The following is a 137,067-nucleotide window of genomic DNA, read 5'->3' as shown; positions in this document are numbered from 1 at the left end:
TGTAAATTTAAAATTTAAAAATTATTAAAATACTAGCATAACATTTGGAAATAGTGACATTACCCAGTGTTGGCAAATATTTGGAGAGTAGGATCCTGGCATCCACTGTTGTGGAGTGTGGATAAACTTAGCCTTTTTGGAAAGGAATCTGGTAATATCTGCCAAAAGTGATTCCACTTCTAGGAATCTATACTACATAAATAAGTTCACTGAGACACTTTAATATGTAAAAACTAGATGGCTTAAATATCCATCAATGGAAGATAGCTGAATCTGTTCTATGGTCTGTGCAGTGGGTTTTAAAAATCAAGTCAATGTATGTGCACTGGTAGGGAAAGAGCTCCAAGTTCTATAATTCAATGAAAAAAGCAAGCTGCGCATAGTTCATGTACTTACATATGTAAGTAAAGGAATGCGAAAAAGATTCAGAAGGGCATACGATGACAGTTAAGAGTATTTACCTCTCTGGAGGTAGGTGGTGTGGGAGGGAGGAAGTTTTCCATATTTGATTTCACTCACACACACACACTATGGTGGTTTTGTTTACAATGACAATCTACTCTTATAATCTAAAAAACTCAATGAAATATTATTTTTAAACTATTGAACATAGCTTTCTTAAATAATTAAACTATTTTTTTTTTCAACCGGCACCATTAGGTTTGTTTGGAGAGGCAAGTGGTAAGAATTGAAGATCCCTATTATGAATTCCTCTCAGAAAACATCATGTATTGCATTTAGGAAATGGGGCTGAAAAGACAATGACCAAACAGAAAATGAATCTTTAAAAAACAAGTTGAAAGTCTCCATGTTTTACACACATACAAGATTGTATTTGGAAGTAAACCCCTCAGAATCAGAATCCTTAGCAAATAATCATTCATCCAACTCCAAATTGAGCAAACCTATTGAAATTGCTTTAAAAAGTAGTTGTGAGGCAAATACAGATTTCATCTGCATGTTAAGAAACCAAACGTTCAGAAACCCATTTTACAAAGGAATCTTTGAGCAAGAAATGTATATGCATAACATTACATCTGTGACCACAGAAGTGGATAAATTCTTATTTTATCGGAGTTTGGGATGCAGAGAATGTTGAGCTGTCACATCTGGAAGAAATAGCGTGACTATATACATGCTTCTGACCTGGTGGAACAATGCAACTCCCAAGTGCATGATAAGCATCTGGAGGCATAATTTCACAAAATACAGAAAATTGCTGTAAAACCAGGGCATGATTGCAATTTAAGGGAAATGGTGCAGATAAATCTATTTTAATGGATAAGCTTAGTAGATGCAAAATAAATATGTCAGCACTTCATTATTTATTCCTTTCAACTAGTCTAAATTAGAGTGGAAAATGCACATAATATCCACTTTAGAATTGTACACATAGAAATGAAAAAAATATTTTTCCTAAGCCATTTTAGTACTTTGGAAAAACTTAATCCTAGTCGAGCCTTAATTTCAAAGCCTCTCTCTGAGTCTCTTTTTCAATTCCACTGCATTTATTGACCACCTTTTTGTGTCAGACATTGCCTAAGCAGTCAAGTTGCTCGCCACTGAATGGAGTTCACAAATTCCTTTTTGCTCAAGTGAGTCTCATTTGACATGGTAGAGTTGGTTATTTCATTCAACATAAAATAAGTTCGGGAGACTGAACAGAGAGATCCCCACCTGGGATCACTGCCGGACAACAGAGCAGTGATGTCAGTGATGATGAGCCCAGTCTGAGTACCCTGCCAAGGCTGTGATACCTTCTAACCTGGCAAGTTTTGGTTTATTGGCAGTGGTACTGAGGCAGGTTTGTCTTTCTTGCAGCCTGTGCAATAAACTTTATTACTTAGGATCTCTTAAAATTATACCCAAATTTAGGAATCAAGTCATAGATATCTAGTTTCAGAAATGAGGAATCCAATGTAGTATTTCCTTTATTTAATTAAATTGCTAATTTATGTAAACATAGTAGGTACTATATAATGTTCTAGAGAAAATATGACATTTTTTTTTTAAAAGCAAGGACAAATCTTCCCTGGTAACATGATAAATGATGTTATCAGCTTAAGATTAGTTACTAACTTTAAACGGGAGAAAATAAATGAACAAAGATAACTTTGCATAAGAAACAAAAACACATTTTCTGAGGTAACCATAAAATTTTGTACAGGCCCAGGGTCAAAAAATAAAACACCCCAAACTGGCTCTAAGAAGTACTAGACCTTAATCTCTGTGTTCCTTGTCTCTTCTTCGTGTTCCCTGTGTTTTAATTAATTAATTAATTAATTTTTATTTTTTTGAGACAAAGTCTTGCTCTGTCGCTCAGGCTGGAGTGCAATGGCGTGATCTTGGCTCACTGCAACCTTCACCTCCCAGGTTCAAGCGATTCTCCTGCCTCAGCCTCCCAAGTAGCTGGGACTACAGATGCCCACCACCATGCCCAGCTAATTTTTGTATTTTTAGTAGAGACAGGGTTTTGCCAAGTTGGCCAGACTTGTCTCGAACTCCTGACCTCAGGTGATTCACCTGCCTTGACCTCCCAAAGTGCTGGGATTACAGCCTGTGTTATATTTTTCATAAAGATAATGTTCTCTACTTTTTACTATAAAGTCAATAAAATACTTCATTGAATAAATAATAAAGCAAATAATAAATAACAAGTAAATAATAACAATATTAATTAAATAAATAATAAAGTACTTTATTGGCTTTTTAAAATAAACAACTACACATGGAGACTACAGTGAAAAGTTTCCTTATGGATCTCTGCAGTATGCTTCCACCACAGATTCTTCTAAAGATTATAGCAATCTTAATTTAAAACAGATTTAATGCATATAATAAAAGTTTAAGTATTGTAATATATACTCATTGAAGAAAATCTGAAAAGTACACAATACAAAATGGAGAAGAAACCAGACACAATTCCACAACTCAGAATGTTCTGGTGTCTTTCTTTCCAGATCATCCTTTCTGTGTACACACACAAACACACAGAAAAATGTATTTTAATAAAGCTAGAATTACACTGTAGATACAATCATCATTAAAACATCTCTGTGTACTATATGCAGAACTCTACATTCCTAACAACTATTCAGGGGTGCATAGTTTTCCATTGAGTGGGTGTACCATGCTTACTCAACTGGTCCCTGGATCTTCCACTGTTTCAGAGGACAAGATCTTTAGGTGTTGAGAAAATTCTTTTAAGAACAGCAGAGAACCACATAGGCTTAGGAGAAATAAGGAGTTGATAGCCTTAACAAGACCTCCAGAAGTTTATTTTTGTCAGCACCTCAGTTCCTGGGTGTTTTCTAGGGATCAGCAGCACCCTCATCACTGGAGACCCAGCCCAGGCCCACTGCCTCAAGGATCTGCATGTTAACAAGATCCCCCTGGTAATTCCAGTGCATGTTACAGTGTGAGAAGCTCTGGCTTCATACAACAGAGGAAAGGGTGTAACTGGAAAACTCTCAGCAGTATTTCAAAATAGTACAAACAGCAGCCTATGGGTATGATTCTTGAAATCATTTCAAGTCATAATATTGTTCACAAATATATCAGGCTAAATTTAAGAAATGGGATTTGGGGTTTGGAACAACTCAGAGGAAAGTTAGGTTGAAATAGAAGGGCTAACCATCTTGGAAGTAGATTTTCTATCAGTCAAACCTTCAAATCTGTGTTTTGTGATTTCTTTCTTTCCATTTAGAAAGCCTTCTCCTAGCCATGGGTGAGATATCCTGTATATCTCTTGTATTTATGTTCCCACCTTTTTGTCTAGGTGTTTTTTTGTGTTTAATATCATGAGGCACTAATTGATTTTTTTCTAGTAGCTTACTGATTTTAAAGAATCGTGAATTGCATAGTTATGCTTTTTCCTGTTTGTTTTTTTATCTACTTGTTCTTTCGAATCAGCTCTCAAAGTGTGGTTCACAGATCTCTGTATTCCTTAAGCCCCTTTCAAGGGGTATACAAAGTTAAAACCCAGATATTACTTGCTTTCCCCTGTGTTCATATGTGCAGTGATGGTGAAAAAGCAGTGGTGGGTAACACTGCTGGTGCCTGAATTACCACCGTGACTCCACACTATGCTGGTAGCCATTGTATTTCTCATTGCAACACATTCCCAGTTTTTAAAAAATCCCCTTTTTACTTAAGAATATCCTTGATGAAGCAGTAGAAGTTATTAGTGTTTTTTTTGTTTGTTTGTTTGTTTGTTTTTTTTTTATAATCTCAATCCATGAGTAAACATCTGGTATTTTGTGAGACAAAATGGGAAGTAGACATATAGCAAATCTATATAGCATATCACAGTCCCATTTTCCTGAGGAAAAGCACTTGAACAATTATTTGAATTACAAGCTAAACTAGCCACTTTCTTGATGGAACACCATTTTTACTGAAAAGAATGACAGACACAGTATGTTTATTTACACTTGAGTTTTTGGCAAAGATTTTCTTGGAAGTGAATGGAGTGAGCCTGTCACTTCAAGCAGAACAACTAAATATTTCTCCACAATATAAAATTTAAGTTTCCAAAGAAGAACTGGAATTTTAGGAAGCTTTTCATTGTGAGCAGCTCCCCAATACTTCAGGACGTTTCTGATGAGATCAGTGGTGAACAGATTTTGATGTGGCCTCCACAATCCCTGTTTCCTGGGGCTCACACCTTTTGACAGTGCCTCTCTTGAATGGGGTTTATACTTGTGACTTTCTTCTAGACTACAGCATGCAGCAAAGGTCATAGGCTGTCACTTCTGTGATTGTGTTGTCTAAGACTTGATCTTGCTAGAACATTCACTCTCACTCGCCTGCTGGCCTTGAAGAAGCAAGCTGCTGTGTTGTGAATTGCTTGCTGTGAGAGCCACAAGGTGGGACAGCCTCTAGGAGCTGAGGGCCACATCCGGGCAGCAGGGAGCAAAACCCCAAAATTTTCAGTCATATAATCACAAACAAATGAATTCTGCCAGCCACCTGAGTAAGTTTGGAAATGGAGCCTTTCCCAACTGATCTTCCAGAAGATAATGCAGCCCGAATGGCACCTTGAATGCATCTTGGTAAGACTCTGAAACAGAATCCAGCGAGGCTATGTCTAGACTCCAAACCCATAGACACTGTGTGATTTTAAGCTGCTAAGTTGGTGGTAATTTGTTATGTAACACTAGATAACTAACACAGATTTTGGTATCTAGAAGTAGTTGGGGGCTGTCACAAATCCCTACAAATGGGACAGTGGCTTTGGAAGCAGGCCATGGTGGGGGGCTGGAAGAATTTTGAGGAGTGTAATAGACAATGCCTGAAGAATCTTGGACAGACTGTTATTAGCTATGCAGACCCTGGCACTGTCATTGAGATCTCTAAAGAAAAGGAGAAGCATGTTATTAGACACTGGAAGAGGCGGAATCTTATTATATAGTGGCAAAAAGCTCAATGAAACTGTCTCCTGAAATTCTATGAAAAGTGAACTTGTAAATGATTAACTTAGCTATATAGTGAAAGGGATTTGCAAGCAAAGTGTTGAAAGTGCTGCCTGGTTTCTTTTTGCTGCTTATAGTAAAATGCAAGGACATAGGTATATTGACAGAATAACTGTGCATAAAACAGAACCATGACTTGAGGACTTTGAAAATTCTTTAGCCTCACCAAATGGCAAAGATGTCAACATGAAGAGATTTATTGTCAGGAAAATGCACTCTGGGAGAAAAGCAGAGGGTGTAACTGTACAACCATTTGCCAAAATCTTAGAAGGAATACAAGCTCAGAATATTCACTCACACAAAATACCTTTCCGTGCTTCACAGACCCTCTCAATAAACTAGCGGGCCTCTGGGAAGCTTAACGGCACTATCTGTCTTTCATGCCTGGGCGGCCAAGGTGGAGGAGGTATTATTACAAAAAGGTCTGTGGATGTGACTTTTGTCCAATGGAGTGAACCCATTAAAATCCACAGAAAGCCCATAGAATATTCGAGAAAATTGTTTCAGAGGAAACATCGCCAGCTTAGACTAATGGGGACAGACAGAGTAAAAACAAAAGGCCATGTCAGACTCCCAAATTCTACTGGCAGGAAAAAGGCCGATAAAACTGTTCACCTGCAAATGCCTTTTATGGAAATGGAAGGATGACCCAGAGGGCAGCATTAAAACTCAGAAGGCAAAGCCAAGAGCCACAGGTCATTCTAAGGGCTTAAAGCTTAATCAAGAAACCCAACATTCTCCTGCCTGGATTTCAGAACTGTAATGGATTGGTGACTCTTTCGTACCTCCCATGATTGAGAATGTGTATAGTTGTTATCCTCTACCTCTTCCCCTGTGTATACAGGGTGAGATGGGGGCAGATCATTCATCTCTTTTGTTTCCCAGGTCCACAGATCAACGGAAGGTGGGCCCCAGGAACTGTGTTTATCTGGACCTGGACTTGATGATAAGATTGTGGACTTTGTGCCGATGCCTGAATGGACAGGGATATTTGGGAACATCGGAAGGCATGAATGTCTTTTGCATGTGTCACGGATGTGAATCACTGGGGGCCAGAGGGTGGCCTCTGGCAGACAGACTCTAAGGTGGTCCTGCAAACCTTGCCTTCTGTTCATGTTTCTGTGTAATGTCTTCACCTTGAGGGTGTTTGGAACTTGGGACCTTCTGCTAGTGAACAGAATTTAGAAGTGATAGGGTCTCACTTCCGTGACTAATTTACCAAAAGACTGGCTTCTGGCTTGTTCATCCTCTCTTGCTCTTTCATTCACTCTGATTTGCACCTGCTGCCATAATGGGAACTGCCCTGTGGAGAGGCCCACGTGGCAAGGAACAGAGGGAGGCCTCGGGCCCAACAATTATAAAATGAGCTTAGAAGTGAATCCTCAGCTAGTTGAGTCTTCAGATAAGACCTCAGCCCAAGCTGAGGCCTTGTGAAACACCTTGAGCCAGAAAACAAAGCTAAATGTATCTAGATTCCTGACCCACAGAAACAGTTAGATAATAAATATCTCATGTTTTAAACTGCTAAGTTTTTGAATAAATTTTATGTAGCAGTAAATAGTAAGGTCAGTAAAATGATATTTATAGCACACTTGAGTTCATGGTCCAAAATTCAAACATAATGCACTATTTGTGAGTTCACTGCTAACCATATGTATTTACCTCTAAAAACCTCATAGTGAAAGAAAGACTTACGGTTTACCTCCATAGATTCCTGAGTGTCCTTCCAATAGCTATTGTTTGTGTAAAAATGTAGAGATCCTACTGCTTATTAGAAACTTGCTAGTTCATGCACTTTTTTTTGGTCTGATTAAAATATCTCCTACCTTCTTCATTTTAAAATACTTTTTTATTTTGAAAATTTCAGACACAGAAGTTACAAACATGACACAGACTTCTTTAGTACCCTTCACCCACTTGCCCCCAGTGATAACATTGTACGCAAGCATAATACATTATTAATATCATCTGATTCCTTTTTTGAATAGAAAAACAATTCTATTTGGTAGATCTATTAGTAGGCTTTCACCCTACATGGAAAGGCTTTCTTATATTGGAACTTTTCAAGAAATGTGGCTGCAGATCTATCTAGTACTATCTAGAGGGCAGAGCCCTCAGATCCTGACCGGCAAAACGAGCCTCAGTGGATATCTATACTTGCCAACCAACATGAACATAGCAATAAAATGATCCATTCGTCAGGGCCTTGATGAGGCCTGCACCCCAGAGGGCACTCAGCTCCCAAGCTGCTGAGAGCTTTGGGGGTAGCAGGTGTGGGGAGCATGTGGCTCTACCGAAATAACAGCAGCAGCAGCAACAGTGACAATGATAACAGACAAAGTAGAGTCCCAGGAAGAAGGGAGGCACTGTTATTTGAATTCACATTACTAAGGTGATAATAAATGTCACTTCAATAATGTGTCCAGTGATAATAAATGCCACTTCAATAATGTGTCCATGGACATTCTAAGTGTTAGACTTCACGTGAGCATGACTGAAGTTCTTTCAGTTAAATTACGGATTCTCTTTGCTTCACATCTCTCACGATAGGAAAGCAAGCTTAACCACAGTTTCTAAATTTAAAATCCTATAGAGATGTTTCGCTTAAGATTAAGCATGTATTCAATCTCACCAGCACAAACTCTGGCAAAAACACAATGAACAGTAACTGTGGTAAAGCAAAATAATTAGATACCATTAAGGAAATAATCTACTTAGAAGAGATGACAATTTTTTCAGATCCAGCTATGGCTGTGCTGCCAAACACAGCGGCCACTATCTGCATGTGGCTATTTAACTTAAATCTATTAAAATTAAATAAAATTAAAAATCTGTCCCTCAGTTGCACTAGCCACATTCAGGAGCACATGTAGCTAGTGACTTCCACACTGGACAGTACAGACATAGAACATTTCTTTTACCACAGAAAATTTTCCTGGACAGCAACAACTTGCAGGGTGCAAGAATCTGAAAGGGGCTAAGAGAAAAGAAAAAATAACAAGGCACATGAAGTGAGATATGAACTGCAGCAGAGCTCTCTCAATATCATTAAATGTCAGAATGATATTTAGATGTATATTATCAGATAACTCACCAATTATCTCAGCAAAAATTTTTTGAATAATCTTCCTTTCCCCACTGATATTTCTGATGCCTCCTTTATTAGTCTTAGGGGACTCTGGGCAATTCCATCCTTTGGCAACTGGAATCATGGCCGCTAGCTATGTGAACATTTTTCTTCTTTGAAGGAAAGATGGACTCGGAATGCTGCCACTGGGAAAACATGGCACGATGAGCCCTGGGTGATTATCGTCACAAGAAGCACTTTTGTATAGCAAAAATAATATGATCTGATACGATATATGCTATGACATGTCACAGGGAAGACTGTTTGAATGACACGTTCATCACAGGGACTCCATACTGCCATCATTTGCCCACAAAAAGGACAGACTCTTCCCTTTGAGCTTCATGGACAAGGCAAGAGGGCGGCACTGCTTCCAATTCTCCCTCAAGTGTGTGGGCTCAGGACCCTCTCATGAGATGCCAAAGCACAGTCAACACCAAGCTGTGGAGTTTAACAGACTTTGTGGAAATTTTGTGGTTCGTAGAGATAAGTTTTATGCATTCAGTGGAAACCATAAAATGATATAGGACATATTACTGTTCCTCAAGTTAACTGACCACAGACTGGAGGGGAGTCTCCCAGGGGCTGCTAGGGACATCTCAGCCAGATGACTTCCAGCCTTGGCGTTACAGAAGGCTGCTCACCTTACAACACGGGACCTTCAGCCTCGCCCTCCTGCCCAGAGCCCAGACCCAGTTGCTTCAAGTCCCCACAGAATCTTTCCTTCCACAGTAAAAGTTCTTCCCTTCCTGCTCGGGGTGACTGCAGCCAGAACAGTCTCTCCTTTTAGGAGAATCTTCTACTCCAGGAGCCAGGCAAAACCATGGGGAAGGCTGCAGAATGACTGGCCTTGAAGCTATGCACTATTTATTTTGGGGGTAAGTTGAGGACGATGGATACAGATACCCCAGCTGCACCTGCTGTCCCCACTGCTCCCAGAGCAAAAGAAGAAGCTGACTTGAGAAATTTCAGCATCCACACAAAATACAGAAACCGCTGGCACTCTCCCACATCATCAGTCTCCACTGCTGGAAACTCTACTAGTCACCTGTTGCATTAATCATAATAGCTAATACTTATCGGGTGTTTACTGTGTTGCAGACACTTGTTAAGCCCTTGATATACATGATAATATTTGATCAGCACAACACTCCTATGAGGCAGAAACTATTACGGCAAAGTCTAATTTTCAGAGATGAAACTTGACCCTGACAAACACTGGACTAGTCTCCTAGGGCCGTGGTGACAAATGACCAGCACAATAGAAATCTCTGCCCCCACAGCTCTGGAGGCCAGAAGTCCAACCTCAAGCTGTCCACAGGCCACGCTCCTGTTGGTGGTTCCCAGGGCTCCTCTGCCTGCTGTGGCGCCATTCCAGTCTCAGCCTCTGTTTCCACATGGCCTTCTTCCCCTGAGACTCCGTGTCTGTCTGCAGCACCCCCTTTTCCTATAAGGACACCAGTCTTTGGATTGAGGGCCCACCCTAAATCCAGAATGATTTCCCCTTGATATCCTTAATAACCTCTGTGAAGACCCTACTTCCAAATAAGGTCACATTCTGAGGATCCCGGTGGATGTGAATTTTCGGGGACACTGTGCAAACCATGACACATAAAAATAGTGAGGACTCATCAGGAATTGTTTAATGAGTTCATGAGGGGATAAGCAAGATGTCAAGTTGAGGAAAAGAGCACTTGAGAGGCTGAGTGTGCACATGCAGCCAGGAGGGGAATGCTGGAGCAGGTTTGCTAAGTTAGCAACAAAGCTTGTCAATGTCTTCAGGTCAATAAAGTATCGCTTTTGAGGTTATCTTCACTATTGGGCAGAAATCATTTGTATCTTTACAGGACAAATGTACATGCATATAAGCAACTTCACAGAATCTAGGGCCAAGACAACGGCAATGCAGGTTAAACACAAATAGATTCTCCTAGAGAATTAGGGTCCTTGGGTGGATCTGTTAGCCTGTGTCTCAGTATGACATTAAAAGGACACACCCAATCATTCTCTTTTCTGTTTTGGATCATTTTTCTCAGCAATTTTTATCCCCATCTTACAGATGAGAGATTTGGTTGCCTAATAATTATATCAGTGATTCAGCCAATGGATTCAAGCTCTAAACCCAAGTCTGAATTTAGAGCTAATATCTTTGCCAAATATATTTCCTCAGCTCTTTGGTTTTGAGACTTCTTGCATCAGGTGTTCATTATTTATTTTTGTCTATAATGTTCACAGAGTGAAGCAGAAGCAAAGTTCTTTGTATCATGAAATAAGAACTATTATCTCGTTTTGACTTGAGAATTAGCATGAAATACATACAATATGACTCAATTTCTGGCTTTAAAGTGAATTCATACAGGAAATCTTGCACTTTTGGTTAAACATTTGAGTTTGGCCATTTGTGAGGACCCAAATTTCAGGACAGGTAGTGCTGTTAGCCATGCTGAGGCCTGGATCTTATGGGCATGTTGTGTGTGCTGGCCAGTCTTTCAGCCTAAAAGGAGAGCCTAGTATAAAAGATGCCATCAGCTTCTCTAATCTCTGCTCCTCATTACTCAGGATCTCAGCAGGGTACTCTACATGGTGGTATTTGTGAAGCTGGGGATCTCTAAATCTCCCTCGGCCCTAATTGCTTGTGAATGCCGAGTGCCTATTCTATTCTGCAACATGCTTGTCCATGAATTACCAAAGATCATCAGCTTGCTTTGATGTTCACATGTTTCCAAACAGAAAACTCATATTAGAATAGAAGAGAGCTGGAATCTTCAAATCCCAGGATACTTACCAATTCCAGTGATTCTGAGGAGACTTGAATATCTCCAATGACAGAGGATTCGGTACCTTCCCAGGCATCTTTTAGCCATCTCTCACCGTGGAAAGTTTTTCTCTAGTTTTCATATATTGTTCCAGTTCTTCCTTCTGGGTTCACATGAAGTCAGTCTCATCTCTTGGTCACAATCATTGATTAAGTAAATATTTTTTTCACAACTACCAGCTTCAGTGCTGGTACAAAGATGAGTGAGACTCGTAGCCTGTCCTGAAGGAAGTCACACTCCAGGGAGGCCAGCAGACCGCTTGTGGAAGTGATGTGGCTCCCAGAGCCTGCTCTCCCTTCACCGAGCACCACAGTCTCTGCAGTGCCTGGTCGTGTGGGAGGATGACTATTCCATAGGCTGGCTTCCTGTTTATCTCTGGATCCAGGCAGACCACCTGAAAGCCAAATGTCTGGACCAGGACTGACCTCTGTGTTACTTTTTGACATCAGGTCTTCAGGCTACCTTGGGTTGTTTAACAAGGAAAAGCCTCGAGAACCCCGTTAGGCACTGCCTTCGGAGGGGGACGGCTGAGGACATCGACCACCTACCTATGTCAGTGGTTCCCAGCCCTGGCTGCACCTGGGCAGCTTTGAAGCTATGGACCCTTAAGCTCCCCCAGACACCTGTTGTCATTGGTTTGGGTCCTGAGCTTTTGTATTGCAAATGCTTACCACTCGATCCTATCATGCAGGCAGGGTTGGGAATTAAAGCATTACAAATATATAGGGTCTCTTATTTGAAGTCCCATGAAGGAAGATATTTCTCTCAGAGTAAAGTGCAGTGTACATTGTATTCTCCTAAAAGGAAAGCCATGGAACTAGTAACATAGCTTAGAACCCTAAATCAGGAGATGAGTTATACATATAGATACATGCACACATATAATGTGTGTATGTGTGTGCGTTTGCCTCGTTTTAACCATTTGTTCTACTTTATATTAGCTCTGGTAATGATTTTTTAAAATTATATTTCCTTGCCTGTGGGAAAATATAGTTTTTGAGATGTTCACTTATTTTTCCTGCTTTCTTTTCTTCTTTCCCTTCCCATAACAGATAGCTAAGTCTGTAGGTTCTTGCCTAGGAGGATATTTAAGACAGGCTTCCTAAATCTAATAAAGACAATAGGATGTAAGAAAAAGGGGTACCCCGCCTGAAGAAAATGTGGAGAGGACACGGGATTCCCTTCAGACAAAAGCAATGCTTCCTTGGACTGGAGAAAGGAGAGGGAGAGAAAGAAAGGGGGTGAGGGAAAGATGGAGAGGAGAGAGACGGAGGAAGACAGAAAGGAAGAGAGAAGGGTAAGGGGCAGGGGAGAGGGGGACTGATCCACTGTTGTAGCTTTTTGGCAGTGCCCTAAGGCAATGAGTGATGGAGCTTCAGAGGTGGGGCCTCTGAATTGAGAGGTGGGGCCTCTCAATACAACAGGAAGAACCGACTTTACCTCACCAAGGGTTCCTCAGCTCAGCACGGCCCCCAAGCAAAAAATCCAGCAAGGCCAGAAGGGCCAAGGAGAGGTCATCTTCACTGGACAGATGGCAGCTGGTGCAGGGAACTCTTGGATCCCAGCCCTGTGTGAGGCCCTGAGAGCTTGGCAGCCTTAGCGGGGGGCCTGGGGTTGCTGAGGTTGATTTTCCGCTATCTTAATATGACAAGGCCTGGAGGTAAATTTTAAATGATTCATTAAAATAAAAAAGGAAGAAAGCAAAAATGTAACTTCTTACACACCTGCTATGTATTCAAAATCATCTCAGAGAATTTCTGAACTGAAGTGAGCCATAATTCAAACATGAACTAAACACAATTGAAAGTAAAAGGCTACCCGAGATGTGGTCTGACTGGCACAACAACACCTGTGAGTCCAGATTGGCTGCCTACGCCAGCTTCATGGCTGCATATCCCAGCTTCTGAGGGTTCCCCTGAGATGCGCTGGCCATGTAGAATCAACTCTGAAGGCCTCCTGGGGATCCGGCAACATTCTCCGAAAAGCTCTCAAGTCAGGTGCAGTTTCAAAATGATTTCATCTGAGTCAGATACCTCAATGTTTAAAGCAGCTTTGTTGAGGTATAACTGAGACACTATAAACTCTACCTGTTTAAATTTGGTAAATTTTAACAAATATATACACAGATAAAACCATCACCACAATGAAAATAAGATCCACATGCATAACTCCCAGAATTCCTTTGGAAATTCCCTTCTCCCACCTATGGCTCTCCCCCCAATCCCAGGCAACTACTGAACTGCTTTCTTGACCTAGACAGTAGTTTTCATCTATTAGCATTTTATATAAAGAGTTTTTTTTGTTGTTGTCTGACTTCTTTAATGGAACATAATTATTTTGAAGTTCATTCATGTCGTTTTATGCATCAGTATTCATACCTTTTCACTGATGAGTAGTGTCCCATTGCATCGATGTGCCATGGTTTTTATCCATCCATGTTGATCAATATTTGGGTTGTCTCTGGTTTTTGGCTATCACAAATAAAACTGGTCACAACAGTGCTGAATGATTGGCTTGAATTTAGTTGCCTATTCAAAGATACAAGTGATTCATCACAAGAGAAGTAAAGGCTTCTGGTGGAAGACGCCTTGTTTCACGGAGAGAGAACAGGAAAAGAAAAGCATGTGGAAGAGGGGTGCGGTCTAGAGGAATGCCTGTCCTCCCCTCAGTTGTGGCCTTGCCACAGTGGTGCTCCTGGACCTCCCTGTCTGAAAGCTGAGCCCAACTCACTTCTAAGTGAGTCAATTTTGGTAAACAGATGACAAGATCTAAGTCATGCTGAGGGTGTGGGAGTGATTGGGAGGCTGAGGGGCCCAGGGAAGGGAGCTGCCTTTTTCTAAGACTTCCATGTGCTGGGCCCTATGTCATTCCTATGCCATCTCATTGCCTATTTACAGTATCCTTTTAAGGCCGAGATTATTATCATCCAACATCACAGGCAAACATGAGGGCTCGCAGACAGTAAATAACATGCCCCAAGCCCATGCGACTCACAATTTGCAGGTCTGGAATTTGAGCCCAGGTCTCTTGGCTTCCAGGGGCTGTTTTCTTTCATCCACCCTCTCCAGGACAGCCTCTCAAGCTGTGGCACGTGCAGGTGTCAGACAGCAGCGGCAGCCATGGTTAAGGGGCCAGTAGGGGGGAAAAAGTGCTTTCTGAACTGGGTTCTTAGTGCATTCAGGGTCCTTACACCGCTTGTTCAGTCCTGGGAGAAGCTCTACTGAGACAGGGAGGGTCCACAGGCCAGAGTAGGACAGGAGCATCCATCCAGGCCAGAAGGGTTCTGGGCCACAGAGCGACGGTCTCTGCACAGTCCCTCTGGTGTGGGAGATATCTCTGCCCTGCGTGTTAGCAGGGTTTATGCAAGAATTGATGTGAGTAGGCACAATAGCTGATTTTAAGGGTAATTTTGAAGTCAAGCCCTAAGCAAAGAATCAACCTGGGTGGCAGCCCCTGTGTCTACCCTTAACTTGGTAAGTGACCTGGGTAAGTTCCGTGCTGGCCCTGGGCTCAGTTTCTCCGTGTCCCCAAGAGGAGCTGGGCTCTGCCTGCAGGGCCCAGTGGTGCAGCGCCTCCTTCCTGGAAATGGCATTGGTTAACTACATTCGTTCTGCCTTGCGTTCCTTCACCACTAGGTGGAGGGCGTCTCTCAGGTTTCCCCACTGCTCCCTGAAGGCCTTGGAGGCGATCTTATCCATCCCTCCATGAAAACTACTTTAAATTTTGACAGCTTTTTAAGGAATTCCAACTCAGATGTTAGAAAATATTCAGTCAATTCATTTGCCCAAAAGCTCAAATTTTGAGTTTCTTCACTTTCTATTTTCCTATTTCAATATATTGTACTTAGTTTTTTTGTTTTGTTTTGTTTTGTTTTAACTTTTATACTAAATTAATTGGACTTTTAAAATGTTCTGGCCTATATTTATTACTTGGGAGATTTCCAGCAGAATTGCTTTACTGATGCTCGCCTCTATGTGAAAAGTACTTTTGATATCTTTTAAGTGAACTGTTCTCTCCTGCCTCAACCAGACACAACGAAATAGTGGAGATGTGGGAGAGAGGTAAGGACTCCTTTCAGCTGACATGCTTTTGAGATTTCTATTACCCCCCAGGGTATTCATAAGGCCTCGGCACAGAGCAAACTATTCTCACAATCATGCCTGATAATGAACTGATCACCGTGGGCATTTTCCAAGTGCTCTCTTCACATCTCTTATCTCATCGAATCCTTCCTACTCCTCCTACAATGAGCATTTTTTAGTCTCTGCTTTAAAGAAGAAGCAGGCGAGGCTATTATTAGCCACATAGATTCCCCGCCTGCACCCCAGCATACACAAATTATCCAAGCATAGGTTGGAATTAGGAAAGGGACTTGACCTTATTTAAGTGCCCGTGAGTATAGCAGTGGTCAGACTTTCTCAAATCCTGCACTTAGCAGTAGGGACCCAGAGAAGCTTGCCTCATTCAGGTGGCTGTGTTGGCTGGCATGGTCATGGGGGCCATCCAGGGACATCCCCAGGCTTCAGATGGAACCTTCCAGAGCTGTGTCTTGCCTGTCCCTAGAGTCCAGTGGAGGCCAGCACCCCCTCCACTGAAAGAAAAATCTGAAGACTTCAGCCAGGCCGACTTGCCCTGGGGTTGCTTTTCAAGTGGAGGTGCAAGGACAGCGTCAGCTACAGAGAGAGGGAACCTGGAAAAGCAAATGCCTCCAGAAGCCCCGGAATCTGCACAGTGTGTGAATGTGTGGAAATAGCAGCTTTCACAAGGAACATTTCTCTAACTGCAAAGGAAATTAGGCAAGCAGTTTATTTAGGAGAAGCAGAAGCAAGAGGAAAGTGATTTGCCTTTTTTTCCTCTTTTTCTCCTGAGAGGAGGATGATCCTGCAACAATCTACCAGCAGGGCGTAGCGAGTCCTTCCCTATTTGCTGGAAATCCCACCCTCCTCCTATTGCACGTCTCGGTTTCTGTTTTGCAGGTTGCTACTGGCAGGAGGGGACTGGAAGTCACAGAAACCCACCAGGGCTCCAACTCATGAGAGACAGGGTGTGTGGCTAGGAGATCCCAGGCGTGTCTGGGCATTCAGGGAGGAGAGCCAGCATGTCAGCCCACACCTCGAAAGGGACCAGTGTGCCTGCTTGAGAAAAAACACATGTCCTCAGGCAAGTGATATTTCCCTCTCAGGCAGAGTGAAGGGCCAGGTCGAAAAAGGAGAAGCGAAAGTTGCTGCATACTTCGAATACTGAAGGTGGCCTTCAGGATTTAGTACCCCGAGGCAGACTTCTTTGGGGAACAAGCTGGGAATGAATAGTTTACTTGGAGAGGGAATTGAATCTTTTCTGGGCACCCCCTCACCTTGTGCCAGGCACTGTGCTAGACCTTGGGGAGCACAAGGGAGCAAGGCAGGTACTGGCATGTCATCAGCACTTCCCGACAGAGCCTTCTACAACAATGGAAACGTCTGCTTCCACATTTGTGCTGTCCAATATGGTGGGCACAGTCACATCTGCTGATAGAACACCTGGAATATGGCTAGTACAACTGAGGGGCTGAAGTTTCAATTCTATTTCATTTTAATGTAAATTGAAATAGCCATGTGAAGCTAGTAGCTACTCTGTGGAAAAACACGGTTCCCCATAGACCCTCAATGTGGGGAACGAAAGAAACACACTGTGTTGCAGCTTCTGGCATCACGATGTTCCAGGTGTGAAATGGTTGCTCCGTTTCTCTGAGAAGACAATCAGGAAGTAGGATCGCTGGGTGCATCTGGGAGGTGTGCCTTTCTATTGACTAATTTACTCTCTCTTACACTTAGTGTAGCCTACAGGAGTTGTGTGTACCCAGTGTGTATCAGTGACCAAGCACTCCTTAGGATGAGAGTGTCTTCTTTTTTGGTTGCTCGGCATCATCCTACTCTTCATGAGTTACAGTTCACATTATATATATACAACAGCCCCAGGGCACTAGGGGCTGGTGAGAGGAGTGGTACCCAGCAGCTGGGGGACCTCAGTGAGGGGCTGGACCAGCCCCATTCTTCTCTCTAAGGTGTGGGGAAAATGACTCCTCTATTCCTTTTCTCTATGTGTCTGGCCCATAGAAATCCTCATTCCGTGACTGTGCTGGTGTCCACTGGACGGAATGCTCTGTTCATCTGCGCAGTGGGAAAGCTAGTTAGTTCCTGGGTCCAGAGCCCTTCAAAAGGAAGGCCTGGCAGTGAGAAAGGCTTTCCTTTTTGGTTGACACTGGAAATGCTGGAGATGGCTGGCCACTTCAGTGCGGTAGCTTTCTGCCCTCTCTGATCCTAGGGCAGAAACGAAGTTGCACATTCATCATAGCCTGGTCTGCAGCCGTTCTTCATATCAAAGAATATTTAGATGAACAGAAAAGCTGCCATCAGGGATGTGAAGTGAGGGATTATGACTAATTCACAAACATTTACTCCACACCTACTATGTGCTGTTGGGTTAAGCATTATGCCTTCTGAGGTCTGCTAATGCTGGAAGGCTTTGTCGTTACTTGCGGCTTTATAAATGTGCTTTTAAAGAATGGAGATCGTCAAGAACGGGAAAGATTTAATTTTACCCCAAGGTTGGGCAGTATAGAACAGGGTCTGTGGAGGAGATTCTTTTGAGATCACTGAGACTTGCTTTACCCAGGAAGGTGACATCTTGTGCTGTGTATCTGTTTGATATCTGGCTAAGACTTTGAAAATAATCACTACATATTAACAAGTAGGGTGCAACAGAATCTTTTTATGTGCTATTTTTCTACCCAAAATACTCAAAATACTACTTCTCCTACTTCTTCTTTTTTTTTTTTTTTTTAGACCTAGTCTCACTCTGTCACTCAGGCTAAAGGCCAGTGGCATGATCTTGGCTCCCTGAAACCTCCACCTCCTGGGTTCAAGCGATTCTCGTGCCTCAGCCTCCCGAGTAGCTGGCGTTATAGGCACCCGCAACCACACCTAGCTAATTTTTGTATTTTTAGTAGAGACAGGGTTTCACCATGTTGGCCAGGCTGGTCTCAAACTCCTGACCTTGTGATCTGCCTGCCTCGGCCTCCCAAAGTTCTGGGATTACAGGCGTGAGCTATTGCACCCGGCCTACTTCTCCTACTGATTTTCCTTCAGAACTGTCAGTCCTGTTCAGCACTTTTCCTTGTTCCATTGTTGAAAGTCAGGCGCATGCCTTTGAAGTGCATTGTCAAATCTCTATATCATGTTTCTCTTTCCCAAAACTATTCTGTCCTCCCCACTGCCACCTCCCACATGCAGTATTGTAAGGGAGTTTACTACCCAAGAGAAACCATTTTGAGGATTCTTCTTCATGATTTCAAATGATTGACTGTACACCGGAAAGGTCTGTACACTGTCAAACATACAAATGCATATGACCTAAAGGCATCCAGTTGTAAGGAAATATTTGGAAAACAAAAATAATTTATTAACTTAACTGATACCTTTTCTTCTTCTCTATTTTAAAAACACAGATATGTTATTAAGATCTCATATTACTTCAATATTGGCGTATTGCACTGATTTTGTTATCGTTAGTTGCGTTATCCTGGCTTCGAGGATCTGTGAATACTGTATGGTTTGTTACTTGTCCTGTCTGAGTCTTAGGATCCCATATTCGTAAGTGGGCACAATAACACCTTGTGAGAATGACAAAAGCACTTGTATGATACCATCTCAGCAAATGCTAATGTTCCTCCTTCCTTTTTATTCAAGTCTCTAAGCATTTTACAGTGAATCTAATGCTGCTTTTCATCCAGGCCTGAACGAGAAAGCACATAGAAATGGTAAGCTGGTACTTTTCACATGGTTCACACAGATGCTTAGGACCCAAATCTGTTCTGAATTATCCAGGCCCCATGTCAGGTCCTGAATTTCAATGTAGAGATGCAAGCTGAGGAGGCAGATAGTCCTGCCGCTCTGCTTCCTGCTCTAGGGAGAAAGGGCCTTAGGCACCCCCTCCATCCCTTACGGCCTCAGCGCTGAAATCCCCCAGCAGCAGATAGAGGCTCCCACCAAGCCAGTTCCACTCTTAGGGCAAGGCTAATTTCCAGAAGTCAGGGGACAGCTCACGTGATGACCTTGGAGCAGGCTCCGGGCCACTGTGCTTCACCCTGGGACGGTGTAACCATGACCAAGTCAGTGTGAGCCAAGCCTGTGCCTTCATCCATGATCCAGGGCCTGGTACCGCAGGGAATGAAGGGAACGGCAGTGCTGGGGGCATTAGCAACCTGAGGGCAGCAGGCCAGGAACATGGCCAGGCCAGGGAAGAGCCAGGGACAGGCGGGCTGTGGTCCCACCCTGGCTCTCAGTGTTCCCTCTAGGACCCCATTTTCTAAAGTGTTTCCCTTCCTACAGTGACATGCATATTAATGGTAATGCTGAAGAGGGGAGGGAGGTGGGGAAGTTTTAGGTTAACTGTTATTTGTGGAAAGCTGGATTAAATAAACCATCTTCTATTCTGCCCAGGGCATTTCAAATGCTAAGGTACCTTGTGGATCTCCAAAAGAGGGAAGAGTGTGTGGCTTTTCCCAAATCGTTTGCCCCATTCTCCTTTTTTGTATTATGTATAATGGGCTTTAGGAAATGTGGCTTGAGGGTGACTCCCTATGACCTTGAAAACGGCTCTCTGCTTCCTTGGCCTTAGTTTCACTACCTGAAATTGGTGCTCACACCCCTCTCCGCCCTTCCTCAGGGGGCCTATGCATTCATGACAGCCCTGCAGCTCCAAGGTCAGGACAGGGGCTCAGCTCTTGCTCCCTTCCCCAACCCTCAGAGGGCACTTCTTTGGTGGAGTGGTGGACCCCTTCTCTCCAGGCTTCTAGCACTCCCCAGCCCCCAGGACACTCCTCCAGCCCAGCTGCATGGCTTGGCTTTCCTTCAACACTATTCCATGTCCAGGCCTCTGTACCACATTCACGCTGCCCCTGCTGCCTGAAACCGTCTGCTGCCTTTCTTTGCCCAAGTAACTCCTGTCTTTCAGTTCAACTGCGTCCTTACTGATTTTCTGCCTGCTGGATCTGTCCGTTTCGGATGGAGAATGTTGGAGTCTCCAGCTCTAGGAGTGGGTTCATTGATTTCTGTGCGGTTCTCTCTGCTTTTGCCTCATGTATGCTGGTGCTCTGTTGTTAGGAGTGTACATGTTAAGGATTGTTACATCTTGTTAGAAAATTGACCCCTGTGTCATTATGGAATGCCCCCATTTACCCTGATGCCTTTGTTTGCTGTGACTCTGCTATGTCTGAAATCAATCAGTATAGCTACTCCTGCTTTCTTTTGATAGTGTAACTATGGTATTTTTTCCTTAATTTCTTTACTTTTAATCCATATGTGTCTTTATACTTAAACTGGATTTCCTTTTTTTTTTTCTTTTTGAGATGGAGTCTCGCTCTGTCGTCCAGGCTGGAGTGCAGTGGTATGATCTCAGCTCACTGCAAACTCCACCTTCCGGGTTCAAGCGATACTCCTGCCTCAGCCTCCTGAGTAGCTGGGATTACAGGCGCATGCCACCATGTCTGGCTAATTTTTGTATTTTTAGTAGAGACGGGGTTTCACCATGTTGGTCAGGCTGGTCTTGAACTCCTGACCTCGTGATCCACCTGCCTCAGCCTCCCAAAGTGCTGGCATTATAGGCATGAAATAGGATTTCTTATAGACAACATGTAGTTGGGTCACATCTTTGGATCCACTGAAACTTTATCTTTCAATTGCTGTCCTTAGACTATTGATGTTTAAAGAGATTATGGGTACATTTGGATTCATATTGATTACATTTGTAACTGTTCTCTATTCTATTTGTGGGCCTTTTTGTTTTGTTTTGTGTTTGTCTTCCACTCTTCTTGCCTTCCTTGGCTTTGAGTATTTTGTATAATTCAGTTTGTCCCCTCTCCGCCTTCTCTTTTTCAAGATTCAGCTGAGGTGCACTTGGTCCCACGGGTCCTGAGTACCTTTGGGTTCTGGGTGTCTGTGTCGGCAGCACAGAGCTTGTCTGTGGACACTGTTGCCTGACGGTTGCCCATTTCACCCGCGGCTCCTCCAGGGCGGTGGCCTTACATTCTCGTATTTCTGACCCTGGCTGCTGGTCCTGGGATGACAAGGGCAGGCCTGGTCAACGCTGGTGGGACAGGACAGAACTATGTATATAGGGCGGCACTTGAATGAGTGTTAACACAAACACACGTTCATAGGGCTAAAAGCATGTTTACATTGGAAAATAAAAAGCCCCAGAAGCCTTCTTGAGGGAAATCCCCTCTCCCCCACGCAGACTGCTGCACGGCTGAACTCCTCTGTGCCCAAAGGGGGCTCTTCCGGCCTTCCCTGCCCCGCAGCCCTTCTCTAGATTCAGCCCATTCATCCCAGGGCTAGAGGCTCTGCCTGTCCCCTGGAGGAGTTCCTTGTCCAAAAGAAGGGCCTGAATGCTAAGATGAGGAGAGGACCCTCCTGGAGCACCCAGGGAGTCCAGGGGTCAGCATCCTATTGCGTCTGGCCCTTTCTCTGGGAGTTGGGGGGGGGGCAGTTGATGTTGGCTGTGGAGCAAGTAGAAAGATGGCCAGGGCTTCAAAGGGAAAGTCATGGGCCTCAGGCCCACATCATTGCCTGGGGCAAGATAAGACCTCAGGGAGTCCAGGACTCTGGGATGGAATCTCCAGCAGAAGCTTCTCTCTGTTGTTATTGGAGGCTCGGGATGTGTGAGACCAGCCTCTGCCCTCCACAGGCTCACAGTCCAGTGGAGGAGGTGGACATCCCATACATTGCGGGGTGACAGCCCTAAGACAGCTGACATGAGGGCTTGAGGAACTCAGAGATCAGGTCTTCAGAAAACTCAAAACATTAGGTGCAGGAAGTTCTGCCTTGTCCCAGAAGAACTCAGCAGGCAGCCAAGCATGGCAAGACTTCCCAGGACCAGCAGGGCCCTGTGATGCAAGGAAACCTGGGAACTGGGTGTGATTTGGAGGTTGGAGGTTGGGAGGAGGCTGGAGGGATCATTTGGGGTCACATCTCACTGAGACCGGATGCCTTCCTGGAGATGAGATCTTACCCGGAGACCAGCTGACCAGCTTCCCGCAGCTCTCAGGGTCCCTGCCTCCATGCATGTCGGCTTTAATTTCCCATCAGTGCATGTAAGCACACAACTGTTCTCCCATGGGGTGGTATGAGACCAACTTAAAAAAGGAATCATGGTGCTCACAGAGGTGGGAAGTGGGTGTGGGCAGAGGGGATTTACAGAAGGTTTTGCAAGGGGCAGTGCCCACTGAGGGTGGGGATCAGGGCAGTGCCCAGAGGGAGGAGGTCCCTGAAAGGGGAATCGAATTGAGGGACCCTGAAACTGCGCACCCTTCTTACTGTGGGGCCCGGCCCACCCTCTACCCACAGGAAGCTGGAGGGAGGATGACAATGAGGAAGCTCGTGCAGGTGCCTGGGGAGGAACAGCACCGTGAGACGGTGGTGGAGAGGAGGCCGCAGCCACCGAGGCCTTCTGGGAACCTGGGATCACACGTGGTCGCAACCACAGAGAGAGGTCTTAGCGTGGCCTTGTTCGGGAGAGGCCCACACGCGTGTGCATGGCACCTCCTTGGGCCCAGGGGGTAGCAAAGCGGAGAGAGAGGCCCGGGCTGACTCATGGGCAGAGAAACAGAAACATTGGGACAATTCACACACTCAACGTCACAACTAGTTGGTTTGACAAAACATGGGAAAGAAGAAGTGAAATTTGTTAACTGTATCGAGATCCATGCAGTTCACTTCAGGGGACAGTTTTGGTACCAAATTATCCTTATTATGCAAATTCCCTCCCCCAACAGGTTCCAGTTGTGCCCGGGGACCCATGGCGGGTGCATCTGCTTCCCATGGTTCCGATTCACCGAGTCACCAGGGCCCATCTGCTCAGCCCAGGCCCAGGGCCTGCTGCCAGGGAGGAGGGGACGTGGACAGGGGCCAGGCTGCTGCTCCAGGACCTGCCTGGCCACTCCTGGAGCTGGAAGGTGATGCAGCCTGCCTTGAGCAGCCCAGATCCCAGACATGGACAGGAGACAGAGTTCAAGGGATGTCCACCTTCTTTCTGTCTTGGCCACGTCAAAAAGCAGAAAAAGCAAGGGAGCATCCCCATGAAGCGCTTACCTTTCTCCTTAGAAAAGTGCGGCCAAGAACTTGGCCTTTCCAAAGCATCGGCCTCCGTGAGGCCTGGGCTGCATTGCAGGCTCCTGTCTTCTCTGCCAGTGCCAGCTGCTCTCCAGAGCCCACCTCTGCCCACCCTTGCAGTCCACTGCCACCCACCACTTGAAGGTCATTGCCAGCATCCTAAATACCTGGCCCAGTGGTCTCATCTCTGCCCCCTTCCTTATTCCATTTGCTTTATTGAACCTAGTTATGGGCCTCCTTTTTTGAATTAAAAAAACAAATCTGAGATGCTGTCCCCAGCAGGCTTTCCTATCTGGAATAGACCCTCTTATTTCCTTTGCCTAATTCCTCCTGCTTCTCCTCTCCCCATGCTCCCCAGAGTCGTCCCCTACCCTCCACCTCTTTCCTAAGGTGACATGTACCTGTCACAGCCCCCATTACAGTAGCCTACGCCTCATGACTCCCAAATGCATTGACCATCCATGGGGACCCAGCTGTCCCACCTGTGCTTACACAAAGCCAAGTTCCCCTCCTTAAATCCTCTGCCCATTTTCCTTTTTCTCAGTAATGGCTCATATAGGCTCTGAGACTGGGTTTCACCTCCTCACCTCTCTTCAAAGCACAATAGATTTAATTATCTTAAATCAATCGTATGCAACAAATATTTATTGAGCATCTAATATGTTCCAGGTACTCTTTTTGACATGGAGGATATGGCATTAAATAAATGAAAAAAAAAAAAAAAAAAAAATCCCTGCTCATGGAGCCTGCGTCCTAGTGGCAGAGTTCAGTCCTCTCTTCTCTGCTTCTCTCCTCTCCTCTCCTGACTTCTGCTGGCTAGTGTCAGCACCCCTGCTGTGGGCAAAGCCTCTCTTCTGCCTGGATGGCATGGCCCCCTTCCCCGTCTCCAGAGTTCCCATTGCATCACCCCCTCCTCCTCACCTGCTAAGGCTCCTGGATGCCTCCCTATTCACCTGTTCAAACTCCTCCTGTCCATCCTCAATCTACATTTCTCAATTTATCTCCCATTTTTTTTCTCCTTGAGTACTCTTTTCCAGACAAACGGGGCTACTGCTATTGGACCTCTGGTTCTGACATACAACAGACTTCATTCATGTTTGTTCTGTTTTGAATGCCCTTCTTCTTATACCCCCAACCTGCTGCTTCCAATGTCACAATCCCAATCATTCTGAAAAGCTGGGATCAGACAAGATCTCTTCCAGGAAGCCTTCTGTAATCCTCAAGTGAGAAGTGATGTTTCCTTCCACTCGGCTTTTACAGAACTTTGTCACTTTAGAGCGCTTTTCATTGCACCTTGTTTTTTAATCACCTTTGTGCTGGGTCATTTCTCCCTGTGCTTTCTGGAGTGCAGGTACAGGAGCCAGGTGCCCAGGGGCAAGTGCTGGTCCTAGTACTTTCCAGCTGTGTGACCCCAGGCAGGTTACTCAGCTTTTCCAAGCTTCAAAGTCCTCATCTGCAGAACTGGAGGTGACAATGGCATTCGTAGAGACAGACAGGGAGTACACATGGCACAAGCAGGTGGTTACAGTCCCCAACCCCTGTGATGCTGTGAGCCTTGATCCCAGCACATAGCCAGGCATCGAAGGCTCAGGAGCGATGTGATGTGAGTGGGTCAAGTCATTATGTGATGTCAGGAATATCTCTTTTATCAATGAGAAATTGATTTACTTTATTTCCAGCTTCCCAGTCTCCCCTTTGCAGCTCAAGTTATTCAACAAATCAATGAAGGATCTTAAGATTGAGAAGAGCTAGGGATAAGATGCAGTGCGGAGAGAGCAGAATGAAGTCAAAAGTCAAATGTGTCATTGTGTGTTGGGGGCAGGGGCACTGTGTAATTGGGGAAATGCCCCTGCTCTTATCCTTGGTCTTGAGTTTGTTGGTTGCAATTGCACTCATCTTTGACTAGATACCTCTAGGCTCCCTGATATTTTGCAGAGCTCTCCCAGTCCCCTGCTGCTTAGCTTAGCTTGTGTTTCCAGCGCTCTGAAATATCCCTTCATTGCTCAGACTCTGTTTGGCCCTCATTTCTTTTCCTGCTCCTCCTGCCCTTCTGTTTCTAGTTCAGATTCATGCATTCTCCATCCTTTCAGGGACCAGCTCTCCAGCAGTGTCAGCCGCCTTGCATGCTCTGTGGGGCTGGAGGGGACCAGAGCTGTCCACAACCCCCAACCCCACCTCCTCGCTCTGTGCCTGCCCTGGCATATGCCCCTCGAGACGCCTCTGAATTCTCTGAAGTGAAAGAGCCTGCTCCCCAAGGTGGAGGCTGGGAAACTTGATGTGCAATTTGTGGGTGAGTTTGGTTGAGGAGGCAGCCAAGGGAAAATCCTCTGAAAGCAGGTTTTCACCTGCGTCTTTCTCCTCCCCGCCCTGGAATTCAGAAGCGATGGGATTGCCAAACCCTGTCATTCCTGTGTATCCAATCCCACATCCTCCCTGGAGGAAGCACTGCCGAGATGGAATGGGAGCCAGGAGAAGAATGGGCCCAAGGGGCCTGGGACCATTCTGCCTCTGCTGCACTGGACTCTGGGTGCTCTGTGGAGCCCTGAGACGCAGTTCTTTCACTTTACAGCGGGGCACATATCGTCTTCCCCAGGCTCATGCAGAACATGCCCAGCATGGTGATGGCTGAGAAGGAGGTTTGTTGCTTCCCAGACACAATTGTCTGATCTCTAAGGGGGATGTGGTTGTGTTCCTGTCTCACTTGGCTGTCATGCAGCTGGAATGAGATAAGGGGGCTAGAAGGTGCTATACAAATGCCGGGTGAGGCAGGAAAGGCTGAACAGCCACTCCTGCAGCATTGACCCCAGTGCTCCACAGACACTGAGGATTTAATCCTCACTATAACCCTCCAGGCTTTCAGTGAGGAGAAAACTGGGGCTCAGAGAGGTTAGGCCATGTGTCCAATATCACACAGCCTTAATGTACAGAGCAGATATTCACACCCAGGCTTGGTGGCTCCAGAGTCCCGTTCCTAACCACCATGCCTTATGTACATCTCAACATGCCCAGAGGGATACCTCTAAGGCAGGGCCACCTTGTGCTCCTGGCTGAGGAAATGGCACTTGGCTTTGGAGTAGCAGGAAACCAGGGGAGATCTGTGTGCAGGGTAGGGTCAGTGATTGATCAGGTTCCTGCTTTAACACAATCACTATTGAGAAGTCAAAAGTCTGGGTAGGAGTAAGGAGACTCAGGAGGTAAGGAGGCCTTTAGGAGGCTCCCATTGAAGGACGGACAGGGAGAGAGACTGTGTGACACTGAGGGTCATTGTGGACACCAGTGGCAGCTGGGGCATGGCCTTCCATCTTAGTGGGCCACGGAGGGCCAGGTGAACAGGCTTGGCTTCTCCATTAGGGGAAACAGGCTGAGATCCAGGGAGTGATGCAGGGATGGCTGTGGACTCAATTTTCTCACCCCTGTTTCCATGTGGATGGACTCTGGTAAAGCCCTTTGCTGGACCCCAGGAGGAAAGGAGTGGCCTGGACTTGAGTCTGGATGTAGGAACCGAGTGCGCTTCCTCTTGCTCCATGGGGGTCTGCTGCCTACAGGGTGTAGGTTCTGGTACCCTCTCCCCGTCCTGCAGGGCAGGTGCTCAGCCTTTGCTGGGGCCTCCTGAGCTTAATTGCTACCTGTGGCCGGGTAGGCAAGTCTGTCTAATGCAGGATGAGTGTAATGCCCGCTGGGGTCACACTGTGAAGCTGTGTCCTCTCAACTCGGTTTATGAGTAAGAAAGCTAGTTTTTTGGTTTCCCACTTCTTGATTCTTTTATCTATAATATCTGGGTTGTTTCAAACTCAAGAGGAAAAAAAAAAAAAGAGACTATTATTGGTTCCGTCTCTCCATTCCAAAAATGGGTTTGGGCCCAGGAAGAGAGGCAAGGCTGTAACTGTCTCAAGGAGGAATGGATTGGGAGTCTGCTTAGCACGACTTGGGGACTGGTCCCACACCTCGAGGGTGGGCTGTGTCCAGACCTCCAGCTCCAGAATGTTCAGGAGGAGGCTCTGAAAGCTGCATTTTTAACAGCCACTTGGGTGATTACAAGCTGCATTTGGGAAATAAAGTCCTGGGAGATCTTTGGAGGCACTGGAGCCTGGGCAAGGCTGGAGTCAGTGAGGGAGTCTCATGGCAGCTCAAAACCGGGGGTTGGTTTTGTTAAAGCCTGTTTAATGGCAGGAAAAGCTGGTGGGAGCCTAGGATGCTGAGGGCAGGGTTGCTATTCTAAGAGCCACGGGGAATCCCTTTCTGCCTTCTTAGAGGAAGTTAGGGGCGGATGATTTGCAAGAAGTCAGAGAAGACAGATCTGTGCAGGCAACAGCAACATTTTGACTTCAGCTCCGCACAGCAACCCTGTGCCAGCCTGTTCTGGGTTCTGGTGCAAAGAAAAGGCCAGAAGTTTTCAGAAAGATGTCCTGGGCTTTGGAGGAATGTGGAGTTTCTGCTTTGGTTGTCTGAGAACTTCCTCCGGGTCTTTTACCAATTGCTCAATCAATCCCTTGAGTGTCTCTTTTGTGCCCGGCCCTGTGTTGGAGTTGTGAGGCCATAAAAGAAAAGACATGAGTTTTGGAAACAGCCAAAGGGATTCTGTTCCTTGAGAACCCACGTGCTTCCAATGAGAATGTGAGAAGGTTTCACCAAGGAGTCATAACCTCCAAGACATTTTATTTTGACAGAAAATTTGTGACAAATCCATCAGAAATGGGATCAGGAATTTTTGGTCTCCCAGTCCCCAGTCCTGATTTTTAATTCCCAATTCCAAAGTTCTATACTAACATCCAAACTATAGCTTGACTTTTAAATTTACCCCACTCCTCGGGAAGAGAAGTGCAGGCAGGCAGCTGTTTCCAGGAGATCAGAAGAAGGTAAATGAATACTCAAGATTTACAGCGTCAAAGGCTATGTTGAGGATAATTCTTATGACTTTGTAAAAGACAAGGTACTGAAAACCAAGAAATGAAGGCTGTCATCCTCCCCATGGCTCCTAAAAGAGTTTTGGAACCTCTCTTTTATGTCACTACATTGCTGGTCTAGCTTCCTAAGGCATTGAGCTGCTAGGCTGTACCATACAGTTTTACAAAAATATACATCAACATATTTCTCACCCTCTTGTCCTACCTCTCACCCTTCTGAATTACTTTTTCCTCTTAGTTTGAGTCCAGGTTATTTTTAACTAACTGTAGGTATTCTTTATTATTATTATTTTTTGCACCATGATCACTGGAAATGTGCAGGGTGTAGCTATGAAAATGACTGGACAAATTTGCAAACAGATGTATCATTATATGTATATGTACATGTATACAACATGATCCCTCAATGAGGTAACCTAAGGAGGCTGAAAAGTTCTCCTAAAGATGCTGCCTTGGCAAAGATATTTTAAAAAGTCCTTCTTGGGTAGTGGTGCCAGGCCCGGATGTGAAACCCAATCCACTGTTTATGTCACTAGAATTTCATCTTGTTTGGGTCTGATGTTGTGCCACATTAAAGGTAGTCACCTCACTTGATTTGCTAGATCTGAACCCAAATGATGTCTGGCTAGTCATCCGAAAGGGACAAGGATTTTCACCACAGAGAGTCTGTTGTAGTACAATTCCGTGGCAGAGCTCAGGCAAACCTCCCATCACTGGCTCAGTCCTGGCATAGCATGTGGCTCTGCAAACTGCCTATGCTGAAGGTGTACTCGCTGTGGTCACTCTGTCCTCTGTGCTCCCACCACCCTGGGTCCGGTCACTCACAGAATGACTGAAGCATGCTGCAGTGGAGAACTGGAAATGTATCTCTTGTTGCCCTCTATCTCCACCCACCCTCCAGACTGGGGCCCAGAATGCCCACGTCCAGCACTGTTGTAGACGGGAGGTCTGTCGCACTGAAGTGCTGCGCCGGCCACATTAAGATACCACATGTGTTCCCAAGTGGTATTGCAGCTGTCCCGAGGTCCATCTCTTCTCCCTCTCATACTGGGATCTCACTGGGAGGAAGTCTCGGCAGATTCCTGCTCTGATGGGCCTTCTCTCATGCTAGTGTGGACTTCACGGGATAGGGCAGACAGAGTATTTGTTGCATTTATTTGTTCTATCACTACAGAAGAAGCATTTCAAAATGTGTACAAAAGGATACTCTATTCCTCCAGTGGTACATCCCTTGTTCACAGCTAAACAGCAATAATTTAACATCATCATAGAGGCAGATTGGAAATATGACTGCATTTCTCATTTACAATCCTGTGCATGTACTCGCCAGAAGGGCAGCTGAAGACCTAAAGCTGTACTGGATACAACAGATTCGACCTGAACAATCACCACACACGACATTATAAAAAAGTGTATTAGAAAGTATTGGAAACAATATTGCATATTAATATGTGGTTACACATGTTCACAGTGAGTGCCATTGCACCAAAAGCATTATGTGCTTCTTTTTTCTGATGCCTGTACATCTTAAATAAGTCTAATAATTTTGGTTCATCTTAAAGTAAAAATACATTGAAATGAATGAGAGAGATCTAGATTTTAAAAGAGTTGACCATTCATTATTGCTGGAACTGAAGAAAGGAAGGATACACTGGTGTCATGATTTGTCTACGTAAGTCCAGTTCATCTCGCGTTTGTTTTGGCAAGAAGAGGACGCTACAAAACTCACAGTGCAGTCAAAACAAAACAAAACAAAACAAGAAAAAAGCACAAAAATTGGGGGGGTGGGAACCATATAACAACAAACCTACATCTCAGGCAGCTCTTTCTCAAGGAAGATTCTAAGATTTTATTATGTGGCTAATTCTAAATTGGAAATGGAACATGCTGGTATGTGAAGCAACTGGTGCTGGGACTTTACCCTTTGCTGATATGCAATGATAATGTGATGATTTTTAGTGACTCTTGAATTAGGATAATCACACTCGTTAGGTACAAATTACAGAAGGAATATGGGGCAAGGAGCTGAGATCCAGGCTTTCCACATCTTGGGAAGCTGGGGTGTCAGAGAGGGGGAGGAACAAGAAACAGCAATTACTAGCTGTAATCAACAGGCCAACCTGTTATGAGTTACCGTCCCGTCTCCAATATTTACTTCAAACACAATGAGAGTGCATGGAATCTAGGCACACAGTAGTACACAGTAGTACCCAAGACACACACACACGCCATCATACAACAGAACAAACTACGCAACAAAAAGTGTGAAGTCATGCAAACTCCTACTTTACCAGCTAGAAGAGAAACTTCAGCAACTTTTGGTACATGATATGGTCACCTTTTAAACATAAGTTAATTACTTGCTGACATAATATGAAACCTTACTTTAAATACAATAGTTTCAAAGAAAAATGGTGTTACAATATAAAACCACAACAAAAGGTGTGCAAAGAGACATTTATATTGGCTATAAAAGGCAGTGAGAGGAAAGGGCAAAGCAGTTTAGAGAAGAATTCCTGCAACCACTATTTACAGTTCTGGTTTGAGCTTTGTTTGAATTCCACTTGAAAAAATAACTCCCTTCAACCAACTGACTCAGGGGGATAGATGGAAAAGAACAGAGTAGGTGAAATTTGCAACAAACTGACTCTAAGAAGGCTCTCACCTTACAGATATTAACTTGGATAAGGCGCATCTTTCTCTGTAATTGCATATTGAAGGAGGACTGTCTAAAGCCCTTGGCTCCTCTCTCTCTCTTCCTTCACTCAGTGCATTGTTGCGGCCATTTTGTTTATTCCAGTTTCCAAATGCCACACCCTTCTGTGAGCAGAGAAATCCATGACTCAAGAATGGTATCTTTGTAAACTCCATCCTTTCAACAAAACTCAAATGTTTATGAGGAAATATATTTTTGAAGACTGAAGGGGAATAATTCATTTATAGAATTTATAATGATTCCACAGGAACACAAGTCAGGCTTGATACTGCTGACTGGGAATATTGAGAATATTCTTCAAGTGCTTTTCTACTTTTTTTTTTTTTGGGAGACAGGGAGGGCTTCCCAGACTTTTGATTGGTTTAGAATTCAGTTGGGTCAGTGGTTCTCCACCAAGAGTGATTTCTCCTCACAGGGGACAGTTGGTGATGTCTGGAGAGTTTGGGTTGTCAATTTGGGGTGCTACTGGCGTCTATTGGGTAGTGACCAGGGATGCTGCTAATTATCCTACAATGCACAGGAGAGCTCCTGCCTAACAAATAAGTATTCAGCCCAAAATGTCATAGTGCTGAGACTAAGAACCCCTGTTTGGATTAAATGCTGAGGTGCTTATGTACAATTTCCTCTCTGTTGCTTCATTTCATCTTGGGACAGTGTTGGTGAAGACAAGTACTGTAAATATTTGAAATGGTATATTCTTCATTGCCCAGGTGGTTGAGAGTAATGACCTTAATGATAGCATTAATCTTGAAGGAGACCCTTGCTGGTTGGGATTAGAATCTCCACACACCTTCCTTGGGCTTCAGTGCCTCCATGTCATAATATGGACGGGTAGGGTTCTCACCTGCAGTGCCACCTGCCTCCTCTTTTCTGGGGGATCTGGTGGCATTACTCTCCGAAGGTCTGGCTCAGTCCCTCGATTGCCCTGTGCATTCCAATATCTTACAGGCGCGGGGCCAGCCATCCTATGTATGTGTAGACACACATGGTGGCTTGCCTTTACAGTAAAGAGCTTCAACATGTTTGACAGCTTAGTTTCAAACAGATGAGTTCAGTGTGTTAGCAACAGAGATGCTGGGCTTCACGTATTTCATTGAGCTGAAAATTAATGATCATTCTAAATCACTCCTTTATGGGTTTTAAAACGAGAATAATATACAGTGACGGTAGGTAAAGAAACTTACCAACACTGAGAAATTCAGGCTTGTGGCTACAAACAGATGTACATAATTAAAATGAGGGCCAGGATTGGATTTCCTCAGGAAAAGAGGTTTCTGGTATTAGATGGAACCAGCCAGGGAAGGAAGAGATTTGAAATAAAGCTTTGGTTTCTGAGGAATGTTGCCATTTGAGAGGTTCAAAAAGAATTAAGATCCAAACTTCGGGACTGGTGTTTAAATTGTAGTGACAGACTTTGGGGGCCATTAAACACATGGGAGTGAAAAAGCGGGGAACAGGGCTCCCCAGATATGCCCACGGGAAGACAGGCTCCTCCTACGGGGCAGCAAGCCTCCGGAGGCTCAGGCCATCTGAGCAGCCTCCGCAAAGCCAGCGAATCCAGGAGGATCCCAAAGGCTCTAGCCCAGCGTCTCTCTCCACCCAGGGCAGTCTGACAGACACAACTTTCCCCAAACAACTCATTTTCCTACGCAGAATATGACTTAAAATAGTATTTTCTCTCAACAGTGTAGCCTCTCCGCCTTAGATGCATGTGGCCTGAAACTGGCCTGGGCACAGGTTGTTGGCCCTGCTGTCTTGGCACTTGGGTGGCGGCACACCTGTCCTGTCTGCTCACCTGCAGAGCCACACGGCAGGGGCTGTGCTCTCTGCTTCTGGGGACTGGAAAAAGACACCTGGTGCGCAAACCCAGTGCTTAGAACAGGGACGAGCACGTTCCTTCCCAGGCTGTGCCGTGTTTTATCTATTTCTCTTCGAAAATTTAGACTAATCGCTTGGAGAAGGGGATTCTAGGAAGCAACAGGTGAGGGACTCTCAGCCAGCAGTCTGGGGAAACATCTAGGAAGGTAGCAGTTATGGATGCTCCCAATGCAGCCCTGCCTCTAAAAATAAAAATCTTTTTAAAAGCAAATCAAACCCCAATCAATCAACTCAAACAAAAAACAAAAACAGCTACAAATCCAAACACAACATTATCTGGTCCAGTCCAGTCTATGCTGCTGGCGGGAGCGAGAAGGCGGCAGTCCTTGTGCTTTTCCTGGGATGGCTGGGTAGGGCGGGGGTCGGGAGGACTTTAGCTCATGTGGAAGCGGTGCTCCCCTCGCGTTATGTGCGACGAGAACTCGTACCGGTCCTGGCTGTGGTAGCCGCACATGTTGCACTCAAAAGGATCACGGAAGCCGTGGCAGCCCATGTGGATGGTGTACATGACGTGATCCAGGAAGAGCACCCGGCAGTGTTCGCACTTGTACACCTTCATCTGCTCCCCGCTGGTGCTGACCACGCGGAGAGCGTCCTGCGAGTTCTCGGAGGCGGCGCGCAGCAGGTCGTAGGCGCGGTGCTCCTCCTTGAGCGAGAGCCCGTTGCGCGCGTGCGGGGCGATGTGGTTGGTCAGGTAGATGAGGCCGCTACGCTGCTCCTCGTTGTTGCTCTCGGTGTCCGTGGAGTCTTGGCAGCTGTTGCTCGGGGACGCCTCGCGCTCCGAGGGCACCAACTTGGCCTTGGAGAGCAGCAGCAGGTTCTCCACGGCGCTGTCCTGGGCCGAGTGGTTGGAGCGCGGGGTGCCCTCCGCGAGCGGCTTGTGCAGCTGGTACATGGGGCTGATGACCGGGACCACCTCGGAGCCGCCCGGGGGCGTCTGCACCAGCGGGCGCAGGGACTCGGCCCCCAGGTAGTTGATGGCGTTGTTGATGGCTTGGTCCATCACGTGGGACTTCATCATTTCGTTCTCCTTCTCGTAGCTGGCGCTGCTGTCGTAGGGCGTGTCGGACAGGCCCTTGTCCCCTGTGGAAAGCAGGCGACAGTGAGTGGGGCGCGGCCACCTCCGGAACTGGTCAGGTCCCGCAGCAACAGCTGAAATCTACACCCGGGGAGGGAAGGGGGAACACCGCCTGGGGGCCCAGCACGCCTGCGGACCCCACACCTGCACACATACACACACACCTGCGGACACGTCACACCTGCACCACACTGACGGGCTGGGGGAAGGCCCATGCATCTGTCTAGGGGGCACCAAGCCAGGACCCACCCATCATAGGCACTTAAAGCGATTTTGTTGGATAAATGAATAAATAGGGGAACACAAGATTAATTTAATTATGTTATTGTATTTCATTTAATATTTTAAATAGTGTATTTTAAATGATGCTTTTTCAGTAGAGTGTTCTCAGTAATTTACAACTGGCTAATTTATACATTTATTGAATTAAAATACATAATAATTTATTCATTATATACAATATATTTAAAATATGTGATATAATGTTAAATTAATAATTTTAATAATTGTATTTAATACTTTTAATAATCTAGTGTAAAATTTAATCAAAATACATGATGATTGTTTATTTTTGTAATAAAATGACACATTTTTGACAAATAACCCAAAGGTAGATGAGCTCTGTCTTGTGATGAGAGTGGAAAGGATACTCAAAAGTAATTATCTGTAGTTGGCAGGCCTGAAGCAGGGCTCCCCAGAAACATGTGGTGGAGGGTAGGAGGCATAGCAAGGGAGCTACAGGGAAAATAGTTGTTATTCATCTGTTATTTTTAAAAAGTACTGAGAATTCTTGATGTACAAGGAACTACTGCTGAGGCCTCAGCAGTGATTGGGCCCTGGCCTCGAGACACTTCTGATCTAACATCATCAGTTCATAGGAGTCCGTGAACTCACTTCCCTGGCAATGGTGAAATCAGAGCCTAGATTGGGCTTCTTCAATTAGCTTTGTAGTAAATATCGTAATACAAAAAATAAATTTCCTTGAAGGCACACCTTCTCAATATGTTGGTCATAAGTTCGGTATGAAATCATGGCTTAATTAGCAAATTCATTAATTACAGTAACTGTCTGCACTCTTACTGGCAACACTGCGGCTGTGTTCTACTTTCAGTGGTGGTACATAAATGAGTCAAAGCACATAAGCCCATCCTTGGAATGTCTGAATGGTTTATATTTTACCACTACTCTGTATATTTCCATCCTTCAACACATCTGGACTGGGCAGAGGGACAGAATGGTGAGCAAGTGAGAATGGTCCCCATCCTTCGCAGCAGACAGCTACTAAGGGAGGGTAGGTAGAAGTTCATGCATGATTGCACAGATAATTCCTTCCCATCTGAGAAATCCACGAAGACAAGGGGAGCTTGCTATGAGAGCATTACACAGGTTTCTGATCTTGTAAGAGTCAGCCAGACAAGGAGGGTTTTGTGTCTCAGTGTTGGGGACAAGAAGAAGGAAGTTTCTGAAGGGAGAACGGGCTGGGAGGTGTGGCAGGACTGAGTGAAGGTTGGGGAACCAGAGCCCTAGGTGGGGGCAGTGCTGGAGAGGTAGGCAGGAGGGGCAGGCAGAGGCCAGCTAGGCAGAGACTTTGTCTAAAAGAAAATGGAAACCAATGAACGGTTTGAAGGAAGAAGTGGCCTTCTCATTCACTGTGGAAAGAACAGCTTGAAGAGGGGCAAAAGTGAGGGATAATTCAAAACTTCCCCAATGTGCAGGTTATGGCTGATGATGGCTGGTGAGGGTGGTGGCAAGGGAAGGTCCCAACACCTCCCACGCTGCACCTGACACTGAGGTCATCAGCTGGTTCTTACTAACAGAAGGATAAACTACTCTGTAATTCATACATTTACTAATAGTCCTTTTATAAAATCTGTGACCATTAAGAATTGTCCAGGAATATATGCCCAATTATACCATAAAGTACCTTTGAGTTTCATGTCTTATTTTGCAATGGGTATGTATCATATAATAGCCTAGTTTCTGTTTGTTTTCATCTACTGGTGGTCAGAAGTGACATATACTCTGATTACAGAAAGAAAACTTGTGCATGGCCAGTTACGCCCTTCCAGAAACAGAACGGGATGAAACCCCTATGAAGCTGATGGTAGGGACCAAAGAAGTGGTGTTTCTCTCCATTAAAGGTCAGAAAAAGTAATTGTATAGCATTACTGAAACCACACAAATTTTTGTTTCTGTTTTTGTGTTGAGCAGCTAAATGTCTTGTTACACTAACTCCAGAACAGAATGAATCCATTCTAGTTTGTATCCAAGTCTATCCCTCTACCGAATCACAGCAAGAAACGTAAGAAACTGAGGGGAATGGACTTTGTAGCCAATTTTGCTAAATATAGAAGTCTTTACAGCCCCACCAAAAGGGTGCTTTCCCACCTAATCATCCTGTCTCTCCCCAAGGCATGGTTGTGTGGTTTCCCAAGCAACCCTGAAATCTGTTGTTTTCAAACTTGGTATCACAACAAATGGGTGTAGGAAAAAAATCAACATATATGTCAGATTACTGTGGCACATGAAAATTACCATAGAATTTCTCTTCCTTAATACCCAATGAAACAAGAAAAATAAAAACCTCTAAATTTCACCAACAGCAATCAGCTAAAGGAACAGGTCATGTATAGTCATAGAATATTATATATAAACATAATTATATATAATATGTATTTCATTATGGTGTGTGTGAGTACACACAGACACACACTCAAAGACTAGAAATTCTGGAAAGAGATGTAGGGCAAAGCTTCGCTGCTCATCTCATTTCCAAATCTTTAGTGTGAGTCAAGAATAACCTCAGCATTTTCCCTCATATCCTCGTATCTATAAAGACATGATTCAAATAGGTATATTTTCCCTGTTCTGATCAGAAAAGCAGTTGAAACCTTGGCTGACAAGAATCAGATGACCATGGAGAAGTGAGCCCCTGCAGGCTCCCTGGGACAGAAGCAAAGTCCTCTGTGGTCTACACTGAAGAGGAAGATGGCTCGAAGCCCCAGAGAATCTCCTGTGGGGATGAAAGCATTCCCCAAGTAGGTACAGTGCTGATGGCTTAGGGTATGTAACTAAATTTCAGATGAGGGAGAGAGAGCAAAGGAAAAGTATTTTAACAAAGGCTGCACTTTGCCTCACCAGACTCCTCCAACCCCATCTTTGTCATTCTTTCAGGATTTAGAAAACTCAATAGCTCTCACAGGAAAGAAAAATGTAGTGGGAAGAAGGCTGAAATGTCAATCAAGCTATATCAGACCAAGAAGAATAAGCAAGCTGAAAAGAAATGTCAGGGTTACTAATAAAATATTTTCTAGAAATACAGGGAAAGAAAGGAAGTAAAACACAGACCATCGAGTCCCTCCTAGGAGAAAAAATCCTTAATTCCAAGAAGAGAGGAAATGTCTCATAACTGCTTCATAACATGGAATCAATTTTAAAAATATTCAAAATAAAATACAAAAGCAACAGAATAAGAGGAAGAAAGAGATTTCGGATCTCAGGAGACAAGACAAGGAGCAAAATAATATTATTACAGAATTAATGCATGGATTAAAAATACATCCTCAAACACAATACAATGATAGAAACAGAACATTTATAGAAACTTTTTAAAAAAAGTTGCTTGAATGTAACGTCCAATCAATTAAGAGATTAATCAAAATAGAAATAAGAATAAAAGGGCAGGGTCTGATCCTTAAATCTATTTAAATAGAGTTAGTAATAGAACAGGAACTACTAAAAATTAAATTACTGACAGAGGAAAACCACAAGAGAACAGTGAGTAAATGTAAAAATAGACAGAGAAATAAACAAAAAACTTAAAGAACTGTTAACAGATATGGAAGACAAATTATCTAACATATGGACAACTGGTATCCCTCAACAGAGATCACAATAGATGGAACAAAACATATTTATATAAAAGAGAATTTCCCAGAAATAAAGAGAGAAAAAAAAAGGGACTTTCTAGATTAAATGGCAGGTATTTTTTATTCAGAATGAATAGACCAAGATACATCCTAATTAGGGTATTTAACTTCAAGGTTAAAGAAAGAACCCTCAAGCATTCAGGAATAAAATGCAAATCACCTTGAAGAAGAAACAGTTATACTAGACTTGATGTTTCCACAGCAACATTCAACAAGAAGGGCCATCAGCAAAATCTAAAAAGTTCTCAAGGGAGAAAAAGAAAGAGTGGCCCAAGATCATAGACTCTGTCAAAATGCTCGTCAATTACGAAGGCAACAGGCCAACATCCTCAAACACAATACAGTGATAGAAATAGAACATCTATAGAAACCTTTTTTAAAAAAGTTGCTTGAATGTAAAGTCCAATCAATTAAGAGATTAATCAAAATAAACAGAAATAAGAATAAAAGGGTAGGGTCTGATCTTTGAATCTATTTAAATAGCATTAGTAATAAATAAACTACTATGAATTATGATTACAGAATAGAGTATGAATATTACAAAGCTGGACAATGTAAAAATAATAAGATAATGTGAACACTGGAACACTGAATGTGAACTGGAATACTGTCCTTATTTTTCAAAGCAGTGAGCCAGTCAATACTGCTTAACTTGAAACAACTGGATTAAAAAAATTCAAATTTCTTAATGTTTTTCATAATACATATTTTTAATCTTAGAGGATCCTTTAAAAATAATATTCCTTTATGTGAGAGGATATTTAAGATAAGCCACTTCTCCACTTTTGTTCGGGTCTCTCTTCACCTCTTGAATTTAAGGCATGTATGATATGTTGGAATCTTTATGAAAGTATTTCATATTTACCAATCCATCGATCCACCTAGTTCATCAGCCTATCCACTCACATACATATGCATCAGAAGATATTTAGAATGTTACTTATCTACTTTTAATATTGGTAATTTCTGGATGTTGGGCTTTGTGGTGATTTGAAAACATTAATCTTTGCATTAAAATTCTTTATATTAACTTCGTGTTATTTTAACAATATAGCAGGGTTTCTTTTTCTTATAAAAGAAGAAAATATACCTACATAATTATAATGGGTAGCACAAATATTGGTAATTGTTGTTTTCCTCTTTGTGTTTTTCTCTATTTCAAAAATGTTCCCAAGTCAAGCACCAGACAGACTAAAAACAACAATTATCATTGCTATTTAATATAAGCTCTTTTCTAATTAGATTAATCAGTCCTGTTGACCTGTATTTGATGATCTCAGAGGGGGAAATCTTTAATGGCCCCAGTGGTGAGGAATGTTGCTGGCAAAACAAATACTCATTCACACTCATGTCAAAGTTTAAGGAGAAAATTTTAATCATAGGTTATGGATCAATAAAGCAAAACTATATGCCACTCTGAGCAATAGTCATCATGAAAATCATATCATCTTACATTCTTAAGATGCTTTCTAGTGTTGGGAGCACCATCACATCCATCACCCCTTCTGAGCCTCAGGACAGCTCTGGGAGGAGGCAGGGCAACAGACCCACACCCATCCCACAGATGGCAACACTAAGCCCAGCACCACGCTCAAGGCCACCAGTCACTCCTAGCTGGAGCTGACTCTGAAGCATGGGGCTCTTCCAAGTGAACCACTATTGGGCCAGCTTGTGTGAGAACAGCTGTATTCCTACTCTCTTTCCACGTTCACATGAAGGCTAAACTCAGCATCCAAGAAGCGAAGAGGGGCCTTAGAGACTCACTCACCTCTTAATTTTAGGGCTGCAGAAGCCGTGACACATTGGGAGTGACTGATGGAAATCTCATCAAGTTGAAGCGGGGGTAAGGTAGGCATTTTAGGGCAGGAAGAGGCATCGTTTTTACAAATGAACTGCCAATCACCAACAGATTATGCAGCTGCTTGTGAGTCTTTTGCTCCAAACTCCTCTTCTGCTACCCTCGTCCACTGTTCCTACTACGTCCCCTGGGTACTCCTTTTTCATCTTCGCCTTGCCTCATCAGAGCACTGTGTTGTTTATTTCTTCTACTAACACAGAAGCATCTCAAGCCAACGCCCACATTGTGGTCTCACAAGGGTGGGGGTTGGGGAGTGGCTCCAGGAGAGTTTCACAGATGAATTTCTCATTTGGTTTCAAGTCTCCAAAAGCTAAAAGGGGCTGCAAATGTTCATTCACCAAAGCATTCTCCAGGCTCCTCACCTGACAGAGGATGCCGTCCCTGCTTCTTAAGGTCAGTAACCCTTCACTCCCCTTGCACACACTCGCTGCCTTATCTCTGCCCAAATCCCAGTCACCACCCATCTCTCTGTCACTGTGTCCACCCCGGGGGCCTCCAAGCAGATGCTGGGCCCTGTGCCCAGTGCTGCTAGAATCCCACAGCTTATGCTCAGCACAGGACCTCACTCCTACTCCATTCAGGATGGCAAGGCCTCCCTCGTTCTCATGGTCTAAAGGCTCAAGTGTATGTGGACAACTCCCCACTGGCTAAGCCAGTGACTTTCATACTTTATGTACACTGAATCCTTCTCTCCCTTGCTCCTCTCAACCCCCACCCTATGACAAATCTCTAATTAATCAAAAGGTCAAAATGGAGCCCTGTTTGAAGCTGCAAGAGGGAGGCTGGTGCCCAGGACTTGGTCTTGCCTCTGTCCTTCCCCCTTCCTGTCATCCTGCAGGTCAACAGGTGCCCTCTGGGACCCTTGGCCTCACTAGCCCCTGTTCTGGCCCCACCTCTCTCCCACCACAATTTCCCCATGTGTCACAGACACCAGAAGTCCTTGAAAATCAACACGTCAAAAACAGAACCCCGTCTTTTCCCAGAACCTGGTGTTACCCTTTTCATCAAGGGCACACTAGTCTACTGGAGTCAGTGTGACTCATGGTTTCCCTCACCCGATCCCTGCCTTCAGCCCTATGTTCCTCTGACGGCAGCCCTTCTCCTTCACAAGCCCCTCTTTCCATGCCTGCTGCCACCGCCTCTGCACTCTCCCTTTTCCAGTCATATTTTGGTACTTGATATCTTTACTATCCTAGCCATCGCTCTCATGAAAAATAAGGCAATGCTTCTTTCCTGCTGACTGAATGAAGGGTTCTTCTCTCACCTGGTATCTGAAGCCATTCATCCTGTGGCACAGCTGCCTAGGACACCTTTGCTTTTCCTGCTTCCCCAAGGGCACCTGAGTTATGCTGGGAAGATGCCCTGCTCCTCTGTCATGTCCTTAGGCCCCCACTCCAGCCCTCGTGGTCAGCATGGTTTCTCATTGATCTTAAACATCTGCCTAGATTCCCCCATTCCTCCAACACCTAGAATGTGCTGAAACCCTATTCATCTTCCAAGGTGCCTCTCAGCCTCATGAAGCTTTTACTGGTCCTCTTTCCTGGACAGAGTTAACCTTCGCCCTGAGGGTTTCTAAATGTTTTCACAATCTCGGAGTCATGGGATGTTCACAAACACCCTGTGAGGATACTAAAGCATGGAACCAAGGCTCTAGGGGGAGAGCCATTTTACTAAGGTGACAGAGTTGGCGAGTGGCAGTGGCTGTGTATTGACTCTGAGCTGGTTCCCAAGCCTACCGCCTTTCCACTTGGACCCTGGCTTGCTGTCCCTGCAGCGTCTGGCTGGATGGTGGTGTTGATGCGTCTATCACCTACTCTGGGCATTACTCCTAGAGAGAAGGATGGTCTTCTTCTTCTTCTTCTTCTTCTTCTTCTTTTTTTTTTTAATCACGCAAAGCATTAGGCAAAACAGCAATCCTAGCTAAGCCCTGTCTTCACTGGACACTTCTCAGGGGCCAGTCACTGTATGAGTCTTCCCATTAACCCTTCAGAGTCCCCCATAAGGGGAGAGTTAAGAGCTTCATGTGAAAAATGAGGATCTGAAGCTCTGAGAAGCCGGCCAGGCCTGGAGTGTCCTGCAGTGTGGTGTCCCCCAGCCAAGCCAGTCCCAAACTCTCCACCCTGTGCACGCTGGTGCAGCCGCCCCTAGGAGCGATGTCCACAGGCAGATCACAGTGCACCCCCAGATGCTGCAAAATCACATCTAGGAAAAACTGATGGGAGGTTTGTCATTTCTAAGACACTTATTGGAAAAAATTCTAAGATATTTAAGGAATGTTAAGCTTACCAATTTTTGCTTTTGAAAAATTAAGATTTTTTTTCCCCTTTCTTCTACCCTCAACTAATTTCTACTTGCATCTAAAACACCCACATAGTTTTTTTTTAAGAGACAGCAAACATTTAACTCTTACCAAGAAATTTCTGAGGCATAGAACTCTTACGTTTGGCGACGTTACTTGCTAGTCTGTCCAGCACGAGAGATCTCTCTGATCCTATCTTGCACAGGTCTTCTGCCATTTCACTGTGATTAGTTTCTTCTTTAATGACTAAAGTCAAAGACAGTTAGAGAGGCCAGTTTAGAAAGGCTTACGTTTAAAGGGTTCAGTCGTGTCCAATGTTAAATCTGACATTTGTTAAGTGCCTACAAGAGCTAGGCCCTTCCTAGAGATTAATTCTAATCTTCCCAGCAACACTGCCAGACAGGCAGAGGCAGCCACAGCAATGCCAATGACCAGCTACGTGCAAATGCTTCTTCCTCCAACAGCTGCTCACCACACATCATCCTCTTTAAGTCCAAATGCACAGACACTACCACCATCGCCAGAGACTGGACTGGGATTAAGTATTGATGTCCCTTTGACAAGTCCTTTGAACTTTTCATAATACTCCTAAATCCACTACGTCCGTCAGTCCCTAACAGCAGCCCTCTGAGATGCAAACAACTGTCTGACCTAATGTCTGACTTCATGGACCAGCACAGTGAACTGAGATACAAAAATGTGGCCCCCAAGAACCTACAGCAGATCTGGGCAATGTGGAGAAAAACCCAGAGTCCCTTATCCCTGAGCACACAGCAAACTCCTGAAAATCAAAGCACCCCGACTATTGTAGAAAATTTAGAAATTATGGAGGCAAATGTTGATGTGTGGGCCATTTCTAGTCACTCTTGATTGCTCTATGTCATCTCTTTCCAAAATTGAAAATACAACTTTGTATCCTGCATAGCTGGATCTATATTTACATCTAGTTATTGTGGTTGGAGGTATAAAAATATAACTCTTTCATTTCCCGGCAATTTATCCTAGTCTATAAGGAGTTGATAATGTAAACTGATTATCTTAAATGCCTGATCGATTCTTCCAATACCATTCCTGTCTTATGCTTCCTCCTGCCTTGGCTATTTCATGCTGATTTATCACGGGGTCTTCGGTAGGTTATCTATCTCTATTATTGATTTATCTGTCTGTTCTTCAAAGAGTTCCATCCATTTCAGTTACATTTTCATACATCACTTGACATTACTCTTCTTTTAAAAAGTTGCCAATTATCTCATGTATATATCTAGATACTTTATGATACATGGTTACCAGATTCCAGTAAAATTTACAAGCCAGTTTTATGTTGAAATGATATGGTAATTTGGGCAGAGGCACATGGACAGCATCCAGACCTCTCTACCTCTCCAATCTCCCATGTTTTCTTTCTTGCCTCAGTATGGTTTGCTGGTTTTCTTCATCTTTAAGTATTTTATGTCTTCATTGATATTATGAATGTTACTTTGAAAACATGTATTTCAAATTGGCTATTGTTGCGGTATATTTTATATTTTAACATTTGAAATATGTTTTTTTTTTTATTAAATGGGCAAACATATATAGCCCACACCCTGATTTATATGCAAGATAAAGATAAATCCATAAAACCCAATTCCACTGGTCATACACTTCATCTATTAAGCTAACATGCTTCCTGACATGTCCATCTTTCTCTGCAAAGCCGTGCCCACGGCCTGCCCAGGGCTCCCAGGAGTCAGGGGTCTTCCTCTGCACCATGGTGCAGGGCCTCCCAAAAGCCTCCACCCCCAGAGGCAATCACAGCAAGGAACAAGTGAGCCTGATGCTCACGAGTCACGGGCTGCTCTGTCATTAGATACATGTACCTCCAAGGGCTGGTGATTCTGTTTGTGCACCAAAGGCTCAAGAGAAACTTATTTTTTCCATAAAGACATTAAGAAATTATAACAGGTGACCAAAAGCCTTTTACTAAAGAAAATTATATTCAGAAAATTTCTCTTTTCCTATATCGCCTAATTGAGGCTTTGATTTTATTGAATTCACCCAATCTAAGGGGGTTTTGGGGGTTGGAGAAGAGACTATTTACCCATCCATCTGAGCACAGACAAGGGGTTCTCAGAGGGGGACAGAGGAGGAAAGATGCATCAGAAGGCACAGGTTCCACCCACCCAGGCACAGCACAGCTGAAATGACCAAGCTTGCCCTGCCTGCCTTCCTGGTCCCAAGCACAGTTCAGGAAGACTTCTGTCAAAGCCCTCAATACTCCAAGTTCCTTAAACCAGCAGCACCTACAAGTGCTAGGTGTTGGCAAGGGCAAAAACCAAAGGTGACTGTCGAAAGGTATTTATGATCATTCTGCACCTTTTGAGGCCATACCAGACAGAAAGAATTCAACAGAATTAAGTGCAAGCCTGGCTTTGTCTGCTGCCACACTGAGACTAGACCACTGCTCCTTCCTTAGAGAAGCTTTCATACCTCCTGAGTGAGGGGACACAGAGGCATCACGATGGTAGTCCAAGTAACTTAACCACCAAAGGGAATAAATTAACATTTTAGGGTGAAATTGATACTCACCACAAGGTAATATTTAATACACATTACTGGCATGTAGCCTTACTGATATAGAGACTAACAGAGAAGAATTAGCTTGATGGTATCAGTATGTCAGTGACCTAAACATCCATGTTTAGGTAAGTACCTGACACATGTCTAGGCTCTTGCTCACACCTGGATCCACCCCCTTATGTTTCTCTCAGAGCGCTGCTATGAGGGTGGCCTGGCACGAATCATCACTCACATTTAAGCGATGAGCTCTGGGTCACATTCAAAAACAGAGAACTCAAACCCAGGTCTCAGTGAAATGAATGCTGCTTCTCCCGCTCCCCTGGATTCAGCTGTCGTGTACTGCAGCTTGTTTCTTTGGTAATGAAAACAGTGGAGGAAACAGAAATGATATACTGTCTGTTTCTTTTGTTCATTTTGTCTTTTCAATTCTATGTGCATATCAGATTCCTGTATTCAATAGGGTTTGGCATTATTGATTATAAGTCCTCAGTAAATATTTGTTGAGTAAATAAAATGGCTTATTAAGCATTAATATGTAAACTACATCATTAGGAGCACTTCTTTCCAAGACCCGTTCATTTATTTTTTACAGAAAAATACAATATTTGAGTGTTGACATTTTATTTCAAAGGAACATAATTATCTTCTCATCCATTAGTCTTCTGCCCTGGGGTCTGGTTATGTGAATTAATAACTGTTACATTATTATTATTTTAACATCCAGTTTCTTCTCTTCCACTCACCTTCAATGCCTTTCCATTCTAGACCTGAGATTTTGAAAGAAGCCAAATGATAATTTAATGATATCTTCCCATTTCACAGGGAGAAAACCGAGACCTGGAGGAATCACCTGTGAGCCCCAGATCCCTGGCTGACTGGCAAAGGAGACAACAGTTTGGCTGCAGAGCTCTGGCCAGGTGAGATGTTGCCTCTCCATGCCAAGACTAATCGGAATCAATTTCTAGCCATTCCCAACATTCTTTTCTCCTCCTCTCATCTGCCACTAATAATCTGAGGGTACTCTGGTGAATTTTCCCTTTTGAACCATTTATTAAAGTCCGAAAGGTGAATGAACGAGGCTTAATAAATTTTCCACCATTCGTTAAATTGTGACCTCACAGTCTAGTGATGGCTTTTCCAGGAGCAGTGATAAATGAATACTGTTTTGAAAGAGATTAGCTTTATATGATCTCTTTATAAATTGTTTATCTCTTAAAAAATTAGGGAAGAACCTTTTATAACACTGCCATTCCTCCAGGTAAATCCAGCCTTCCTTGGTAATCTCTCCACATCATTTATTCTACAGGCTCTGGGGTTGGAATCAAGTGCTATCTCGTTATGCAACACAGCGGAGGATCACAGCTCCTGAGAAAGAAGCGACTTTTCCTCTCATCCTTCGACAACCTCAATACTATCAACTACCAGGGGCTTCCAACAAACTTCAACCTCACTCTTCAGGCAGGAGTGGATACCCTGCCCTCAGTCTGAACTGATGCTTAAAATCACAGTCTGAAAGTTCTTATTTGATAAACTTCGTTAAAAAATTGTTTTAAAACAAGATTTTACATTTTATTTTGTTTACAAAGAAATAATCACTACTTGAGGTGTTTTTTGTTTGTTTGTTTGTTTTTTGTTGTTGTTGTTGTTTTAAAACCACCAACATCCAAAAAACAACCCCAAAACTTTTAAGGTCACTGCTATCCTAGGAGTTTCTCCCAATCGGAAGTGGGAAGGGTTTTAAAATCAAGCTCTCTCTGGTCAGATGAGGACCTAGAAAGCACAATGTGCTACTGGTGAAACTGTGATGTTATTGGCCAAAAACTTTCCTCCCTCCTAGCCCCGGCAGGAAGCAGGCCCAAGGCTCTGCTCCTAAGGCTGCATGCAGAGCGCCCTCCTTCCCCACCATGCTGGGGGGAGAGCCCACCAGGCTGGCCTCCGAGCAGCAGCGCTTACCTGGGTACAGTGTGCCCGGAAGGCCCATGCTTTCCAAGTAGTTGTGGCAGCGCTCTTTATGTTCCTCTAAAGAGCTTCGCTGTTTATAGCTTCGGCCACAATATCCACATTTGTGAGGTTTACCAACTGCAGAAAACACAATTGAGTTCAAGACCCCAATTAAATGCCAGCCTTATGTGTAAGGGAAATGCATGCAATACAATTATTACCAAAAAAGTTTAAAAAAAAATTCTACCCTTGAGAGATAAAAGTGTGATGGACTTGGTGAAAATTCCTGAATTCAAAAATGTTGGTGGCCAAGGGTTTCTTTCATTGTACCAAGAACTCATGCGATTCTTGTTTTGTCTTAGTTTGTCTACTGACTACCAAATTTTCTCCTGCTTCAATCACGGAAGCCTAACCTTTAACTGGAGAAAATGAGCCGCTGCCATGTTATAATGTGGATGCCAGCGACTGGACAGAGATGTGAGGAAGGCCGGTGTGTTGGCCACATTGTCCACAGATTTGCCTCCAGAGTAGGCCTCGGTCTATGCTGTGGGCCGGATCTGCCATGACGCTGGTGCTACATCTAACATAGCCAGAGTGAATTCAGTTCCAGGTGCTAAACTGGGTAACTTGAGGTCTCTAAGAAACCATGCTGGACAAATATGCTTGAATGAAATAAGTGTGTTATTTCACAAATGTATTTTCTTACATAATATAAACATATCTTATGTTTGTATTATGTAAGACAAAGTATTTTGTATTTTCCATGCATATGTATATGTAATACAAAATATTTTGTATTTTCTATGTATATATATTTCTATTCTAGGTATATATATATTTATATGTATATGTATTTTCATATATTTCTATGTATATGTATTTTTACATACATATACATAGAAAATACAAAATACATTGTTCATAAACAGAGCTTATGGAAAAGCTCTGCTTTCTTGCCAAAGAGCTTTAGGATGGTGTAGCTTCTAGATCAGCCTTGTCCAACAGAACTTACTATCATGATAGAAGTGCTCTCTATTGGTGCTGTCCAATATGGTAGCCACCAACAACATGTAGCTGTTGGACATAAAAAGTGTGGCTAGTGCCACTGAGGACTGAAGTTTTAATTTTGTTTAATTTTAACTTATTAAAAATTAAAAATACTGCATGTGGCTAGTGGCTACTGTATTGGGCAGTGCAGTTCTATATAATGAGGTTTAGTCCTTTCTGGATTTTACTGAGTGATATTTTAGGAAAGAGAAAGACTAGTCAGGAATTCATATCATGCCAAAGTTTAAGGACTTCAGTAGATACCATTTTAAGAGACAAACTGAATAAAGTATCTTTAATCACGTATATAAGGAATATAAATTTCCAACCTAATAGCAGAATCTTCTACTTCTTTCTCATGTTGTTTTATTGAACATATTTCCAAGTATTGTATAAAAATTAAGAGCATCCAAATAGAATGTCTGGTACAATGGTTTAGCCAAAGCTTATGTTGGTTAAATCTCTTTCCTAGGTGAACAGAAGCTACAGGAAGAAGACTAACATGAAAGCCAAAATTTGACTTCTGGACCATTTAATAGAGAAGGAAAAGGATCTTTATTTATCTACATAAAGTGATGTACCCCCAGTATCAGGAGATAATGTTGAAACACAGAATTTTGCCTAAAATTGCACATTTTATTGAGTATTGTTTTTAGAAATTAATAGGATATAGATAACCACTCGATGTCCTTTCCTGAAAAAGCTATAACTTCAGTAAATTCCATGATCAAATTGCTTCCTGTATATATGACATGGTGTCTGAATACCCATTTTTCTGAAAATATGATTGATTTTAACTTTGGAACATAAGAACTATGTTCACTGTAAGCAACTGAACTCAAGTGTCTCTTGAAGCATAGCCCAATATTCTGTGGGAAAGAAATTCTAAGCTTGCAACTTCCAAAGGAAGCCATGAGGCAGGAAGGGAGATCACTTCTCCACCCCTCCAGCTCCCCCAGTCCCCTCCTGCTGTCAGCATGGGACAAATTCCCTAACTCTCTCCCTGCTAACATGCTAGTTCATAAGACCTCAGGCCACCACCAGTTGCTAGAGAAAGCTGTGATGTTGATCCTGGCTTTTAATGGGACAGGGGAGTCACCATTCCACAATGGAGTAGAGTGTGGCCACATTTGAATTTGCCAGACAAAGGCCAAAGTACTTATTTCACTTCAGTGAAATCACGTTGAAGAAATCATCGCTGTTTTTTTCCCCAAGAGCAGTGTGTGTCTCTACAGCATTTTCGGACAGACAGATCCCTAGCAGCCCTGCATCCATGATGGGTTTTCTCCACTGGCTCATCCATGGATCCAGAATAGAAATACACAGTCCAAAGTCTACCACCATTCTGTAATTACTCAAGTGATCAGTGGTACTTAGAGTAGGATACCATCATGCCTCAAATGAAATACATAGGCCTGGAGCCAGAGTAACATAAAGTACTCTACTAGATGGTCCCAACTCCACAACAAGAGAGGAAAGAGAGCAGCTCTACTCTTAAGGACTGATGTGCATGAGAGATTCCATTGCAATGAGAGTAATCTAGGAGTGATGATGACCTATGGTTGGTGTCAACCTAAGAATGAGTGCTTGTGTTTTCCACTGACATGGGAAGCGGTGCTTCCCACTAACCCAAGGCAATATTGCTGCCAACTGTGTCCGTGTCTACATGGCTCCTTAGAAACAACAGATGTGAAGCTTCTTCCTAGATCACTTGTTAGCATGGCGCACAGACTGCACAGTCCTCTCAGCTGAGGCCTCCACAGGCCTTGCCTGTCAGGCCCAGGTACCCCCTTTGTCTCCAGGTGGGACCACCGTACATGCTCATCACCCATGTGAACATTTAAAGATGCTCACGTCATGCTACTGTCTTCCCATCTCAGGCGAACCACCCGTTCTCCCTGTCCCTCTGTAACAAGGCAAGTGTCCCACTCCATGGCCCGCCTGCTGACCTGCCCGCCCTCTGGGGCAAGCAACTCCTCAGCTTGGTATAGCTCCTTTCTTGGACGTTTTTAGGAAGTCAGATCACCCAAATCATGACAATTTTGTGATGAAGAGCATGTGGGGATCCTTCTCCACATGCACCGCCACGAAGGAGGTCAGGATGGAGAGGAGGTGATGCACTGGCCTCTGTGACTCCTCTCTTTTTTGTCTCCAGCCAACTAGGTGAGCTACTACAAGGGTCACCTGCCAGGAGAGAGACTGAGTTCTTGGCAACATGGGTGCCACACCCCTTTCTGGGATTCCTGCCGACTCACACACTCGTTTAGAACTTCTCTAAAGCAAACCTCAGACACTCGCCTTCCAGCACGTACTTCAGAAGCCCCTCCCTTCTATGGGAAGTCTCTCCTGACTTTCCACCCCAGGACCCACTGTCCCCTTCCTTATGCTCCCACTGTCCCCTCAGACGCTCTGTCATGCCTCCTGTAACACACTGGTGCTTTCCTTGTGTGCACCTGAGGTCTTCTGTGCAGAATGGGCACCAGGGGCAGTCAGTAAATGTGTGATAAAGAGATGGATGTAATGAGCGGCCTCTAAAACCCTCAACCATTGAATACACGCATCACATTTGGGAAGAGATGGCCTGGGCCGCTGCAGACCTTCCACAAACAACACACATCCGCCTCCCTGAGGGAGGCTCCTCCTTATCCTGCTACCCCAGGTAGGTGAGGAGCAGCTGGTCTGAGGCATTGCCATCCCCCAGTGCACCTGCTTAGAGAGCCTGCTGCTTGGAGAAGGGCCTTGGCTGGTGGCTGGCTGGGGCAAGAGGCCCCTTGAGGGAAAGGACAAAAGCCATCAACCTTTCACATCCAAAGCCTCATGCGGTATGCTACAGCAAATACCCCCAACTGGACGGTATGAAGGAGACCTGTGCCATGTCATGTTGTACAGACCACACTGTAGGCAAACATGATCCATGACACGCCGGCCAAGAGCCCTCTCTTCCTCTGCCCTGTAGAATTATGGGACTGCTGGATAATGAAACACCCAGGACTATTTCTCAGGAGGCAGAGGATCTAACCAAACTTTAGTGGATTTGGACTTTACAGGCCGGGAGTGTTTTGAGAATAATGGAGCATTTATGCCTATGATGATCTTGCCAAGACTCCGGACTATGTGGGTTGTACTTTATCTGTCTAATTGAAAGAGAAAGGCTGCTGTCTAAAATCTGGTAACAGCCCCAGACTGGCCTCTGCAACTGTGGTGTTGGCTGGTTTTTGGTGTGAGAGCCACACTGGGCTCAGTCTGGGTGGGTGTGCCCTAAATCACCCTTCTCTACCAGCTCTGCAAAAAAGCTATCCTATTACACCTGTGTAAAACACTCCAAAGTGGGACTTAACAACATAAAGAATTGTACTTGAAAACGTTTTGGGTCTTAGCAGTACACTTGGTGAAAACACTTCCCGCAAAATCCTTTGTGGAAACCACACCAGCCTGACAAACGGGATGAGGAGGCCTGTTCTGAAACATGCTACCTAAGGTGAGACTTCCGTGTGTGAGTGCGTGTGTGTGCATGGGGCTCCCTGCGCCCAATCTCCTTGGTGCAGTGGGAAAAGTAGAATATGGGGAGGGCAGATGGGGCAACGTCAAAGAAGCGACGGCCCACACCCAATGCAGGACTGCGAGCTGGGGGGTACTCAAGGTTAGCCAGCAAGGATACAATCCGGGATCCATGCAGGCAGAGCGGAGGAGTCCCGGGACACCCGGACAGCCCCGGACTGCGCCCAGGGGACCTACCGGAGTGCGTCCTCAGGTGGCCAGTGAGGGCGTCCCTCCGGCGGCAGGCGTAGTTGCAGAGGTGGCATTTGAAAGGCTTCTCCCCGGAATGCAGCTTGATGTGCCGGAGCAGGTTGCCCTTCTGGGTGAAGGAGGCCCCGCACTGATTGCACTGGAAGGGCCGTTCTCCTGGGACCGAGAGAGGAGAGCTGGTGAGAACTAAACTTAGCGTGGGGACACGAGGACGATGCTACAAGAAAGTTGTTTCCCACGGGGGCTTGGTGACTTCCACCGGCTGCAGGTTTGATAGAACACGAGGCTTTCAGACTAAACCTGCCAGCTCCTTAACGCTTCACTGGCTGGGTCAATTTGATCTGAAAATCTAATTTTTTTTCCCTAAATCAGAATGGCACATCACAATGCAAATTCAAACTCATTTAAATAAAGTGACTGCAACATTTTGTGATGAAGAGCCACTCTTCCTGATCAGCAGTTTTGGAATAAACCAATATCCAATTTTGCGTGTTGTGGCATTTGGTGGGGTTTTTAATGTGGCTTTTTTCAAAGGGTCTTTAAAATATGCCACTGAAGCAGCAAAATAAAAAGGAAACTCATTAAAAATGCATTTCAGGATCACAAGTTCATTTCAGCGTTACATTCTTATATTTAAATGAAAGGCACTTCATTATAACAGTTATAATAACTTCTTTTCATTTACATTTTCCCTGTATTTTCCCTTTCAATTTCTTCTCCATTACCTGTCTGTCCCTAAGCAGGCAAATCAGGAGAGAGACAGACAGAGAGCGTGAGGATGAGAGAAAGAGAGAGAGAGATGGAGAAAGATTGAATAAAATGAGAAGTTAAGAAACTGTGAAGGAAGTCCCCCATCTTCCAAAGAAAAGTCCCAAACCTCCCTATGGCAGGGCATACAAGTCAGAGTTGCATTGAGATTTCTAGCTTTTTCTTTCTTTACAAATCCTAAAACATTTAAGCTATTAATTGTCTATATCCATAGAAGACAAATTATATTTTAAGTACAGGTATTCTAAGAGGTGCAATTTAGTTGTTATGAAGGAATTCTTTCCGGGGTGGGACTGTTGCAACTGTGACTAAGATAACACCTGACCCTCTGCTCTGTGTGGCAGCACCTGTGCCTCCATTCCAGAGCTGACAAAGGGATAAACAGGTATCTGAGTAAAAGAAATACACTATTGTCCTACTGAGTAGTCACAGGTCTTGGAATCTAAATCAGGGAACATTTCATTTAACTCTCACTTCAAAGAGTGATAATTTGTCATGTTTAAGTAGACATGAAACTCTTTTGTAAAACAAATGCTTTATTTAGAAGAAGAATCCTATGTGACCACAATTCCTGGTGTTGAGAGACCATAACAACGTATTTCCTGGAGTCACTTTTTTCTCAGGAAAAAACAATGTATTAAAATGTCTATTTAACCATTTCCCGATTGATTAATATGATTATGGTAAAGAAGACAGCACTTCTCAAAAATGATTACACAGAAGCATATCTGGCACTATTAACATCCACACCAGATTAGATTTAAAAGTCTATATTGACACTTGAATTTCATGATTATCATCACTTTTCTTTTTAAGCTGGCAGGTTAGAGGCACTACTATAAAAGCTGAAACTAATTTACAGTGATGTTCAATTATAGGCCAATGGAGAGGTCCTGATACTAACCAGGAGGTATCTGGTATTTCTCCAAATCCCTATAGAAATTTGTATTAGCTAAGCAGAGAGGAGAGTTTAAATGTAAGCAGGTTGGAAGGTGATGGTGAAACAAGCTAACTGACTAACTAACTAACTATACTGTTTGAGTTACAAACCCATGCATGTAAATCAATACTAGATGAAGAGGCTAAAACAGCTAGCAGCCAGATAGCCCAGGAGAGTTTCCACTGGAGAGAGATCATTTAATTATCTGTTAGGAACACTTCTGAGCCTTCCGTGCACTTGTGCATAACTGTGTGTATTTAACTCCAAAAGGATAAAAAGGAAAAGTAGAGTGAGCTGGTGCAGGGAGACCCAGACAGCGTGAGATGGACATGCCTCCAACCACAGCTCTCATTTGGACAGGGTGGCCTCTCAGGAGAAAGCTCATTCCACAAAAATGCTCACAGTAAGGATGTGAGGACATCCTGGTGACACAACAGTGTTTGTGGTATGACCCTAAGTTCGTGAATCCAGCCCTACACTTACACCTGGGAAAGACCCCCTTCTATGCTGGGCAGGTGCTGGAGTCCCATGTCTCTCCCCAGGTCTGGAGGGCTACAGGGAAAACAGGAGGCAGAGCCAGGGTCTCTGTCCATCACAGACGGAAAGGGCAGACTGCTGCAGACACATTGCCCTTCTGCAGAGCAGAGCAGAGCAGGGCAGGCAGGCAGGCTGGCAGGCTGGCAGGCAGGCAGGGGTTCGCTTGGATGCTGCCGTGCTTGGTGTCCTAATACCTGCCTACAAACAAATTTCACTGGAAACCTTTTTTGCTTCTGAGTGCCTTTGCTGGGATGAACATGTAGCACAAGGCATGGGGGTCTTAACAGAGCATTCCCAGGAGTGACAATACAGAGCACTCCACTCAAGCAGTTTCCTTTGGAGGGGTCCGCAGCTAAGAAGACACGTTCTTGGAGCTGGGGCACAAGAACCCAGCCCATGCCATGTGTGTTCTTGCCTGGCCGGGGTCCATCATTTGCCTTGTGCAGGTCAACAGCTATTGCAGCTGAGTAGGTCAAGTTTCTCCAAGGTTGTATTTATTTTTATTTAATTGGGATGAGGACGTTGATGTCATGAATTGGAAATTTAATTTTTAATCCCAATGACTCCACAGATCTCCCATTTTAGGAACCCTCTGTAAGAAGGTTTGAGCCCCCTCTAATAACTTCACTGGGTAAAAACGGAAGTCTTCATGGATGCCTACGTCCTAGAATTTGAGGGCATATCAGAAGAAAGTGAAAAAAATATGTTTGAACTGCAAGAACTGACGTAGGTCTACTGCAACCACACCTGGGAGGAGCAGTGCCATTAGGGTGCTGTGTTTAGGAAGCTCGGGGACTGAACCTTTTTATCTTATAGACAGGAACTAGGTAGGCACAGACAATCTTCTTGGTCTTTGTTATTAAAAACCCCATCATTTAGAATAATAATGTGGTGTATTTGCACCCTGCATTTCCTGCTTCCTTACTACCTCTCTCCCCTCTGGTTCTCACACTAACCCTGAGACACTGGTGGGGAAGATGTTACTATTACACCCGAGTCAAAAATATAAAACTGAGCTGCGCAACAGGGGAAGTGACGGGCTGGTGCCCATGAGCTGATTAGAAAATGGCCCCAGTGGTACTTAACCAACATGGGGATATGGGTAGAGGTGAGACCGCCCCTGAATTCCCTCAGTGTATGCCGGAAGGGACTGGGAAGCTGACTCAGCCACGAGCAGGAGGAGGAACAATGGCCACAGTGCAAGTACCAGCCTGCCCCAGATGGAGAGCCCTCCGAACGGCCCTGTTCTGTCACTGCTTAGCTGCGCTGCCCTGCCGCCTGAGGCGGCTCTGTGCTCCACGTGCTGGGAGCTTGTTAGGAATGCCTGCTCTCTGGCCTCCCCCCAGGTCTGAAGCACAGTTGCATGTTCACAAGATATCAGGTGATTTACATGCTCTTTCAAGTTTGAGAAGCACTGCTCTAGAAATGTTTTAAGCATAGAGAATTCAGAAAGCATGGCTTTTGTAACATATTCCACTCAGATCCCAGGAAAATGAAAACCTTTTCTAGCATATCTAGTTATTCAAACCAAGTCTGGCCAAACCAGGTATTTTGTATCTATCTGGGACTGTCTATATTTAGGCAGTGGAAATGCATGATGAAGACAATTCACAAGTTCATTGCTTCAAGTGTGGGTATTTTTTTGTTTTTAACAAAGGGCAAGACAGAAAGTATAAAATTGACTTCTGAAAGTTATTTGTTCCGTAAGTGAAAAACTCAGCTTATTGGTGTGCAGGTGGCACCTAGCTGCTATTTGTTGGGAGAAGTGAACAACAAACAGCAGATGCCACCTGGCATATCTGTACTTGGCAGGTTTATTCATTAAATGTAATTATTCTTTTTATCAAGGCAGGCAGTCATTATATTTTGGCAATTTAGTATGCCAGAATTTGACTCACTTATCAAATATTTATTTAAGAGAATTTTCACTGTACAGTCAGGCTTTACATGAACTAACAGGCAAGTAATTCATTAGTGAGGTCTATTCCTCATCGGGGATGTATTACTACGGGTCTCGGAGTATCCTGTTAAGTGTCTATCACAGGATAGCCTACCTTCATGTTAACTTCCACCTCATCACAAAGGCGAGGCTGGGACTACTCTCGTGGACGCTTGCTTCACTTAGGGCTGAGTGTGATCGGTCTATTTCACTGGGTAATTTGAGGATAAAGGGGCCATTAGAAAAAGCAAAGTTTGCTTAATTTTAGAATTTGAATTTTTATTGAAGATGGGTATCTATTGACATCAACTTATTTTTACAGTTTTTCAGATACACTACAAATGGAATGGATCAGTTTGGAAACTGCCCTGATTCAAATATAAAAATTGCAACCCCACAAATATCTGCATTTCCTGATAATATAGCTTTTTTGGCTCACGAAATTTTCTTAATTTCTGCTTAATTTCTGATAAACATATTTTTGTTTGCCCGCACGGAAGCAGCACACGAGGGTCTGATGTCAAGTCATCGTCATCACTTTCCTGAGGTATCTTATAGAATCTGCTAGGCCTTTAAAATAGGATTTTCAACTAATTCTTCCCCTTGGGTTTTGCAGTGGGAGACGCTAGCTTTATGCTGACCTAATGATGCCAGCTCAGAGGCAGTGATGGCTTAGGGTCTCTATGTTTCACGTTCCAGCTTTCAGTGGCTGCTAGAGGTGGTGGATCTATTGTGTTTTACCCAACTTTAGAACAGCTTCCCATGCAAAGAAAAGTTTCTCTTCAATTCATAAGAAACCTCCTGCCGACAGTTAAATAAGTGTGTGCCATTCATATTTTACTTCTAAGACCCTTCAGCACCATGAGTGGTGGTGACTGGACAGTTCTGTTGGACAACTCTGTGACACTTCCATCAACGTGACTGACTATTAGAAACACTGGCAGAGCGAGGCCAGCTGGGGCTCGCCGTGTTCCCACGTCCCTGGTGAGGGGGCATCCTGTGAGCCTGAGCACAACTCGCTGACACTAGGGTGCCCGTGTTCTTTCCTTTCTGGACACAGAACATGACATTCTCTTATACTTCCAGTAAACCTTTCAGTAAGACAGAGGATTTGGGATGAAGTTCTTTAGGAATTTGAGCTGATAACCAGTGGTAACAGAAGCATCTGATTCAGTCATCCCTGGTAGAGGGCAAATCATTTGAAAGCTCATCTGACGTCTTTCTGAAAACTCAATTTTGCTGCTATTCCATCATTCACTATTGTTTCTACACATCAAACCCTGTTAGTTTGAATACCATTAAAACACACATTTTACTCATGGTTTCTCAGTGGAAAATTTGAGGAGTAAATTTTGGTGTATCAGGATTTTCTGTTTTGTGGAGGGTGATGACTAGCACACGTACCCTAAGGGCTCAGCTGAGACTACTTAGTATGTGTTACTATAATAGCAGGCCTTCGCCAGGCCTCTCATGTGATGCTGTTCACTTTCCCCTTGTTTTACGTATAGGGTGGAATTGGTACCTGTTGATAAGTCCTTTTCAAGGCCGTACCAGAATAATGACTCTATGACTCGGTACCACTTGGAACCAATCGCTTGCAACAACTGAGCTACCAGTCAATTTGAAACATGCTCAGAACACTCAAGGAAGACAGGATGCTTTCCTCCTTCAAACCCCATGCACCTTCTCCAGGCCACTAAAGGAAAAACTGAGCCAGGCCTTACCAGTGTGGCTTCTTTTGTGAACCATGAGCACATTGGGCCCGATGCAAATGATCCCACAGATATCACACTTTAGTTTTCCGTTAGGAAGTCGAATGCCTCCAACTCCTGACAAAGCCGAGCTGCCTTGGTCCCTGTGGGAGCCATTCATTTTCTCTCCTGAGGCATCAAGCATTCGTAAATCCTCCGCACATTCTTCCCCATTCATTTCACAGGCACGCCCATTCTCTTCATCACTCTGAGTCTCTACTTTAACATTACTGGCTGAAAGAAACAATACAGGAGGCCACTCAGTGTCATTGCAAAAAAAAAAATGCAACAAAACAACACAGCAGCAAAAAGACAATCAAATAGGCGTGGAGAGCTACTAAACAGAAGTTCTTAGCAAATACCAAGGGGAGAGCAGCCTGAACTCGCCATGCATTCAGACTTGAGAGGGCTTTGGTGGCAGGCCTTGGGATGCACCTGGGGTCACAGGGAGATCTGCCAGCCCTCTCCATAGGCCCCATTGGCGAGGGTCTGAAAATGCACTAGAAGGGTATTTACATAGTTCCCACTTTAGAGTTGGGCCCCCATTTTAAGCAGGTTCATGTCAGGAGTGGTCTGAAGCCGACTCCTACACCCTACCCTTCAGATGGGCACCTTGCCCTAGAGGGTGGGTACTGGGTCACACAATCCAGCTCTCTAGGATGTGAGAACTTGTTTGGCAAAATACCTAATAAGTGGTTAACAAGCCTGAAAATGTCACTTACTTGTGATGCTACCTTTCCTTGTGGCATGTAAACATTAATACACTTTGGGACAAAACTCAGTAAACATAAAAATGCTCAGAGTTCTGACCACAGTTCCCCTTCAGATTTCTGGAAGATCTTTCTGTTTCTTCGGTACATGACCATTTGAATTCCTGTTTATCTTAAATAACATAAACAAACCCTGTGTTCTAAAGAAGAGGTAATCATTTCTTACACTTCTTCCCCTCACTGAAGGGTTAATTGGGATAGTTTATGAATGTAGATATCTGGAAGAGCTTTTTTTTTTCCCAAAGAGAAAGAAGCTTGTGTGTGTGTGCCGGCGGGGAGGGTGGGAGGTGAACTTTTAGTGTCTTGAATACAATGACCACTATTGACTCTGCATTACTGTTGCCTTTAAGTCACACATCATAGGGTAATTATGTCATTTGAATATTTTTCTTCCTGAAGAAAGTAGGAAACATTTCATTTACATACATCAGAAACACTGACTGATGATACACTGGTGAATCCAACACTAAAATCACTAACAGAATTTGTAGTTACACTGAAAGCCATCATTTTAACAACCATTTTTACAGACTAATTAAGAGTAGGTAGGTAAATTTTGCCAAGTAAAATGATCGATGAGATAGATGACAATCAAGACTAAATATTTCTTTTTTGAGACAGGGTCTTGCTCTGTCACCCAGGCTGGAGTGCAGTGGGATGGCTCACTGTAGCCTCTGTCTCCCGGGCTCAAGTGATCCTCCCACCTCAGCCTCCCTAGTAGTTGTGACTAAAGGTTTGCACCACCACATCCGGCCATTTTTGTTTTTGGTATTTTTTGTAGAGCTGGGTCTTCCCACGATGACCAGGCTGGTCTCGAACTCCTGAGCTCAGTGATCCACCTGCCTTGGCCTCCCGAAGTGTTGAGATTACAGGTGTGGCCACTGTGCTCAGCGTAGACTACAAAATTTTTGATCAACATTTTCAATCAATGGTTCTCAAAGTTTGGTCCCTGGAGAAGCAGCATCAGCATCACCTGAGAACTTACTAGAAGCACAGACTCTCGGGCTCACCCCAGAACTGCTGGCTCAGGAACTCTGGGGCAGGCCCGCAGTCTGTTTTACTGAACCCTCCAAAAGATTCTAACGTATCCTGAGGACTGAGAACAACTGTTTTAAATAACCAACTTAGTTAATAACACTCCAAGCTTATTTTATTTCAGCGAGTTCCTCTCGATTTACAGAACTACAATTCAGACACTGAAATAAAAATACCTGGTCGGGAATCTTAGCTGCACTATTTAAAAGCTCTGAGATCTTAGGCAAGTCATGTAACTTCTCTGTGCCTTGATTTCCTCATCCATGAAAATGGAATTTATTATAGCACCAGCCTAACAGGGCTGACTGATGAGAAGTTAGCTGAGGACAGTGGCTGGGGCATGGCACGTGGAGGCTCACCCCCAGTGATCCCAGTATAGTCTTCCACCTAACCCTAATACCACATGCTGGGCAGACAGCACATTAATTGCTCTCTGCTATTTAACCTTCACAACAACTCCATAAGGGAAGTGCTATCATTATCCTATTTTACAGTTGAAGAAGCCGAGGCACAGAGAGGTTGAACAATTTGCTAAGGTCACATAGCTGGCAAGTGGCAGAGCTGGAAGGTAACTGCAGGCGGCCTGGCCCCAGCATCCACTTACACAGTCATCTCTTGGTAACTGCAGTGCATCAGTTCTGGGACTCCTGAAGGTCTGTGGATGTGCAAGTCCCTAAATTGGCCCTATAGAACCTGTGGATACGAAAAATCTGCCTTCCATATCCACAGGTTCCGTGTCTCTTGAATACTGTGTTTTCAGGCCACAGTGGGTTGAATTTCCAGAGGCTGAACCCATGGAAATGGAGGGCTAACTGTACTGCCAGTGTTTTCCCTTTAGCTCTTTAGCGAAATGACTTACAGATGAATAATGAAATGAATTAACTGAGACATGCTGGACTTGGAGACCACAAAAGTGAGGATGCACCAGAGGATGAACAGAGCTGCCTGTCTCCTCCCTCAGATCCTGGCATTATGCAGAATTGTCCTGAGAAATCCAGCAGTGGGGATTCTCCAAATGCTCTTCCCTTCAGATCCTGAAGATCAGAGACTCAGAGCATCTGAGCAGCCTCCTGCTAACCTCTCCCCACTGCCAGGGATAAGATACTTGGAAAATAAAGAGATAGGCAGGCAAGTGAGTCTGGTTGGCTGTTGAGGCAATGGTGCTCAACCACCACTGAGTTCTCTGGAATCGGTACTCTCAGGTAGAGGATGTGCATCTTTTTGGGAGGAAGCTAATTCTCTAGGTCCTCCTTGCTCACCAGTGTCTACACCAGCCTGCTCTGGAAACACAATGAGGTTGCAAAGATCTGTGTACTCCTTAATCTAAGATTATTTTTAATCATTTATCTTGTGGCTTTTAATATAAGATTAGAACACAATGGACCAAATTAAGATTGGTGTAGCAAGTTTTTCAAAAACAGGCGCTAAGACGAGGGCTGTAGAGAAGGTGTAGGCGGAGTGCTTCTGAGGCTAGAGAAAGGACGCCACGCAGAAGAACAGGCATGGGGATAATCCCCTTGGCATATTCCCCTACTTGGCTTGACTTCATAAATTCAGAGGCAACCAGCTACAGAGAATTGACTCTTGCTTTCCCACGGGTACATATGGCCTATTAGAACTTGCCAGAAGTTATCACTTGTTTTTCTGGATCATTAAGAATGAGTATTTCTGGGATTCTTCGGTGTGCTCTATGGTGTGTGCTGCTGCTAAGTGTGTGGGCGCTTGCAGGCGGGGAACAGAACAGCAGGGAAGCACTGGACATGACCTTCAGGTTTCTGGCTTCAGGATCACCAGTTCTGCTACAGCAGGCTGCTTGCAGGAGGCGGCAAAGCTATGTGACAGGAAGGAAGCAGAAGCATAGGGGAAAGCCCGCAATGGATGCTGCCATAGATATCACAGATGTCCTCAAAGCCAGAGGCCTGGAGATCAGTCACTCATTGGACAAATGGTGGCTGAAAGCAGTACTCTGTCCTTGTTAGCCTTCATGACACTGTCACTGAGAGCTGTAACAGAACCAAAAGAGAACCAGGGACACAAACACTCTGGCTCAGGCCCACCCTGGGCTCTTTCATTGACTGAGAGATAATGGATGAGAGTTCAATTTTATTATTCAACAAATGTGACAATAAATACGATGAAGAGTGGATGTGTTCAAACTCCTAGTCAAAAAGGCACAAGAGCCTATCACATACTGTCCTGAGATCAATGTGGACACCAAGGTACGATTTTAGGGAGATAGGTACCTAGATCTCCACCTAGATGGCCAGATGTAGGGACATATACAGAAGATTGGTCACATAAGTCTGTAGGAACAGCAGTAGGGAGGATCAGCTCAGGAAGAGAGAGAGAGTTCCAAGAGGAAAACTAAGGACACTGCCATGCTCTAGGTTTCTAAAAAAGAGTATGCAGACAATATCCACGGATCACTGTGGGCAAGGCCAAAGAACTGAAAATAACGGAAAATGAACAGAGGAACCTGTATCAGCAAATGCTCAAAACATTGTAAATGGAATTTAGATGGCAGATGCGGAGCATTCCAGGGCTGGAAGCTTCTAGCACTATTCGGACAGCTTCTAAGCCATGTTATGACAGGAAAGGTTGGTGAAGTCTAAGACAGGGACTGGATGACTGCCAGGCGCTGGCAGAATTTGGTGGGAACAGAGTCGTCACCATGGGGCGCGTTAGATTCAAGCAGTGTGTGGATTTCCCATAAATGGGGTTAAGCTCCTCGTTTCTTTGTGGAAAAATGCAAAGTGGATGCTGGTTACATAGACGAGATCAGGAGAGTTCTGTCCACCCAAGGAGGCTGTCCATGAAAATGGGGGTCTCTTATCCAGCCAGGAGGAGAATATAAGCAACTTGCTTACTGTTTTCATAGATGACAGAAATCAGGGCTTGAAACTATCTTCGTAAGTTGCAGCTACAGACTGTATCTCAAAATCTGAAACCTATTAGTCATAAATGTAAGGACCTGTGAAATTAAAATACACATTTTAAAAACACAAGCCCGGGATGAGAGTGTCTTGGCTTCCCATGTAAGTGTGAAAAAGGTTTCTGGGGTTTTCCCTGAAGGTGAGCTCAATCACAGATGTGGACAGAAGAAAGAAAAACAGAAGAAGGGGTGACAGAGTCCTGTAGTCACTGAAATCTGGAATCTTCTGTACCAGCCAAGCCGTGCGCATGCCTCCTTTAAAAAGAGCAGCACAGGCTGGTGCAGGTTTGGAAGGAAGTCGGTCAGTGGGGACTGAAACTAATTCCTGTGAGCAAGGTTGATGGCACAGGATTCACACTTCCTCAGTTTGGCTCCTGAGGGTGGAGAAGGTGCTGAGGAGAGGCAAGTGGGAGGTGAGTGCAAGAAGAGCTTCTTCTGAGAGAGGGGTTTGCAGGGGCGGAGGGTGTCCACACAGAGAGCAGAGAAGCAAGCCCTGGAGGCTGGTGGGAACCCTGATGGCAGGTTCCTGCCACCTGTAGTTGTGTGACAGCTTCCACCAATATGCCTCCCATTCAAGGAGTGAGGAGTTCAGGGCCTTTGACCCGCAGACCTTTTCCTTTACCTAGAAGAAAAGAACAAGTGGGGGTTGGCCTGTCGATGGTAGTGAACACATGCAGTTGTGAGGGAGGCTCTGCGAGAGTGTGAGTTTTGGCAGCCCTTCGTTTTGAAATCCATCCTCCTGCAGAAGGCAATGACACCAGCTGATGCCTCCACGAAAGAAGGAGGAGGTTGGGAAGGAATGACTGGCAGTTACTGAAGCTGTGTACCTCCTGGCAGCTTCATAATACCCCGGGGCCCACCCAAAGGGATATGCAAGGCTCCCGCTGAATTCTGTTGAAAATGTCCTATGAGAAGTCCCTTCAGTTTCTTAACAACTGCCACTCCTTAAACGGTGCTGCTCATACCTGCCCCAGAATCAATTCCATGAACCCGCCTGCCCCTGTGATGCAGGCATTGTGCTTGGTTCAACCCCATGGATGCTGTCTCTATGGAACATTTGCCAGGGCCCGAGTTTCCTGGCCATGCCCTTCTGTGAGTTCCTAAATCGCTCACTCCCTCCTCTGTTACTCTTAGCTGGAACTGCTTAGCTATGGTATTGCTTCAGTGAAATGGTACATCTCCCAGAAGATAGGAAAGATACTTATGAATATTTTGTAACCCCCCCACCCCATTACTTAGAAAAATGTCAAACTCAGTAAGGTGCTGAATTGAACTGATTAAATATAGAACATGAAATGGAGACTGGTCTTCTCTTTCCCCGGAACACTCTGGCTCAGGACCACCCTGGGCTCTTTCGTTGACTGAGAGACAATGGACAAGAGCCCAATTTTATTATTCAATAAATGCAACAATAAATATGAAGAGTGGATGTTTTCAAACTCCTAGTCAAAAGCTGCTTTCCTTCCCCGACGCTATTTAAAGTTGGGAAAAATTAAAATCTCATTGACCTATCTTGGAGGACTTCTATGTTATTGGCACCCAACAGTACTAAGAGAGACCCCACACCCCCGTATGGAAGGTGGACTTTGGTAGATAGACAAGTTTGGATTGAAGAATCTGGAGAATACAAGGAACTCAGATGCCAAGAGGAGCCAAGAGGCCTGAATCTGTGCCAGACACTGTATGTGCTCATGGATAATTAAACATTTTTTAATGCATAGGTATAATGTACACTGTCAGTCCCCACCTGACCAATGAGTTATGCTTCCTCTTCATTTTCCTTTCCTTTTTAGAATGTGTATTCATATTTACCGAAAAAGTAAATGTTTGGTACTCAGAATGCATTTTTCCATTGAAAAGATAGTCCGAAGCAATCACTCCAGCGTGAGTTTAGGCCACGTAAGCTTGAAATGCTCAATATTTTACTTGAAAAATGGTAGACAGAAATATTCTTGCAACATTGGTGACTAGCAAGTAAAAATAAAATGAAATGAAAATATTTAAAATATATCTTGAATCACAGTAATTAAGTGAAAATTTGAGATGAAGAGGATATGTGTGTGTGTGTGTGTGTGCATATATTTTGTGTGTGTGTGTTGCCTCTAAAATAGATTTATAAAACTTTTAAGCATTTTAAGGTTCATGGCACCATTTATTATAACTTAATATCATCTAAAATGTAGAAAGTTGTTTTCGTCTCAGCAGGGTACCTTATTAGAAAATACTTTTCTCCTTATTAGCAATTTAAGGCCTTTAAATGGAATGAAGTCAGGGAGACAAAAGAAAGGCAGAAGAGTAAAAAGATAGAGAGAATAAAAAAGAGCAACAGACATTTTCTTTCCTCCAGTAACTAGGGACACAAACTGGAATAAGGACAGTAGAGGGGGTCAAAGGGGTTGTTTTTAATTTTTAAGAAGAAAAGAGCTGTGAAGGGCAAAGAGGGCAATTCTTCATCATGACCACAAGGTGGTGATATTGGCCCAGAACAGTTTGGTTGCTGTTTTGTGGAGGAAGGCATCAAGACCAACTAGCCACTTGTGTGAGGAGGATAGTCACAATTCCAACACTGGGGAGAGGGGAAGAGAAAGAGAGACACCAATACCTTATGGACACATTTGCACAAATACAGACAGAAAGTGTATCCAAGTGTATATCATCTCTTTTATAAAAACTGTAAGTATCATAACATTAATACATCTTCACATGCAGCAAATCTTACAGACTGAAGGCTTCACTGAAGGGTCTGCTTCAACACTGCAATATGCTCTGGCTGACACCTTCCTCAGACTTCACAGAAACATGTTTCACGATGCATTAGCTTACTCTCAAGTGCATTTGACTTATCAAAATACTTCAATAATATGATTCTTCAATATCATTTCCCTGTCCAATACCATTATGTTTTATATGCTCATATAAGCTCATGTGTAAACAGATACACATATATAAGCATTTACATGTACATACATATACATCTCACAAAAGTAGGTATCAAGCTATTGCTTTAAAGTGGAACCAAAGGAATATCAGTAGAAGAAAGATTTCTGTAACTTTTATAGGCTGGAAAAGTAGCCAATCTAGTTTATAAGCAAAAGCGTGTACTTTGATACTGTTAAATTCCTTAGACACCAGATAGTTTTTGATAACCAGAATGTCAGAAACTATCTTTAACTGTCATTGGCACTATTTAAATTAGAGCCTATAATTATAATTGTCACAGTGTTAACAAATGCAACCTGTTTTCTGATGTTGCTTCATAGTATTAGAGAATTTACTAATACAGGTCCTAAGGGGATTATCAACTTGTATGACTTTAAATATTCAGCTCTCTATACATTTTTAAAAGCACTCTCTGTTCTTTAAAGTATTTCTTTGAGGATGTTACCCAAATATATTTATCATTTATCAGCTCTCAATATCTAAAAAAGAAAAATGAAATTCACATCTGTTTTTGGTTTAACAGCTCAGATCAGAGAAGGTCCTGCGGGCAACAAGCATGAACAGTAAGTTGGCTCCAGCAGCGACGCACCACAGAATAACGGCCTGGAGGCCTGCAATTTTCTCTTCTCAGTTCTGAAATTAATACTCCAGAACCACAGATGAAGAGCATGTCTCTTTCTCCTGTCCCACAAAATTGTAAAAATTATCTTGAAACCATGTTCAGTTCTTTGTTGGTGACAGAAAGTATGGCCATTTTATCCTCACACTCAATAAAAAGGAGATAATCACAAGAGTAATCTCAAAGCTGTCCAGCAGCATCAGTGAAGCAACAATCCCATCAGTGCTACTGCGACTCCAACCCTTACTGTGACTCCACTACCATGCTCCCAGGACACCGCACAACTGCCTAGACCTTCCTTTTGCACTTCATGGTATAAATACCCAAAAATGATACGGTAGGTGTCTAATGAATAGAACAGTGAATATTTAACGTATCTCCTTTTTCAAGCATGAATGAAGGCGTTGATGAAGGAACATGCATATATGATATTTACATGATAGGAGATGAAGGCATGCTTTTGTTTTCCAGAAGCAAGGCATATACTTACGAGAGAAAGATTTGGGAATTATTGCATGGAAATCCCTAAAGTCATCAGCCCCATATGTAACTGCAATAAAGAAGGCAAAAAGAAAGCTGGGTTGTGATACCAGGAGAGAGATATAGTCAGAGTTTAACAGAAAGCATTACTTTTTTAAAAAGAACGTTTTATTACTCAAAACCACTGTTCAGCTACTCATCTGCTATTGCTGGCCCTCCTATAGGCAACAGAAAAGTAATTACTCATGAACAGGACCACAATTCCCTCAGGTCTCAACTCACAGCATTATATCCCATAAAGTGGTTTGGAGCAATTACTTGATGGGTTCAACATCTTAGAGGGTGCAGCCCCAAACATTCTAGAACTGTGCGAAACCATTCAGCAGCTCCAATCCAAAAACTCAGGCTCCGCGCAGAGCGTCTCCTGGGACAGTATGTATCTCCACAAAAGTGCGTGTTTCTTAATGAGCTGATTGCATCGCAAATGTTCTTCATTCAGCTTTTTCTTAGAAAGTGTTCGTAGAAAATTAGAAAATGCAGCACACTGGGTGGGGAAAAATTATTGTTTTCCCCAACCGGCAAAAGAGCTACCCATTTCAGTGATGAGTACTTATCAGTTGCTTTCATAAATGCTATCACTGCCTCAAATCTTCAGGTTTCTATTCTCTTTCACAGGACAGTTTCCCAGCATGTTCCTTTTTCTTAAGATTTGGCAGATTCTGCACATGTGCACACATGTGTACACACACACAGATACAAACACATACAATTTTTCCCCCAAGAGTCACGTCTCAGTGACTGTTAAAGTTATGTATACAGTGAGCTGTTAAATTAAACTTGTTGGATGAGTTCCTAGGTTAGCAGAGTAAAGACTCTGAAGTGACCTGCAGGGAAACAGACCTATTGAACTTTGCTTAATCCAGTGTTTTCCAGACTTATCTGACCACAGAACATCCTTCTTTTCCCATGAAATAATTGGGAAATAAATTATTGGGATAATGGGCAAACATAGTTTGAGAGACACTTTGAAAGCTGTTTCTTGAAGTGATTGGCTAAATTATTTCCTAGCAAATTCTTATTCTTCATCTGCTTATTTCATTCCCTGGTAGTCCAAATCTAATGGATAAAGTCAATATTATGAATTCTATCAAACAGAGGTAGCACAAACTGATTGCCTCCATATGGATGTGCTTGCTGGCCTGCAAACAGCCAATTTTACAATAACTTTTGCTGTTCTTGCATCTTCATTGAGCTCCAACCCTTTATATAATCTGTTTTCCCTTAGTTATTCTGCTTCATGAAGCTGCTAGCATCTCAGATAATGGGAGAAAAAGCAAAGATGTTTTAAAGGGTATGTATTACCTTTTGCAAATGGGAACATTACAGTGAGTGATAGAGTACAAAACTCTGACTAAACAACGAAGCACTGAGATACTGCTTACAATGCTGATCATGCCGATATGGTGCTTGAAGATGACTTGCCTTGAGAGCTAACTTCCTAATATATCCCTGCAGCTCTACAGCCAGAGCTCAGCCACCTTTGTACATATGATGATGACTACAGCACTGGGGAGGTCTTCATGTTTACTGGTACACTGAAGATTAAGGAACTAAGAGATTAGATCTGAATGCAATGTGTCTCAAATTTGTCTCACCAGTGGAAAATGTAGCCTTGTGCAGTCTTGGGTAGTCAAAGTGTAAGCCCTGAAATACCGAATTCAGTCAAGACACTTCCCACTTCACACATTGCCATTGAATATGAAGAATACTGTAATATATTATTAGACATTAAATATATATATTTTTAAATTTAACTTTTAAGTTCAGGAGTACATGTGCAGGTGTGTTATACTGGTAAACTCATGTCATGGGGGTTTGTTATACAGATTGTTTTGTCATCCAGATATTAAATCTACTACCTATTATTTTTCCTGATCCTCTTTCTTCTCCCACCCTCCACCCTCTGATAGGCCCCTCTATGTGCCCATGTATTCTCCTCATTTAGCTCACACTTAAAAGTGAGAACATCTGTACTTGGTTTTCTGTTCCTAGGTTAGTTTGCTAAGGATAATGATCTCCAGCTCCATCCATGTTCCTGCAAAGGGCATGATCTCATTCATTTTTTATGGCTGCATACTATTCCATGGTGTATATGTACCACATTTTCTTTATCCAGTCTATTGTTGATGGACATGTAGGTTGATTCCATGTTTTTGCTATTGTGAATAGTGCTGCAACAAACATATGGGTGCATGAGTCTTAGAGTAGAACGATTCATATTCCTTTGGGTATATATGCAGTAATGGGATGCTGAGTCAAACGGTATATAGGTCTTTGAGGAATTGCCACACTGTCTTCCACATGGTTGAACTAATTTACAATCCCATCAACAGTGTATAAGCGTTCCTTTTTCTCTACAACCTCACCAGCAACTGTTATTCTTTGACTTTTTATTAATAACCATTCTGACTGGTGTGAGATGGTATCTCATTGTGGTTTTGATTTGCATTTCTCTAATGATCAGTGATGTTGAGCTTTATTTCATATGATTGTGGGCCACATGTATGTCTTCTTTTGGAAAGTTAGACATTGAATGTCAATCATGTTTCAAAAGAATCAGTCCTTTGCCTGGTGTAATTCAAATTTACTTGTTGATTTTTGTCCCAAACATGTGGTTCCCTAAAAATCACAAAATTGTTTAAAAATATATATACAGCTGTACCTATTAGTTCATTTCATGTCTCCAGAGTAATGCTGAATTGATAAGCGCTCACCCTTGTTCCTGTACCATCCCGGTTCATGCACACAAGCTTAGGGCTCAGTAAAAGAAGTGTGTACTATTCTAGCTGGACAGGTAATTACATACAACAGCACATGCGGAAACTCACTCTGTTCCACGCTAATGTTCAGTATCTTGTGGGAGCCATTCACTGAGAGCTCTGTGGATGCCAGGTGGGCAGTAGAGGTTTTATGGAAGCTGTTTTTATGATGCTTGAGAGGCACTGGAAGGTGTGTAAGGTACTGCAGCTGCACACATAGGGACACACATAAGTGTGTTTGTGTGTTAATGCAAATATACACACACTCACCTGCACGTGAGGCATGGGGAGTAATGGTGTCCCCCCAGTGAACCAATTCCCAACCAGTGAATCAACGATTGGTCAAATGCGGCTGCTACGCCTCCTAGCCCCACCTCCTTAGGGACCTCACTGGTCCAGCAGCTAAGCCTGGCACCCTTCACTGCACATCCAGGGTAGGGACTGAACAAAGTCACAGAGTCGGTGAGTATGCACAGCAGTCACTGAGAGCTCCTCGCACTCCAGGAGCCAGCTAGCCCTGGGGGCTGTGCAGTCTGACGATATTCCCACATTGCTTCTGGCAAGCTACAAAATGAGCCATACGACCTGCTTTTACTCACTCACTTTGAGAGGTTTGCAGGTGCTGACTTGCCTTTGCCCCTGAAGACAGTCCTGCCTCTAAGGTGACCCTCTTGCTTGTCATAAGAAGCAGTCACTGTGGGATTAGCGAAGCTATTATTCAGTGATTACCTCTCAACCTTGTTCTCTTTCCTTTAGTAAATTCAGGCCATTGTTTAATAAAAGGGTGCAGATAAAATAGGTATTAAACTCTTTTCTCAGTTTTCTACATTTTACAAAATATATTCTTATCAAGAGTAAATTTAACTTATTTGGTAGGAATTTCTATTCCCCAAACTCTCATGCACATTTTCATATAAAATGCTGTGAACACCTAGGATTCTGAATCCTATTTGAATCACCAAATTGATGAACATTATGGGAAAAATGAAATACACACAAACCACACTTTTCAGTTTGCATTTAGCTATGCATAAAATTATAAACTTCTTGTGTCGTTGTCACTCTGGGGAGAGGCTAAACCTACATGAGATTTTCAAAACTAGAGGGAGCAGATCTGATCTACTTTCAAATGTGAGAACACTGACAATTTTCTAGGAAAATCTGTCTAAAGGTAAACACATTCAGATTTGTATTTAGCAGAATTTAGAAATTTAGAAAAAATGCTGTCTTTCTTTAAATCACATGAACCTGTTAGTCACAGTTAGATCATTAGTCTATTATGACCTTGTTTGAGTATAGTTTGAGTATGAAGGGTGCCAGGCTTAGCTGCTGGACCAGTGAGGTCCCTAAGGAGGCGGGGCTAGGAGGCATAGCAGCCACACTTGACCAATCGTTGATTCACTGGTTGGGAATTGGTTCACAAACCATACCCAAGGCAAGTGGAAGTATGTCCAGGGACCCTGTCTGTAGGCTCTACCAGGGCTTGATCCTCATCAATCTTCCCATTCTTCTCTCCATGCCTGGAACACGCAAACCTTGGCAATGCCTGCAAATCTAGCATTTCATGGCAGGGCTTCCTGACCCCGGGACTGAGCTAGTGAGAGTCACAGGACAGGACAGCAAGGTGGAGGTGGATGGGAGGACCAAGTACCCCAGACAGAACACCACAGGCCACACTTCTGGAAAGTACGAGTTAGATCCTGAAGAGCTACCAAGTCAAGATTCTATGAAAACCTTTCTGACCTTCTGTGGATGGATACATTTGTTTTTAGACCACTCTCTAGTGAGGAGGCTCAGAGTCTTCTCATGGGAAGAGAACACTGGCTACCATCTATGGACTGCACATGCACATTCAAGGAAGGTATTATTGTTGCTCCAGTCTTAGAAAAGAGGCAACTAAAATGCAATCAAGTTCAGTGGGACCCAGGGACACAGAGCTGGGGAGTGCTGGCTGGTGTAAGTCTCACATCTAAGCTCCCCAGGGGACTGGGTTAACTCCTCAGTGGCTCCTTTCACTGCTTGTACTGCAGTCAGTCCTGATGATGTCAGCTCTACTGCCCCTTGTCTCCTTCCCACTCTACCAGTTCCTTCTTTTTCAGAAGTCAAGGGTCACACCATGCAGGCCATGACGTCTTACACCGTTCTGGATTCTGGATGGCTCCAGCATAGTACCTTCCACCCAACAGGCACACAAAAGTTTGGAGAAGGCAAGTGGAAGTATGCCCAGGCCTCCTGTCTGTAGGCTCTACCAGGGCTTGATCCTCATCAATCTTCCCATTCTTCTCTCCATGCCTGGAACACGCACACCCAAACCCAAATCCCCATCTTTTCCCCCAGACCCAGCTCTCCTATGTAGCCCATGCATGTTGATGGTGCTTCATTTGGATTCCATACATTCCAACCCACAGGAGGCTCGCCTCTACCCTTGCCTCTCATGGCCAAATTATGTCTGAGGTCTTTGGAGAGGTCTCCATTCTTATTGTTTTCCATCCACGTCACATCCCAGCATGGCCATGAAGCCCCTGCCTTCGCCAAGCAAAGGCAGCCCAGCCTGCACCACATCCTGCCTGTGTTTCCTGTCCACCGTCTGGCATGTGAGTTGGTTTGTTTGCATCATGGGGACCTTGCTTTCAGGCACCCCTCTCAATCATCCTGCTCATTGCCCTAAGATTATCATCCTCAATCTGCTCTTATCCAGTCACATCTGCTTCCAAGTTTTCCATGGGTCTGCAGTGTTACGACGAGAAAAAAAGCCTCCAGTCCTGTGTCAAAATCCCCCTACAACTGGTGAGCAATGAATAAACTTCTTAGCAGGTAATACTATTCAGATAAGCAATAGTAAGGGTGAACCTTATGGAAAAATGCTTTAAAACAAAAAAGCCCTGTAGCTAATGTTTTAGTCGAAAGCCACATGCAGACAAATATGACATCTATCTTCTTGTCAACAAAGACTTCAAGACCCATAGGATTAGCTACAACCGACCAACATTCACCATGTTTCCCAGATGGGAAAAACAATAGGGCTAGAGCTTTGCAAGTCCATTGAAGGTGAAAAACAAGGCAAGAAAACACCTTTAGTGCCTGCAAACCCTGATCCTGTGCAATCTCCCCTTCAGCTCCAAACACCCCTGGCAGACACTTACTCTATCTAGCAATGGGGTTGAGTGGACCTTCTGAAGCGCCTCACTTACCCTCATGGTGTTTTAGGGATGAATGTCAGGTCGAGGGACAGTTCTGGTTGCTTCAAATGGGACATGTCAATGATGGCCAAAGTCACTATGCTTTACTTCAAATCCCAGCTGTTGGAGTTACCTTCCAGAGCAGATGATTTGGAGAACTTAACAGAAGATTCGGGAAAACCAATGTCTGGCCCCTTCTCTCTTCATGTAGCACAACTAGGCACCAGTCCTATTTTTGTTTATGTTTTATTAACACAATTTTAATTGTTCACTAATTAAGATAGAAAAAGCTCCAATCAATACACCTATGGCTTATAAAGGGAGAAAGGGGTACTTCTAAAGAGTACAAGAAAGAAAACAGCAGGTTCAAAATGATGGTTCTTTTATGGGATTAGCTTTTTTAATTTTTTTTTTCTTTTTTGAGATGAAGTCTTGCTCTGTTGCCAGGCTGGAGTGCAGTGGCGTGATCTTGGCTCAGCGCAACCTCCTCCTCCTGGGTTCAAGTGATTCTCCTGCCTCAGCCTCCAGGGTAGCTGGGACTACAGGCGTGTGCCACCATGCCCAGCTAATTTTTGTATTTTTAGTAGAGATGGGGTTTCACCATGTTGGTCAGGATGGTCTTGATCTCTTGACCTCATGATCTGCCCACCTTGGCCTCCCAAAGTGCTGGGATTATAGGTGTGAGCCACTGTGCCTGGCCGGGATTAGCTTTTAAGTGATTATTTTGGTGCCATGTGCAATCTTCCTGGATCCTGAGGTTGGAGCATTTCCTCAGCCCCCCTGCTAGGCCTGTTTCATGTCAGCCGACTTCCGGGTCCAGGATCTCCATATAACAATTTAGAGGAAAACATTCAATGGATTGAAGAACAGGCTTAGGGATATTTTCCCAATGTTGTATCCTTCTTGCTTACTCTTTTTTGGAAGAAATACTACTTTTTTGTAAAAATGATATTTGCTTATTCTAAAGATACTGACTAGACAGAAGCACTATGATGGCACCTCTAGAAATTACCTCCAAGTTTTATAATTTAAGGAGAATCATGTGCAAAGAAGAAAATGGAAAAATGATAATGAGAATGGAGTAAGAAAGCTTGGTTTATGCTTTAAAAGGAGAAGGGAAAGGGATATTCAGGCAATCAAGAAAGGCTGAAGAAAATTAAGAGGGCTGGAGGAACAATGATTAGATAGGAAAGCTCTTGTCAGGGATCGTGGCAGGGGTGAAGAGTGTGAGGTCCTCAACATAAGTGAAAAATGAAATTTTATTTTGTGATTCCAAATTTTATTCTAATAAGGGAGATTTGTACTGGATCACATGGGCCAAAATGATAAGGAAGGGAAATTCTACAAAACAACTGGGCTCCCCACAAGAGTGTGGGCCATGCAGTGGGCAGGAGGGGCTCACGGTGTGTGCGTGGAGAGCCACCTTTGCATATCAAGGCCTTGTGAGGACATGTGGGGGCAGCACTGGGCAGAGCCACATGGTGACGGATGGCTGTGTTCCCTGCAACATGGAGAAGAGAGGCAAGCAGGCAATGCGGAAGGGACCTGGGGCTGCGGAGCTCGGCAGTCGTCAGAGTGTCTGCAGCGTGGGCCACAAGGCGAGAGCCTTTGATCAACTGTTTAGCATGTGCTCTAGCTGATGTAACTGCACACGTGTTTCAGATGTGGTTTTCCCGGTAGCACACTCTTACAGAAGCAACAGGTTAAACTGTTGCTGCCGGTGTAAAAGGGAGTTCGGCAAAGTGAAGGACTAAAGACTGAAGGAAATGTTTTGACTGTTAAGCTGGACTTGGCTTCCTGAAATGGGGTTATTGTATGTGCATTTCACACGTTCTTGAGGTGTAGGACATATCACTTCTGACTTCAAATGAGAACAAACATGCAAAGAAAGGGCTGAGGAGTTTAAATCCACTTCTGTGGCCTTTGTCCTCCGATGCGATCAACTGAAGAGAACTCCGGAGGCAGCGCTCGGCTCCTCCCCAGGCTCTGCAGACAGACATGGCCATTCCCTCTCATCCCCAGGGCTGACAGGGTGTCAGCCCCAAAGATTCCAGAAGCCCAGGCCCTGCTTCAGGGAGGCCAGAGATAAGTAATCTCCCCCAGGACACACAGAGGGTGGATCCTCTGCCGTCCCTCCCTTCCAGAAGCCCAACGGGTCCCTGTCAGAATTCCAAGCAGAAGGTGACTCAGCACAGAGGAGGAGGGACGGGAAGAACAACTCAGCCGCCCTCTTGATCCCGCGGCTCTCGGCCATGGGTACAGTCCTGCACACTTTGTGTCTTTAAGTGGTCGCTAATCTTTAAGGAAGGGGTATTTGTGTAGTAATCTTGCTGAGAAATCCTGGGGCGTCAGCCAGCCTCCGGTGACCTGACCCCACTACAGGTGGAGGTCAAGTCTTCAGTCCCGCCTTGGCAGTTTCTTCCGCCTTCCTCCCAGAAAATGGATTTGTCAGGCAAGAGCTCAAGCCATGAGCCTGGTGATGGTAAAGATCAGAGTGCAGGCAATCTGGCCATAACTGTAGCTGAACTGGCTGTCTGCAGAGGAAAGCAAGGGGCTGAGGAGCGTGGATTGGGGTGGGTGCATCTGGTCTGGTGCACTGGTGCACACACATGTGTACATGAGTGATCACGTGTGCATGTGTGTGTGTGTGCACATGTGTATGCACATGTGCAAATGACACACAGAGATCGCCCTTTCTACACATATATTTAAAAAGGCAGCTCAGTAAAGTTGACTCAGAAGTAGAGTCCATTATTTACAGTGACTTTTCCATGCAGAAGGACAGCAGCGCAGCCAAATAGGCAGCAGTCTCCACTGTTCTTAATGCCAGGTCAGCCCCTCCTCACTCCGCACACATTCCCCCGCCTGCCAGCTCTATGGGCAGAAGGCCGCAGGAGTCAGATCTGGTCTCTACAAGACTCAGAAGTCAGGATGAAATTCGTGTTTCCTCCATTTCTTAACTAAGAAGCACCCTTGTAGGGATTTCTGAGCAAGGAATTGTGACTTGTGGCAGAATTTATTTTATTTTATTTTATTTTATTTTTTGAGATAGGATCTTGTTCTGTGGCCCAGGCTGCAGTGCAGTGGCTCGATCACAGTTCACTACAATCTTGACCTCTTGGGTTCAAGCAACCCTCCTGCCTCGGCCTCCTGAGTACCTGGGATTACAGGAATATGCCACCATGCCCAGCTAATTTTTGTATTTTTTTTGTAGAGACAGGGTTTCACCATATTGCCTAGGTTGGTCTCAAATTCCTGAGCACATGTGATCCTCCCACCTCAGTCTCCCAAAGTGCTGGGATTACAGGCGTGAGCCACCGCACCTGGCCAGAATTCTATATCTTGGTAAGAAACTCACACAGTGGCTGTGAGAAGACATAAGGAAAGAGATGTGGATACTTTAAGCCGTTTAATGTGTCCTGTAAACTTATGTCTAACCAGGGAAAAGTAAACTCCAAGGACTTCATAATTTATAGTTCTCTTAAGGAACTCTTTAAGCTTTTTTTTTTTTTTTCTTTTCATTTTCTTCTTTCCCTTTTCTCTTCCTCCACCTCTCTACGGTCCTCTCACGGTTTCCTAAAAGCCCTGTGCTGTATAAATGCTAGGCATATGTTATTTTATTTAGCCCTCACAAGAAAGCCTTGGCTTGTAGGCGATCAGCACTGGCGGCAGCACCCTGCCTCCAACCACCCGAAGGTGTTTACAGACAGCCTCTGCCTCTGAGTAACTCTGGGGTTCGAGTCACACATAGGACATCACCAAGCCTCAGCTTCCTCACATACGAAACCAAAGAAAACGCCAGCCTCATGTCACCATACAGCTGGAGAGTCACAGAGCAAAGGTGCCAGGTCCCCGCCATTAGCTGGTGCTCTGGAAATGCTGGCTGCTCCTCTCCTGCCCCATCCCACAGCCTTCATGCGCGATTGGCCTGCTGCTCACACACCTCTGGCTTCCTGGCACTTCTGTCAAAACCTCACATCTCTTAGGAAGAACCTTCAAATGTCATGTTTTTTCCTAGTAGATATCAGCTGTTTCTTAGGATGAGAGTGTCTCAAAAAGTCCTGTCCTTCACATCAACAACACTTCTTCGAAGTAAGGGGGGTTCCTCCCTTTCTTTCCCATCTTTCTAGTTTTATGATTCAACAACAATTTACCAGGAAATATCTGGAAACGACTAATTTGGGTCACACATTCTTCCCATTTACAAATCGAACAACTAAGAGTGTGTAACATCTAAGTCAAGTCATTTACCTGGTTCCATAGCTGTTGCCATGTGACTCCAGGGGCTTGCAACCAGGCGAAGGTGCTAGACATTAACTTTGTTAACCCTTGAAGCAGCCCTGTGAGAAAAATATCACCCACACTTTACAAATGAGAGAAACTCCAACTCAGAATGGTCACCCGACCTGCCCAAGGCCAGGTAAGACAGTAGCAAAGCAGAGTGGAGCCCAAATTCGTGGCACTCCAAAGCCTGTTTCTTTACTCTCTGCCTCTCTCCCACTCCGCAGGTCCTGAGCTCACTTCTCCAAGTCTTTGCGCCCTAGCTGTTAATGAGTTTATGAAATGAGGCCCTCTGAATAGCCCACACTACACATCAGGGAGGACCATCTCCAACTTGGGCATTCCACAGATGTGTGTGCAAACCCCAAGGGAGTCTCCAGGGAAATTACAGAGGGAAAATCCAGGATCTGTCCAGGGATGTTGCAATCTATAAACAGCAGGAGGAAAATGCACTGAAACTCCCGTGCCACGGTGCATAGCAGCCCTGGGTATTGGGAAGCAGCACATGTTCTTAGGAAGACAAGGCGTGCCAACTGGAGGGAGCGGTGGCGGGGGTGTTATGAGAAGTCACAGAAGGGTGACACTCAAAATGAGAAGCAGGAAGAGGGAATCTCAAGTGGAGGTACGGGGCCATAGCAGGGTCAGCAGTGGAGTTGGGGGGTGGGGCGGGGTGGTGGCTGGCTCAGAGAGTCATGGGGACAGTCATCCCCAGGATGCAGGGCCTGGTTCCAGAGGCCTTGGAAGCTGAGATGAAGTCCCCAGGCAACAGGAACTGTGAGAGGTCCCTGCTTGTGGGGGTCCTGTGGTGGGAGGTGGTTTAAGGGAACTGGTCTGGGGTTGGGATGGAGATGGCTGGAAGAAGGAGTTGGTCATAACACTCCACAGGCAGAGAGAGAGAGAGAGAAGTTGGGGGCCAGCAGGGTGGGCTGGGGAAGTAGGAGGATCACAAGTGGAATCACACACCCATAGCCGTCCGAAGCCTGGCAGGTCGGCAGTCAGGGGTGCAGTCATCCTGTTCTCGGTTACTCTAGGCTTTAGAGCACCACCAGCCCAGTGACCACGAGACCCCAGCTTCCAGAAGACCCGACAGTCGGGCCTTCTGCCACCCCATGATCTTGCGCCCTTCCCTCCACATCCAGAGGCACTGTCCCGCCCTGGTCTCCAGGAGGTAGGGCCCAAGCACAGCGATTGTGACACTGTGCTTGTGTGTCATCTTGTAACTGGGTTTCCACATCCTCCTGGCTGTATTGTAAAAGCCCTAGAAGAGGAACAAGAGCAAATAATGAAATATAGGAATGCAGGAAAAGAGGAAGCCGCCGCGAGATACCAGCCCAACCGAAATACAAAGAATTATGGAGAAGTGACAGAAAGGGAAGTAAGAGTAAGGAATTGCATTGAGTAGCTTAGCAGAGTGCGCGCATGCACACATAGACAAAGCCATGCACACGCACAGACACACACACAGCCGCGCACACACACAGACACACCCCACAGACACACATGTACACACAGACACAGAAACACAGGCACAGCGACACACTCACACACTCTCACAAATTCATACACACACAGCCTTTCTTGGGTCTAAATCAAACTGCTAGCAGAATATGAGCTCTTAGTTGTCAGCCTTGGAGGGACAGTAACAAGTTCACTCTGGGGTCCAGCTGGCTGGGAGAGATCATCCAAGTGTGCCTGCTCCGGACCATCTGTCCCCACAGGGTACTAGATCCAGAACTTCCTGATAGTTCTAGAAGCCCATTCTGTTATTTTTCTTTTGTATTTAAAAAGCCAGAGTTAAAATATGGTAAAATTTCCTTACATTATAATCAAAAACTTAATTTTAGGGCTGAGACGCAAAGTGGAGTAATGGAAAAGAAAACATAAATCGATCGGGGTAGATGCATTTAGGGACCCCCCAAATCATTTTTTTAAGCAAGGAAAACAGGCAAGGAGAGAAAAGCCTGAAACTGAGGGAAAATGAGAACAACACAGTGAATTAACCCATCTGTGGCATTTTCTGTTAGTGGAGATAACCAGTGGCAGAGCTCTGAGTCAAAGACATCCCCACCAGAGGAGTGTGGAGGTTGCTGAGAAAAAGTCCTTATCTAGCATTTTCACAGGCATGCGGCAGGAGGGGCAGGACAGCCGGGAGGCCTCCAGCCTGCCCTACTCACTGCGGCTGGCCTCCTAGTTCACAGGGAACGCTGCCTCCCTAGGGCAGGTTTTTAAATGAAAGCACTGCTTTCCCTCCTCCTTATTTTCCAAGAGAAACACTGGCTAGCCCCAGAACTCTCATTGTTCTTAGAGGAAACTGCTGATCATCTGTCGGAATTTAAATTTGACTGGGACTTTCTGAGGACTGTTTCTTTCCCTTTATTTATTTGTTTGTTTGCAAGCTAACACATTAAATTTTGGAGTGAATTAAAACAAGAGAGACTGCAGATTCAGTACAATTTGGACAAGAGCATTGGCCACAGCCCCTTAGCATGCAGCCCAGTGGGCACCGGGTTTCCAGTGGATGGTGTGGCCCTGCAGACGGGCGGCAGACCCAGCCAGGACTCTCCCGTGCTCTCGCCTCCCATCCAGCAGCCTGGCCTCAAGGCAGGGGTTGGCCGGTACCCCAACCCATTCTTATACATGACATTCTTATACATGACTGTTTGACTGCTCTCAACCCCTCCACAGCTCACTGATGGTGATGACCACTCTGCAATCCAGCTGGCTGGGCAGGATCATCTGAGTGCACCCAGGACCATCTGCTCTCACAGGGTACTAAATTCAGAACTTCCTGATAGTTCTAGAAGGCCATTCACAGGTGCCTCCCCCATGTGAATTTCCGCCTGTTGGGAAGGACAGCTCAGACATCTCAGTCATTTGCCTGCAGAATGGAGGAGGCTGCTCAAGATTTGCTTCATGGAGGCTGAGGCCACTGGGGAGAGAGGCACGAGGCTGCTCATCTCCACCTTCCCCAAGGCCCAGGCCTGTCCCCCTCCTCACCCAAGGACTCTGCCTCAGAAGCTTCCTACAGGAATCTCCTGAACAGGTGTCACAAAAGGCATTGCCACACATTACGTATTGTTCCTACCCAAAGTGATCTTTTTGACACCGAAGCATAGTATTGACGCTGTCCAAATGCATCACTGAAATCTTACGCTTGAGCGTCTTCCGTCCTAGATAAACTTCAGTGTGTTCAACAAGCTGGAGGGGAGGTCTAACTTTCTGCACTAACCACTCTCCATCCCATCATGGGGAGACAGTCCAGTGACCACAGGGCCTGTAACCAAGGGTATGGATTAGTTACATTAAAAATTCTTCACCAATACTAGGGAAAAGACAAGCAGAAATGCCAGAGAGGGTAATGGAAGACCCGTGACTCCAGGATTTTGGTGTTCTCTTTCTGGCAAGAAGATTTCTCATCTCTCAAACTTGACTTTTTATTCTGTCTTAAAAAACAAAAGCATGCAGTACAAACACTGCTGCCCTGCCTTTCTGCCTTGTAGTATCTCCCGCCAGCCACCTCTCAGGCTCCCTTCAGGCCTGTGTTCAATCAGGGGAGCAACCGGGGCCCTTGCCCCAGCTTTGTCCCTTGCTCTATGCCTGCCCTGTGCCTAGGAGGCTTTGGAACGGGCTCTGTACACACAGGTGCAGCCAGAAAGCAGAATGATGCTCACCTCTGCCAGGCTGCCCTGGCTAGTGGGGGCTCTGGTAGGATGGAAGCCCAGGCACCCATAGCAGTGACCAATTGGATGACACACCTTTGCACTGGTTTTCCCTTTTCAGCCTCCCCTTCTCCCCAGGATCACCGTTCATGAACCAGCGGCTCACAGCACCGGTGTTGGGCTTGTTGTGAAGGGTGCCCAGGCTGCAAGAACCACTGATCCTTCCACACCAGGGAGAACCGCTAAAGACACACTTCGCAGGCACAGAAGGCACACCACACCTGGGGCTTTTAAATCCCGAGTTACAGATGCACCTGGCAGAACACACAAATCAGCGCCCTCCGGGATGATGCTTCGGGGGGAATTCTGCCTGCTCTATGTCCTGACGTCATTCTGAACTTTACTAAGATCCCAGCATCCAGGATTGGGGCCTGGTTGGGTCCCAGTGTGGCACGAAGGGTCTGCTTCTTGTAACATAGGTGCTGGGGGCAGGGGAAACGGGGACAACAGCAACTTCCTGCAGAAAACAGGTGCAGGGCCCTCGGAAATGTGATGCTCCCGGAGAGAAATATATAAGAGGAACGTGGGATCATGGATACATTTAAATAAATACAAGTGTTTATGACTAGTAAATCTAGAGATTCACTGGAAAGAGAGCCCCTTAAATAAAAAGGACACAGTTGAAGATTCTTCCTGGAGCAAAAGTGGCATCTACTGGCCCCTCGGCTCTTCACAGTCCTGGGGGGCTGACCCACCTGACCTCACCTGGAAGCTCCGACTCTTCCGGCCAGGATGTCCTCTCCTGTGTCACTGAAGGATTGGCCCGGATGGTCAGCCCTTCCCCCTTATAAGGGTGACAGCACGGCAGGAGATGAGGATAGAGGGAGGAGGGCAACTTCTTTTTCTCTTCTCCCTCGCAGGGCCACGACATCCATTGCAGAAACAAGAAAGGAGAGGCCAGCAGGCGCAGGTGGCTTCCAGACCTCAGGCCTTGTGGGAGGTGTGGGGGCAGAGGAAGGAGCTTTTGGCTGAAACTGCTCATCATGGCAAAAGTGTGGCTGGCAGAACTGAGGAAGAGAAAAGGCAGCTTGCTTGCTCTCTCTCTTTAAATGCAAGTGCCCTGGAAGCCTTGGAAACATGGAACTGCAAATTCTGCTGAATGCTGGCGGAACGGAAGGGTCCCATTGCTCTTCCCGCCTCCTGTGCCTGGGCTGCGGCACAGCGTCCCAGCGGACCACCCAAGCAGCCCCTCAGGCTTCTCCAGCTCTTTCTTTCATGTCTTTCTGTTTCTTCTATAAAAAGATTCTACCATAAGATCTAAGCAAGGGTAAGCAGGGGAAAAGAGGCGTGGGCAGCCATCGCCTTGCTTATGAGCAATATTTCATTTGCATAAAACAAAAAATTAAAAAAATTCTGAAAATATGTAAGAGAGGAAAATATATATTATGTGTAATTCATAGAAAGTTTTATCTTATGCAAGGATAAGATATTCAAATTTAGGATAGTGATTATGCCATGATATGTCATGGTTGAGGGCCAATTAAAATAAGTTTCCTAATAAATAATAAAAACACATTTATACATTAGATAAAAACATCATTAGTATTTGATTTCAACTTGGAGGCCTCCTTTAAGTGACAGAAGCACAACAAAAACTTAAAATGAAAAAACTGAAGACAGACCAAAGCGGTTGAAAATGTCACCGCTTTGGTCTCATTCTGAAACACTAAACTTAAAATATATAAACGTTAAGATCAACAGAATCACCAGCCAATCCCATCCCATCCCATTGACATTATTCTGACTCAGAAGTTGTACACATCATCCATATCAGCTAGTGATGATAGGTCAAGAATGAGAAAGAAAGTAAAACTGATCTCTGAGGTAATCAACCAAAAGAGAAGCAAAAAACCCTTGACCTAAAATTCATGCATTTACTCATGGGCAAGTCCCTCATACACTCTTGGCACTTACACACACTCGCTTTATGCACAGTTGTAAAAATGATTAAATAGTTCTTATTGTAATTCCCAGCAGATTAAAGTAGCAAATTAGAATGCAGAGGAAGAGACAGATAATACTATCCAGACAGATAATGCTATCCAAACAGATAAGAGAATTCAAAGCCAGGATCATTCAGGGTGCAGCTATTAGCTCTGTATGCACAATGACTTCTCAGAAGTGAGGTTCAGGACCTATGGGCAGGGAAACACAAGTGTACTTTCTGGCTGAAAGAGGACTATACAGTTGTAATCTGGACTGTTGTGGAAATTCTAGAAGTCAATTTCTCTGCTGCATTGGAGGCACCAAAAATGTTTGCTGAAGGAATGACTACAAAAACTAATAAACTGATACTACAATATTTTCTGCTTAAGGGGTTTATAATTTACTGTGTGTGCCCACAAATTATCTTCCTGTAATGCCAGAGTTAGTATTTAGGATAGTACTTTTGAGCTAAGAAGAAAAGACTAAAGTGTTTTCAAGAAAGTCTTTGAAGAATCTTGGCATGGGGGCAGGAAGTATTATTAGTAGGTTCTAGGAAGAGTCCTCATCCAAAAGTGTTAAAATACACAAGAAATAAAATGGGGTAGGCTTCAGTAGTTTAGAAAATTTAGTCTTGAAATGCTCCCTCCCCTAAATGCTGGATTAAGGTAATACCGGCCGAGACAGCCTCCAAACGTGTGAGCAGGAGTGTGAGGCCTGGCATAGCCTCAGATAGTGCAGGGCTCTAGAAAAATCTTTGTTGCAATGAAGGGCTCACTGGCCAGCTAGCTGAATGATTTCATACATGATTGGGGCAGCACATTTTACCTCAAATATCCATTTCTGAGCAAAGATATTGTTGATTTGATTGCAACTAGGTTCAAAGTGCATAAATCTCAGGTGGGGTAAATGAGGTTGGTGTGACTGCTTCCAGGGTCCTGCTGCCGGGAAAGTAGATATGGAGGAAACACAGAACATTCTGAGATGAAAAACAGGAAATGGGTGAATTCAGTGCCCCTTCTGGGAAATGATGAAATGAAATATGTTTTAACTTTAAGGTGTAATCATGCAAAACTTAGTTTATCAAGGTTACTAAGACATATGATTTTACGTTAAGATAAGTGACTTTTTAAAATTAAAAAACCCAATTTACATAATGGTTAAATCTACTCCCAATATCATAAAAATATAATGGTTACATCCACACCCCCACTCCCCATATTATGACAACTACATTAAAAAAGAGAGAGTATGTAATGAACAATTGAGATGTGGTAAATGTTTTGGTGATTTTAGATCAAAACTTATGAAGTCTATAGTTAACTGGCTTCTACTATTTTATTCCGAGAGGTAACACATGAACTGAATTAAACAATTAAGAGTTACTGTGTTAAAATATAAACCTCTTTTGCTAGAATGCATAGCTAGTATTTAAACGCAGTTCTTAAATTGGTAAATACAGAAAACAGAAGCACACTTGTCTCCCTGGGTCCTTGGCCCCAGTGCAGCTGAATGTGAGACTGCCTTTGAGTCAACCCGGGCAAGCCAGCATGCAGGGATAAAGCGCTACCAGAGCCCAGCTTGCTCCGCGATTTCTTTCACAGATTGACACCCGGCAGTTGTACAAATCGTACCAAAGATCTACATTTATGAGTAACCAATGCAAATGAGAGGGAATGAAAGAACAGAAATGATGGGAAATCTAACAGCATAAATATGTTTACACTTCAGTGACACATTTCTAACAGTTAAGCACAAGGCGGAATTATCTGTGCACAAGGTGAGGTCGTCGTTAGAGTCCACTGGTGTAACGTGCCATCAGAACCCAATTTATCCTCGCTCATCTGCCTGCCTCGGAATCCTGCCCCAGGATTCTCTACCCAGCTGCAAAGTCACCTGCACCAAACTCTCTTTCAAAATTAGTGGGGAGGGCATGGGTTACGGGTGGGTTCAGAAATGCTACCCGTTCAGTTCACTAAATTCCCAGATGGGCCCTGAAAACCAAACTTAGCACCTGCACCGTGAAAGCCAAACGTGACTGGAAACAGTGCTGAGGGGAACATCTGTACAGGCTTCTTGAGAAACAGAGTCAGGGACCAGCCTCTGGAGCTGGGCTCCACCTCAAAGAGGGAATGTGCAGACCCTGTGGGTGATGGGTTCAGGTCTGCATCCCAGGATGTGAGACCATCGTACCTTCGAGGATACAGCATCAACATGCGCTGGTCAGAGAGGGGGCAGCCAGCTCCAGGCCTCCCAGCAGACGGTGGTGGCTATGGGATTCAAGCCCAGCCTGCAAGGCTCACCCCGGGGCTGCCCCACCTCCCTACGTCCTGCTGCCTTCTTCCCATGTCTGATGAGACACCTCTGCTGATGTGGGGATAACTTCATGTGTTTCTCAGAGCTTCTTACATCTAACTTTGGAATTTTCAAACCTACAGCTTTCTGAATGAATTTATAAAGTGAGTAAGACACTCCGTCTTGTTTCCAAAGCTTTGACTGAAACTTTGCATGGAGGGGGCTCATAGGTTCCAGACTTATTTTTCATAGACCCAATAACATGTTTTAAAACGTAAGCACTAATGCCCTCAATATGACAGGGTTTTCACCAGGATGATACTTGCTGTAAGATTGATAAAAGGCAATAGAATAAATGGTTCCAACTAGCTATCATTTTGGGGTAAGCTACCCCAGTGACTCCTCACCCATTCCCCATCACCCCCATGCCCACTCGGCTTATAGACTGGGTGGCTGTTACTGCCTGCAGGACAGATTTCTGGAAGGCCTCCCTGCTGCCGGCCCTCCCCACAAGGTCTGTCCCCTTGGCCCACGATACACCAAAGCCGGCGGCTGGGTTTCCATGCTACACCTGCTCTTCCTTGGTCCATGTTTTGTTCCCACTCCCTGTTCCTTTTTCCCATCCATCTCTTCTAAAATCCTACCCATTCTTGTAGGTACATAATACATGTTCTGTCTTCTAAAAATTCCATGTGCTTCTCATCAAAGCCGATTTTTCTCCTTGCTTATTTTGTAAATGCTACCCCCTTAGAAAGACTCAGGCCATTTCTTATTCATCCTCCTTACTCCTCATTACACACTCAACAAACACTTCGCAAGAGAAACTAGACTGCCTAGTAGCTATCACGGTCAGATTTCCCTACCAGTTTACCAGTGCTATTCAGAACACACCACCAACATGTCTCAGTATGTTATTCAGCTAATAGTTGATCTTTTGGTGGCAACAAAGGCCATGAACACACAGGCCAACATTAGACAGTGGTAATGACTGAGAGTTAAAGAGCAAAAGATTTAGAATCAGAAGATGTGGGTTCATACCAGTTGTGTGACTGGAAGATCAGTTCATTAACCTCCGTTCATGTTATAAATTGGCTGACCCCATGACCAAGCAGGAGGCTGGCGATGCTAAGTAGCGCCTGCCACCTCTAGGCCATGCTGGAGACTGGGCATGTGCCAGGGACCTTCCTCATCTGTGAAGCAGAGGGAGGGCCATGCCTGCCCATGACAAGGACCAAATAACATAAACTGCCCCATGGCCACTGCAGCCTGTCTCCTTTGTTGAAGGACAACTCTCCTTAGCATCTGTAGTGCATGGTTCTGGTGCATTTTATTCAATGAGTGGGTGCATTGCTGTGCAAAATAACAAATCGCTTATTGAGATTGCTCTGCCATGACCATCTCAAGTGCTGCCTTGTTTATTTTTCAACATGTCCATTTTCAGAAGAGTTGCTGACTTAACCACATCTGGCATGGTAGTTCATTTTGTTCATTCTCAAAACAAAATGGCGGCCCGTCTCATTGTTCAAGTGGGCAGGGCCTCTGCAGTGGCTGTGGATGATGTCCAGGGTCTCAAAAGTATTATGTTCTTGCTCTCATCTTGGTCTCAAAGCAATGAGGAAGCAGCATCTTAAGGAGGTGTTTTACCTCAAAGAATGTCCCAAAAATAACTGTTTCTCATTGAACATAGCTCACACTCATTTTCCTTTTGGAGGTGAGAATTCTGCTAACAGCCAACGTGTGGGATATCTTACAAAATCAATAATCAACGAACGCCCCTCTCCTTCTCCTTCTTCCTCAGCTAGGACTAACATGGATTCTGGAAGAGCCAGATATGTCATGACTAGAGGCAGCAATTTAAGACTTCAAAGAATTTATTTTTCTGACAAACTTAAAAAATGAATTTCTTTCACTATCTAACAATTATGCAGTATGGCTGACTGATGGGCTATTAAAGGAGATTTCTCTCAAAAAAAGGAATTCTCTTCGAAATGTCCCTGGCATATCAGAGAGAAAACCTGGGATTTTCTTTAGTCTTTCTAAATAAACAAAAGTGCATACTTCACACTTTGGTTACACTAAAATGTCCCTTGGTCCCCTGCATGGCCCCTTGTTCTGTGGTCCTCTCTGTGTACCTTGCAATGTGGGTCTCCTTGGTGTGAGTTGGGGAAATGGGATGGGTGTCCATCTGCAGCACAGTTTGGTTCAATGCAAACACAAGGGTTGCAGAGAACGTCACAAAAAGCCATCTGCATACCTATTCTCATGAAGCACACTTTCTCCCTGGTTTCCCTTTCACTTAAGCTTTCTAAGAAATCTTTCCGTATCGATGGTAATCCTCTTGCCCTTGAGTGACTTGTGGAATCATGTGACACGGGTCAAACATGTAAACTGAACTCCGGGAATTCTGGATTTCTGGAGAGGACTGATTTGTTTAAAGGTGATATTTCTACTCACGAAAATAAAAACGAAATTCAATTAAAAATTGGATGGACAAAGCTACGTATAAGACTAGAGTCAATGGATAAAGTAAAGTAGAAGTCAAAGAGAGCTCCTGGGGAGACAGGGGCATGTTTTCCTGCTTGTGCTCAGATGCATCGTGGGATTTCTGCCCACTTTAGGCAACTCGCAAAAACTTGGTTTCCAATCGTTTACAGAGTATGACTTTGACTTCAAGCTTGGTTCACTGACGAACCATCATAAACTGTTTCTCCTTCTGTGAGTGCTTGTGCAGACAAGGAGCCCACGGATCTCAGAGGCTCTAGGATTTGATCCTTATCAGGGATCAGACCAGGAAGCATCCCTAGCAGCTCAGGTATGCTAACTTTATCTTTTTCCATTATTATTTTAACAGATTATTAGGCTGTTTTCAAAAAAGACTCCGTTTTTAACTAGGCATCTTATGGAGCTGTGGAAATAGCATCTCAAGGGCAGGAATGCTGTCTTATTTATCACTGTCCCTGTAACTAGCACATACAGTATTTTCAAAAGATCTTAACAGGCTGAAATGAAACACACTGAACCAAATGAGATAACGATAATTGCCAGATCCTACCCTTCCCTCCAAATATCAAAGGCACAAACACAAGATGTGGGAAATAATGTCTTCAGGGCTGTTCCTGAGAAACTGACTCATGAGTTCTCAGTTGACAGTTAACATGGGTCGTGGCTGCAAAGATTGAACACAGTTTTAATATGTGCCCATGTGCCCTATTAGGAGGAGCAAGGAAGGTGTTATTCCTGCTCAGCCCTCTGCCTCTCAGAACTGGAATAGTAAATAAAGTTGGGAAGCATGGAAAATGAGTTTAATATGCCATGCTTTCTCAGACTAGTGGCAGTTAAGTCGTGTGAAATTACACAGTTAGCTTTGGCAAACTGTTTCCCATTACACCCAAGGGGGAAGGTAGACTTACGTGCAGGAGAACTCCTTTTGAGGCAGGGGCTGGGATTTCTTTTTCATTCTGCACTCCCTGGCAAGGCCAGGAAGGCCCTTCGGGTGCAATGTTCTAGGAAGGACTAGGGCACATTGAAGAATGCCAGGGAAGAGTGAGACCAGCAAGAAGAAGCAAGGCAAAGGCATCATGGTGTTTATTTCATTATATTCTGAGGAAACTAACACACTTTAGACAGGAGAACGGGCTATTTAGAGGGCCTTGTAGAGCTGTTTTCAATGATTCGAAGGGCTGAACTGCTTGAGAGAAGAGAAAGTAGTTACACTGCAGACATCTGCAGGGCTGGCTTTAGAGAGAAGCAGATTTTAGTTCAGGGCTTTTGTAACAATCAGTGCTTCCCTAACCCTACAGTGGGCTGCCTCCTGAGGGGTCTCAATAGGCGAGGTGATCACCTGTTAAGGATGCTCAGGAAGAACTCGTGCACTGGGGCCTGATGATCTCCTGACAGCCTTCCATCTAGTATGTTTTATGGGACTGGGGATCTCTGTGCACAGCAGCAACATAACATTGTTGAAACACACTGTGCACATGGCTAGCTCTGTGGGCAGTGGGGGTGGGATGGAGGTGTGTGCACTAGAATCTCTTCTAAATTTCCATCTGTTTCATGCACACGCAGACAGAAGCTACTGCTCCTCTTTCCACTAGGAGAACAGTCAGACTGTAATCAGTGCAACCCACAAAAGCAGCGATGGACTTCAATGCATCAAGCTAAATATTTTCACGAAGTATTTTAACTGAATCAGATGTTCAAACCAGGCAGAACTGCTTGTGGGATGAGGAGATAGATTATTCTGTATTTCACTTCTATCTTTTACCTTTTTTTTTCTTTCTGCCAAGCTGCATCCATCTTCTCTTGCACCAGAAGGCAAATTCTTTGGCCCCATGAATCTCATCTTTCCGGTTCACCCCTCTGCCTAGCAGAGTGCCTGGGCCACAGCAGACATTTAACATGCATCTGTCTCATTAGTTGATTCTCCAAAGACGGCTCAATTTCTACCTCCCAGGGGATCCCATGTGTTCTGGAGTGCTGTTACCACTCAAAACCTGAGCTCCAAACCTAGAGTGTAGTGCGAGGCTTCCCTTTAGGTCTCTGCAGTTTGTTTAGCTCCACAAGGGAACTAGGTCTTATGTACCTCTGATTTGCCATGATCTCTAGTCTAATATCTTGTTAACTGATTCAGTTTGTGCTTTAGAGACAATATGATTCTGAGTAATATGTTAATAAGCCTGCAGATTTCTCTATGGTTTTTAAGACTAAATAGGATAAAACAAATTCATAGTATATACCCATGAATATTTTAGTAAGGTAGTAATTCAATGTGGGATGTACTAATAATTTCTGAGATCCCTGGATGCCATCAATTCAGATTATTTATACTCTAAGGGCTGGGAGGAGACCAGAGGGTGTGACCTTCACAGGCTCCAGACTTCTAAGAATATTTTAATTATATAGCAAAGCTTAAAATATTCATTCCTCTTATTTTTCCCATCTATTAGGTTGATGCAAAAGTAACTGTGGTTTTTGCTATTACTTTTAATTAGGTTGGTGCAAAAGCAATTGTGGTTTTTGCTATTACTTTTAATGGCAAAAACCACAATTACTTTTGCACCAACCTAATATATTTGATTTAAATTTTTAGATGACACATTTTATTTTTTTCCCCTCATCTGTGTAAGCACTGCTCCTTTCCCTTTTAAGTATTTTCATCTCTTACTTAAAATGCTGTTTCCTAACTTTCAATTCCAACTAAGACGATTTTCTATTTCTAAAGCCTATCTCATAAAAAGGTATCATCACAATACACTGAATTTAGTGTTTCTGTAAGTCAAGATGTCAATTACGTTTCTACTTTTAACACTGCATTGTGTTACGCGATCGTGAAGCAATTCAAGTAGATGTAATACCTGCCTGCAAGGATCTTGCAACCTACCTGCACACGAGGTACAAAATAACTGGAGTATAACAGTGTATACACGTTTGTACTTTTAGCACTGATTCAGAGGAGTGGAATAATTCTAGATGTGCTCAGATGAACTTAGGCAAACAGTTTGGAAGTTGTAAAATGTGTTTCCCAAAGCACAAAAGATAAAGAGGTGAAATGTGGATGACTTGCCCTGCGGGTTGGTGATACGTGAAGAGAAGGAACCTGGCTTAGAAACACTGCTGAATGACTTCATAAAGGAGTCTTTGGAAGGGACAAAGAAGTGAAGGCAGAGAACATCAACGGATGTGGCCTGGGCATCTACACATGAGGACAGTCACACACTAGACACAAGGCAAAAGGTGCGTCCTTTCTGACCCAGTCATGCAGATTAATGAGTTTTTGAAATATACTTTACATATCATATATTTAGGAAAAAACATGATTTCATCCAATGTATTTTGCAGATGAAGAAAGAGGAGGTAGGCCTGCCCCACACACCCCGATTCTGGTAAGGCAGAGAACTGAAGCTTAAACCCAGGACTTCTGCTTCAAAATCTTTTACAACAAGCTGGGCTCACCTTCTGGAGGTTTTTTGGGGGTTGGGGTAAAAAAAGGTGGGTAAATTTATAAGTCAGCTCAGAAAGCAATTCTCACGACTTCACAATTAAGCCTTATTTGTGAACCAAAAAACAGCATTCGGCAGGTTAGGTTAGCACTTTATTCAAAGGTCTAGGTTCTAAAAGGATTTTGGACTATTTCTAAAAGGAAAATAAAACCCAGACTCAAATACACAAAAGCAAGTGCTTGGGTCTCTGAAGGTGATCAAAACAGGGAGCTGCAAAATAAACGTGAGTGATGAAAAAAAAGCGGATCCTCAACGTCAGGTCTTCCAGGCACGTGTGCTGGTGCATCAGGCCTTCAGCCCATCGCTGCTGCACTGTATTACACTCTAGGTACACTCAAAGACATGAGATGACCATAGCTAGTTACGGCAACATTGTAACCACAGCGTGTCTTCTCCTGGCACAAGCCTCTCGTACAAAGAAGTAGTTCTCCTTGTCCGTAAATCTCAAACCAGGAAATCCCTAATTCATTTAATGATAAGGAAAATGCAAGAGATTTGTGTAGTTTTGTCTTTTCCAGTTACTCCCAGCTGCACCATTATTTTAGGTTACCTATCACACGGGATGGTGTGCCTGATAGTGCACACTGGCAGCCTTTTATCTATGTCTCATAGAAAAGTTTACTCCTGGGAAAAACAATTTGGTCACTAGTCCTTGGATCTAAGGAACAGAATCTTGAAATCATACTCATGATCAAATGTTGAAAGGAAGAAAGGGAGGGAGAAAAGAAGAGAGGAAGGAAGGAGGGATGGAGGAAAGGGAAAGAAAGAAAAGGAAGAAGGAAGGGAGGGAGGAAAGGGGAAGTGAAGGGAGGGAGGAGGGAGGGAGGGGAGGGGAAGGAAAGGGAGGAAGAGTGGAGAGGGAGGGAAGGAAGGAAGGAAGGAAGGAAGAAAAGAAGGGAGGGAGGGAGGGAAAGAAAGGAAAGAAGGAAGGAAAGAAAGGAGAAAGAGAAAGGAGGAAAATGAAAAAGAAAAAGGAAGAAAGGAAGGAAGAAGAAAGACAGGAAGGAAGGAAAAAGGAGGAAAGAAATAAAAGGGTAAGCAAACAAGAAATGTCAAAAGACAGTAACGCCCCAATCAAAGCTTCCATGACGAATCTGTGCCTTTTTGGATCATGGTGTACTCAGGAAATGCAGCCGCCACAGGAGCACACGCTGTCTCCTGAACTGCAGGAAGAGCAGCGGTTAGCAACAGGAGGTGTCCCTTACACAGGAAGGCTGGGGTCTGGGCTGTACACTGCGGAGCAGATTCACATGCCAGGGTGGCCCCGCTTGGGCTATGAGGACACGGGTGCCAAGGTGGAACTGCTTTCTCAGGCTGCAGGCAGGCAGCTTGCTGCTTCTCTTTCTCTCTTTGAAAAAAAAAAAAAAAAAAAAAAAAAAGGCTTTCCTTCACCACCTCTCCTCGGTTGCTTCATCAGGTTGCAAAAGCATCTCTTAGGAGGTATCAAGAGGCATTACTCTCCACAATTTTTGCAAAACAATTCCATAGGTGTGATGGTGTCTGCCTTTTCAGCTTAGTTTACTTACAGCCTGTCAAGGGCGCTCTCAGGGAACCTGCCTCATGTCTATAAAGCAGCTACCTCATTTCAAAAATTTAAAGAGGACTTCCCAACTTAAAAAAGTTACCATAGAGTACACGGGAATACAATGAAGGCATGAAGACAAAAAATATTTAATTCAGCTACTTAGCTTTGAAAAACTGATTTGTTTGACATGTTTACATGTTGCTGTATTCTCGTTATTTTGTACTTAACCAAAATGTCTACAAGACCTATACTTAAAACACAGCTACATAAAATAAACCCAATTGATGTTAAAATTGGACTGAACCTAGATTTTCTTTAAGTAAAATGTGAGCAAAAAATGAAAGACTTAAAGAGCAGATGTTCACATATATTTGTGATTGAACACTGAGAAAATGTTTTGAAAAGCAAATTGATTTAAAAACTCCTTTTAGAGAGTTGATAAATGACTAGTCTTTGGCTAACATTCAACAAGGGTTAATCTAAAAAGGTTTTTATTTGTATTTTTATTTTTTCCACAGTATAATGACACACAGTTCTCTGGAGCTTTCAAGTTCTGCCTGCCTGTCCAATAGGTAACCCCTAGCCCCATGTGACTCCTGAGCACTTGAAATGTGACCAACCCAAATTGAAATGTGTGGTAAGGATAAAAAACACACACACACACGGGGTTTCAAAGACATAGTTCAAAAAGAGTAAAATATTTCATTAACAATTGCTTATATTGAGTACATATTTAAATAGTATTTAAGTATACTGAATTAAGAAAATATTCAAATTAATTTCACCTGTATCATTCTTCCTTTTTAATGCGGCTACTAAAAATGGATAAGTAAATATGCAGGTCAAATTATGTTCCCCTTGGACAGTGCTATGCTGGAATTTCTGATTCCTATATTTCACAAATAATGTTCCACAGATGCTAGTTATCATCCATCTGTAAAACCTCTGCCTTTCAAACAATGACTGTTCAAGGTTGTTGCATCTCATCAGGCATAAAGCTGGGCTGGGACTGTCTGCCTATGTCCTGATTAGAAAGACTCCATACTGGCCGGGCACGGTGGCTCACGCCTGTAATCCCAGCACTTTGGGAGGCTGAGGCAGGTGGATCACTTGAAGTCAGGAGTTCGAGACCAGTCTGGTCAACATGGTGAAACCCCATCTCTACTAAAAACACAAAAAATCAGCTGGGCATGTTGGCAGGCGCCTGTAATCCCAGCTGCTTGGGAGGCTGGGACAGCAGAATCACTTAAATCCAGGAGGCGGAGGCTGCAGTGAGCCAAGATCGCACCACTGCACTCCAGCCTGGGCTGCAGAGTGAAACTCCACCTCAAAAAAAAAAAAAAAAAAAAAAAAAAAAAGACTCCATACCCAACATTTAAAATACATGTGCAGGCACAGGGCAAGCAGATTTTAAGGTTATATTCTTAGGAGACTCCATCAATAATAAAACATGGTTACTGAAATGGGAAAAATTAACTAACACATATAAACCCTTAACAGAAATTTTTACACTTACAGCTACAAAGTCAAATACAAAAATCAGTGTTGAGACCATATATGAGTAGCAATAATGCTTTAAAACTGTGAGTAAATACAGCCTTTACAATGACAAAAACAACTCCATTATCATCGCAGGATGAAAGTCACTTCACTCAGATCACAGCATTCTCTACAGAACAATAATGTCACTAAGGATTACTTACACTGCAACGCTAAGATTAAGTAAGGATAGCTACACCTGGTAATAGTTAATTGTCATTAAACATTATGGACAGAGTAGAAATGCTTGGGGGACACTGGCAGATTCTTAATTTTATTGCCACCAAGTTCAACTGGAGAGCACAGATATATCGCAAAAGCAGTCAAAATTCTGCCAGGTTCCAAGAATTGTAATAAAAATGATCATATAGCTGCCTATAGAAATATAATAACAGCCCTTTTCTCATTTCAGCAGGATTTCACTTCTAGGGTAACAGTCCTTCACTCTGAAAAAGAGAACAGCCACATCTGCCACTGGGCTCTGCCATGCAGCAAGGGGCCATGCTGGAGGCCTTCCATCGATCACACCCAACCTAGTGAGGAGTGACACCGGATGTTCAGGGCTTCACCGGAATCATCGCCTGGTGATTTCAGTGGAAATCGACAGCCTGTAGCCACATCCCCTGTGGGGGAAGTACTCTCCTGGCAGCAGGCCTTGCGAAGACACACCCTAGACCTGTCTCTCTGAGATCCCGCAGCTGAACTCACTCCTGAAACTAGGGCACCAAACGGCTCTTCAGTTAATGGAGTTACAGCAAGTGTCAGGTGCTTCAAAGCACAAAAATACAATCTCCAGCCCTTCCACAGTAGAGGTAGTTTTCTGATAGACTCCTTAGACATGCGCATATTGCTAAGCCCTTACTGAGAAAGTATCCTCAAGAAGCCACCCCTGCAGGCACAGGGAGAACTGCACAGGCCACTTCCTGGACCTGCAAACCCATCTCGGGGCCACTTAATCTAAGGAAGTCAACAGAAATGTCTTTGCAGAAGACCAAGTTAATCACAGGAATTAAAGAATATTGCATGGGGTAATATCTTTCTGGAAAAATCATGGTAATTTAGTAACATATTAATGTAATTTAGACATCTTGCTTTACATTTAAAAGTCATTCAGCCCCAAATAAAAATCATTCAGCCCCAAATAACAGCAATAGCAATAATAATATCCCATAAATAAGACACAGAATCCTTTTCTTCCTTCCTTTCTTTCTTTCTTTCTTTCTTTTTTTTTTTTTGAGACAGAGTCTCACTCTGTCACCCAGGCTGGAGTGCAGTGGCACAATCTTGGCTCACTGCAACCCCCGCCTCCCAAATTCAAGCAATTGTTCTGCCTCAGCCTCCCGAGTAGCTGGGACTACAAGCACACACCACCACACCCAGCTGGGTTTTTTTTTTTTTTTTTTTTTGTATTTTAGTAGAGATGGGGTTTCACCACATTGGCCAGGCTGGTCTCAAACTCCTGACCTCATGATCTGTCTACCTCGGCCTCCCAAAGTGCTGGGATTACGGTGTAAACCACCACGCCCGGCCAAATCCTTTTCTAATCATACTCCCCCAGCAACCAAACTAAATGCTAAAGATGTGTTTTGTTTAGAATATGGAGAGTCTAGTTGCTTCAACATTTCCAGTTTGTGACGTCAACAGCAAAGAGTCATTTGGAATCAATTCTTTTGTTGGATAAATTATATATACCCCGCAGTCTTCCCCAATAGATTCACCCTTTCCTAGCTTCTCCTCCACAACACACACACAAACACACACACACACACACCCCTACCCCAAAAGAATTCCTCCTTTCAAATTTCACTGTCAAATTTCAGCTGTCAGGACGTTAAAAGTGTATTTAAGCCAGTTGTGCACAGATAAACCGGCTCTCAAAAAGAAGAAGCCCTGATTTGCAGCATTCACCGATTTCTGTGGTGTAAATACTTCCAACCATGGTAGACTTCAAGCTACCAAAAGTTTACCAACAGCATGACAGATTTTCTGCATATGAGCAGTTGGCTGATTCTCGACGGCTCACTCCTCACCGGAGCACGCTTTCTGAGTTCCCTATAAGTTTCTGTTAGCTCACTGATCCTAACAGGCAAAGAGTTTAAAATTGTGAGCATGTCTGCGGTAATTTGTGAAATGTAGGTTCCTGTTAGGGCCTTGAAGAAAGCTGGGCTTATCTGGTGGGAGACAGTAGCCCAGGCCCAGCCCTGCCTTGCCAGCAAGAGAGGGCTTGGTAGGGCAGCTTCCTGGCGTGGCACACTCCCCCGGAGCAAGGGCTTTCATTTAGTCTAACGGGTTCTGTGGAAACTTTTCGGGGCAATGTCAAGGCTGCACTCTGTTTAAGCCTTTCTACTTTTGCATAAAAGGAGGGGAAGCTGTTTTTTCTGGGTTATATTTACACTTCCCAAATCAGAAAATGCCCTAACCAGATAGGGGGACAGGTGGCAACTGGCAACCACAGCTCAACCCCCCGCCCCCTTTTTTTTCCCATTTCTTTCTGAAACCCCATGTAGAAGGAAAGTTAACGAAATGTCAGTTGGTTGTTTTATACACAGAGCTAACTATTCTTTCAACACAGATGGAACAAAGCAGAAAATAAAACTGGGACCGAAAACCCGGCAACAGAAAATGTTATCTATCTCCTCTGACAGCAGTTTTAATCTAAGAATCTCTTTATTTTCTAGAAGTTGGTTCTATTTATTGAAACAATTAGGTTCAATGTGATCTTGAATTTAAGGCATCAAAATAAAATGAAGATTAACCTTGGTTTTTGTTCATAAAAATAAGCAACTTTCCATAGTTACTCTGCACCTTTGAAGACACATAGTCACCACTGTAAGCATGGTTGAAAATGCAAGGTTTGGCATTTTTCAACCTTTTCTGGTCCAATTTCTCTATAGATTTTTTTTTTTTTAATTCACATGTCAGATTCTGGAACATTACTGTCTATATTAAAAAACCTTAACAAATCTGCCAAAGATTGTCCCTCTGAATTTTCAAAGCTCTTATGAGTGGGAAGTACTGTAGGAAGTGAGAATGAATGTGTCCGGGCTAACTGGTAGCTTTTCCAGCAGGGTCCTCACCTGAGAAATGTGGAGACATTTTGGGTGTCACAATCACCATGGTACCACTTGTGATGTGGGTGGCTAAATATCCTGCAATGGGAGGGACAGTCTCACCCAAAGAAGTGCCCCCTACCCCAAATATCATTGGGCCACTGAGAAACAGTGACCTCAAATAAGATGAACATCAGATGCAGCCTCAAATTCCCTCCTCTCACTTTGAAAGTTCTCTCTACTGTCCTACATGCTCCATTTGCCCTCATCTTTGAGAAAGCAGTGACACATTGCATTCATTCATTCAATACCCATGTGTCGGACACCAACCTACTCCAGGGTGGGGATGCCCAGGTACTGGGGATCGCGTAGGGAGCAAATCAGAGCTGAGTTCTTCATCTACGAGTGGTGACACTGCTGCTATAAGGCAGGGCAAGGAGCAACAGTGCTGAGAACGCTGTCTCAGGGCATGTGTCCAGGAAGAACTCTCTGTGTGGGGACCTCTGCACAGAGCCCTGAGGGAAGGGAGGAGAGCGCCAAGAGGAAACCTAGGGGATGGTACAGGCCCAGGCCCAGCTCATAGGTGACCCACGCTGGCCTACCCTGGGGCTGCTGGTTAGATTTTAATCCTTTCTTCTCTGCTAGCTCCCACTTACTGGCCTTCAATCACATTGAAACATTCTCCTAAAAAGACTACCCTGTAAATACCATCCTCTAGTCCTGCAACCCCCAACCCCAACCAGCTCCTTGTCTTCTTCCCTTGGTTCCTAACGCCTGCCAGCCCACAGCTGCCGCCTCCTCTCCTGTGCCGCTCCCGGTCCCTCTTACATGGTTGGTTTCTGCCCCAACCCTACTCAGCTGTTTGTGGGAAACCCACCGCCAACCCCTAGACACCTCTTTCTCGGGCACTATCCTGCCCCCAGCAACTCCTCTTGCCTTTGCTAAAATCGCTGTCCCGGGCTTTCCTGCCATGTTTCTTTCTACAAATTTTACTCGAATCACACAACTCACTCTCTGTCTCCTCCTTTGCTCCTCTCTTAGACAATTAAAGGTATTTACTCCCCAGGGCCCCTGTGGTCCTGCTGCTTCGTTGGTTGTCCCTCCTGAGCTGATCGTGTCCCACAGATGGAACTTGTCCTATGGCTTACATCCCTACCTTCCGGACAGTTCCGTAGCTAGACACCATCCCTGGGTCTCACGCTAACCCCTACTCTGGGTACAGTTCCCATTGCGTTCTGCAGAATCACCATGGCCCCAGTTACTGAGATGGACACAGCACCAACGGATGGAGCCGCCTCAAAGGGGCGAACACCACGGGGCTGCTGAGACACCCCTCCCTGCCCTTCTTCCCCTCCTGCACCAAAGGCCTCCGGGCCTCTCGCCGCTGCCTGTCCCAAGGGTGAGCTATCTGACAGGTCACCTGAAGGGCTATTCTCAGGTCAGCGCGTTTGACGGTTCCTTTCCCAGCACCGCACCATTTATTCCTCAGCCTCAGAGTGAGTGTGGGCCTCGTGTGCCTCTGAGCCTGCACCCGCCCCACTCCTGCCACCTCCACCCCTTCCTAAAGAAGGGGACAGCCGAGGCATGACCCGTGGTCCCCACGCACACCTCTTCACCAGCACATGTGCGCCTGTGGCAAAATGACTCGTCCCCTCCTCCCGCACCCCCCATCGCCCACGCCGGGGCCAGGCAGGGCTCCTCCTCTCCCAGTGCTTCCAGCTGTGGGAACCACATGGCATTTGCCAACTGAGTCTTCTCCAGGACCCAGCCTCACCAGACTGGCCACAGGCTGCATCCTGTGTTTTATCACTGAGGAATTATAAGCTTTTTGTCGGGGTCAGTGTGTCAGTGCTTCTCCCCTAAAGCCACCTGCCTAACAGGAATGTCTGATATGGAGCATGCCAAAATGCAGACGATGATGATGTCAGTGCAGCTGCCCTGGACAGCCGTCTATGCTGTGTCCCCCTGGGTCAGGCTTCACAGACATGACAGCCAGGATCAGGTCGGGGGGCGCCCTCACCTCACAATGCAGTAACAGCAGAGCCACCTGCCAGGGCCTAACAGCTAGGAATCAACAGAGCCAGGCCTACCTATCCACATGGCCTGCTCCCAGGCACAGCAAACACCCCAGTGGCTCAGCTGCCACACGCATGTGCACACATACACCACAGACACACCACACATCCCATACACACATACACACCACACATCCCATAAACATATACACACCACACACCACACATCCCATACACACATACACACCACACACTACACATCCCATACACACATACACACCACACACTACACATCCCATACACACATACACACCACACACTACACATCCCATACACACATACACACCACACACTACACATCCCATACACACATACACACCACACACTACACATCCCATACACACATACACACCACACACTACACATCCCATACACACATACACACCACACATCCCATACACACATACACACCACACACCACACACCCCGCACATACACACCACACACCACACACCCCACACATACACACCACACATCCCATACACATACAACACACATACATACCACACATCCCACACACACCACACATTCCATACACACATACACACCACGCACCTCACACACATACACACCATACATCCCATACATACTGTATATCCTATACACGTACACACCATACATACGCGCCACACATCCCATAAACATATACACACCACCTACCATATATCCCATACACACCACACATCCCATGCACACATGCACACCACACACACCACACATACACACCACACATCCAGTACACACATATACACCACAGCCCACACATCTTGCACACATACACACATTACACGCACAAACACTACACATACACACCATATATCCCATACACATATATACACCATACACTGCACATCCCATACACACACACACCACACATTACACATCCCATACACACACCCCCCATATACACAACACGTCTCATACACACATATACACCACACACGATGCATCCCACACACATATACACATCACATGCACACACAATACATACATACCACATATCCCATACACATATACACACTACACACCACACATCCCATACACATATACACACTACACACTACACATCCCATACACATATACAGACCACGTACACATACTACACATCTCACACTACACACCACACATCCCATACACATATACAGACTACACACACACTACACATCTCACACACATATACACACCACACATCCCATACACATATACAGACCACACACACACTACACATCTCACACACATATACACACCACACATTCCATACACATACACAGACTACACACACACTACACATCTCACACACATATACACACTACACATCCCATACACATATACACAGCACACACATACACTACACATCCCATTCATATACACACCACACACATACACACCCCATATATATATACACAGCATACACACATACACTCCACATACATATACACACACCACACACATACATGTACACACAAACATGTGTCACATATACCACACACGACTACATACCTAAACATACTACATGTACACAGATGCAAACATACACATGCCACACACAAACATACATATATATACATCACACACCACATATACCCCCCACATATATACAGACACCTGCACACACACAACACATATACCACATGCACATATACACAAACACACACACATCAATTTCAGTTTTCCAAGGAAAGTTATTAAACTTCTGCTGCCTGATCTCACCGGTCTATTCCAAAACCTAGTACAAGCTGGTATCTGATATAGCACAAAAGTCACTTACTTTAATCTAAAATCAAAACTGTCATGAAGTTCTGTCATGATCCCTAAACATTTTGAACTACTTGACAAATTAGCAGACATAAAAATCCTACCCAAAAGGCAATCTGGAAGACTGTACATTAAAATTGACTTTGAAATGCGAAGCAATGAAACTGTTACATCATGGCCTCTCTTATCAAACATGGAAAAGCTTAGAGGTGGGCAGATCATTTTGTAATGCTATATCTCATGTTTGGGAAATTTGGAAAAGGGGAGGCTTTCCAACTGGGATCATCTGGGTTTGGACATGTTTGTGCTGACAATACTTGCTGTCTTCACGAGGGATTCCAAGATAGTGGTAGGAAATTGCAAGACGAGTAACACAGAATTTTCAAAATTTGCTCCATGGACCACTGAATAATAATTCAACTATGAAGGGGGCAAGGAACTAAAAAAGCAAGGTGAATAAGAATCCAAATAATATGCTTTCAGTTATTCCTCAAAGAAGAAAAAAAAAAGAAAACTTGAAACCAATACTCCAGTCACTTGAAGTTCGGCAAACAGTTCTCGGCTTGAGACTTCTCTCACATTTGAACATGCTTGAGCTCAGCTGCAGCTAATGCTCAGATGCTGCTAGATAATATTTCTCCCCAGCTAAAATGGGGTTTATCGGTTCAGAAGAGATGCATTCCGCAGATAAAAACAACTTCCTCTAGCTGCTGATTAGATAAGCAGGCTCCGCATCCGTGCTCAAAAGCCTGCTGCCCAATCTCCAATTAGACCAGAGCGGCTGCTTTCTTTCCATGGTGAAAGCTGTCCTCAGCACCACTCCTTCCTTCCCAGGCTGTACAGGACTGTTACTACCATTTGTCTACCTCCCCAGTACCGTGCTGGTCTTCTGCCTGAAACTCTAAAATGAAGGGGAGATTTGGCACCAGAATAGCTGATTAAAAATATGGTAATCCTCTTACAATTCCCACTGCAGTCCTAGAACTCATGGCTGAGTAAAGAAATTTTTACTTCAATTGAATGAATAAAAAAGAATATTTATACTTTTACACACTCAATCATTTGTTCTGAAGTCCAGAGGGAAAATACCTAGATTTTTTTTTTCCACTTTTTTTTTTTTTTCCAATTACGCGAGGGTAAATCAAATCCTCTCCAAACTATTCAACGTGAAGTACCTAAGTTGTGCTGATTCAGTTTCTATCTCTCCGTGCTGCCAGGGAGCCTAGATCCTATGCCTCTGAACACCACACTGTGAGATGCAGGCTGAAATAAACCACTCATGAAACCATGGCAATCTCCTCACAACTCCTGGAGTTGGCTGCTCCAGTGCACAGAGCCAAAGAAGCACATTCTGGAATGTACCAGGGCATATAGAAATACACCTTATCTCCCTATATTCAAACTCATGGGTCCTCCCGCCTGAATAACTACTGCCTGAGGTTGTCCCGATTATCAAGCCAGGTAGCAAGTCATTCAGTAAGCCTTGCTCCAGGCCCATATGGGCCTCAATCCTTCAGCCTTCCACAGATTCAACTAACCCATCTCCGGTTGCTTACATCAATCATGGTCCCAATTCAGTCCTATAGCATTCCTGTGCCTCTGCCCTGGGTTTTTTCTTCAATTCTACTCTAAGCCCTAAATTTGCCTGTCTGCTTTCTCAGGGGTGGCCATCCCATTTTCTAGCCTGGAATCTTTCTTCTCTGTCCTCTGGTTTTTTGCTCCTCTGTTCTGCCCACCCAAATGCCTCCCCTGCTTCCTGAATTCATGAGGGAGGAATGCCCTTACTCACACCTCCAGACCTCTGTGCTTGTCAATAGAATCCTAGCAGCTGAGAACCCTTGGTTAATTTAGGACACGGAAATGTGTACAAGAGAGAAGTCAGTAACTGGCAAATATGTATGTATAAAGAAGGAGGAAAAAAATGCAAGTATTACTGAATAAGGGAAGAAAATAACTAAACTTTTACTTTTCTCACACAAAACACTTATCTGCTCTCCAGACCCCAACCCTGACATAATTCCTAAATGAAAAACTTTTAAGAGTCCCTGCTCAAGAGTTTTCAGAACAAGTCTTAATTCATTTTTTTACTTCTCTAGCATGTGTAGCATGGCTGACTGAGTAAATCTGGGGTTGCCTGAAGAGGTCACTGAGTGCATCCTCAGCTTTAAACAGTTTCATACACAACCACTTCAGAGAGGTGAGAGTTCTCTAGTTTTTAAAAAGACCACTTCAGAAGCTAGAGTCTCATTAAATAGACCATTCTGATGACTAAACCTCTCCTTACCAAAAGGAGAGTAAAGACCACATCTCTCCTTTAAGTCTAACTTAAATTCTTCAAGCAGCACTTTAAATCCTTTGTTCCATTTTCTTCAGACCTGGAAGAAAATGGAGGCCAACTGAGGGCTGCAGGGCTGCTGTGCCCTCTGGCTCTGTCTCCTTCTCCCTAAACTTACACACAAACCTAGAATGTTCCTTCCACACTGAATGAAGCAATGAGGTGTGAAACCATTACTTATTTATTCTGGGAGTGACTCACCAATCAGTATAACCTCGCACCCTCATCATAGGGGACTGATTTCTACCATTCCCAGCAATTTGTTTATTAATATGGTCTGTTATCCTTGTTGAGAATAGATTTGCCTAACACTGAAGGATGCCAGTGGTCATAACAGCTCACAGCTTTCCAAAAGTGTTCCTTGTCACTTTCTAAAGTAGACACCCGTGTAATCTATTATTAGCAAATCATTTCCCACCTTTTTTTTTTTTTTTTTTTTTTTTTTTTTTTTTTTTTTTTTTTTTTGCATCTTTTAGCCTCTCACCTTTTCTTCTTGAAATTTCAACAGTGACAGCTCGACTTGGACTTGAGTCAGGTGGCGGCCAGCACCCTTACTCTGTCCTTTAGTCTTGCCCTATTCTAACAAATTCCTCTTTTCTCTTCTGGCTGTTTTCAGTTTGCTTATTCTTTGGACGACTTTTCTTTTTTAAGTAAGAAATACCTCTTCTATCCTTGGTGCGGGTCATCTGTTCTCTCCCTTTTCGCAACTGAAGCTACGATAACTTCCTTTACCCTTCTTGTAAATCTTTGAAATTTCTATTTTGCACAAGTTGAATTTCCTTTATCTGTCCTTTTTACTTTGTGTCTTTGCTACTCTGTCTTCAACAAAGTATGTCTATATATGTTCCATCTAACCCTCAAGGCCATTCTGTGATGCAGGTTCAGTTGCTACTGCCACCTTCCAAGGAGGAAACTGAGGCTCAGAGAGAAAAAGCTTTGCCAGAAGCTCCAGGCCAGGGAGGAGGGAGCTTGGACCTGTCCCTTCTGAGGTGTGCCTTACCCACAGGGCACTCTCCACCTCTGCTGCTCACCCTGCATTTCAGCAACTCCACTTCCTCCTGCCGGCCCCACTACTTCTGTCCCGGGGAGGGCTGTCTTCTCATTTCCTGCTGTGCGCTCTTTACAGTCCTTTACACTGATGACTCATTCCCATGGAATAATGTGATGAAATATGGCACCCAGTTTATTTCCTTTATCCACGAATTCCCCCACCTTTTTATATTGTTTCCTAATGTTCTCTACATACTTCATTTATTTAATGCTATACACTACAAATTAATGAACAGCTTGTCACCACATATGAAAGCCGGCTGGTTTCCTTCCAGAACCATCGAGGGTGGTCTCTAAACTCACCTATGTGAAGAGCCCTCTCTTCCCTCCATGTCTTCTTGGGCACTTCGGTCTTGTGGGATCCTCTCCCTCCCTCACTTCCTCTTCTCAAGCCTCTCCTTTGTGTGGTGCCCGGTTTGTCATGTGGGCTTTTGCATCTTTTTTGCTTTCTTTACAGTAACCCATCACTCCTGTGGCCTCTAGCCCCACTGAGGAGCATTCATCTCCCAAATCATCTCAGTGCCCACGTCACACGCTGTCCCCGCCTGTCCACAGGGCTGCATCAACTGCTATTTACAAGCTGAGCAAAGACGTTTTCTAGGGTTTTTAAATTTCACAATTCTGAAATCATATTTTCTAAACTTCATCCTGAAGGAAAGGTAGACTGAAAATCATGTCAAACATGACAAAGGGCAAGGCCAGGACCCACGGGCAAGGACAAACCTGCCCCTGACTCCAAGGTGACGCCTGTGGTGGGGGCAGCTGGGACCGAGGGCAGGACTTTGAACCAAGAGACACAGCTCTGGGAACCCATCAGTAATGCCAACCACATGTTGGGTGGTCTCCCACCCAGGAAAACCCACTAACAATATGACGTCCATAAGGGACAGGATACTGACACTGTTTTGAAGGCATGTGTGCTATTCTTCACTCTCCAGGAATCGGCCTGACTTTCAGTTCTCTAAAGGTGCCCCAGCCACGATGGCTCACAGCCTTTAAGGGCAGTTGCAGGGATTCCAGGGAGAGCCCATCTCTCTCTCCACAGTGACCAGAGCCGGCCTCCTCACTCTGACATCCAGGCTCTCTATTCATTTACATGGTTAATGGATCATTTCTTCTGGTTCAGTCCCTGAGCCTCTCTGTGTTCTTGGGCAGGGTGTGAGCATCTGTTTGCTCCTGTGTTAATCAGGGAGAACAGTACCCTTGGCACTGGGTGCTTCAGGGACTAAAAAAAATCAGGGAACATCACCACCCAATGACTATTCCTGCGCCACTTTTGCAAACTTTTCTCATATCTATGTGTTACTATTGACTTAATGTTTTTATTTAAACTGATTTTTTAATTTACATAAATGTGTTTTGAAAGGAACCCTTGTAGTGGCACAGTGTATGGTAAAACCAGTATCACTTGCAATACATAGAAGACAATCTCAAAAATAAATACATAAATTAAAATGAAACATGATCATTTGCATCCCAACTTTGGAAAAGCCTGAAATGATATATGTATCTTTCTTCGGTAGAATAGAGCAGATAATCCACAAGTTCATTTCTCTTCCCCTCTACTTTCATATAGTAGCCATTTTCCAATAGCGTAAAATAATTCATAAATATACTTGCTTTCTGGATTCATCTACACCAAATGGCTTTAGCCACCATCTTTATCTGTTTATGCCATTAACTGTGCTGCTGAGTTAAAAGAAAAAAGAACCATTATACCTAGTCCACTTGGTTTCTAAGACACATAAAAAGCATACAAAATATGTTTTCTATACATGTAGATAAAATTCTCAGTTATCACATTTTCCATTATTGCATTAGGATGTCCTATAGACAGACAGTTGAGGCGATTCTCATAAGCCTGAGAATTTTAAATACATGTTCCCTCCTTGGCTATGGGGGCTTATGCAGCTGACCCATACTGATCCAGTCTACCTCATTTTACCTGTATGTCCTTCATGATATTCTTTTATGCCAATAGGTGGCTTTCAGTATCACAGCTCTTTCTCTTTTTAAAGGAGAAAGCAAGTATTCCAGGGAACCGTTGACTCAATAGCTCATGAGAACATGGTATAATGGAGCGAGAACTAGTCTTTGAGTCAGAAATTCAGTTCAATTCTGACTGTGTCATTTGACCTTGGTTAATTCACTGAACTTCTCTCAGTCATTGGTTTCTTGAAATAAAGAAGGTGGGTGACGTTTTCCAAACACAAACTGTCACATGTGTAAGTTGACCAGTGGAGTTGCAGATGGTTCCATATGTACTTTTTTATGGAAAACGTATGTAAATGTGTGCTTAGATTTTTTTTATAACATTTAAAAATTACCAGTTATGAAACTTTCTGTTTTTAGTTAAATCTGAATTTTAAGAACTAGAGATTAGAGGGATAACATAAAATGGCCAGATGTGGCTTCTTCTAACCCCAAACACTGAAGAGCACTGTTGCCAAAACACATAAGTGTGTCATTTTCACGATCTACAATCCATAACATTTGATATTCCTGCAAGTGCAGTGAGGACAGAGGACAGAGACAGAGACGCCTCCCTGGGCAGGATTGCTCCTCAACTTGGACATTTTGCGGGGTGTGTGGCTCTCATGGCCATGCTGGCCTGTGAGTGTCCATCCTCCCACACACCAGAGGACCCCCATCCAGCCAATCTCTGTGCCATGTTTCTTATATGCCAGTTGAGGGAACACAATGGATAAAATTACTCGTATCCCTTCATCACTGTCTTGGAAAAATACAAAGAGACAAAGGTTTCACAGGCACAGAGGCCGCTGGTGACCCACTTACCCACAACTCTGTCGCTCTTGGAGCTTTGCTGTCCTCCCGAGGTGGTGGAGAGGTCCTCGGGGATCGGCATGGGCTCATCGCCCTCATCTGGAGTATCGCTTACTGGGGGGCTTTCCTTCCCTGAAGAGAAAGAAGAAGCGTGAGTCTCGGGCGGTCATGGTCAAGGTGCCTGGGCTTCCCCCTGGCTTGGCTTGAGAGAGTGGCATGAGGAGGCAGGTATTGGGTAGAGCCAGTGCTTCTCTGCTGGGATGCATATAACCTTTTTCTTTTTATATGAAAAGTCACTTCTCCCCACACAAGACAAATGAGAGAACACAGATGTGCAAAAGGGAAGAAATACAATCACCTATAATCCCAGACACTGCCACTTTAAAAATCATCTTATATACTATAAATAATATGAGGTGACATCATTTTGTTTTTCAAAATGAACTAGGTTTTAGACATTCTCATGTACATATTACCATACTCAGGGACATATTTCCATAATTTCATTTATAATGGGCACACTAGGATTTATTTAAGTTCTTTTCCTGTTTTCGAGTTCATATTGTTTTCTGTCCTTTTTTTATTATTAAACAACACTGTAACGAACATCCTAATAGCCAATCTTTGCACATATTCCTGATAATCACCACAGTACAAATATCTAGATGTTTTATCACTGAGTAAAAGGCATCTATATTTTTAAGGTTCTTCCTATCTTTTGTCAACTTATCCCCCTGTAAGCTTGTTCCAATTTACCGCCACAATGAGCTTGCCGCACCACACCCTCTTGTCAATTTGTGTTTGAGGATACCACACCAGGTATCCTGTCATCTGCTCACTTTCTTTGCAAGAGCCAGGGAATATCTTACCAGCTGCTTAGTTTGACTTAACTTGGTGGGGAGAAGAAGACTGGACAGGGAATGGAAGGGAACCCCATGCCTACTGGGAAAATGATCCCCTCTCTGCAAGCAAAGGGAGTCTGCTAACACAAATTCTTTTCTTTGAAATAGGAAAATAAAATATAATCCATACAAATACAAAAATTGCTTACACTATACAAAGTAAGATTTACAAAAATGAAATCGGGTTTTACAGAATACCTGTATTTATTTTGACTGGATTAGAATTTAATTTGGCCAGAGGCTCTAGCAATGGGGAATCACTCCTACTCTGAGGAATCCAACCTTCCTTGGGAAGCCACAACTGGAAGGAAAGGCTCTTTTCTCCACTGAAGCTGCAACTCCTATAGTTTCCGCCCTTCCAGATCTAACTTAAACTTGAGTTGAGACACAACCCACATGCAAGAAACAGATGATGTGAACTAATGCAGTATAGCTACGTGTGGAAGACCATTTTAGAGGAAGGTCCTGAAGAAGTCTAATGAAACAGCAACAGCCTGGGAGCGTGTGCCTGCTGACTGAGCTGGCAACAGGCAAGGTGATATGAACACACAGACAAACCTAGATTTTTGAGAGTGTGTGCAAATGATGAACCAAACATTAAAAGGTCTGAAAAATATGACTAGGTATTGTGTGAAATGTCCTTGTTTGTTGAATAAACCTTACACAAGAGTAACACCAGCATTTCAGATGACTGGCAAGACTAGTAAAATCATTCCCGGTATATAAAACAACCCTTCCTGGAATATTTAAAATAGAACCTGCACAGGCACCAAGCCTATGCTCTGGGGAATACTATTTCATTCTCTGGAAAACAGACATTACAATTTAATATTCCAGCTTAGCTGTAATTACCACAATTGGCATATTTTCAGAAAGAGCATTATTGGGTATATTTGGATAGCCAATACAAAATTAATAGCTAAAGATGGAGCAGGATTATAAGAATTTCCCAAGGAAAAACAAAAGGCCAGCAAGACATTGATTGAAAGTGCTCATGTTATGCTAAAGCCTTGGAAATGTGTATTAAGTCAGTACTATTTTCATTGCTATAAATAGAATTTTTTTTGTTGTTTTAGATGGATTCTCACTCTGTCACCCAGGCTGGAGTGCAGTGGCGTGATCTCGGCTCACTGCAAGCTTCGCCTCCCGGGTTCAAGCCATTCTCCTGCCTCAGACTCCCAAGTAGCTGGGACCACAGGTGCCCGCCACCATGCCTGGCTAATTTTTTGTATTTTTTTTTAGTAGAGATGGGGTTTCGCCGTGTTAGGATGGTCTCGATCTCTTGACCTCATGATCCGCCTGCCTTGGCGTCCCAAAATGCTGGGATTACAGGCATGAGCCACTGCACCCGGCCTATAAATAGAAAAATTTTAAAGTAACAATTGCTAAATATCTTACTGTTTTCAGTTCTTTCATAAATGGAGAAAAACTCCAAATAGGAGAATGCAGGAGGTATATGAACCACCTGACAACTCTTATTTTTGTATAAGATGACTTCCTAGGGCAATGATGCTCAAACTTCCAGGACTTTAGGAAGGTTGTCAGAGGAATTCTTATTTTTATTTTATTTTTTTTGGCAGCGGAGGGGTGGGGGTAAGAATAACAAAATAATCTTACACAGAACTGTAATATACACAACGGTCCCCTACATAAAGTGGGGACCTTGCAATTTGGGGAGGCAGGGACCCAGGCCACTTGCCTTGAAGACCTGCTAAAGTACCTTCATAGAAATGACCATGAAGCCTCCTGGCCTGACATGCTATCCCAATGAGTAAACATGTACAGAGCGTGTAGGGTGTGCATGTGTCTCATGATTAACCAGCTGTCATTATTATGGGGTGGGGGAGGGACGTTGAGAAACTAAACTTTATTGACTCTTTTCCGCCTATAGCTTTTCCCTGTGATCGCGCTGGAGCACTGCAGGATGCTCTGAGATGCCTTTAGATGCACAGCACCCTGGAACCCAGGAAGGATCATAAAGAATCAGGACTTACCCAGTGAAAAAATGTCGTACTTTCTGCTCAGTGCATGCTAAAATACATCCAAATAACTCTTAGTTACTTTTACTAAAAAATTTAACTGCTGTATCTATGAGAGAACAAGATCCACTACAATTTGTTGAGGATGGTTCATAATAACAGGTGTGCTTCTTAAGAATTACATCTGCCTTTACTTCCTGCACTGAACTAAATGTCAGTGCTCCAGTGTCCCTGATCTTGCATCTCAGGACATTTATTTTTTTCAACATGGGGGAGAAAAAGGAATAATGAAACAGTAGGGATCGCAATTCTAAAATACCATGGGTCAGACTGATCAATAGGAACTCTCTATGCAGAAGAAACCACATGGGGAGACGGGAGAATAAAAAATCAGTCTTGGCATGTACAGGGGCATCGAGTAAAAAGTCAGAACTGGATGGTAGTGAAGTGAGATATATTCACATGCCCACCAAGGGCTCCATGTTAATTCAAGCTCGCCTTGCCTGAACTCAGTGATAGTTCTTAAGAGGTTGTCTGATTTGCCTAAAAGCCCCAAAGTGTGAGTCCGGGCTGCTGAGAATTTCATCCCTCACGTGAGCCTCTGTGCCCAGGGCCCCTCATCGTCTGTGATAGCTGAGGATCTCCATGATGAAAAGTTATCACTTCATGAACCCCATCAATATAGGCACAGTATTTTTAATGCATTGATTTTAAACAAATTTGTCCAGTTAACCATTTAAAATGTAGAAGTATGTAAATATTATAAAACACTAAAATGATTAAAACAAGTCAACACATCTCAAATACTAACACACAGTGACTAGGAGTTAGTTGACCCAGGACATAGTTCTGGCTTTGTGGCTTGACCAATTAGTTGTAAGACCTATGGGAACACAAGACTGGTCCCCTTTCTAAGACTCCTTCCACAAGTGGAGAAAGTAGGCTGAAAAACATGATTTTGGTCTATCTCACAGAGTTGCGGTGAAGATAAAATAAAAATAATGTGCATGGATTATAATATGCTAGGTAAACTTATGGTATTATTTGGTAAACTATATGTACATAGAAACATAAGGTATATATTGCATCAAGCTCCCACACTTTTCCTAAGAACATGTACAATGGCATGCAAACACACAGAGATGGACACAGCAAGACATCAAGTGTTTAAATAGAATAATTTAGAAGATGCAATACAATTCACTTACTTAGAAAAATGAAATAAACTTCTGGTTAAATTACACATTTACACTTAACTTACCTATGGCCTATGTTTCAAATAAAGCATTACCTATGTGAAGTGTTCTGGGAAAACTGGATGAGATATGGTATAATCAGCTTATAAACTGTAAGCAGATAATTTCTCAAGTAGAGTATAATTCACTCCACAAAGTTCTATGATCCCCCCTCTCCCAAATGCATGGGGTTTTAGTATATATAATTGCCCAAGAGGACATAATTCTCTAGGTAAATACAAGCTCAAAATATAGAATCCCAACTCTGTCAAGTAGTGGAGAAGCTTGCACTATAGGGTCCAAGTAGGGATCCCACCCCAGAGCCATCTCTGACTCCCTACTGGACTTCTGGTCAGTTACTTAAATTCCATGAGTCTCAGCTCCCTGCAGGTTGGAAATGATAATTGTATTTTCTTCTGTGGGTCCTTGTGAGGTTGAAATGAGAAAACACTTCAGGTAATGTTTGGTAAATACAAAGCATTTAATCAATGTGATTTACTATGCTTAACTTGATAAAATATTCCCATTTACACTGCAATATATACAAACCTTCTTTATGTAAGCAGATTATATACATCTAAGGGTATACTTCTGGTTTCCATATCCCCAAAAAACCACACTACAAATAGCATTAAGCCAATATCCAATACATATTTAGGGTCACAGGTGCCAGAGGAACCTTAGAGATAACTGGCTCAAGTCCCTCCTGTTACAGATGATACTATGGTGGTCCAGGAGGCAAAAATAACTGTCTCAGGTCCCATCGTGGGAGGCAGAGATGGGATGCTGATGCACGTCTCTCAACTCCCATATCCTTTACTTTCCTACCGGTTGACTCTTTAGAAACCAAACCAAAAAATAATGCATAGGTATAACACGTATTTTGGAAAGACTGCCAAAAACACAAAAGAAAGAAAAAATATGCTTTACCCAAAGAATTAGTGAGATGTGCCTTAACGGAAAGGGTAGCTTGCTTTAGATATGCTCTCCTCCAAGTCCATCAATAGCATTTTCTCAATACTCTGTGAATTCAAGTCAGTAAACGCTTATGGAGTGTCTACTACTACACATCTGTGAGACACTGTAAACCAGGGCATAGCCCACATTTATACATCTCAAGGAACAAAGAACCCAGTGCTTTGAAAAAAGACAGATGTTAAGTATTTATCTGTTTATCAAGCATTTCACATACATTAGGTTGAATCCAATGAAATTGCTGATACATGAATATTTTATGAGAAAAGAGGATGATTTAGGAACATATTCTTGATAAGATTTCTTATAATCTATAACATAATCTTGATAAGATTTCTTGTCAAGAATGTCAACTCCTATTTGGTTAAATGTACATCCTTAGCCATAACTAAGTGTTATTTCTTCCAACTTTAGAAATGAAAAAAAAAACAAATACTGGTTTTAACTGGAGAAGCAGAGATCAAACTCCAAGAAGTAGAAAAAATATTCTTTGATTCTTTACTAAAAGTGACATGACACTTTAAGTGCTCTCATCACTATGTAGAGTGCTCAAAGGTTAACAGAAATCAAAAGTACTATGAGTGTTTTAGAAATAGGAATCCCTTTGGTAAGTGTACACAAACTAAATTTCAGACCAAATCATTTCAAACAAAAACAGAGTTTCCTTTTTCAGGAAGTCTTATGTAATAAGGTCTCCATTCTTGTCCCCGCCCCCAGCTACCCTATCCTTTGAACGGTTAGGGTGCAGAACAAATTACTTATTTTGTATAATGGTAAAGACAAGAAAACTACCAGAGGAGAATCAGGCTTTTGTTAGTTTTGTTACTAAGATATGAGATCAGAATACTGAGTGGCTATTCCTTATAGAAATATTCTAGAGATGAATCCATAGGTGTCCGCATTCAGCTTTGACTCTAGAATATCAGAGTGTAGACCCCTGCATTGGCCAAAGGGGTCTCATTTTCTTTAAATGCACCATGCAAAATACCAATTTAGAAGCTACCCAAAGTGAAAGCGACAAGGAAAAGAAAAAGAGCAGAACAATGAAAGCATCTTTTTGGCCTCTGGAAATTTTTAACATGCTTGGGTTTCTTGACACTCTAATCACTTCTAGTCACAGTCAGCAAACCCAGTGAATGAGATCCTCTTCCATGAGTGAGGATCACAGTCCTCATCTACCAGTGTTTCCCAGACCAGCTTTCCTAGGCTGCAGTGAGAGGCTGGCGAAGCCAAACGAGAGGCTATAAAGAGCTAAACTGCTTTTTTTTCCCATTTAACTAGTTTTTTGCTGTTGTGCTTTTTTGTTTAAGAAACAAAGTATATGCTTAAGGAAAATAAATTCAAATAATGCTAAAAGGTAGAAGATGAAAAGCAAAGTTTTCCTTCTTCTCCTCCTCTTCCCTAACTCATCCCCTTCCTTCTACCATCAATCTTCCAAGAGGAAGTCCAGGTTAATAAATATCACTCTAGAATTTTCCTAAACGTTATGGGCAAGCATATAGAAAATGTGTATGTGTATGTAATTTATTTTCTTTTTAAAGAACGAGATCATACTTTGCATGCTATCCAGAACCATGCTTTTCTCACTTTCACATGTATTTGAACTTCTTTTCAAACTAGTTCATTCATATCCTCCTTATTTTTAAGAGCTGTATGTGGAAGTACATGGATGTACCATAGTTTTAAAATACTGATAACAATGCTGCAGTGAACAAATGTTTAAATGCTCTGTGCACTTGTGAGAATGTACCTCTAAGGTAAGTTCTTCAATGCAAAATTGGTATTTGGATTTATACCATTTTTGTTTACATAGATAATCACAAGCTTTTGGACACATTTTCACTTTTACCAACTGTACCATGAAGTGCCTGCATACCACATTCTAAAAGTTAAAATGCCACATGTTCCCACTCACATGTGGAAACTAACAAATGCTGCTGTCATCAAAGTGAAAAGCAGGACAGAGGCTAATAGAGACTGGAAAGGTTGGGGGAGGGGAAGATAGGGAGAGATTTGTTAAAGGAAACAAAATTACAGCTAGGTAGGAGGAATAAGTTCTAGTGTTCTACACCATTGCAGGATGACTGTAGTCAACAATAATATATAGTTTCAAATAGTTAGAAGGAAGATGTTGAATGTTCCCAACACAAAGAAATGATAAATGTTTGAGATGATGAATACGCTGATTTACCTGATCTGATTACTATACATTGTATGTATCACAACATCACTATGCACCCAATGATTTTGTGTCTATGTACACAACTATTTTGTGTCGATTAAAAAAAATTAAAAATTAAGTGAAAATATTCAATGATATACAAACAGAGAATTGTATTTCAGATATAAATGTACACAAAGAATGTGGAAATTATATTGTAATAAATACAAAGCCTAACTCTAAAGGAAAAACAAGCTAGCCTTTTGTTTGTTCTTTGCATCTGGGAGAGTTTAAGTCCAAAACCTGAAACATAAATAGAGCGGCTATGGAGTGGTGGAGAAGGAAGCCTGTGATTGGCAGATCTATCTCCAGTTCCATGGAACTCAGAAGATCCTCTGCTGCACCTTCTCCAGGGAAGCCACCAAGCAGGGGAGCAGCCACACACAGGTCCTGGTCTTCATCAGGAGCACTGACTTGTGCAATCCCATAGAAACTTCCAAACACAAGGGTGCTCAGCCAAAGCAAGGTGCCACTGAGAGACCTTTCTCAAACAGAAGTCAGCCTCTGGGGCTGGTTGTGAGTCTGTGAGGCTCAAAAATGTGAAATACCTAAAACCCCAAAGTCTGTGAAAGCCACTACTGGGCCTGACGCCTCTGGATACAGGGCCAGACAGAAAGCTGTCTTCCTATGTCCATGCATTGGGGAACTGTGCGGTTTTGTTGGACTGGCTGGCTGTCCATCCTCACTACTGCCAAATGGTCACAGTCTGTGACCTACCCTTAGGCTTTTCCTACACAGACTTCTCCACTTCCTGGGTCTCCTGGATGAGAAGAGTTATGTCCAATATAGCTTGAAAAGATACATGGCAAAGGGGAGCCATGTTGTGTCCATGCTTGATGAACAAATAGTCACGACTGTGCCCAACAATTCTGTTTTTCAAGCTTTCTCTCTCTCTCTCTCTCTCTAAGTACCATCACTGGCATGTGTTTGGGTTTTAGGGCAGACCAATCAGCCATTTTTCCTTCCAACAGTACAAATATGTATTTAACTCTTCCCATTTTTTTCCCTGAGGTTTAATAGTAAAACTAATTTCATCTTGGAGACTTTCTGTTCAGCTTCTCAAAGTGAGATAATTTGTAATGGGTGAAGGAAACACTCAGGCAATTTCCATCATGGTCTTTTCTTTTGCAGAATAGCCGCTAGTCCTCCCCCATGGCCACACCAAGCACTCTGACTTCTGGCCCCAGGGAAACTTTTCTCATGAACTTCCCACATGGGTATCTTATAAGGTCTCACCTGAAACTTGGGACATGTCTTGACCCTCATCAGCATCCATTGTCCTCAGGTTATCTAAGAAAGAGAGGAAGGGATTTTAGTTTAAAGCAAAAATACCAATAAGATATGAGAAAGAGAGAGAGAGAGAGATAAAGAACCCCTATGCTATTTAACAACAAGGTTATCTAGCAAGAATAATGCATTTTCCTCCTCACATACTTGCCGGAGTATCAGACTGGCACAGACCTTGATCCTTTTAAAAACAGCATTACAAAGATTTATAAAAATATCATTACAAGCACAGGAGGACCAAATTTGTTATTTATTGTTAATTTCCTACTGCATAATAACCCAAAATGCAAACTGACTGCAACAAAATTAAGCAGAAAATTAAATGGCCCTGGGTCATTGTAGGCACAGAATTCATTCTCTTGGCTGATCCATAGTTATGTTCTTTCTAATTTACTGAGCATGCATCGATGAACCTTGAGTCAGCTTGGTGACACGCGTACAATCAGCAATCAAAAAACGAAGCAATTTGCTGAAGAATGTCTCATTTACCCAGGCAGGGCTGCATATCTGAGCAGCAACTGCACTACCTCCATCAATAATGAATACACCTCCAGCCTGGCAGATGGGCAATGCGGGCGCTCCTGTCTTTGTCCCTCAATCTTTCTGGGCCCTTGCCTCAGCCTTCACCAGCACTCTTACACGGGGAGAAGTGACGCTCACGACGGCAGCAAAACGAGCCCAGGAGAGAGCCCAAGCCTTCCTGTTTTGCTGACAGATGGTTGGCTTCTCAGATTGGTTTAAATTAAATAAAAAAAAAAAAAAAAAAGAAAGAAACAACTGGGAAGATGCTGTCCTTCGATGGCCACAGTGAATGTTCCACAGAGTGCACTACAAGCCACAAATACCAGGGAGAGAACCCCAGGGTCAGTGGAGTAGAAACAAAAAGGTGTGCTGTGTTTCGCACTTGGGGTCCTGGCCTGCCACTCAGCAGTCTCAGGTGCCCCGAAGTGGATGACAGCTGGCAGCTCCACAGATAAGAAAGCTATGGTCAGCAGAAGGTGACCTCAAGGAAATCCGCTCATTTATGCTGCGGTAAATGAATTTCAGGAGAGCTCCTTCACTAACCAGAAAATACAGTCTATTTGTTCACTCTAAACCAAGTTGTCCCCCTGTATCCCTTTTTATTTTTGGCCACCTCTGTCTCTGGTTCAGTTGTGTGGACACAAGCTGCGGCTTGCTTCAGCAGAGATCTGAAAACTGATGGATGATTCAGGGACCTTACCCTCTCAATTAGGCTGAAAACTGTGAGGGTAGAAGTGTTATATATAATACATCTATCACTCCATATATCTTTAATACCTTTTATGGTACATATGGAATATCTATTTTCAATTTCAGGAATATCAGTATTAGTCATGATGAGGATATACATGATAGTCACTTTTTCTGGATGGGAGGGATTTTTATCTATTTCTAAAAGTGGCATGAATTTTCAAGGTGGGTGTGTGGCTTAGGAGTGCAGCCACTGGCCACTGTACAGAAAAAGTATTTCAGAAACCAGAGTAAGCATCCACCAGCACACGGAAGCCAGACACACTAGCCCAGATGCAAGCATGTGACCAGCACAAGCATTTCCAAAAAGCAATACGTCAAGAGTCTCAGATGCCTTTACTGTAAAAAAGGGGAAAAGCCATGATTCTTCTGAAACTGTCAAAACAATGATAAAGAAACAAGACAGACTCAAATGACAAAAATCTTTGTAATAGCTGTGCCACACTAATACAGGATGTTAGAAGTTAGTTTTTTAGCTTTCTGAAGATGTGTATAGTATTTTAGTGTGGCCTATCACACACCAGGTCTTAAATACCTCTGGTTTGGTTGGTGAAGCATACAGAAGTTAAATCTTGTCACAGCAACTATACCAACACGAAATTTTTAGAATGATGACTTTAAACTTTTTGCTACATAAATGATACAATCTTTTACAACTTTTTTTAAAGGCAAGAAAATGCTCATAATTTCTACCACTTAGGACTACTATTTTTTTTTCTGTATATTTATTTCTGTGCTTTTTACAAAAAGAGGACATTAAACAGATTACAAATATACTGTTTTAAAATATTCTTTAATTTAATACTACACATATCTTTTTATTTAACAAATATACACCACCACCATCATTTTACTGGCTGGCTACACACTACTCAACTGATTTATATAACCAATGCCCTATTGTTGCATACTCAAGTTACTTTCAATTTTTTATAAAAAGATGTTTCCTAAGGTACAGCCAAGGCTCTTCCACCCAAGCACCACTGCAAACACCCTTCCAGTGGAATGTGGGGTGAGCCTCTGAGTTTGCTGCATGGAGACAGAGGTGATCGACGCTAAGTCCTCCAGACACATTCGTCCTTTCAGGGGGTGAGATGTGAGAACAGTTTCAAGCCAGAATCCTGACAAACTGTCCTCGGCTGGTACCCAAATCAAGCTCGGCTCTGTGGGAACCTTCTTACTTTTGCGGTCATTTGCAAACAGTCCCCGCACCAGTCTCCTGGAGGGAGCTGGGGGTGGGCAGCAGATCACACCACAGCGAGCACCTTCCTGGAGAGAGTCTATGGTTAGCAGCCAAGTCTGCAAGAGGCAGAGAGCTCTGCATTTTCGCACGTGGGCCTGCTGGACATTTCCACTCAATGCCCTGTCACCACTTCCTGCCCCAGCATGGAGACCTGCGTTTTGCAATCCACCTCACTTCCAAGTTCATACACGATTTCAACCACACTGTTTCTGACGGCAGGGGGCTTCATGGGCTTATGAGTGCAGTTGCTTGGGGGCTGGTGCTTAGGGGATCTCTTTGCTTGGTGTGATGTTCACCAAAATTTTTAATAATTTCTGAACAAGAAGCCTCGAGTTTTCAGTCTGCACTGAGCCCTGTGAATTCCGTGGCCTGACTCGTCTGACATCATAAAGGATGACTTGACGGGCTCCTGAAAACTTCCCCAAACTCCAAACTTGCATCTCTTGAGATGAAAAGCAGTGACTTTCTCGTAAAAGTGGCTTTGCTTCCAGAGAAAGGCTAAAAGAATAATCAAACAATGAGAAACTGTTTGAGGGAAAGGAAACGTGGCCTCTTCCAAGACAGCTTACAAAAGGGAGCCTGAAGTGTCTAGAAGGGCACTTACGTCCTGTCACACTCCTTTGTTAGCACGTGCATCACTTTGGCTGTGTATTTTACAAAGCACTTACTGAGTCCCTCTTCTCCCACATGGAAGAAACACAGAGCGCCAAGTAAAACAGGGAATTTAAGCTTGATACGGCTTCAGCTTAAAAGGAGCTTACATTCAGTAAAAGGAGTTAATCACAAAAGCAAGCTAATGGCATGTTTTCACAAACTTTCGCCTAAATGAAAAATCAAGATCAGTAGGTCCGTAAAGGGAGATGCCAGAAGGAATAATTATTTCACAGAAACGTACTGCAGTTTTCTACTTTGCCTGGGAAACCCAAACAATTTCAGGCAAGAGCTAAAAGAATCGATAGTAGAAAATACAACAATATCAGCAAACTACCTTTTACCTGTGCAATTCTTACGAACATGAATGTTTTTATTGTTTTTTTGGAGCACGCAGTTCTGAATCTTGCATAAGGGGAAATAGATGCAGAGATTAAGTGCAGGGCCAACGTGACAGAAGCTGTCCATGGCTGTGCCTCTAGGAGCGGAGAGTGGAGTCTGCAGTCACAAGCCATCAGGCACCCTCCGCTCCCACTCTGGACTGCTCACTGACTTGGAAGGTCTAAATCTCTGTCTGTCTTTCCTCTGCCTTCTCCATCTCTCCCTCCTCCCACACCTACCTCCCATCTCTTTTTCTGTCTCTCCCTCCCTCCCTCTGCCTCCCTTTGTCTGAGAGAGACTGTTTCTCTCTCAGTCTCTCTCCGCCCTTCTCCTTTCTCTCCCTCTTTCTGACCAAACAGTGTCAAATAGGACTTACTTTCCTAGTTTCAGTTATAAACTATTAGCATATCCATAACTTTACAAAGGAGGAGCAGAAGCCGGACTAGGAGCCGGGCAAGTCGACAGCACAGGGGCCTCTTCCAGGCTGTGTGGGCAGTGCTGACTTACAGCCTCCGCGGACCCTGCAAGGCGTCCCTGGGGGACCTTGGGCCTGTCCTGAAACAGCTTCCTGGACCCTGCCTTTCCTCCTTCCACACTGAGGCAGGACTGGGACCTGGCTGTTCCCTGGGGAGAAACATCCAACAGCCCTGGGCAGTTGCTGCTTCCAGGTGAGGAGCCTTGGCAAGCCTGGCTAGGAAGTGAACTCATTCTAACTGCAGCACCCCAGAGGAGAGTCTGACCAGAGCCGCGTTGAGCCTGCTGGGGCCCCTGTGGAGGCGGGTCTCAGGCCTCTGAGCTGCCTCCAGCTCCCCTCTCTTTTCTGACAGTGAATACCTCTCTTCACAGTGCTTGCCCTGACACAAGGAGTCTCTCCCATAATTCTGACAAGCTGAGTCTAGACAAATGAAGTCAAAATTAAAATGCAGATAGATGCCTGTCAAGAATCACAACTTTACCACTTTTCTAGCAGCCCAAATTTACAGCTATTAAAAAGCCACTAAGTACACAGCATGCCAAATTAACTGTACAAAGTACTGAGGGTCACTCAAAATTAGCCTATCTGTTGGTAGCACACAGTACTTCTACAAGCTTTAAAAAAAATTGCAGTTGGCCGGGCGTGGTGGCTTACGCCAGTAATCCCAGCACTTTTGGAGGCCGAGGCAGGTGGATCACGAGATCAAGAGATCAAGACCATCCTGGCTAACACGGTGAAACTCCGTCTCTACTAAAAATACAAAAAATTAGCCGGGCGTGGTGGTAGGCACCTGTAGTCCCTGCTACTCGGGAGGCTGAGGCAGAAGAACGGTGTGAACCCGGGAGGCGGAGCTTGCAGTGAGCCGAGATCGCACCACTGCACTCCAGCCTGGGTGACAGAGGGAGACAAAAAAAAAAAAAAAAAAAAAAAAAAAAAAAAAAAAAAAAAAAAAAAAAAGAAAAAGAAAAAGAAAAACAATTATAGTTCCCTGAGACTTAAACAACTGCCTTACAGTGTCTTTCTGTTGGTTCGTTTTTAAGCAAATGCCTTCCCTCTTCATTGGTACTCTATGGGGGATTCTTTGTCCAGAGATATTTCATAACATGTATTGAATACTTTGTGCTAGGAAAAGGTTGCAAAGAAAAGGATACTGGTACTCACTGGCTTTGTCTAAGCAACCTACTAAGTTTCTAGCATCGAAGAGGCAAATGGTTAAGTCTCATAAAGACCATGGGTGATGTCTGTCTTGTCCATTTGTTCATTTGAGCACCCTGCATACTGTCCAATGTAGAGCTAGAATTCAACACCTACTTGCTACATATGTAAATGTGTCTTGAACTCTCCCAATTAAACCCAAGGCATCTTCATTATTATCTCCATTTTATAGAAGAGAGAATCAAGGCTAAGAGAAATAGCTTTCCCCAGGTCACACAGTTAATCAACAACAGAGCTGAGACTTGAACCCATGCAGTCTGATGGTGATGCCTCTTTCTCTCTAGCACTCTTGCCCATCAGAATGTTGCAGCCTGGTGCAGGGGTTGTGCACTCCAAATGCATGACAGATGAGGATGGATGCTACTTATATATTGCCAGAAACTAAATATGATCTTTGTAATACTCTGCAATGAAGGCAAATTTCATCATAAAACTTCTACAGTAAACTTCTGGTTATTTGGCCAAATGTATGCTATTTACTTTTTCTTCCCTGACAAGTGAAGCTACACTAGAGTTACATTTGGGGTTATTTCCTTAAATACTCAATGATGCTTATATTGAAGGAAGTAGATACATGGCGGGGGCGGGAGGGCATGGACCAAGCCTGTAATTTATTTAAAATGCCTTAGGTCACAGACCTCTTTAATAAAACCCATTATTCCTGCTAAGAGACAAGTCCTTTCATCTTCAGACTAGTAGATTTTACTTTTGCAAATCTATCATATCACTGTGAATTACACTGTATTTTAAAAAAGGAAATGCTTCAAGAGAAAGCTAAGGCAATATGCAAAGTCTTTGTATCTAGTCAAAGAGACCTTATAGGTTTTCGTAACAATTTGACAAAACAGGTTGAGAGAACATAAAAACTTCTCAGCACTCTTATTTCATTTCTGATTCTTTTCATTTTTCAAAAATTAGCTGCCAATCTACACATTTTCATGATTATTCCACAGAGTATTGCTGGTGCAAATAACAATGAAAAACAAGATTTAAACAGGAAAGCAGGAATCCAATTTGGCTTTCACACCACCCTCCCCCGACATTTAACTGAGCCACAGAAAACTCCTCCTGCGGTTTGTTCCACTGTGAAACTTTTTGAGGGCAAATCAGCTCAGATGTGCAATTCTGTCCTAGCATTTTTTATTTTTATGGCCAGGAACTGATATGCAAAAGAGGAAGGGTCAAAGGGAACTAAGGAAACCTTTCAAAACACAGTTAAAAACTATGCTGTTTGAATGTTTTCTTAGGAAAGAGGTATTTGATACAGAGGGAAAAGAAACAGAACATTTTAAATGCCACAGCGGAGCTACCTGTTTCAAAGTGAGGTATAAGAAAAGATGGCAGATACTGTATTCAAAAAGTTGTTTTAAAAATAGAGAAAATGGAATTGGAGACAGTCCTTTGTGTTCACGTTTGTTGCTGCAAGAAGCCCAGAGCTGGAGTTCAAGCGGGCTATGACTGACTGTCCTGACGTTACAGGCATATTGTATTGTCTCTACCCTCTCATGGGGTGCACGGTTCACACAGAGAGGAGAGGCTTCCTGTCTATATTACTGTACCATCCGCTCTCCAACTACTACTGCTGTTTATTGAGCAGCCATGGGATAAGCATACATAGTCAAAATTGACAGAGGCTTTTACAGGCCCTCTTCTGATTTGGGCCATTGACATCAGCCACTTCCTAGGTAGCTTCCTCAAATATAAATGGCGTTTTACACTTCATCACGTAAGTTAAATTTAGAATCATTTTCTTCTGCCCTCCTACTGATTTCAGAAGACCTTCATGCATGGCCAGGAGCTGTGCAACAATATGAAGTGCAATGAAAATAGAACCTACAGCTTTAAAAAACACAGAAACTGCCTCCAAAAGAAGGGTCTGCACAGATATGCCTCAGGTCACTTTTTTTTTTTTTTTGTAATTTATTATAATAAGATAAAGAGACAGAGGAGCCCAGGAAGAGTTGTGTCCGATTATTTTCAAAGTTTTTTTTCTTCATTTTTTTTTTAAGAGAGATAAACACAAAGTTATAACAGTAAGTTTTTCCCTCAGCAAGGGCACATGGTGTCACAAAGAATGTTTTATCTTGCCTTCTTAGCAGTGAAATTATCTTAACGTACAAGTAAATCATTTCAGGTGGACATTTTAAGACTGAAACTTAACACTGTACATAATAGAGAAATCCACTTGCATACTCATAACATTTCAAACAATGCACCTGTAAAGTTGAAATTTCTGCAAAGCCATTTGACTTCTATTAAAATAAGTGCTTGTGTGAGTTTATTTGGCAAGAGCTATATTTTATTTAGTCTCAAAGAAGTAAAATGATTTAGATCTTCACAGGAACATCCCACTGTTTATGAACCCATATGTGTATATTTATTAAAAATAACTTGAAGTCATGATTGATTGATTTGCCCACTGAGGACACATTCCTAGGTACTATAAATTTTCCTCATCTTATTTAGATATAGTATCTACCATCAGCAGGTGGTAAGACAAGATCTACAAAATCTACCTATATATACAGAGAGAACATGCGTTCTAGAGTAAACACATTAGGGGATTCATTGCTGCACATATATCTATTTACCTCTTATTCCTTGCAATATAAAAGGCTGCTTTGGCTTGACCTACATACAATAATGGGTATTTAGTCTTTGCTCCAGAGAGGATGCAAAGGTGCAAACATCCTGATTGCTGTCTTCAAACTTGGGTAGGCCACTTGGTTTCCAGACCAACTGGAAATTTTCCCCAAGGGACTGAATTCTGACCTCCATTTTGTTTAAGACACCCACAAAATTATCAGCTATCATCGAGATGAAATTTTTTTCATAACAACTATAAGAAATTAATCTATGTTGAACTATGCCCACAGTACATAGAATTTGATTCAAAGATCAGGTAGTTTGGTCTCTTAGTAGCTTTACTCTGGAAATTCACCTTGCTCATCACCCCACCTTTGAGGGGTTCCACTGAAGTCAAAATGAGTTGTGTCTCAGAAGGGCAAAGGGAAGAATAAATACATCAATGACTTGGTAACAATAACTGCTACTGACAACAATCAAATAATGACAGAAAAGAACATCATTTGAGAATCTAAGTTGGTGTTTTAGCTGGATCCTGTTAGCAAGAAAGTTCTAGATTCCTATTTTGTTCTGCAATAGGGAGCTCAGCGCTGGCTGTCCTGTAACTCAAATCTGGAAGCATTCTTAAGACCCTCATACCAAAACCATTCATCACATTGTAAGGTCCACGTGAAACGTGGGAATCAGGCCCCACCAGGATAGTTTAGATCCCATTTTGTAGTCCTTTACTTGTGGCCTATGATCTCTTCATGCAAACCCAGGGGGAGGGGGCTCATCAGTAAAACCTCAGAGAGCTTACAACTTCCTCATTTGTGGGGCTACAAAAATGGGCATATCTTTATTTATAACCTGACAGAAAATGCTCCTGTCCATAAGAGAGCAAAATGTGGGAAAATTCATTTTAAACACTGCAGTCAGATTTTTCTGCAGCTCTTAAGTAAGCTGAAATTATTTATTTTTAATGTTTCACTTTACATGTTCCTTTTTAGAAAATTTCATTTCTTTAACAAAGCATTGTCTAATGTTAAAGTGAAAATTCTTTAAGTTCAAGCAAATATATACAACCTCATACTAAAGCGGGAAAACATACTGCAAAAGTACTCACAACTTCCTACCAATTTTTAAAATGATAATTAATTGCCTTATGTTTAACAACCTGAGACAATTAGCAGTATGTTTTTAATTTAATGAAATGGAATACACAATGTATCAATACGTTTTTGCAGTGAATCTCTTTGAATATCAGTTTAATTTTGTGCCCTACGCAAAACTCAGCACAAAGGAGGAGGAAAAGGTCACTTTCTCAGGTTAAAAGTGGGGCTCGCACTAGGGGTTTGCTGGCTCTCTCTAGTTTCCATTAAAAGCACTGGAACACACTTCAGAGTGCCTCAGAAGTAAGCTTACAAAAGGTCAATTCCTCATTCTCATTTCTCCTAAAGACTCGAAATTAAACATTTTTCCCGTTAGGTCTAGGGAAGTATCTTATGTGGAATTTCATTTGTTCTAGGTTTGCCAGTGAAAATCTGGTATAACAACAAAAATTTATCAAACACTGATAAATCAATATTCATAGTGGAACTCCTAGCTTCAGAACAGGATTTTAATCTAAACCACATTGTTCATTTTCAAATAGTTTCAAACTAACAGAAAATCCTGTAAAGGTATAGATTTTAGTGTGTGATCTCAAAGTTGGAGTATAAAAATCTACTTCAATATGTGTAAGCCCATTCAAAAACACTTCATGCAGTTCTCAGTGTTTCGACAGTCTGTGCAAAACCCCCACCAATTATAGAAAGAAAGAGGGGAGGGGAGGGAAGGGAAGGACAGGAAAGGAAAGGCAAGTGGAGGGAAGGGAAACACAGAGAAGAGAAGGGAAGAAAAAAGGAAGAGAGGAAGACCAGACAGACAAGCCCACATTGGGTCCCCTCTTCTTACTGCATTGCTCTCAACGAACCTAACCTCCTATCCGTTAGAGTTAACTTTTGGTGTGAAATGGCGGGAAGACAGTCAGATTTACTTTAGCAGCGAGATGATTGCATAAGAAAAATGAATCACTGCACACTTGAGTGAGAAAATATGAAGAAAGCACTTTTCCACTAATTAGGACCCATTTTCAGCCATTCGTTAAGCCGTGGCCCCGCGCCACGAGCTATCAGGAGGTGGAGCATGGGGCCATCCGAAAGCAGAGCGCGCAGACGGAGCATAATGATGCTCTCCATCACCCGAGACAGGTGGCCTGCATAGGGATATGGGGAGCTGCTCTGGGTTCAGGCCACCCACTGTGGAAACACCAGCAGGGAAGAGGGAAGAACACACTGGCTATTCCAATCCATGCAAGTACACAAAGAAACTATGTGGCACTCACCAACCAACCGAGGCCTCACCAAGGCCAAGTGAGAGCTGCCTTTTCCACACAAATCCAGACTTTGAGGACCCAGGGGTGCTCGGAGTTTCCCTCAGACTCAGCCACCTGGGAAGGATCTTGGTGCCTGGCTACAGGGCCTCTGTGTCCTCTTCCTCCTCCAGAAGGTTCCACTGCTGCGTTCACACTCCACCAGGGTGCAGAGAAAGGTGGAACCACTTGCCAAATATGCAAAAAAGGAGGGAAGACCGTTTTCTCTTAGGAAAACACAGACAGGAAGGGAGCCTGTGCTTCCTGTTGTAACCAAAATGAGTTCAGAAATTATGTGGACGTCTGATTTGTCAGGCTTGTGGTGGAAAAGGGTGCTCTTTTAGTCAACAGGAATTGTGAGTTCCCCTAAGGCAGAAATGGCCATGCGAGAAAAGAACTAGGGCCAGGCCTGTTAACAGGCAGCACAAATGGCCCCCACACCTGTGACCTAGGGTTTGCACGATTTTTAACAGTTTATTAACAGGTGGTTGGCTGAAGACTCCTCTGGCATCTACCTATTTATCATAGTCAAACATGAGAGGGAAAAAACATCAACTGAAACAATTTGGCAGTTGCCTGTAGATTAGGCCTCAGTTGCTTTTCCTCCAGGCCCTTCTCAGGAGTAACCACCAAGAAGACACCAAAATGGGCAGGCCCGAACTTCGCCTCTTAAAAACCTTCTGCAAACCTTCTTCTGTTTGCTGTTGTATCTCACTTGTAATATGCAGCACTTCATACGGTTTCATAATGTCTTAAAAATATTTGTTGGAATATCACCAAACATTTAAAAACTCAAACTAAAGCTACTAAAGTGATGACACTGACACTTTAAGGACATAACCATATATTCCAGGAGATGTGGAAAGGTAACCTGAGGTATGAAGTCATTTATTAAACTGCAAAGAAATACAAGAAAGCCACGGTCCACACGAAGATACCAGCATGAGTGTTCAGTCAGCACCACAGTAAACATAGTTTTGTTACTGTCGATATCCTTTGGTTTTAGGTGTTCTACGTCCCTAACAAAACCTCATTCCTATCTTGTTCCTCATCTGAATTTTAAGAGAGTGTGTGTGTGTGTGTATATGAGAGAGAGAGAGGGAGAGACAGTGTGTATAATGCTGATCCTCTGAAACTCTGTTTCTAAGACCTAGATCAAAAATGTACATGTGCCCTTTTTGAGCAAAATAAAACTGATCTGTTTTTAAGATGTGAAATAGATTTATGTTTCTCTGCTTGTAAGCTTCAAAGGATGGGTCACTTGTTTACATCTTGTATTTTCTCCCATAAAATGGAATGATTATTCAGCACAAATATGAAATGGAATAGAGCAGAAGTCTCTGTAATTATGAACGCAAAGACACCAGACAGAGAACAATGTTCACAGCCAGGACAGGAGCTGCAGCAACTCTGCTGCTAGAAGCAGGCGTCACAGTACCCCAGAGTGCTTGTCAGTCTCAGAAACAGAGGCATCGGAAGACAAGCGTTTTCAGAGAACACAAAAAGGTCGTGGTTTACCTTCTGTAAGCTGGAGTGGAGCCACTTACATCAATCTCCCTTAGAATATGACAAGAACCAACACTTCTTTCATAGTGAAATTATTTCACAATTCCAATAGAAGAGGAAAAAAATGCCACAAAACAGTGCTATCCTTGATGAATTCTTAGTTAACTGCAGTTACATTACATTAATACGTACAATTATGCAACACTCAAAAAACGTTATTTGTGTCTAAAATTCACCATTATATAACATAGGGAAATCCATCTTGTTTTAGTAAAAGTTTAAAAATAAAGGGGGCCTTTAATACTCATTTCAGGTCTGTTTGATGTTAAAACTCTTCCACGCTGCCCCACGCCTCTCACTCCACTCTGTGTGCATGCTCTGTGTGTGTATATATGTACATGGTATTTCTTTATTTCATGTATCTGTTAAGATAGGCATAATCTTGAAGTGCGTGTATACATATATTAATATAGAGAGTTCTTTCCTATTTCAAAATTTTTGACATTTATATTGAAAATATGCTACATTAACCACACATGAAACACATACATCCAAATCAAGAACAAAAAATGTATCCAAACCAAAGAACCACTGTTCTCAAACTCTAAGTCTCTAGTCAAACAAGGAAGACAGTGGTCTGCAGTACAACAGGGCTTTAGACCTCTTAGCCAATCAATATATTCACTACAATCTTAGTTTTTCGACAAAGGATATGGCTACAAACGGCCACAGCTGATCTTCTCTTTAGGAGTCTGTGTAAAACTCTTCAAAAGGGTCAAACCTAACACATCCACACTTTTATCTGCAGCCCTTGTGGTCTCCTGGAGACCCTGAGGGTGGGTGATTATTGCTATGATGTTTCTGCAGTAGGGGAGTGCGTAGTTTTCCAAGAGGTAGCACTCTAATTAGAACACTGATGAATTAAACAAGTACTGGAGAGTTTCTAAACTCCTTCCTTCAACTCTCACCATGAAACAAAAGGGGAAGAAAACATGACCATTGAGTTCAATAAAATGTTCTGGTCATCAGCTCTGATTGACCGTGAGACTCAGAAGCACAATTTTTTTTCATGTAAAAAAGGTATGAGATATGTTCATGGTGAAATTTGAAATCAGATACATTCTATCAAGCAAGAATAATGTAGTATTTTTAATGTGACATCATTATTTGTATGTGTACACAGTATTTCTTTAACGTGTTCTGCGTTTTACAAGACGCCAGCGTAAGAAGGTGAATCTTCTTGTCATGAATATTTGCCTCGTGTACATTTTAAGCCGCAGCCCAATTTGATCTGATTTGTCACAGAAATTGACACATTCTAATATAAATAATACAAAATTGTTACTTTTTAGAACTCCACATAAAAGATGAGTACAATAAACCTCATTGAACAAACATCTTCAAACAAAGAAATAAACTCAAGAGGACCCAGGACATTTTTATGTGGGTTTCTCCCCCCACTCAGCTCATAACCAAACTGAACCTGGCCTTAAAATCATTTGAATTTCTATGAAAGTTTAAACATCATACGCAGTATTTTCAACTTCCATAAATTTTCCTCTTTTAACAGAAGTTGATGGGACTAGTAAGGAGACATTTCCTCAACACCATTTTGTCTCGAAGTTTAAAACAAGGTATCTCAAAGCTGAAATATACTGCCTGCGGTGCAGTGGGAAATTGTGAGTGGGTAACCTAAGCAGAGCGCGCCGCATTGAAATTCAGTCTGGGTGGGCTGCAGTCCCTAGAGAGAGGGAAGCTGCATTTGAAAACTGTGCCTGGTCAGACCCTATGGAATCGCTACGGGTTTCGGTCATTAGATGCCATACTCTGTGCCTCCAAATTAGTAGGAAAAACAAGCCTTCACGAGGTTGCTTAGGCATCAGCAGCGATGCTTGACAAATATTTAAAATACATTTCAAACATAACCGCAAGTAACCTGATGCCTTAATATTACTAAGGGTTTTCCTGAGAAGGTTTGGTGACTTGAGCGCCAAACCTGCGGTCAGCAAAAGGACTAACTTTTCGAAGCCGGGATAATTCCTCTCTTGTAGAAATCAAGTTCTGACTCGATCTCATCATATTTATAGTATTAAAAGAAAGCTCTCGGCTCAAATACAAGGAAAACTCTTTACACACGACTTTATAAAGGCTGACTTCTGTGGGTATATGTAGGTCTATATAAATTTCAACATGGCTGGGAGCTAAAACTCCTCTCCTGGTGACAGTGGGGCTGCTCAGAAGTGTCCCATGCCGGCCTGGTCCTGCACCTGCTGGCACAGTGCAGAGCGGCAGACGCTTGACAGAAGTCAATGCTCTCACTGTCCTCAGAAAGGAGAGGCGGACCGGAGCGACACCAGGGATTACCAATCTTACCGCCTTTCTTTACTTTTTTTTTTTTTTTAAATTCACCGGTTACCCCAAGTTTTCCTATTGAAATTCAATTTGAAAACACTCACGTGGATTTGTGCGTCGCGCTTTGGGGCCAAGACTGATCTTCGGGTGCGAAGAGCAACCTCGGAGCCGGGGCTCCCTCTGCCCTACCGGGCTTGCCCGCCTCGCCGCGGCCGAGCGTCCCGCCCAGGCTGGGCTGCGCTGCGCTGGGACCCAGGGGGGTCGCCGCAGTCACCGCCCCGGGCGCGGGCCGCGCAGGCACTTGTTAGAGTGTCCTGCTAACTTGGCCGCGGAGCTCTTCCCAGCTTTCTTTCACAATGACTTCCTGAAGTTGCTCACTCGCATTGTTCCCCATTTCTCCGCCACACTCCCCGCCCCCAGCCGGCTCAGACCCGGCTTTCGCGCTCCCGGTCGACCGGCTGCCCCGCGTGCACAGCGCCGCCCGCGGGCCGCGTACCTGGCCCCCTCCGCGTCGGCCGCCCCCGCCGCGCCCTCGCGTTGCCACCTGCTGCCGCCCAGAGCGGCGGGTGGCCGGAGCGCGCGCCCTGCCGCCCCGTAAACTTTGGGGTGACCCACGCTGGCGGTCCCCTCTCCACTTGCCCCGCAGCCGGCTTGGCCCTGCGCGCAAGTCTCGGCCGCCTCCCCGCTCGCTGCTCCGGTACACGGAGCGGGGCACGCAGAGGGGCGCAGAGCGGGACACGGAGAGGGCGCGTCGTCCCGTCCCCCCGGCGTCGCCGAGTCCCCCGGCTCGCGCGGCGCCGGTCTCAGCCGCAACTCTGGGCCAGCGGAGCCGCGCACGAAAACTTTGCAACAGCGCCGGGCTCCGGCTCAGCCCCCAAAAGGCCGCCCGGGCGGCGGCGGGCGCGGGCCGTACCTGCTGGCGCCGCCGCCGGCTGCAGCCCGCTCGCCCGCGCCGGGCCCGCTCGGCGCGCCGCCGCCACCCCCGCGCGCACCGCGCCCGGGCCCTCCCCTTGCCGCCGCGCTTCCTCATTCCAGCGCAGCATCGCGCCGCGGCCCCGCACGGGATGCGGCCGCCGGCGGTTTCCCCGGGGGCCGGGCAGCCCAGCTCGGCCACCGGGCTGGGGGACCCGCGCGTTAACTCGTGGGGGGGAGGGCGGCGCGGACGACACATGCGGACCCCCAGGAAAGGGAGGGGGACGCGCGCCGCTGGGCCCGCCACCCTGCACCCCGGGCCGCTAGTCGGTCGGGGCACCCGCACGCTCGCCCAGCTGGCGAGACTCGAGGGACTCGGGACACCGTAAAGCACTTTCCCCAGTGTCTGGGAGCGCCCGCTGTACGCTCAGCTTCACGTCCCTGGAACTGGGGCCCCTTGGCTCCCGGGTTCGGGCTCCGGCCCCAGGATGCGAGTGCCCACCCGAGGGGGTGGGAAAAGTTGATCCTCCGCAAGGGAGGGGAAGGTGCAATTCATTTTCCCAGACAACCAATGGAATACCTCTCGTCTCTCTTCCCTCCCACCTGCTCACGGCAGAAGTTAGGATGGCGCCTTCCATGTTGGCCTGGGTGCACACGCAAGTGCGTGCGGAAGGGTGGCTGCAGGCGGAGGTGACAGCGAAGCAATCCCGCAGCCCGCTCGACGGCTCTTTGCGTCTCAGACCTCTCCCTGGCGTGTAAGACACCGTGTGTCTCCGTAAAACGGGAATGCCACCTCTGACAGCGCACCCCTTCGCCCTACGGGGAGCCCCTCATTCTGATTAGCCGGGCTCCACCCGAGCAGGAGCCAGCAGTGTGTTCAGCTTGAGCAGGAGAGAAAAAGTCATGAATTCCACACATGCAGCCTGGGCTCCCGCCAGGCGCTAGGGGAGGGGACCCAGAGGAGTGAGATGCGCCTCCTGCCCTTCCAGACTTGTAGGAGCCACCAGGAAGGCACAGAATAAAATTCTCGGGCACCCCTGTGAGGAGGAGCGCCCTGTGAAGAGGGCCGAGGCTGTGCCCCTGCTTGGGCGCGGTGGTTCGGGAAGGCGTGAAGATCAACAGGGAGAGCGATGAAAGACCAAGGGAGCCTCCTCAGGGTAGGACATGCAGGCGAAGAGGGCACAGGCCTTCCAGGTGGAGGGCACAGCTGGGCAAGGGAATAAGCAGAAAATGTCCCTTCAGGGCAGTCGAGCGTGGCTGGTGACCATCGCCACCGGGGAAGGTCCTGGCCTGGCCCAGGAGGCCTCCAGGTCGGGGACCGGGGCACACCAGAGACAGGATCTGCCTCTGCTGCCCCTGGGAGGAGGCCCTTCTACCCGTGAATCACAAACAGTGTCTGTCCACATTCTTCCTGGGCGCATATGCAGCTCTTACTACAGTACTCAGTGTGTCCTGAAGGGCATTCCGCTGGGCAAGCCTGAGCCAGTTAACTCACTGCTACAGCCGGGAGAAGGGGAAGGTAGTGAAAGGTGCATTGATTTACCTTCTAGTCCTCTCCTCCACTGCGTGACCTTGGGCAGGTTATCCAAACCCCTGAGCGTCATCTTCCTTGTCTGTAAAAAGAATACATGCCACGAATCCTAAAGAGTCCTTACCTGGATTAAATGAGGCAATAAACATAAGGTACAAGGCCCAGAGGGAGGCCAGCAATGTAAAGGGGACACTGAAACCTCTTTTTCTTGGATGCAGAAGTACCTTTAGCTCCTGGTATGTCTCTCTAAACCTGTGCCTTGGTCCTCAGGAGTGGACCAGTGGACCAAAACATAGGCATCTCACCAAGATGTAGCCCACTGAGGCTGGAGCACGTGGGGTTAAGAGCCCAGATAGTTAGGGCTTATGAATCTGACTGAGGTCCTTATTCTCTGGAAGCCTGAGTTTCCCCATCTGTAAATTGGTGATAATATGACCTTCCTGATGTGGTTGTTTGTGGGTTAAGTAGATCACATGTGGAAGACCTTGCCACATGCCTGACAGAGAGGAGTACTCTCCAAGTAGGAACTGTTGTTCCCTGCTAACCCAACCAATGTCCCAATGAGATGAGGAGTGCTGTGTGAAGAGTCAGGCTCCTTGGCTGGGTACAGTGACTCACACCTGCATTTGGAGCCCAAGGTGGGAAGATGACTTCAAGCCAAGAGTTCCAGACCAGCCTGGGCAACAAAGCAAGACCCTGTTTGTATAAAAAAATTTTAAACTTTAAAAATCGAACCCCATTTGTATTAAAAATTTAAAAATTAGGTGTCATGGTATGCACCTGCAGTCCCAACAACCTACTTAGGAGGCTGAGGCAGGAGGATCCCTTGAGCCCAGAAGTTTGAGGCTGCAGTGAGCCATGATTGGCACCAGTGCAATCAATCCAGCTTGGGCGACAGAGCAAGACCCTATCACAAAACAAAAATAAAACAAAACAGCAGTCAGGCTGAAGTTACCATGCCTTACCCTTGCCCCCAAGTGGGTGGAGTTGAAGGAAGTCAAGTTTACATTATTGTAACCTGGGGTCTGTGGATAGACTCAAAGGGACCAGAGAGGTGATATTAATCAAATGTTCAAACCCTTAGGGACAACAGTAAAGTGCACAATGGATGGGAAAGCATATAGGGAGAAATTGAAACATGTAAAACTTTTTTTTTTCATTTTATGTCTAAAGCCATTTTATTTTGTTCATATATTAATTCATATATTGCCCTCTTCACAATGTTAAAGTGTTAAATAAAACACTGTTTAATTTATTCAGACAATAATTGCTAAATCACCAATTTTTCTTCTTTTGAGGCTGTATTATTGAAAGAATAGAGACCACCTATAGGATTAATCAGAGGCTACTTATTCAGAGCTCACTATAGAAAAAGAGGCAGCTAGACACTTTTGTCCAGGTAGAACCTGGATGGGATTTTCAAAAGAGAGTGAGTTTTTTTACTTTCAAAGGAAAGTAAAAGGATGATTGAGGTGATATGATATGGTTAATACTTTTGTTTCTTACTAACTGTGTTTGGCAAGTTGTTTAAAGTCTGAGCTTCAGTTTCTCATCTGCAGAGCATATCTACTTCACAATGGTCTTGATAGAATTATGTAAAATAAAATGAAATAATGTATGGAAGTTGTTATCATAATTGTATTTTTCTTCAATAAAAAAATCTGTTAACAGCAATGAAAAGTACATGTTTCCCCTGATGGTTGGAAAACATCAAGAATATTTTTAAATAACAGCAAAAGTTTTTTTTTTTGCTAAAAATAAAATTTTATCTTATTTATATATTAATTTGTATCTTTGTATAATGTTAACCTAAGAGAACTCATTTAGTTTCATCTGAAAATGAACAGGAGCAGGAGAAGAAAGACCCAGGACTTGGATGAAACTTGCAACAAAGACACTGCTTCTTTGGTTTCTTTTTCCCAATTTTCATGACTTCCAGCTTCTGCCTCTGCTGTTTTTGAAAACTAATGATCAAGAGGTCCTCGATCCTTTTTCTTGGGCTCCCTCGTTGGTTTGGCTGTTTCTAAGCATAGTCCACTGGCTCCTGCCTGCTACTGGAGGTGAAGGAGCAGGATGCAGAGGAGAGGCAGGGGGCTGGTGCAGAACTAGGACTGTCCTGCTGGCAGTGCCTGGGTAGGAAGCACCTGGTGAACCGGGCAAGACACTCCTCTGGGTGCTCAGTTTCCTGAAACATCTGTAAGGCCCTGTCTTGGCACCTCAGTGGCTCCTGGTTCTGCAGGAACCACAGAAATCCTTTAGCCCTACTGACCATTCACATCTCTGCCTATAGGTGTCGAATCAAGGATGGGCTGCACCTGACATATGAATTCTCCCCACTTCTTGATAATACTTTCACTTTATTCCCTTTGAAATTTGTAAGAGAAATACACCTAGGTTCTCAAAAGCAACAAATTTCTATCAATATCATTTGGTTAGAAGAGACTAAAAAACACACTGTGTCAGATATAGTGATTTGGAGGAGATAGATAGGTTTATACAAAAAAAAACTTTCGGATGAAAAGTTTCTGAAGATGTTTTTGATTAGTAATAAAAAATAATACATTAATCTGACCTGAACAGATCAGAACAAAGAAAAACAGAGCTGTGTGTCACTCCCAGTTGATTCTTTGAATAGGAACAGGATTGGAGCAGGATTTCTGGAAGCATAAACACTCTGGTGGCATGTATTCATTTATTCATTTAGAAAGCCTATATTTATTGAGAGTGTACCATCACAGGTGGCTCTTGAGATGCAGGTAGTCACAAGAAAGCAGAAGGGAAGATTTGTCCCTTAAGGAGCTCACAATCTAGCAAAGTCGGTGGACAATTAATAGTTCCATTCTGATGCAAAATGTGTCATGATAAATTCTGACATGAGCCTTATGGAACACAAAGGATAGCACTAAACAGTTGCCGGAGCTGGGGGAGGCTTCATGGACACAAGGAGGGAGGTGGTGAGGAGAGATCATAAAGGAGGTTTGAGCAAATGCTTTTCTGCTCCACACTTGGCTGGCAAGGGAGCTTAGAAAAATCCCTCTCAAAAGAGAGAATTAATTCAAGATTAATAGTAATATTGTAATCATCACCCCACCCTGAGTCCAGCTCTGTGACAGTCATTCAGGCATTATCTCCCATCTAACCATGCAACAAAACCAGCACTGTGGTCCCTATTTCATATGAGTACACTGAAGCTCAGGGCAGGTGACTCGCTGGGGGTTGATGGAAAGCCCAGAACCTGGCTGTGAAATGACAGACTCTGGAGCCAAACTATTGGAGTTAGCTCTGCAAGTTACTAGGCTTCTCCATGCCTCAGTTTCCTCTTCTGTAAAATGGAAACATTGCCATAGCACAAACATCCTCAGAAATGTTTGAAGTCTAAACAAGTTAGTGCACATTAAGGACACTTCGATGGCTCCCTGGCAGATATCAAGCACTAGGTGAGTGTTTGGCTCTCTGAAGCATTCAGTTTTTATGTGGCCAGGCTGGGATACAAATCTTGGCCAGTTATAATATTTCAGCCATGCCTCTGCCCTCTCTTTTCAAATTATCTTGCGAATCATACTGGCTCCTCCTCTGGCTCCATCATTATCTTCTTTCTTCCTGCTTATGCCACGTTTCCCAGCACAGAAATGAGATCTCTCCAAGGACTGATTCCTGTAAGACAGGGATTCCCAACCTCAGGGTCACTGACCAGTACAGAGCCGCACAGCAGGAGGTGAGCGATGGGTGAGCAAGCAAAGCATCATCTGTATTTACAGCCACTCCCCATCACTCACATTACCTCCTGAGCTCCACCTCCCATCAGATCAACGGTAGCATTAGATTCTCTCAGGATTGCAAATCCTATTGTGAACTGTACATGTGAGGGATCTAGGTTGCATGATCCTTATGAGAATCTAATGCCTGATGATCTGTCACTGTCTCCCATCACCCCCAGATGAGACCATCTAGTTGCAGGAAAACAAGCTCAGGGCTCCCACTGATTCTACATTATGGTGAGTTGTTATTTCATTATATGTTACAATGTAATAGTAATAATAGAACTCAATTGCACCATAAATGTAATGCTCTTGAATCATCCCCAAACCATCCCCTCCTGACCTCTGTGGGAAAATTGTCTTCAATGAAACCAGTTCCTGGTGCTAAAAAGGTTTGGGACTGCTGCTTTAAGACACCTTTCTCCAATTGGTGGGAAGTGTTTTCCTCCAGTTCTCTTTAAATTTTTTATTTCCCCTAAGGCCGAATTGTCAGTCTTAGAAGCACAGTCTTGGTAGAGAGGTCAGATGGAATGGACCTGTCCTGGAAAGATTAAGATGTGTGAACAGCCTTTCCAGCCTATCAGGTAGGACTGAACTTTAGTCTAGTTATTTTTGAATTATTACAGCAACTATCTTTTCTTTTCTTTATTTTTCTTTATTAATTTTTTTTGAGACAGGGTCTCACTCCATCACCCAGGCTGGAGTGCAGTGGCATGATCTTGGCTCATTGCAACCTCCACCTCCTGGGCTCAAGGGATCCCTCCACCTCAGCCTCCCAAGTGGCTGAGACCGCAGGTGCATGGCGAGGGCACTGCGTGAACTCAGCTGAGTTACATCACCTCTCTCAGGATCACATTCTCATTTCTGCAACAGGGAAAATGAATCCTGCTTTGTGAAGTTGTGGTTTGGATTAAACAAAAGCATGAACATAAATCTTCAATTGTAATATCTAGTGATCAATGTGAGTTAGCCCTTCTTCCCTTCCCCTGCTTATGGGTGGCTATAAATATTCTTAGAAAGTGCTATCTAACAAGTCAAAAGTAGGCAGAGTTTCTGATTCCCAGGAATGTGTCTCCAGATTCTCAGTTGAGACTAACCTTGACTAAGTTGAAAGTGGATTTTTTTTTTGTTTTAATCTAAGAAGAGCTGTAAAGAATGATCTCAATGGATGGAGCAAAGTCCACTTGGTCCCAAAGGTAGTAAGTCAGCGTTTATCTAGCACTTTAAAATTTACAAAAAAATGCATGAACATTTTATTGAACCCCGATATCAGTGAGGTAGATCTTCAGGACACCCCACTCACCACATTTTTCTCTTGTGCCATTCATAGGCTATTTTCTCCCCTGTCTCTTTCATAAAATGCTGCAGCTCTCCGGACATGTCTCCCTCCACAGTCAGTTCCTTGAAGGCCTCCCCAGAATCAGTTTGCAATGTCATCTCTGTACCCTTACTCCAAAAATTTATATCTGCTCTTCAGACCTCCTTTTGAACTCTCCCACCTCCTTAACACCTTTACTTGGAGGCTTAATAGGCAACTCATATTTACTGTCTCCTAGCTCAATCCCTGATCTTCCTCTCTTACTTGCTTCACTGAGACCCCTTCATCTCATTGAATACCAACTGGCAATTGCTG

The 137,067-nt window shown here is 43.9% G+C and overlaps 1 protein-coding gene across 21 annotated transcripts; it reads right to left on the bottom strand.

The window, feature by feature from the left end:
- Positions 1 to 28,189: 28,189 nt before the first annotated feature.
- Positions 28,190 to 130,182, bottom strand: IKZF1 (IKAROS family zinc finger 1). Of its 21 annotated transcripts, XM_050785583.1 has the most exons (10): positions 129,338 to 129,685; positions 125,349 to 125,563; positions 115,110 to 115,163; positions 106,574 to 106,693; positions 66,244 to 66,303; positions 57,431 to 57,691; positions 51,511 to 51,678; positions 46,741 to 46,866; positions 42,340 to 42,474; positions 28,190 to 34,147 (listed from the first exon to the last, which is right to left on the bottom strand). In XM_050785583.1, exons 3-10 carry the CDS (start codon positions 115,147 to 115,149, stop codon positions 33,438 to 33,440), a joined length of 1,620 nt encoding a protein of 539 aa, XP_050641540.1. In that variant the 5' UTR covers positions 115,150 to 115,163; positions 125,349 to 125,563; positions 129,338 to 129,685; the 3' UTR covers positions 28,190 to 33,437. The 21 variants fall into 21 exon arrangements, with proteins under 21 accessions (XP_050641540.1, XP_050641541.1, XP_050641542.1 ...); XM_050785584.1 differs by lacking the exons at positions 125,349 to 125,563; positions 129,338 to 129,685 and adding an exon at positions 130,147 to 130,182; XM_050785585.1 differs by lacking the exons at positions 125,349 to 125,563; positions 129,338 to 129,685 and adding an exon at positions 129,730 to 129,750.
- Between the last annotated feature and the right edge of the window lie 6,885 nt (positions 130,183 to 137,067).

Source organism: Macaca thibetana, chromosome 3 (assembly GCF_024542745.1).
Source record: "Macaca thibetana thibetana isolate TM-01 chromosome 3, ASM2454274v1, whole genome shotgun sequence".
NCBI lineage: Eukaryota > Metazoa > Chordata > Mammalia > Primates > Cercopithecidae > Macaca > Macaca thibetana.
The sequence above is the reverse complement of the archived record's forward strand: the minus strand, read 5'-3'. Positions and strand labels throughout refer to the sequence as shown.

Excerpts from the sequence above, each read along its gene's own strand:
- IKZF1 (XM_050785584.1), bottom strand. The coding sequence starts at position 115,149 with ATGGATGCTGATGAGGGTCAAGACATGTCCCAAGTTTCAG. Across the intron at positions 66,304-106,573 it reads CAAGAGCGACAGAGTTGTGG|TTACATATGGGGCTGATGAC; the intron begins GTAAGTGGGTCA and ends TCTTTATTGCAG. Across the intron at positions 46,867-51,510 it reads CCACCTGAGGACGCACTCCG|TTGGTAAACCTCACAAATGT; the intron begins GTAGGTCCCCTG and ends TGTTTTCTGCAG.